The sequence below is a fragment of the Sturnira hondurensis genome, unplaced genomic scaffold (assembly GCF_014824575.4).
Source record: "Sturnira hondurensis isolate 20B ecotype Veracruz unplaced genomic scaffold, ASM1482457v3 Scaffold0011391, whole genome shotgun sequence".
Taxonomy (NCBI): Eukaryota; Metazoa; Chordata; class Mammalia; order Chiroptera; family Phyllostomidae; genus Sturnira; species Sturnira hondurensis.
The window spans coordinates 1,346,827-1,491,005 of NW_028084022.1; the positions used below are offsets into that span (position 1 = coordinate 1,346,827).

Consider the following 144,179-nt stretch of genomic DNA (forward strand, 5'->3'; position numbering starts at 1 on the left):
AGATAATGGTGTCACGAATTGGCAAAACCTGAATCCCTAAATCACTGCTTGAAGGAAAATCCTCACCAACTTCAACTAGACTTGAGTAAATAAACTTTTGTTGTGTCAAGACACTGAAATTTCTATTTACATTTTGTGGCAGTTAGCAGTAACTAGCCCCAATGCAATCTTCTCATGAGAATGTCCAATGCAGTCACTCCTTTGCATGATAATCATGTTCCTCCCATAGATGTCACTGAACGTATCTCTAATTGTATGAAAATTATAAAAGCTTTTGGTCATTTCAAATTGTATTAATTCTGAAGAAATTCATTTTGTACCATTTTATTAGAAGGTACTCATAAGCCCTGGCTGGTGTAGCTCAGTGGATTGAGCGCAGGCTTGCGAACCACACTATTGCAGTTTGATTCCCAATCAGGGCACATGCCTGGGTTGCAGGCCAGTTCCCAGCAGGGGACTCACAAGAGGCAGCCATACATTGATATTTCTCTCCTTCCCTCCCCCTCTAAAGATAAATAAATAAAATATTTTTTAAAAAGTAGATGAAGAATGCATTTAAAACAGTTGAATTTTATGATGTTTAAGTTATACTTTAATAAGGTTGTTTTTTTAAAAAAGAAATAAACTAGGAACAGGCATTTTCATAAATCACTGTACATGTTTGCACACTGATTATAGCTACTCCCAAATTCATTTCAAAGAGTCCTAAGCACATATCTATAAAGTGAGATATGAGCTAAATAATGCAGCCTTCTTAATAAGAGAGCTAAGGATAATACTCTCAGGCCCAGGAAGAAGTCTAGCTAATAACATCTGTGTAGTGAGTTTAAGGCTGGTTTCTCTTGGCAGGTCCCCAACAGGAGGGAGAGATAACAGGACATAAAACAGCTAGTGAGGACTAAATAGTCCTCAGAACATGGAACACTTGGAAACCCTAACATAAAACTTCTCAAAGATTTTCAACATTTCACCCACATTAAAAGTGAGAATTGACTCCTTCTGAGACAGAGTGACTAGAAGCAATTCTGAACAGGGTCATCCTTAAGGATAAGGAGTAAGTAATCTAAAGTTGCCTTTGAAATTCACACCTTCATTTATTTTCCCAAACCTTTATCTAAGCTCATCATGTTGCCCATCTTCCCAATATATCACATGAAGTTAATGTGGCTAAACTGCTGGGAGCATATTCCCAATAAAGTTTATAAGAGGCAAATGGAATGGAAAAGACATAAGCAAAAAGAATAATTCCATAATGGTGAAATTTAATTTGTAAATTGGAAGCTAGTGTGGAAGGTATTATTTTAGTAAAGAAGCCTTCCAAATACTCTTGAATTTATACCACAAAGCAACTGCCTATTTTGTAGTAGTATGGCAGTAGTAGTAGTAGTGGTAGTAGTAATAAAAGAGCTAATATTTATTTGGCATTTAGTATGTCATGTCCTCAGCTGAGGGTTTAATATATAATTATGTAATTTAATACTCTCAATAAACCTTTGAAGTAGGAATTACTGTCAGATGAGAAAACTAAGACATAGAGACCTTGACTCCAAAAGTAATACCTTCTTCAAGATTGCACAGTTAAGAAACAGTGGAAACTACACCTTGAAGGCCATATACATTATTGAGATAGTTCAACAGGGAAACTGCAGATCCAGAATAGAAAAAGAAAAGAAAGGACACTGACATAATTGAGTTCCTAGATGACAATTTCAACACTATGCATGCTCACAGATGCACTCTCATTTAACATTCAGTATAACACTGCAAGGCCAATAGTAGTGTGCCTACTTACAGAAGTGTAAACAATCATGTTTTTTCAACAAGAGCTTATTGAGTCCCTACTGTGTGCCAGGCAATGTACTGCATGCTTGGTCCACAGTAGTCAACAAATAAGGAAAGTTGCCCACTTTCATGGAATGTATATTTTTGTGGGAGGGATAGGGAAATAATAAATAAACACAATCAGGTAAAATGAGGCAGAATAAAGGGGGAAAAAGATTCATTGTTCTCCTTCTCAAAAATACCCACTCTCCTAAACTTACTGTTTATTATCCCTGTCTTTGCTATGTACATATACATTATAAATATATACATATATATGCGATATGTGTATATCTGCGTGTGGTGTATGTATGTGTGCAAACTTAGTATGATATAACAAGCATTTATTTTTCTGCTTTTTGGTTTATGTGCCAGCTTTTCTCCACATATTTTCATTCTGAGGCTAATACTAAAGGAGCAATCTCAGGGGATATGCTGTGTTTATATGGAAGAGAGAGGAGAAGGGAGAAAAGGAGAGGAAAGGGGTATGGAGGGGAAGAAGAGATGAGGGGGAGAGAAAAGAGAGGAAGGAGAGAGGGAGGAAGGGAAAACGATAGAAGAAAATAAATTCTCTGGTATTTCTAAGGGCACCAATTACACCAGGAAATCCCTACCATCATGACCTCACCCAAATCTAATTAACTGCCAAAAACCTCATCTTTAAATATTATCACACGGTGGGTTAGGACTTTTTTCTCTTCTTTTTTTTTCTTTTCTTTTTAAAGTCTATTTTATTGATTATGCTGTTACATTTATCCCATTTTTTTCTCCCCTTTATTACCCTCCACACTGCACCACCCTTCCGACCAGCATCCCCCCCGTTATGTCAAGTCCATGTCACACATATAAATTCTTTGGCTTCTCCATTTCCTATACTGTTTTTAACTACTCCCTGTCTATTTTGTACCTACCATTTCTGCTTCTTATTCCCTGTACCTTTTCCCGCATTGCCACACTTTCCCCTCCCCACTGATAACCCTCCATGTGATCTCCATTTCTGTGATTCTGTTCCTGTTCTAGTTGTTTGATTAGTTTTATTGTTTTTAGGTTCAGGTGTAGATAGTTGTGACTTTGTTGTCATTTTACTGTTCATGTTTTTTATCATCTTTTTCTTAGATAAGCACCTTTAAAATTTCATATAATAAGGGCGTAGTGGTGATGAACTCCTTTAACTTGACCTTATCTGGGAAGCAATTTATCTGTCCTTCAATTCTAAATGATAGCTTTCCTGGATAGAATCTTTGGATTTATCTTTGGAATCTTTATCCTGGATATAGATCCTTGCCATTTATGACTTTGAATACTTCTTTCCAGCACTTTCGTGCCTGTAAGGTTTCTTTTGAAAAATCAGCTAATTGTCTTATTGGGACTCTTTTGTAGGTAACTCCTTTTCTCTTGCTGCTTCTAAGATTCTCTTCTTCTCTTTAATCTTGGCTCAAGTAATTGTCATGTGCCTTGGTGTGTGCTGCCTTGGGCACAAATTTTGTGACTCTCTGAGCTTCTTGGACTTCTTGGAAGTTGGAAGTCTACTTCCCTTGCCAGATTGAGGCGTTTCTCCTACATTATTTTTTCAAATAAGTTTTCAATTTTTTGCTCTTTCTCTTCTTCTGACACTCCTACGATTCAGATGTTAAAACATTTAAAGTTGTCCCAGAGTGTCTCCTCATTTTTTTTAAATCCGTGTTTGTTCATTCTGTCTTGGTTGAATGTTTCTTTCTTCCTTCTCTAAATCATTAATTTGAGTCCTGGTTTCCTTCCCTTCACTGTTGGTTCCCTGTATATTTTTCTTTATTTCACTTTGCATAGCCTTTACTTTTTCCTCTATTTTGTGATACTACTCAACCATTTCTTTTTTTTCTTTTCTTTTCTTTTTTTTTTTTACTACACCTAATAGTTTACATCCTTTGCCCTAGTTGGGTGGGTTTTTAAATTATATTACCCTATCAAAGGGAAGTTTGTTTTCTTTTCTTTCTTTTTTTATTTTTTAAAATATTTTATTTATTTATCTTAGAGGGAAAGGGAAGGAGAGAGAGAGAGAAATATCAATGTATGGTTGCCTCTCATTCGTCCCCTTCTGGGAACTGGGAACTGGCCTGCAACCCAGGCATGTGCCCTGACTGGGAATCAAACCACGATCATGTGGTTCACAGGCCCGCGCTCAATCCACTGAGCTACACCAGCCAGGGTTTGTTTTCTTTTCCTTTTTAAATATATTTTATTGATTATACCATTACAATTGTTCTATTCCCCCCCTTCATTCCCCTCCACCCAGCACACTCCCTCCCCCACCATTCTCCCCCCCTTATTTTATAACCACGTGTCTCAAGTTCTTTAGATTCTATATTTCCCCTACTATTCTTGCCCTCCCCCCTATCTATTTTCTACCTACTGTCTATGCTATTTTCTGTACCTTCTCCCTCCTTCCCCTCCTCCCACTCCCCTGTTGCTAACCCTCCATGTGTTCTTCATTTCTATGGTTCCCCTCCTGATCTAGCTGTCCTCTTGGTTTGCTTTTGTTTTAGGTGTGGTTGTTAATAACTGTGAGTTTGCTGTCCTTTCACTGTTAACATTTTTCATCTTCTTTTTCTTAGATAAGTCCCTTTAGCATTTCATATAATAAGGACTTGGTGATGAGGAACTCCTTGAACTTGACCTTATCTGAGAAGCACTTTATCTGCCCTTCCATTCTAAATGAAAGCTTTGCTGGATAAAGCAATCTTGGCTGTAGGTCTTTGGATTTCATGCCTTGGAATACTTCTTTCCAGCCCCTTCTTGCCTGTAAGGTCTCTTTTGAGAAATCCACTGACAGTCTGATGGGTACTCCTTTGTAGGTGACTGTCCCCTTATCTTTTGCTGCTTCTAGGATTCTCTCCTTCATTTTAATCTTGTCTAATGCAATTATGATGTGCCTTGGTGTGTTCCTTCTTGGGTCCAACTTCTTTGGGACTCTCTGAGCTTCCTGGATTTCCTGGAAGTCTATTTCCTTTTCCAGATTGGGGAAGTTCTCCTTTATTATTTGTTCAAATAAGTTTTCCACTGGTGGCTGTTTCTTTCTCCCTTCTGGTACCCCTATAATTCGGATGTTGGAACGTTTAAAGATGTCCTGGAGGTTCCTAAGCCTCTCCTCATTTTTTTTGAATTCTCATTTCTTCATTCCTTTCTGGTTGGATGTTTCGTTCTTCCTTCTGGTCCACTCCCTTGATTTGAGTCCCAGTTTCCTTTCCATCACTATTGGTTTCCTGTGCATTTCCTTTCATTTCAATTAGTTTAGCCTTCATATGTTCCTCTAATTTGTGACTATAATCTACCAGTTCTGTGAGCATCCTGATGACCAGTGTTTTGAACTGTGCATCTGAGAGGCTGGCTATTTCTTGGTCACTTAGAGTTATCGGCTCTGGGGCTTTGAGTTCTTCTTGAGCCATCTTTTAGACTTTTTGTGCCTGTTACTTTTCAGGATCAGAGCCCTAGGTGTTCACTAGAGCAGGGCAACTCAGTTGCTGGGTTGTGATGCTGTATGTGGGGGCGGGGTCAAAGAGGAGCAATGGCGTCCTGTCTGCCGCCTCCTGCTGCTGCTGCCATGGCTGCCACAGCCACCGGGGCCCACGTGTTTCGTCCCACTGCACGCGAGTGTGCCACCGCCGTCAGCCCTCGTCCCCTGGGGACTGCGTGGTCTGTCTCACTGTGTGTGAATGTGCGACCGAGGTCAGTCTGCCCCACACCCTGACTGGGTCCGGGCCACTTGCGTTCCTAGGTCGGGCGATCTGTCCTGCCGGACCCTGCTCGCTGCTGGCTCCACCCCTCTTACGGTCCCCGTTGAACAGTTAGATGTAGTTGGACTTTCGTATAATTCAATTTTCTGTCCTTTGGCTGTGTCTTTGTTCTCCAAACCTTTGTTGTATTCAAACTTGGTTGTGGGAGAAGGCACAGTGTTTCCACCTATGCCTCCATCTTGGCGGAAGTCCCGCTCAACCATTTCTGTGAGCATCCTGATTACCAGTGTTTTGAACTCTGCATCTATAAGGTTGCATATCTCTTCATTGCTTAGCTCTATTTTTGGAGTTTTGATCTGTTTCATTTTTTTAAAATTTAATGTATTTTATTGTTGTTCAAATACAGTTGACTTTATTTTTCCCCCACTACTCCCCCTACACCCCAGCCATCCCCACTTCCCACACTTGACACTACTTGTGTTTAGTTTTGTCCATATGTCCTTAATAGACTATGTGGGTGACTTTGCCCTCAAGTCCCCCTGTCCGTCACAGATGAAAGTAAACACTACCAAGACATGATCTGCTTGGGGAGGAGAGGTGGTCAGTTTCTCAGAGGAAAAAGGCCAGGAGCCCCTTCCTCCAGGGGCTTTTATTGGGTTATAATATACAGGAATACAAGGTGGCAAGGATCAAACAGTAGATAACATTTCCAAGACATCTGAGGACTTAGTCTAAGTCAGCATCTGTCAGGAAAGGGGGTTGCAGAAACTTTGGGAGACATATTCATTTCCTGCTCCAACCCTTAACGTATGAATGAAAACACTCTTAGCAAAGCAGGTTTCACAGGACTTTTAGGAATTGTTTCTTATGCCAGATTTACCCCAGATACCACTCAAGCAAGGCAAAGAGTTGCACTGCCCCCTCATCACAGGCTTTCAGTATTAAGTGGATTAGAGCCAGGAATCACTTCTCCCAGAGGACGTGGGGACTTGGGCTACGTCAGAATAGCCAGGGATCAAGGGTCCATTGCTCTCTCTTTGTTGCAGTTCCCAAAATCCTTCCATGATGGCCTCCCAAGTGATCATGTCTGGCTTAGGTTGCCCCCCAAGGGGTCTTACCAGTTATTGACTATCTGACCATGCATTGGGGGCAGGAGGGTAAGCAGAGACAAGCTTTGTCTCCTTGTGACTCGAATTCCGGAGGTTGCTCACTCATCTTTAGCCATGGGAGGTGGTTTCAATACCTGAAACCAGACAGAGAGGTTCCCAACACATTCTCAGGGGCAGAGCTTTAATATTTGTAAGGGAAGGGTACCCCACCATGCTTCTTTGTAGTGCTATATGTGAGGGAGGGGTCAGAAAGGGAACAATGCTGCTTACTCAGCTCTTGGACTTTCAGTCACTTCTCTTGCCTCTCACAAACAAATTGGGTCCTTCTGGTTCTGATTCCCAGGTGTGTGGGCTCATGTACATTCTAGGACCCAGTGGGTCTCTCCAATGAACTCTCCTATGAGACTGGGAGTTTCCCCTGATGCCACAATTCCCATATGTTTTTACAGCCAGAGGTTTTGAAACTTTTTCTCACTGGATCCCTGAGATGTGTGGTATGTCTCACACCCCAGTTGTTCTGGTTTATCCATATGCAAATGTGGAACCACCAGTTTCACAAACCACTGCCTTGCCCACTCACTCCTTCAGCTGCTGGCTTGCCGTCTGTCCTTCCTGACCCACCTGCCCATTTCTACCCCTGGTACCAGTCTGAATGAATCTTTCTTCTTTAACTCATTGGTTGTGAGGCTTCTGTACAGTTCAATTTTCTGGCAGTTCTGGATGTTTTTTGTTCCTAAATTTGTTTTTGTCCCCCTTTTGGGTATGTGAGGAGGCAAAGTGCATCCACTAACCCCTCCATTTTGGCCAGGCACTTGTTACTTTGTAAGGGGCAGAGACTTGTGTATTTACCAGGGCAGGGCAATCCACATTCCTGTGTTGTGGCACTGTCTGTGGGGAGCAGTTGAGAGGGAACAATGTGGGGAGGAGAAAGATGGCAGTGAGGTAGGAGGGAGAGAATTCTACTTCCTCCTACACATGGGGGAAAAATCTAGCCAATCTATGGAGTAACAGAGCAAACAGCCAACAGTACCCCAGCATATATGAAAACAAGAGACCGAAAATTGTAGAAGACACTGAAAAACCAGATAGTAAGGAGATGGGTGCAGGACAATAAGGTCCCAGGAACCAGTGCAGGGACAAGGGTGGTGGCACCCCCAGACCCAGTGCCCACCATGTCTACCACAGGGTTCTTGGGAGAGGGCTGGCTCAACTTCTCCCTCCCTGGCCAAACAAGGTCTGAGCAGCACTGGGAGAGACCTGGTTGCTTGAAGTCACAGAGAGGGGAATAAGGACTAAATGGCAAACACACATGGGCTGTGAGCACCCACAGAGTCTATGGATGCTGGCTGGGGAGAGCTGAGAGTCGGGCCATGAAGACCCCTGACCCCAAAAGTCCCTGATCTGGCTGGAGAACTGGACTGTGCGAGAAACCAGGTGTCTGTATCGAGCAGCAGGCTTGAGTAAAAGGAATTTCTCAAAAACAAAAAGCAAAAAAGAGACACTGTTTGGGGAATTCGCCTGCAGCAGCCACACCAGCCTCCTCGCCACCCAGCTGGGCAGTATTCCCAAGGTGGTGCAGAAGGCCCTGCACACTCCCACAACCCTGGGAAGTGTGCACGCCCAAACCTGTGGGACTGGAAGCAGCCTGGCACAGTGTGAACACCTGCAACCCGGGGCCAGTGTGCTCAGTGGAAGGCCCTGAGCCCAAAACCTTAAAAACAAAGAGAGGGTGCTCTGCAGAAGACCAGAATCCCACGCCCAAAGCCCCTGGGAGAGGCACCTGGCTATCCCTGGGGAGAGTGAGCTCCAGGCCCACTGAGTGCTGATCAGGAAAAAAGAAAATACAAACCAATCACCCCTTAGCCTTCTGCAGCCAGCAAGAGCAGTAAAACCAGTGTGGCCAGTATGAAACCAGGAAGAACCCTTCTTTTTAAAGTAATTCTTTATTTTTTTAAATTTTTGTTATTTTTTATCTCTCAATTGCTTTTTCCTCTCTTTCTTTCTAGTTTTATTCCTTCATCCTTTCTTTCCAATTATATCTCTACTTCCTTCCTTCTTCTGCTTCTTTTTTTCTCTGTAGAGAAAAATATGTTTTTTAATTTATATTATTTAAGTTTTTTAAAATTTATTTAATTATTTTTCAAGTACAGTTTTCTGTCTATTACTCCCATCCCATCCCACCCCCTGTGCTCCCCCTCCCTCCCATTTCCACCCTTCTCAGTTGTTGTCCATGTATCCTTTATATATGTTCCTCTAAATCTCCCCCCTATTTCCCCTGAAATTCCCTCCCCTCTCCCCTCTGGTCACTGTCAGCCTGTTCTCTATTTCAGTGTCTTTGGTTATATTTTGCTTGCTTGTTTGTTTTGTTGTTTAGCTTCCTGTTAAAGGTGACATCATATGGTATTTGTCCTTCAACACCTGGCTTATTTCACTCAGCATAATGCTTTCCAGTTTCACCCATGATGTTGCAAAAGGTAGGAGCTCCTTCTTTCTTTCTGCTACATAGAATTCCATTGAGTATATGTACCATAGTTTTTTGGTCCATTCATTTCCTGATGGTTGCTTCCAACTCTTGGCTATTGTAAATTGTGCTGCTATGAACATTGGGGTGCATAGGTTCTTTGGGATTGGTGTTTAGGGTTCTTAGGTTACAATCCTAGCAGTGGAATTGCTGGGTGAAAAGGCAGGTCCAGTTTCAGTTTTCTCAGAAAATTCCATACTGTTTTCCATAATGATTGTAACAGTCTACAATGCCACCAACAGTGGACCAGAGTCCCCTTTTCCCCACACCCTCTCCAACATTTGTTGTTTATTGCTTTGTTTAGGATAGCCATTTTCACCGGTGTAAAGTGGTATCTCATTGTGGTTTTAATTTGCATCTCTCTGATAGCAAGCGATATTGAGCATCTCTTCATGTATCTCTGGATCCTCTGTATGTCCTCCTTGCAGAAGTGTCTGTTCAAGTCCTTTCCCCATTTTTTAATCAGGTTAGTTGTCTTCTTAGAGTGAAGTCGTGTGAGTTCTTTGTATATTTTGGAGTCTGAGGTATCATTGGCAAATATGTTTTCCCATAGAGTTGGCTGTCTTTTTATTTTAATGCTGTTTTCTTTAGCCATGCAGAAGCTTTTTATTTTGATGAGGTCCCATTTGTGTATTCTTTCCTTTATATTTCTTGCTCTAGGGGACATATAAGTAAAAATGTTGCTGCGTAAAATATCTGATATTTTCCTGCCAATGTTCTCCTCTAGGACTTTAATGGTGTCATGGCTTATATTTAAGTCTTTTATCCACCTTAAATTTATTTTGGTGTATGGTGTAAGTTGGTGCTCGAGTTTCATTTTTTTGCATGTAGCTGTCCAGTTCTCCAAACACCACTTGTTGAAGAGGCTATCTTTACCCCATTCTATGTTACTGCCCCCTTTGTTGAATATTAATTGACTAGAGAGTTGGGTTAATTTCTCGGTTCTCTGTTCTGTTCCATTGGTCTATGTGCCTGTTTTTATGTCAGTACCAAGCTGTTTTGATGACAGTGGTCTTGTAATACAGTTTGATAGCAGGTATTGTGATCCCTCCTACTTTGTTCTTCTTTCTCAACATTGAAACTGCTATTTGGGGTCATTTATAGTTCTATATAAATTTTTGAAGTGTTTGTTCTATGTCTGTGAAATATGCCATTGGTACTTTAATAGGTACTGCATTGAATCTGTAAATTGCTTTGGGTATTATGGACATTTTGGTGATGTTAAATCTTCCAATCCATGAACATGGTATATGTTTCCATTGTTTTTATCTTCCTTGATTTCTTTCTTCAGTGTTGTGTAGTTTTCTGCATACAGGTCTTTTGCCACCTTGGTTAAGTTTATTCCTAGGTATTTTATTTTTGTTTTTGCTATATCAAATGGGATAGGATTTTCCATGTACACTATCATGTCATTTGCAAACAATGACAGTTTTGTTTCCTCCTTTCCCATTTGAATGCCTTTTATTTCCTTTTCTTGCCTGATCGCTGAGGATAAAACTTCCAATACTATATTGAATAGAAGTGGTGAAAGTGGACAACCTTGTCTTGTTCCTGATCTTATTGGAAAATCTTTTAGTTTTTGGCCATTGAGTATGATGTTGGCTGTAAGTCTTTCATATATGGTCTTTATTATATTGAGGAATGCTCCCTCTATTCCCACTTTGCTGAGTACCTTTATCATAAATGGGTGCTGTACATTATCAAAAGTTTTTCCGCATCTGTTGATATGACCATGTGGTTTTTGTCTTTGCTTTAGTTTATGTGGTGTATTACATTTACTGATTTGCGGATATTGAATCCTCCTTGCATCCCTGGGATGAATCCCACTTGGTCCTGGTGTGCGATCTTTTTGATGTATTGTTGGATGCGATTTGCCAATATTTTGTTGAGGATTTTAGCATATATGTTCATCAGCAATATTGGCCTGAAGTTTTCTTTCTTTATTGTGTCTCTATTTGGTTTTGGAATAGGATGATGCTGGCGTCATAAAGAGAGTTTGGGAGTTTCCCATCATTTTGGATTTTTGGAATAGTCTGTGAAGAATAGGGGTTACCTCATCCTTAAATGCTTTTTAGAATTCTCCTGTGAAACCATTTGGTCCGGGGCTTTTGTGTGATGGGAGTTTTTTGATTACTGCTTCAATTTCATCTGCTGTTATTGGTCTGTTCAGGCTTTCTACTTTTTCTTCACTGAGTTTTGCAAGATTATATTTTTCTAGAAATTTGTCCATTTCACCTAGGTTTTCAAATTTCTTGGCATACAGTTCTGCATAGTAATTTCTTACAATCCCTTCTATTTCTGTGGTATCAGTTGTAATCTCTCCTCTTTCATTTCTGATTGTGTTTATTTGTGTCCTCTCTCTTCTTTTCTTAATGAGCGTACTTAAAGGCTTGTCTATTTTGTTTATCTTTTCAAAAAACCAACTCCTGTATTCATTGATTCTTAGAATTGTGCTTTTAGTCTTTATGTCATTTAATTGTGCTCTAATCTTGCTTATTTCCTTCCTTCTACTTGCTCTGGGCTGTCTTTGTTGGTGTTCCTCGAGTTCTTGCAGGCGTCGGGTTAGGTTGTTTGTTTGAAATGTTTCTATCTTCTTTAGGTAAGCCTGTATTGCTATGAACTTCCCTCTCAGGGCTGCCTTGGCCATGTCCCATAAGTTTTGGGTTGTTGTGAGTTCATTTTCATTTGTTTCCAGAAACTTTTTGATTTCTTCCCTAATTTCAATCTTGACCCATTCATTGTTTAATAGCATACCATTCAGTGTCCATGATTTTGGGTGTTTTGTTTTTTTTTCCTTTGGGGTTGGTTTCCAATTTCAGTCCCTTGTGATCAGAGAAAATGCTTGGTATGATTTCTATTTTCTTGAATTTGTTGAGTCTCGTTTTGTGTCTATCATGTTGTCTATCTTTGAAAATGTTCCATGTGCATGTGAAAAGAATGTGTATTTAGCTTCTTTGGGATGGAGGGCTCTCTATATATCAATTAGGCCCATTTCATCTAGAGTGTCATTTAATGCTGCTATATCTTTGTTGATATTTTGTTTGGAAGATTTTTCCATTTTTGACAGTGGTGTGTTAAAATCCCCTACACTAATTGTGTTGCTGTCAATATGTTTCTTGAGGTCCTTTAGGATTTTCTTTATATATTTGGGTGCTCCTATGTTGGGTGCATATATATTTATGATGTTAATGTTTTCTTGGTGGATTCTTCTGTTGAGTATTATGAAGTGACCTTCTGGGTCTCTCTTCATGGCCCTTTTTTGAAGTCTTTTTTGTCTGATATGAGAATTGCTACCCAGGCTTTTTTTTCTTGTCCATTTGCTTGGAAAATTTGTTTCCATCCTCTCACTTTTAGTCTGTGGTGGTCTTTTGTCCTGAGGTGGGTCTCTTGTAGGCAGCATATGTGTGGGTCATGCTTTCTTATCCATTCAGCTATTCTATGTCTTTTAATTGGTGCATTTAATCAATTTACATTTAAGGTTATCATTGAACGGTACTTATTCATTGCTATTTATGTACCTGTGTTCCTCTCCGTCTCTCTCTTTTCCTTCCTGTCCTTCCTTTCCTTAAAGCAGCCCTTTTAGTAATTCTTGTAGAGCTGGTTTGGTGGAGGCATATTCTTTTAGACTTCTTTTGTCTTGGAATGCCACACATGTTTTTACTGCCAGAAATTTTGAGGCTTTAGTTTCCCATGCTGAAACCCTGGGTTGCTTGGTCTGTCATGCTCCCCAGTTGTTCCTCCCAGTTTACTCTCACACAAATGTGGGACCACCCAGTCCACCAGCAGCTGCCTTACCTCCCTGATCCTCCCGGTGCTGCCTTACTGACAGTCCTGTCCACCTGGCTCCCCATCTTTACCTCTCCTACCAGTCTAAATAAATGTGTCTTCTTTAATTCCTTGGTAGTTGGACCTCCAAACAGCTTGATTTTCTGTCAGTTCTGGTTATTTTTCATTTTTAAATTTTTTGTCCTTCTTTTGCTTGTGTGAGGTGGGAAAGTGAATCTACCTACACTTCCATCTTGGCTGGAAGTAGGACTTTTAAGATATGAATTTTGGGAAGACACAATTCAGTCCATAGCAATCCTCTATTTTGTTCCATTGATATATTTGTGGATCCTTGTACATTAAGTAACATTAAACATGTTACTCACTATATCTTTGCAATGAGTGTTGATATTTGAATACAGTTGTGAAAATCAGTAAGTAAAGTTACTCTAAAATATGTGATACTTATTGGAACTGCCTGTAGTTTACTGATTTGTTTAGAGAATTGATACCTTAAGATATAAGGTCTTTATCTGTGAAAGACCTTATATCTTTCTATCTATCTATTTATCTCTTCTTTTAGTCTTTTCCCATGTTCTTAAGTTATGTTTTGTAACATTCTCTGTGTCTGTTAGATTTAAACTCAGTTGCCTTGTGCTATTGGTGGCTATTATTGACTTAAATATTTTTCATTGCCTTTTTCTGACAAATTAATATAGTTCTAAAATTTATTTAGTGTGATGTTTGTAAAGACTTGATGTTTGCTATCAGGTTAGAATATCTCCTACTAATCCTCGTTTTCTAAGACTTTTTAAAATTATTGCTGTCTTAGGATGATGGAAGCAGAGAAAAGTAAATAGATAAGGAATATATTTTCTGGGTAGAATTGATAGGACTGGCACATGGATTGGAGGTAGGGGCTGAAAGAAAGGAAGAAAACAGATTACTTACAGATTTTTTTGCAGGAGCAACTGGTTGCAGAAAGTGTAAAGAAAACTAGTGATTTTCTTTTCTACAGATTAAATTTGAGCAACCTGACCATTTTTAAATCAGAGCATCATTAGCATATAGATGAGATCACCCCAGGAGAGTCTGGTTGTGAAAAGGAACAATATTCTCTGGAGCATTTCAGCCTTAAGAGATAGAACAAAGGCAAAGAGTCAGAAAAGGAGAATGGCCACCCAAGGAGACAAAGGGAAAAACAAGTAAATATGGTGCCATTTACTTACTAAAATGGGAATAATGACAAGGAGCCAGTTTAGGGAGAAAGATTTTGGATTTTGGTTGTGGATATGTACAGTTTTTCAAGCCTATTAGATATTCAAGTGGAAATACCGAGTATATGGTTGGACTTGGAGTTATGAGATGCTTTGCCTAGAAGTATTAATATGGGAGTCATCAATATTTAGTCAATGGTTCTCAAAGATGGTTGAACATTAAAATCACATAGTACTTTATAAAATTTATGTATGACCAGACCCTACCCTAGACAAATTAAATTAGAACCTTTGGAATTAGGCATAGAGATTAGCACAGTCTTAACTCTCCAGCTGACTCCAATTTGCAATCAGAGCAGAGAACCACTGGTAAAGATCAATGTCTTTTAAACTTTAATATATGTCAGTCTCCAGGGAATCTTGCTTAAATGCAGATTTTTGATTCAATAGATATAAGGTGGGGCGTAAGACTTTAATTTTTAATGGACACCCTGGATTTTGACTATACCTCACACTTTGAGTAGCAAGGTTATAGATAATATTTAAAGCCATGCACTTAGATGAACTCATCAAAACACTAGGTATAGACCAAAGAAAGATGAAAGAACAGCTATGGTGTTTTTCTGTCAATGGTTGGAAGTTTGGTGCAAGTACAAATCAGGCAGTTTATTTACAATCAACCAGGATGAGGGCTTTGTTGGACAAATTTATTGAGGCAGGAGATAGTCAGAAAGGAGGAAACTCCTGAGGTGCCCCAGGGCTAAGATAAAGGACATTGATACAGGACAGAGACCCTGTTTTAAGACCAGTTGTTCCTGCTTTTTGAAAAGCACTGAATCATGGTGAATCATGAATGCACCTACACAGAAGATGCTACATGACCCCTGCTTCATCACAATAGCATTATAATAAATTAACATTGTGCAAACCCCTTTTCCAGTGGCCAGTCAAGGAAATCATGGGTGACCACATGCACAGTAGTTTTAAAGTAATATAACTACTTGTACATGCATAATAAAAGCCCACCAAAACTAGCCAGGAAATATCTGCCCTATAAGAATAGAATCCCTCCAGCCCCTGAGGTCAATCTCTGCTTAGAGATGGCTTGCTTTCCATGGTCTGTGGGGTGTATTATAGCTTAAACTATCTGCTCTCTCTTTAGGCTATAAACTCCCTGTGTGTTCGATTTAATTCTTTATCTGTGGTCACGGAGAACGTGGTTACCTGTGCCCACCTGTAACAATATGACATGCTGATGGACAAAAGAGTGGGATTTTTATTCAAGGTGTGGTTATATTGATGAAATATGGACTCTAGTCTGGGTAAATAGGATGGAATTGAAGAATTGAAAGAGTGAAGGTATTAAAAAAACATTAACAAAAAGGATAAATGTTGGTTAGGAGTGGGAGGCTTAAAACCTGGATTTTGGTGCATTTGTTAGTGATGTCAAATATGGAAGTGGCAGAGGTTAGGTGAAAAAAAGTATCATTGGACGTAAGGAAGTAAAATAACTTAGAGGCCAAGGAGTTGGTAGAGTGGTTCACATGGATGATGTATTTTACAAAAGGGTGACAGGAATATAAATGAAAAAGAAGAGAGTGAGCCAGTTGCTAAAGTTTTCAATGAATGAGACATGACTAGAAGGTCAGTAGATGATACTAATGATGAATATGTGGTAGTATGATCTAGCAGCCTCCATAAATTCTGACTCAGTTGAACTGAAGTGAGGCATAGGCATCAAACATTTTAAAAGCTTCTCAGAAGATTCTACTGTGAATCAGTATTAAAAATCACTGTGCAACCTGTGAAAAATGGAATATATGGGGCCATTGGATAGTAAATGTCTTCTATAGCCTCTGAGGAGTGTGGAGGCCAACATCAGATAGGAGATGCTGTCTTAGAAAATTTAGTAAACATAGAGAAGTTATGTAACTTGCCCAAGGACACACAGCTCAGAAATGTTTTGATTGGGATTCAAACCTTGATTTGTCAGACTTAAAAGCCTGGACTGTCTTCTCTTTGCCATGCAGGGGTGTTCAACCTTTGGATGACAAGCCACATGAAGCCCAGGATGGCTATGAATGCAGCCCAACACAAAATCATAAATTCTCTTAAAATCTTTTTTTTTTTTTTGCTCATCAGTTCTTGGTAGTGTTTGTGTATTTAATATGGTGCCCAAAACAACTCTTCTTCTACTATGGTCAAGAGATGCCAAAAGGTTGGACATTCCTGAAATCTAGGGGAAGTACTTTAGCTTAGAATAGACAGATATATCTTGTAAAGAAATTTATAGTTCCCCAAATGAGATTTTAATAGGCCACAGTGAGAGGAGGCAATGTGTCTCTGGAATGATTCCAATATTTACCTACCTACCTCTCTCTATTCCCCTTGACCTTTTTACTTTTCTTTGTTTCCTTTCTGTAGTTGCCACAACCTCTCCAGGAAGGAGAGACACTAAGTGAAAGGGAGCCAACATCAGGTCTCCCCCCATAGATGCCAGCTGGTCTTAATATTTCTCTCCTCTGAGTATTGTTTGCTAGGGTCTCTTTTCTTCAGAAGGAGGAAGGAGCAGGATACAGTGCTGCAACCACAACCAAGCACTTTGTCTCCCTTTACTCCTGCCTCCTGACATATCAGCAGTTTTGTAGAATGAAAATCTAAATCATTTGTGTGCACACATGGCAACTGTTTATTTGCTATTAGCTTTGAGGACTCAGTGGGGGTTTGACACATTTAGAAAAAGAAAACACTGGAGAGACTAATCTCATAAGTAGACAAAATGAAAATTGAAGCTCAAAATGCATCTCTCTACATCTAAAAAAAAAAGGCAAGTAATAAGTATCCTTCAACTTGAACCCCACTCCAGCTTAAAAAAATGCTTTTAAACCAAGGACACAGGGTGGAGATGACTCCTTGGAAGTGTCCTGGCTCCTGTCTGTTAAGAAGCTTTACTAGGCCTGGTTGTAGATTAATTGTGAGTTCTAGAAATAGCATACCTTTCCTTCCAAGCTGCCAAAAATTGAATGTCTTCCACTTTTTTAATAAAATGTATTCATTATTAGTTTTTTGAAACTTCCTTTTTTTCCCACTGACATTCTGCCTTAGGACCAAATACAATCCTGAAGCTTCTCCACATTAGTATTTCTACTAAGAGTGAATGCCAGACTGAAGAAATTGTCCTTATCAAATTCTGAAGGGGCCAGGCCTTTCCTCTTAGTTCATTTTGTTGGACAGTGGGTAAAGCCTCTACTTGCCAGCAGCTTTCTCTTACCCTTATCTCCCCAGGGTTTCCCCTCCTCCAGAAACCTATTGCCACATATTCTTGCAGAAGCCAGAACTTCCTTTCCCAGAGTCCAGAGTCTGTCAGTCTTGATTTAGGGCACATGCTCCTACAAGGTTGGAACCCTCTGCCTAGAAGATACCAGAAGCTATAAATGAATGGAGGTGTTTATTCTCTATGGGAGCAGGGATTATGAGTGTCATTAAGGAGAGGGCATTACTCAAGACAGACCTGAGTGACTTTAACAGTTGTAGTATGGCAAGAGCCACCCCAAGTGTAGAAATTGTAATCCTTCAGACCCAAAGGGATGCCAATTGGGTAGTGGCTATCCATCTGCCATTCACTACTAAATGGACTCAATGAATATTCAGTTGATTGTAAAGTAGCTCCGGTGAATAGTCTCCCACTTCTTTCACCACACCCCCACACACATAAGCTCTAAGTAGTTCCAAGAATCAGAAAGGACCCATGGTTAGGCATTTAATCTGTGTATATGCAGGGAGAATGACCGCCAGCTATGCATGGGTCAAAGCTGTCTCTGAGATCCACTTCATTTGTTCAACCCTCCACCTGATTCACAGTCTCCCCTTCCCCTGCTCAACAGCCAGAGGAGGTAAGCTTAGTTATCAGATCATGCTCCAGACCACAGGGAAAAAACCCAGGCTAGTCAAACATCTATGAAAAAAAGAAAGGTCTGGCAAGAAAGAAACCAGACACAGGCAGGAAGGAATTTAAATTCAAATTGAACAAGGAAACAGGTTCTTTGAATATAATAAGCTCTTGAAGGCTTGGTTTAATCACAGGGAATAAATCCTTTTAAATTCTGTCCCTTTTCCATGGCAAAGGAGGGAACATTTCAAGTGACTAGGACCTTATACAATGTGACAGTTGGTTAAAATGATTCTTTTTTTTCCTTTTTTAAAGTATATTTTATTGATTATACCATTACAGTTGTTCTATTCCCCCCTTCATTCCCCTCCACCCTGCACACCCCCTCCTCCACCATTCCCCCCTTTAGTTTGTGACCATGTGTCTCAAGTTCTTTAGATTCTATATTTCCCCTACTATTCTTGCCCTCCCCCTATCTATTTTCTACCTACCCTCTATGCTACTTATTTTCTGGATCGTCTCCCTCCTTCCCCTCCTCCCACTCCCCTGTTGCTAACCCTCCATGTGTTCTTCATTTCTATGGTTCCCCTCCTGATCTAGCTGTCCTCTTGGTTTGCTTTTGTTTTAGGTGTGGTTGTTAATAACTGAGTTTGCTGTCCTTTCACTGTTAATATTTTTTATCTTCTTTTTCTTAGATAAGTCCCTTTAACATTTCATATAATAAGGGCTTGGTGATGATGAACTCCTTGAATTTGATCTTATCTGAGAAGCACTTTATCTGCCCTTCCATTCTAAATGAAAGCTTTGCTGGATAGAGCAGTCTTGGATGTAGGTCTTTGGATTTCATGACTTGGAATACTTCCTTCCAGTTCCTTCTTGCCTATGGGTCTCTTTTGAGAAATCCGCTAACAGTCTGATGGGTACTCCTTTGTAGGTAACTATCCCCTTATCTCTTGCTGCTTCTAGGATTCCCTCCTTCATTTTAATCTTGGTGAATGTAATTAAGATGTGCCTTGGTGTGTTCCTTCTTGGGTCCAACTTCTTTGGGACTCTCTGAGCTTCCTGGATTTCCTGGAAGTCTATTTCCTTTTCCAGATTGGGGAAGTTCTCCTTTATTATTTGTTCAAATAAGTTTTCCACTCGTGGCTGTTTCTTTTCCCCTTCTGGTACTCCTATAATTCAGATGTTGGAACGTTTAAAGATGTCTTGGAGGTTCCTAAGCCTCTCCTCATTTTTTTGAATTCTTGTTACTTCACATTTTTCTGTTTAGTCATTTCTTTGTTCCTTTTGGTCCACTCCCTTGATTTGAGTCCAAGTTTCCTTTCCATCACTATTGGTTTCCTGTGCATTTCCCTTCATTTCAATTAGTTTAGCCTTCATATGTTCCTCTAATTTGTGGTTAAAATCGACCAGTTCTGTGAGCGTCCTGATCACCAGTATAAAATGATTCTTTTAAGTTCACTCCTTTTTGGTCAGTCTCTTCTGTACTGTACAACTACCTCACAAGGTTTTCAGGTATCTGGACCATGGAGAGCAACAAAGCATTGACTTCCTGGACAGCAATATGTAACGGAATACATCAGAAGCTAAGAATACTCACTAAGCTGTTATTTTCTATTTTCCCCCTTATAACCCCAAGGACCATTCTCTGTCCTCCTCTGTCATGTTCTGTGCCATAAAAACCTGACCACAATGGGCTGTAGCAACAGGGTTTCTTGCCAGCTGGCATCTGCCTGAGTCTTGCTAGTAATGGCCACTGGAAGATCAGAAAGTAAAAAGAAAATTTGTATATATATATATATATATATATATATATATATATATATACACACATACATATACATACATACATACACATACATATACATACATACATACACACACATATGTATATATAAAAGTCCCTGTCTCCCTCCCAGGTGTGTTACATTTAGGCAGAGACCGCATTTTCCTAACTAAAGCCACAAGTCCTATCAGGCAGCCCCTCTTACACAGCTAAAGCTCTTGCTGGATTTCAATAACATGATTTTCCCTTTGACCCTTCAGCCTTAGGTGTGATGACAGCTCTCCACTGTTCATAGTCTTTGTATGCAGGTTCCCTAAATCCTACCCAAGCCATGATAAATGGCCCTTTCATTAAGCTCATCTCAGTGAAAGCCCTTGAGTATGCTATGTGTTTCCTGCCAAGACTCTGACTTAAAAAATTAGATCACCTCCACCAATTCTATTTCACAGAATTCCAGAAGGTTCTGTAGCCTGACAAGAGATAGCATCTGCTCCAGCTGCCTTTTCTAGGAAGAGTGATCTGCCTTTTATCAAATGTTTGACATAGTCTCCATATACTAGGCTCTCCTAAATTAAAGTTGCATCATGTTGTCTACACTATAAAAATGAGGTTTGAGTTAATTTATTTTATGTTTTACCTGTTCTTAGTCATCTTTTGTGGGAGAAAGGGGCTATTACAAACCCAATTACATTGCTTCTTTCACAGTGAGATATCTTTTTTTATGATTTTATTTATTTATCTTTAGAGGGGAAGGGAAGGAGAGAGGGAGAGAAATATCAATGTATGGTTGCCTCTCGTGAGTCCCCTGCTGGCAACTGGCCTGCAACCCAGGCATGTGCCCTGACTGGGAACTGAACGGCAGTCGTGTGGTTCACAGGCCCGAGCTCAATCCATTGAGCTACACCAGCCAGGGCAAGATATCCTTAACACGCCTTATCTTAAACACTTAATCCATTTCCATAAAGAAGACAATACTTGACCTGAACTTGATCTTCTGTTCCTAATGTCTGATTTATATCCTTCTGATATAAATCACCCACATGTAAAAGTGATCATCCCAAAATTTTGGAATGTCTCAAAGCTACTGCTTTCCCTGCATCTTTGCTAGTATATGCTTGCCTTTTCTGTCTAGCTTCCACCATATATCTCTTAGATTCCTTTTAGGCATCATCTTTTCTAAGAAGCTTTCCCATGAACCCCCTCACACTCCATGTTGGTTTAATAGCCCCTCTATGTGATCCATTAGCCTCCTCCTCTTCACTTACTAGGACTTAACACACTGTTTGGCAATTGTTTATCCACATGTTTGACAATAACAACTATCCCTTTTTATGGTAAGAAACTGTCTGCATCCTTTTATCCCCAGTACTTAGCACAGAATATGGCATATAATAGGATATTCAAAATGTGTCTGGAATAAATGACTAAATGAATGAATGAACTAATGAATGAAATATATGCTTGAATTCACTTACCTATATAAGATTAATATAAGGACCATGACCTTTTTGGGGATAGCATATAATGAATAAGTACAGTTTCTGCCATTTCTCTCCTTCCAGGAAGGATTGTACCTCAATGATCTGGGGTAATTAAAAATAAAACATTTGAGACTTCCGCCAAGATGGAGGCATAGGTGGAAACACTGTGCCTTCTCCCACAACCAAGTTTGAATAAAACAAAGGTTTGGAGAAACAAAGACACAATCAAATCTAACCGTTCAACGGGGACGGTAAGAGGGGCGGAGCCAGCAGCGAGCAGGGTCAGGCAGGACAGGGCCCCCGACCCAGGCGCGCAGGCAGACGAGAACCAGCTGGGGTGCGGGGTGGACCGTGGGCGCATATTCGTGCACAGTGAGACAGACCACGCAGGCCCCAGGGGGCGAGGGCTGATGGCGGTGGCACACTCGCGTGCAGTGGGCCGAAACGCGTGGGCCCGGTGACGGCAGCAACTGCGGCACCGGTGAGGGCCGTGGCGGCAGGCGGTGGACAGGACGCCATAGTCCCTCTTTGACCCCGCGCCCACAACCCAGTGACTTAGTTGCCCTGTTCTAGTGAACATTTTAGGGCTCTGATTCTGCTATGGAACAGGCATGAACAACCCGAAAGATGGCACAAGAAGAACTCAAAGTCCAAGAGCCAATAACTCTCAGCGACCAAGAAATTGCCAGCCTCTCAGAAGCACAATTCAGGACACTATTTATCAGGATGCTCACAGAACTGGTAGATTATATTCACAAATTAGAGGAACAAAGTCACAAATTAGAGGAATATATGAAGGCTAAACTAATTGAAATGAAGGGAGATGCACAGGAAACCAATAGTGATGGAAAGGAAACTGGGACTCAAATCAATGGAATGGACCAGAAGGAAGAACAAAACATCCCACCAGAAAGGAATGAAGAAATGAGAATTCAAAAAAATGAGGAGAGGCTTAGGAACCTCCAGGACATCTTTAAACGTTCCAACATCCGAATTATAGGGGTACCAGAAGGGGGAAAGAAACAGCCACGAGTGGAAAACGTATTTGAACAAATAATAAAGGAGAACTTCCCCAGTCTGGCAAAGGAAATAGACTTCCAGGAAATCCAGGAAGCTCAGAGAGTGCCAAAGAAGTTGGACCCAAGAAGGAACACACCAAGGCACATCATAATTACATTAGCCAAGACTAAAATGAAGGAGAGAATCCTAGAAGCAGCAAGGGATAAGGGGACAGTCACCTACAAAGGAGTACCCATCAGACTGTCAGCGGATTTCTCAAAAGAGACCTTACAGGCAAGAAGGGGCTGGAAAGAAGTATTCCAAGTCATGAAATCCAAAGACCTACAGCCAAGATTGCTTTATCCAGCAAAACTTTCATTTAGAATGGAAGGACAGATAAAGTGCTTCTCAGATAAGGTCAAGTTCAAGGAGTTCATCATTACCAAGCCCTTATTATATGAAATGCTAAAGGGACTTATATAAGAAAAAGAAGATGAAAAATATGAACAGTGAAAGGACAGCAAACACACAGCTATTAACAACCACACCTAAAACAAAAGCAAACCAAGAGGACAGCTAGATCAGGAGTGGAACCATAGAAATGAAGAACACATGGAGGGTTAGAAACAGGGGGGTGGGAGGGGGAGAAGGGGGGAGGAGGCACAGAAAATAGCATAGATGGTAGGTAGAAAATAGATAGGGGGGAGGGCGAGAATAGTGGGGGAAATATAGAATCCAAAGAACTTGAGACACGTGGTTATAAACTAAGGGGGGCAGAATGGTGGGGGAAGGAGGGTGCGGGTGGAGGGGATTGAAGGGGGGGAATAGAACAACTGTAATGGTATAATCAATAAAATATATTTAAAAAAAATAAAAATAAAAATAAAAATAAAACATTTGAGCTGGCCTTGTCACCTAATCCCTAAAGCTGTAGTCATGGAACAGTAGAGATAGCCTGAATTAGTTGGGTATTGGGGGGAGACAAATTTTGTCCCTGAGCAACATCAAATTCTTTTATACCATCCATCCTCAAGCACTTTTGGGATGGAGACAAGGCCTAAAATACATCAGCCCTTGTTGACATCAGGGCTGAGTTATTTTATGTATAACTCACTGCAAATGGAGGGAAAGCATTTGATGAGCAGTCTTTGAAACACGAAGAGAAACATATTGTAGTAGGAATGATCAGAAGGCCAAAGACTGCTATGGACTTCCTAGTCAATAAAAATGAACTCTGATAGAAATTTCAGCAAGGAGCCAGCAGAAACATCCTTGCTATCATCATCATCATAAAATCGTGTTTATTGCATGCACAAAAATGCTATTATATGTGCATAACATTTAATGAATACCATTTCTGAATCTATAAGGAAATAAGGAATACTTGCCACTATATTTTGATGCCAGTTACCCAGCCAGCACACAAAATGAACTCTTATGAATATTCTAAAACAGAATGATGAAGAGTCCTTAGACTATAAGCAAGCATCTTTGATTAATGTTTTCCTTATTAGGAGTCACTTTCCCTACAAGCTTTCCCCCAACTTAAAAAGAAGAGAGGCAGGATAAAAGAGGAAGAGTGCTAGTGTTGTCCTGAGAAAGTCTCAAAAAATTTGAGCAGTGGCACTCTACAGATAGCAATCAGTACCAGGGGAAGGGCTGTAGAAAAGAAATGGTAGGAACAAGGCCTGTCTATTTTCTTATCTTTCCATGCACAATTGTTCTTACTTAGCCTTGAAGCTTTGGGTTAAGTGGCAGACAGGAGCTATAGAAGACTGAAGGGCTGCTTGATCATGTATTTACCTTTCATATGAGGATCTTCTCCTTACTTTGGGACTTGAGGCTAGTGGGTACTGACAACCTAGGTAAACATTTGAGAAAATCACTGTTCCTGATAACTTTTATAAGCAGCCACTGATGCACTGGCTTAAGGGAAAGAGAAAATGAATAATTGGTGAGTTTTAAAAGCACACAACTCTAGGCTACACTACTGAAAGGTGGGTAGCAACTGGTCTATTGTTAGTATCTCTCTCCAAGGCTCCCTTCCCTCACCTTTCCCACCCTCTATAATCTTCTGCCAAAGTTCAAGGTTTGAGGCAGTGGTCAAGCTCCATGGCATAAGAATTGGTGTTCCTCATGTTGCTTTCCATCAACATATCAGGCTTGGGTTCTTTTCCAGCAAAGCAAGAAAGTCAGGTACAGATCAACATGGCTGCCACTGCTCCACCTCCAGCACAGTAATAGGCCCAGCCAAGCCTACAGGTACCTGTAGAAACAGAAACAGAGACATGAGTGTTAAAGTAAGAGTAGGCAGCAGTGAATGCAACTGGGATCTCCATGTCTTCCTTTTCTCCTTTGTTTATGGCTGGTATTTGTTTTAGCAAGAGGTTATAAAGTTTTATACTGTTACAGTAGGAACCTGGGGGTGATGTGGGTAGTGGTAGTGGTGGTGACGCTAATGACAGTCATGATAAGAAAATGAGCCCTGGCTGGTGTAGCTCAGTGGATTGAGCGCGGGCCTGCAAACCACATGATTGTGGTTCGATTCCCAGTCAGGGCACATGCCTGTGTTGCAGGCCAGTTCCCAGCGGGGGACTCATGAGAGGCAACCATACATTGATATTTCTCTCCTTCTCTCCTTCCCTTCCCCTCTAAAGATAAATAAATAAAATCTTAAAAAAATGATCAAGTGTCAAGAACTAGGATAAGGTCATTAGACATACATCTTAATAACTATATAAGACTGATACACTTATTATCTCTGTTTTATACAAGATGAAGCAATCAAGGCACAGGTTAATAGTTTAAAATGACATATCTAAAAAGTGGTAGAATTAGGATTTGAACCCTCACTCATCTTGACTCTAATGCTCCACACTTTTTGCCACACTGATATATTACAGTGCATGGACTATTTTCAAGAGTCATCATTATCAGGAGATTTGACAGGAAAAATCATATTCATTATCCCTTACTCTATGTCTCTATCCTAACCTAGCTTTTCAACATCCATGGAGCATATATGCATTGGAATCAAGGCCAAGCTACTAAAGGGGTAGTTCCAGTTTGATGGGAAAGCTCATAGGCTCAAAATAATCTACACCAACACCTGACACTCTGTCAGGAGTAGATTCTTTCATTTGAAGTATTTATGTGTTTTCTTCAGATTATTTTCTTCAAAAAATTTTCCCTCAGAAAATATTAATATGCAAAGAAAGGATAGCTATTATGTTACCAGGGATCAGAGTAAAAACTAACTGTAAAGAATCAAGTACTCATACAAGCAGAACTCCAGAAATTGGGACAGATGCCCAGTGATACAAAATTGCACAGGAGTCCTGGGAAAAGAGGTAGGCAGCAACCTTTACCTACCTCACAGTTTTGCAGAAACCTAGTCCTGACTATAGTCAGTTGAGGATGTCAAGACTGATTTTTGTATTGTAACAATTCTTTAATAACCAATTATTTCTGCTCACATGGTGCTTACTTAATCTTAATTTTTCTTAATTTATTGGTTGGCATATCACATACAGAGTCTAAGATGGCCCCATTGGTAGACTGTTTTGCTCTTCCAGTTAGACCAAGCTAATTTATCTCAAATTTCCCACCTCAGAAGTAGTCTTTCTAGCTCTGTCTGGGTGGCTTAATTGGTTGGAGCACCATTTCACACACCAAAATGTTGTGTGTTCAATCCCTGGTCAGGACACATACCTAGGTTGTAGGTTTAATCCCCAGTTGGAGCATGTAAGAAAGGCAGTTGATTGATATTTCTATCTTCTTTCTCCTCTATCTCTCTCCCCACTTGCGCTGTCTCTAAGGTCAATGAACATATCCCGGGGTGAAGATTTTGAAAGTTTATAAAGAAAAAAAATAGCCTTTCTACACCAAGTCATTATTCATGTTGTCTTTCCTGCCAGAAATGTGTTGTTTTTTTATTTACCAGTTCCTATCATTCTTGGACAACTATGCAAGACTCAGCACCTCCAGGAAGCTTTTCCTGATTAATCCCAGTGGGCTTAACTCACCTCAATGAAGTAGCTGTCCAGGAATATGTTTGTACATCCTTTATGTGGGTGTGCATGTTCAGTAAAACAGTGAGAGGAAGATTTCTATATCACATATCTTTCATCTGCCTTTTCCCCTCTACCATATTGTTCGTTCAACAATGCAGATGTATTTGTTTCTTTCTTGATAATTTCTCCCATGCTCCGTTAACCATTGGTGTTCAGCATGATTTAGCCTAACAATACTTCAAAGATTGATATACTTGCATTTTCAACCCTCAACACCCACACCTATGACTTAAATTTAGAATTAAAATCACAAAGCCAGATATAGTATAATATTTGTTTGTTTCTGGAATGTGCCATGGTCCTGTCCCACCATTCTTTTCCCTCTGCTTACTTCATGTGCATGTGCATACATACACTTCCCACCATTATATTTGCTTAGTAAACATCCCACCACATTTAAGACCTCATTAATTATTAATTTCTTAGTGAAGTCTTCCCTGACCTCCCTATGTCAAATTTCCTTATCACAAGCTTTCATCAGCATTGTATACCTTTCATTCTGTAGTTAAAATTGATAAGTGAATCCCTTATCTCCTCCTATGGTAAGTGTAAAATCTTAGTTCCTCAGAGGAAATAGTACTTTAACTATAGACTGAAATAATCATGTAACTTCTTTTTTAAAGATTTTGTTATTTTTAGAGATAGGAAGGGAAGGAGAAAGAAAGGGAGAGAAACATCAATGGGTGGTTGCCTCTCGTGGACAACCTACTGGGGATCTGGGCCACAACCCAGGCATGTGCCATGACTGGGAATTGAACCGGCAACCCTTTGGTGTATGGGCCCGTGCTCATATAACTTCTGAGTTGCAACTTCAGCTCATATGCACTGAGCTGCAACAGCCAGGGCTCATATAACTTTTTGATGTCCCATAGCCCCACCCAAAATCATGGTGAAAGTCATACTATAATACCTATCAAAACAATGCACTTTTAAAAGAGAGGAGTTGAATTTGAATGAGGAGCCTTCTTAAAAAAAGAAATCCAACTGTGTACAAATGGCTTCAACATGAATAATAATGGTGGAACTCTAGGAAGAGTAAACTAAAGAATACCATATTTAGGCAAGTAGCCAATACATCTGTATCCCACCCCCTCCATCTTGTTGTACCTACACTTAGATACATACTCACTAAAAATAGGAGGTTTTATATAATGCTTTGGATTTCAAAGAGTTGAAAACTCTAGAGATGGACAAACGTTCAGCTGTCACCATTCTTGAGAGAAAGGCTGCAGGCTTTATTTTGTCCACTACACATAAAGGAATGTGAGGCTCAGTTGACAACCCTAGGAACACTCTCAGAAGCACAGAGTTAGAGGCAAGGATCCAGACCAAGTCTCTGCTCTCAATCTGCTCTCAGTATCTGCCCTTCACTCTACTGATGTTCTAATCTTCCCAAAAGTCATTTTCCTCTTACAGGACCCTTGACCAATAAGTGCTAGAGAGGCTTCCTAAATTAAATTGTAATAAATTCACCTGACCTTCTCTCCTATACCTTACAACTGAAACCTCCTGTGCTCATATGGCAAAGTAGACAGGAGCCAGCTATGGGGTGGTCCCACTGTGGAGCAACTTCCTCCTGTTTGCCTTGCCTCCAATCTAGTCTAGACAAGGCAACAGAGGTCTCATTCTGTTTCTTCACTTGCCTATCAGGTCTACATTACAGTATCAGTGATATTTCTATTAGGTATGTGCACCCTAGGACCAGAGAAAGACTTGTCTCTGTAAATGAAAAGAATAAATGCACAGCAGGCTATTACCCCAAAGCCCTAAGCAGGAAGAAAGCTGACAGAGTGGGAAGCTCCAGAGTAGAACACAGGCTAGAGAAGTCTCAATGGGGGAAGATGGCGACGGAGTAGGACCGAGCGGATTCCATTTTCCCCATACACGTGAGAAAAAATCCTGGTGAATCTATGGAGGAACAGTGCAAAAAGCCAACAGTTCCCCAGCATATATGAAAATAAGAGACTGGAAATTGTAGCGGACACTAAAAAACCAGACGGTAAGGAGATGGCTGCAAGATAGTAGGGTCTCAGGGACCGAAGCAAAGACGGGAGCGGTGGCAGTCTCGGCCCATGACCAGTGCCTGGCGGATCTGCCTCGGACTCCTTGGGAGGCCTGGGCCTGTCTCGGGGTTCTTGGGAGAGAGCCGGGTCATCAGCTCCTTCCCTCCCTGGCCAAGCAATGTTGGGCAACACCAGAAGAGACCTGCTTGCTTGAGGTTGCAGAGAGGGGAGTAAGGACAAAGGGCCGTGATCAACCTCAGAGTCTGTGGTCACCAGCTTGAGAGAATTGAGAGGTGCAGTGTTGGGCTCTGACTCCGGTAGTCACTGGTCTTGGGGGGGATTGGGCTGTGCTGAGGGGCATGCTTTCTTAAGGAGAAATTTTTTGTAAAGTAAACTGAAGGATTCTCCTGGGACAGTCACTTGGCCTGCTCCCCACTCAGCCTGGCAGTGATCCCGAGGTTGGGCGGAAGGCCTTGCATTCCCCAACAGAACTGGGAAGGGTCCATGCTCAAAATCTCAGGACCCAGGCAGCCTGGCCAGTGCATGCGCGCCCACACCCCAGCCTATGTGGATGACCCCCAGGGAAAGAGTGTTCTCAAAAGGACCTAGATCCCCTTTGTGGGGCATTGGGGAGAGGAGCCAGGTTAGCTCTTAGGACAGCACTCCCAGAAAGACCACACCAATCACCCCTCAGCCTGCTGCAGCCAGTGAGAACAGAAAAACTGGTTTGGCCAGTTTGAAACTAACACGAGATGGGGTTATTTTTTTCTGTTTTTTTTTAAAGTAATCTTTTATCTCTTTAATTTTATTATTGTTTTATCTTTCACTACTATTTTCTTCTCTTTTCTTCTTTCCTGTTTTATTCCTTCTTCCTTTTTTCCTAACTTACTGCTTCTCCCTCCCTTCTCCTGCCTTTTTTTTTCTTTTACCCACAAGTGACACAAACAATTTGGAACTGTAAAAAGACCAAAGTTGGAACCAAGGAGGGGCCATTTCAACAATAGAGACAGAGAGACAAATTTTACTTTGCTATAGCAGAGAAGGCACAAGTTGCTGCATATTTATATATTTTTCATTATTCTCACATATTTCATATTTAATAGTATCTTTGTATTTCTCCTCTTCCTGTACAGGCTTATTTTCCTTGGCTGGTTATATTGTATCATTTGACAGGTTTCCCCTGTACTCTTCTCCACAGTGCATCACTAATTTTTGATATTTCATATAACTTGTGTTTCTTCAGCACAGTACTCAAAGTTCCATACCCCCAATTCATGTTATCCAGATCACATAGAGTCTGTCCTATGATTGTTGCTTTAATAATATTGTAAATAATAGCTATTTTATATAACTGTAAACACTTCACAACACACCTCCCAGATCATAGCCCACTTCACAGGACTCCATTGCTGTAGTGGTAAACTCTATTTGCTCACATACTACACCAATTCATTAGCCTTTACTATCACCTTACCTCAGAATCTGACCTCCACAACCTCACTGCTTTCTAGATCCAACTCACAGCCTTCCCTCCCCAACAAGAGTCTTATCTTCTGTCCATACTTTCTTAAGTGGCTAGTTGGGTTGAAGATTACAGTTAACAATATACATAGACTAAAGGTCTCCTATCTCTTTTCTACCAACTGTGCCTGTACATATCATAAAATACTTTCCTGCTGTCAGAAACAATTTTGCCTCCCCCTCGAACTGATCACCAATAAAAAGGAGTAGGTGGAAGTGGAGAACACCAGGATACCCACTGTAAGAGGAAACCCAACAACAAAGGAACCACCAACAGATAACAACAGAATAAGGTGAAGGAGGGAGTAGAAACCACACAAACCTCAATCCAAGACCTATCTGGAAATACAACCAAATAGTGGAGAAAGCTACCCAGTACAAACAACTGAATGAGAGCAAAAGAGAATCTTCAAAATGCTGCACACATGGTAAAACTAGCTTCAATACAACCTGCCCACACCAGTACAACAAATTAAAACAGGTGGTGGACAGGGGGACTATCAGGTAACCACCTGGTGGGAAGGATTCACAAAAGAAAGACCCCAAAACAACCAAAACCCAAAGACAAACACAGAGACAACTTAAATGACACCCCAAGACCAGTGAGCATGAGAGATCAAGGAGACTACACCACCAAAGGTCAGGAATAATATGCTACAGAAGTTCACACCATAAACTCAAGAAGCCAGAACAAATTAATTTAAGAAGCTGAAGCTAACAAGAAGAGTCTCACAAACAATGGGAGAACAAGGAAAAAATCCCCAAATGAAAGTAAAGGAGAAAGCCTCAGAAAGAATGTTACATGAAATAGAGGCAAGTCAACTATCAGATATTGAATTCAAAGCACTGGTTGTCGGGAAGTTCAAAGAGCTCACAATGAGCTACCAGAAACTACAGGGGAGTTACAATGAACTCACTGCAAACTATATCAACATGAAAAAGAAAATAGAAACTATCAGCATGGGCAAAGAGGAAATGAAGAATACAGTTTCTGAACTGAAGAACACAGTAGAAGAAAGCAAAAGCAGGATTGATGACACAGATTGGATCAGTGACTTGGAGGACAAAGTAGGGAAAAAATGCACAGAAAGACTAAGAAAAGAAAGAAAGAAAATAGGGATTAAGAAAATTAGGACAATATGTAACATAATAATATTCATATAATAGGGATACCAGAAGGAGAAGAAGAGCAAGGAATAGAAAACCTACTTGAAAAAGTAATGATGGAAAACCTCCCTAATTTGATGAGAGAAAAAGTAGCACAAATCCAGGAATCACAGAGAGTCCCAATCAAAAGGAACCCAAAGAGGCCCATTTCAAGACATATCATCATTAAAATGGCAAAATTCCAAGATAAAGAGAGAATCTTAAAGGCAGCAAAGGAAAAAAGGAAGTAACATACAGGGGAGCCCCAGTAAGGTCAGCTGCTGATTTCTCAATGAAAACACTCCAAGCAAGAAGAGAATGGCAAGAAATATTTCAAGTAATGAGAACCAGAGGCCTGCAACCAAGGCTACTTTACCCAGCAAGGCTCTCAATCAAGATAGAAGGCCAAATAAAGAGCTTCCAAGACAAAAGAAGTCTAAAAGAATACACCTCCACCAAACCAACTCTGCAAGACATGCTAAAAGTACTGCTTTAAGGAAAGGAAAGAGAAAGAGAGACAGAGAGGAACACAGGTACAAAAATGGCAATGAATAAGTACCTATCAATAACAACCTTAAACATAAATGGATTAAGTGCTCCAATCAAAAGACATAGAATAGCTGAGTGGATAAGAAAGCATGACCCACACATATGCTGCCTACAAGAGACCCACCTCAGAACACAAGACCTACACATATTGAAAGTGAAGGGCTGGAAACAGTTTTCCAAGCAAATGGACAAGAGAAAAAAGCCAGGGTAGCAATATTCATATCAGACAAAATAGACTTCAAAAAAAGGGCCATAAAGAGAGACCCAGAAGGTCACTTCATAATACTCAAAGGAAGAATCCACCAAGAAGACATTAACATCATAAATATATATGCAACCAACATAGGAGCACCCAAATATATAAGAAAAATCCTAGAGGACCTCAAGAAAGATATTGACAGCAACACAATTGTAGTAGGAGGTTTTAACACCCTAGTGTCAAAAATGAGCAAATCTTCCACACAAAATATCAAGAAAGGTATTGTGGCATTGAACAATGCCCTAGATTAAATGGACTTAACTAACATATATAGAGTACTTCATCCCAAAGAAGCTAAATCCACATTCTTTTCAAATGGGCATGGACAAATTTTCAAAGATAGACCACATGATAAGACACAAAACAAGCCTCAACAAATTCAAGAAAATTGAAAACTTACCAAGCATTTACTCTGAACAGAAGGAACTGAAACTGAAAACCAACCCCAAAGAAAGAAAAACCAAAAACCAAAAATCATGGAGATTGAATAGCATGCTATTAAACAATGAATAGGTCACAAATGAAACTAGGGAAGAAATAAAAAACTTTCTGGAAAGAACCAAAAATGAACTCACAACAACCTAAAACTTGTGGGACACAGCAAAGGCAGTCCTGAGAGGGAAGTTCATACCAATACAGGCCTATCTGAAAAAGATAGAAACATTTCAAACAAACAACCTAACCCTATGCCTAGAAAACTCAAGGAACCACAACAAACACAGCCCAGAGCAAGTAGAATGAAGGAAATAACCAAGATCAGAGCAGAATTAATTGACATAGAGACTAAAAGCACAATTGTAAGGATCAATGGATCCAGGAGCTGGATTTTTGAAAAGATATTCAAAATTGACAAGCCTTTAAGCAGGTTCATCAAGAAAAAAAAAAGAGAGAAAACCCAAATAAGCACAATCAGAAATGAAATAGGAGAGATTACAACTGACACCACAGAAATACAAAGGATTGTAAGTAATTACCATGAAGAACTGTATGCCAAAAAATTTGAAAACCTAGGTGAAATGGACAAATTTCTAGAAAAATATAATCTTCCAAAACCCAATGAAGAAGAAGCAGAAAGCCTAAATAGACTAATAATCACTGATGAAATTGAAGCAGTAATCAAAATACTCCCGTCACACAAAAGCCCTGGACCAGATGGTTCACAGGAGAACCATTCTACAAAGCATTTAAGAGCTAACCCTATTCTTCAGAGACTATTCCCAAAAATCCAAAATGATGGAAGACTCCCAAACTCTTTTGATGAAGCCAGCATCATCCTAATTCTAAAACCAGATAAAGACACAAAAGAGAAAGAAAACTTCAGGCCAATATTGGTGATGAACTTAGACGCTAAAATCCTCAGCAAAATATTGGCAAATCGCATCCAACAATACATTCAAAAGATCATATACCATAACCAAGTGGGATTCATTCCAGGGATGCAAAGATGGTTCAATATTCACAAATCAGTAAATGTAATACATCACATAAACAAAAGCAAAGACAAAAATCACATGATTATATCAATAGATGTGGAAAAAGCATTTGATAAGGTACAACACCCATTTATGATAAACGTACTCAGCAAAGTGGGAATAGAGGGAGCATTCCTCAATATAATAAAGGCCATATATGAAAGACCTACAGCCAACATCATACTCAATGGGCAAAAACTAAAAGCTTTTCCACTAAGATCAGGAAGAAGACAAGGTTGTCCACTTTCACCACTTCTATTCAATATAGTATTGGGAGTTTTAGCCACAGCATCAGACAAGAAAAGTAAATAAAAGGCATCCAAATCAGAAAGGAGGAAACAAAACTGTCATTGTTTAAAAATGACATGATAGTGTACATGGAAAATCCTACCAACTCCACCCCAAAACTGCTTGACCTAATAAATGAATTTGACAAAACCTCAGGATACAAAGTCAATATCCAGAAATCAAAGGCATTTTTGTATGCCAACAATGAAACAGCAGAAGCAGAAATCAAGAAAAAATCCCATTTGATATAGCTAAAAGAAAAATAAAATACCTAGGAATAAACCTATCCAAGGAGGTAAAAATCTGTATACAGAAAACTACAGCCCTGGCTGGTGTAGCTCAGTGGATTGAGTGCGGGCCTGTGAATCAGATGATCGCAGTTTGATTCCCAGTCAGGGCACATGCCTGGGTTGCAGGTCACTTCCCGGCAGGGGCAGGTTCTCAGCAGGGGATGCACGAGAAGCAACCATACATTGATGTTTCTCCTCTTCTCTCCTTCCCTTCCCCTCTAAAGATAAATAAATAAATAAATATTTTAAAAAAAGAAAGAAAACTACAAAACACTGAAGAAAGAAATCAAGGAAGACACAAACACATGCAAACATATAGCGTGATCATGGATTGGAAGAATTAACATCATCAAAATGTCCATACTACCGAAAGCAATTTACAAATTTAATGCACTACCTATTAAAGTACCAATGACGTATTTTAGACACATGGAACAAACACCTCGAAAATTTATATGGAACCATAAACAACCCCGAATAGCTGCTGTAATTTTGAGAAAGAAGATCAAAGTAGGAGGGATCACAGCACCTGATACCAAACTATTACAAGGTCACTGTAATCAAAACAGCCTGGTACTGGCATAAACACAGTCACATGGACCAATGGAACAGAACAGAGAGCCCAGAAATAAACCCAACTCTCTACAGTCAATTAATATTCGACAAAGGGGGCAGTAACATAAAATGTGGTAAAGATAGCCTCTTCAACAAATGGTGTTGGGAGAACTGGACAGCTACATGCAAAAAAAAATGAAACTCGAGCACCAACTTATACCATATACAAAAACAAATTCAAAGTGGATGAATGATTTAAATATAAACCATAACACCATTAAAGTCCTAGAGGAGAACATTGGCAGGAAAATTTCAGATATTTAATGCAGCAACATTTTTACTAATATACTCCCTAGAGCAAGAAACATAAAGAAAAGAATAAACAAATGGGATCTCATCAAAATAAAAAGCTTCTGTACAACTAAAGAAAACAGCATTAAAATAAAAAGACAACCACTGTATGTGAGAACATATTTGCCAATAATACCTCAAACAACAGTTTGATCTCCAAAATATAAAAAGAACTCACAACTCCACTCAAAGAAGACTAGCAACCCAATAAAAAAATGGGCAAAGAACTTGAACAGATACTTCTCCAAGGAGGACATACAGAAGATCCAGACACATGAAAAGATGCTCAATGTCGCTAGCTATCAGAGAGATGCAAATGAAAACCACAATGAGATACCACTTTACACCTGTCAGAAAGGCCATTATAAACAAAACAATAAACAACAAGTGTTGGAGAGGTTGTGGGGGAAAGGGGACCCTAGTTCACTGTTGGTGGGATTGCAGACTGGTACAACCACTATGGAAAACAGTATGGAATTTTCTAAGAAAACTAAAAATGAATATGCCTTTTGACCCAGCAGTTTCGCTTCTAGGATTATATCCTAACAACTCTGAAACACCATCCAAAAGAACCTATGCACCCCAATGTTCATAGCAGCACAATTTACAATAGCCAAGTGTTTGAAGCAACCTAGTTAATATCAATATCGTTAAAGTTGAGCAACCCCCATTTGGGAAAACGTCAGATTTTACATTTGTAATTACCTCCAAAATGAATCTTGATGATCAAAAGATTAACCCAATGAAATGGAATCTTCTCTCTTGATAATAGATATGTGTGGTTCCTTATTGACCTGAGAAGCTTGCTGGAACTGGGACATGGCCAGCCTTGAGCATTCTAGTATTTTAGCCCAAAGAAGCTAGGTAAGATCAAGGAGAGATAGATCTCACAAGATAGGGAGGAGGAAGCACTGATTCTCTGGGAGTCAGCAGACTGAACTCTTTGAAGAAATCTCCTAACCCCCCTTGAACACAACTGTCTTGCCCTTAAAATGGGAGAAAATAGTTAAGTGCCTTCCGAAAGAGCAATAGGACCAGATGAGTTCTTGAAGTTCTTTCAGAAATAGCCAGGCTCACTACTGCCTTTCATATTGAATCTGAGCTGACACATTCAATCTGGAGATTATTTCTATGAGCCTGCATAGGCATCTGTGAAGAGAAAGACTGGGTGACAGAATAGAGAGAGAGAAAAGATATTTACTGCAAACTAGCTTTATGTAAAAATTCTGGATGAGCCCTGAGATAAACCTATTCCTTTTTGTGCTCCTCTCTATCATTCTAACACCCTATCATGAATCATTTTATTCCAGTGTTGAATTTGCTGTGACAAAATTCCTTATAAAATTTACTCAGCAGTTAATCATCACTCAGCAGTGGGTCTGGCATTAAAATCAAGACACATTGTTTTTATTTCAAGTTGCAAATCAAATTGGTTTGGTGCAAGGAGACCATTCTGCGGGTGTGGGCCCAGCCCCCAGTGGCAAACATTTACTGCAAAGTAACTTCCTAAAATCCATGCTAAACCTGCCAAGGAGGAGTGTAACTGGTCCAATTACTTTTCCCTTTTCATTCGCAAATATTCCTCTTAAGAAATGTGATTAGCGGCATGGGCTCCTTTGTTGTCTGTAAAAGGTAACCACCTAGAGAAACCTGTGCATAGTAAATGAGGATCAATGGGCAATGAGTGATGCATTCATTTACTGATGTGCATGTGTAGGAACAATGGGCATGTAGAAAATCTGCACCTTCCCCTAAATTTTGCTGTGAACTTTAAAATCCTTTATTAAAGTGTGTACACACACACACACACACACACACACACACACACATATATATATATATATATATATATATATATATAAAGCAAGAGAGAGTGATAGNAGATAGAGAGAGAGAGAGAGAGAGAGAGAGGGAGAGAGAGAGAGAGAGAGAGAGAGAGAGAGAGAGAGAGAGAGAGAGAAGAGGAGAGAAGAGAAGTCTGCCTTTTGGGTTTCTCAAATCTTCCCTTTCAGAGAATCATATGATGGAATTCTAAGTCACTGAAAAGTTTGAGAAAGAGACAGGGATGCATGGGAAAAGCAAGCACATAACAACCACTAACACCTCCAAAACTGACTAGGCTGGATGAAATGTTGTGGAACTTTCAGGTATGTGGAGTTTTTACTTTGCGTAAGTGTTGCCAATATCAATTTCTGAGAGCTAATACTCCAGAAAAAGGCCTGCTTGTGACTCAGGATCAGTGGTAAGAAGTTCAAAATATTAGTTTGGTGAGTGAGAGGCTAATGGAGGGGATAAAAATTGTGGAATTGCTGGGAGGTTTGGGATTAGGCAAGAAGGAATAAACCTGTTTCAAGAATATAAACAGTTTAGGAGTATGAGAGGGGATTGTACTTCTATACAAAGATTAGATCCAAAATGTAGGAACTCAAGAAACCAGGATATTGGAAGGTGATTTGGGTAGAATGCAAAGCAAACAATACCAGCATCTGTTATTTCATCTAATATACTCCAATAACCAGGGAATTTGAGACACTGCTGTAACCTCAGATAGGCCAAATAAAATGAGTGACCCCCAAGGATGGAGGAAGACCTACAATGAGAACCAGCATATTGCCCTCAACCTCACCTCCCAGAGCAGAGGGATAGGTCAGATATGCAGAGATATCTGCCTTGGAGCCACCAGGGGAGGTGGCACCTCTCAGCCTTCATCATGTCAAAGCAGGTTGCCTGCAGTGGCTCTTAGTACAATAATCTCAGCTACAGAGAGATACCTAAGCTTCATTTGAAATTCTATGAGGAATAGAGAGGGAAAGGAAAAGAAAAATATAAAAGAAGAGAAAGAGACTAAAGGAGGGTCAATGAGATAAGTGGAAGAAAAAGAGAAGAAAGGCAGGGGCTTTGTTTACAGAACATTAGATTAGAACACTAGAGAACATAATGCATAGGGGTTGAAAAGTGGAGATATTGAGCTTTTCAACAGAACTTTTCCTGCTGAGGGGTTATTTTTTCCAAGGCAGACCCAGCTCAGGAATGCCAGTTGCTCTTCACATCACTGGCATCATTGAAATTCACAAACCAGGGCAGCAGTCTACCTCCCAAATGTTATTTGATGTGCATGGTTAAGGGGAGAGAGAGTGTGGGTGGTTATTTGCTTACTCAACATATTTTTGCCACTGGGATCTGAATTTTATGTTAAAAAATGAGTAGGGGTTTGAAAGAAACTGGTGGTTTCATCCGTTGAGAGAGAGAGAGTGCTGACGTTAAGGGCTCCATAAGTAGCAACATAAAAACATTTTTAATGCAGCCAAGGTTAATGAGCAGAGAATTTGCTTTTTTAGGTCTGCACAGATGAACAATTGTCAAAGATAAAGCAAAACCAACTAATTCAAGGGCAATTGCCAAATGCCCTGCCCCTGCACACACTCCCAACTTCAGCCTCCAGGATAAAGGCAGTCAAATTCATGAGAACAGCAATCTTACTACTCTCCAAGCTGGGCATGAAGGTCAACAGGAGCCCAAATTAGAAGACAGAGAACCTGTCAGGCTGCCTTGCCAGAGAAGGAAAAAAATCCTCTGAAAACTTCTGTTCAGGTGAACATCGTATTGCTAGTAATCATTATTTGACTCAGGTTTGCTAGAGAAGTAGAATATTCTGTATTGCCAACACCATCTTGGTCTAACCCAATGTTCTAAATGGTAAGGGCAGACCAGAGTATTTGTTAGAAAGTCAGGGTGGCACTCAGTAAAGAGTCAAACCCTCAGGTGACAGAAACCTTTAGGGTGACAGAAACACCCTGATATGATTTATTTTTTCTCTCTTACACTTCTGCCAAACAAATTGTGTCCTTCTATTGATATCTTCCCCATCACTATTGAGCATTTGCTTATGACTTAAGCTTATACTTTGTCAACCAGTCTTTTTTATTTATAGCAGCTCTTGCATAACCTGCTCATCTTTTTATTCATTATGGGGTGAGGGGGAGAAGCTACATTTCAGGCCAATTTAAATTGTGCATCTGGCTCTTTCTCAAGATTGACCCCACTAGCTGTATCTGAAAAAATTCTCCATGCCTCTCTGTTGTTTTTTGTACAGCCTACCAGCTACACTTGGAGCAGCTTCCTGGAAGAGCTTTGGGAACTTCTATAGAATGAATGGCTGTATCCCTCAAAATTTGTAAGTTAAATTATAATCTCCAATGTGATTGTATTTGGAGATGGGACCTTTAGGAGGTTACTAGGTCATGAGATCAGAGCCCTCATAAATGAGATTAGTACCCTTATTAAAAGAGACTCCAGAAAGCTCCCTTGGCCCTTTCTACCTAGTCAGAACATGGAAAGATGACCATCTGTGAATCTGAAAGTAGGTTTTTACCTGACGCTGAATGTGCTGGCACCTTGATCTTGGATTTCCCAGCCTCCATATCTGTGAGAAAAACCTTTCTGTTGTTTTTAAGCCACCCAGGCTTTAGTATCTCTCATAGTACCCCAAAAGGACTAAGACAGATACTCTCCCCACAGAGAGAGGTCAAAACCTATTTAACCAAGTACTGGACCCCTTTGACTCAGCACGAGACCTTTAGAATACTTGGCCTCTAAGAAATTGACCCCTCTCCTCTAATGTCTGCTTAAAAGACCTCTGCTTGCATCCATCTGAACTTCCTTAGCTAATTAAGACTGTAACTGGAATAGTAATAGTTAATATCCGTCAAAAGCATCCATGTGCCAGCCACTATAGGAAACTCTCTAAACATATTCTCACATAGGTAAGATCAATAAACCAGGTGAATGAAAAGGAGCCAGAGATAGAAGTGGAACAAGTAAATAGACCATTGGTGTGATAAGTGCTATGACATAGAGTGACACAGGAATACAGATGAGGGGTATCAACTCAGTTTAAAGGAAAGAGGAAGTTTTCAAAGAAAAGTAGGAAGTTAGCTAGTTGAGGAAGGGGAGAACAGTATTTATAACACAGTGAAGAGCACATGCATGGTTGCAAACATTTGCAGGTATGTGGCATTTGCAGGGCGGCTGGGCAAGAGAAGCTTGAATGGTGAAAGAAGTGATGGCCAGGTTTCCTACAGGACATGCTAAGGAATCTGGACTTTATCCTGAGGGAAATGGGGAATTATTGCTAAAGAATGGGAATGACATCAGATTTTCATTTTTGAAATATCATTTTGGCCACAGAATGCAAGACAGATTAAGGGAGTAGTGTGCAATATCTTCAAGAATAGGGAGAGAGACATTACTGTTTTCTGTAATCCAGATGAAAATTGGAGAAAAGAAGGAAAAGAAGATAGGTTCTATAGTTCTCATTGTGTGCCTTAGCTAGCAGTTTTTATTCTTCTGATGACTGACATCATTAGAGTTTGAGATTGACATTATTATGGTTGTATATGTTATATATATACATATGTGTGTGTGCATGTGTGCATATATATATAATCATCTCAAGTAAACTACAAACTCATTAAAAACTATGTTCTTGAATTCTCTGAATTATGTACAGTGTCTCATTCAGCATCTTATATACAGCAAGTGTTCAGAATATTCTTACTGAGTGACTGTTATCTGGTTTTAACATAATTTTTCAAATAGTTAAACATATAAGAAGGCCAGACCAGGCAAGTTCACCTACTCTAGGACTCAGGAGCAAATGCACCCTCATTCCAGCCATTGACTTAGCCCTATATCAGCAACACCAGCTTGGAGCATCAGCTGTTTCTATCCGCGCTCCACTGGCTAAGAGATATAGACCACAGGGACTTTCCTGGGGCCCAAGGCCCCTGGGTAATAACCAATGCCACAAATAATACCACCCATGTGTATAGCACTTTACAATTTACAGGGCACACTTTTCATCCATTGTCTCATTTAATTTTCTTTTCTTTCATTCATTAATCAAGTCCCAAACTGGGGCAGGAATATTGTTACAGAGAAAACACTCAATAAGCCAGATGATGTGTTTAACCAAGGTTCCCATTTAGTCAGAAGGTAGAGACTGGGGCAGGCCCTTGTGTGCTCAGGAACTCACATGGTGCGGGGATGAGGGTTACAGGAAACTGTTTTTTGGAACCATGCCCCATCATTTATAAGGTGAATGTCTGGGTAAGTCATTTCGTAGTTTCATCTTCCAAATGGGTAAAATAGAAGTGACCCCACCTACCTCCTAGAGCAGCTGTGAAGATCAAATGACATGACAACTATAAAGCACATAGCACAGCTCAAAGAATGATAAATACTTCTCAGCTCCTTTTGCTCTCAACTAGACACTTTTCAGCTAGTCTACTAGTTCCCAAAAATGTCTGGGGAGAGCTTTATAATACAGATTCCTAGCCCTGCTCCAGATCTACAGAGTTATTATTTCTGGTGAAAGGACCCAGATTATTCTGATGCACAGTTCAGTGGGCAATCTTCGGAATCAGACCCTATCCTTAGCCCAAACTGGTCTAGCTTTTAGATGAAACATAGAAGGAAATCAATATTTATTGTGATTGATGCAATACTGGGACTTTTCTGGAAAAATATATATTTGTATGTAAATTCTCCCAGTTTACCTGGGTGGGACTTGGTGAAGATTGTTTGAAAAAGTTATATGGCACAGCACACAGACCCATATTTTTACACCTGCAAGTCTAAGTTGGTCTGAGAATTACTCCCAGGATATGCAAGAGTTGTCCCTGGTTGTCCTTTTGGTTCTTGCCTTTGAAACCCGTCTTATTTTATTAAAAACACCTTCGGATTCAGTCTATGCTATAATAACAACAACAGCAGTTACTCTTACCATTTGTTGAGTGCAGGCCCTGAGCTAAATATTTCATCATGAGAGCCCTGTGAAATGGATACTACAGTATTAACAACCCCATTTAAAAATTATCTCTGTTTTTAAACAAAAGCTGAGGATATAGTATAGTTCCAGAGTAGATAGGGCAAGATAAATGCTCGCTAAAGATAAGAGGGACAAAGACAGCTGATGCTGAGATTTACAGAAGGAAATCGAGTGGAGAAAATGGAAACGAGGAAATTAAGTGGGAATCATATTCTTTGAGCTGAAAACCAGAAGTGGGACTGAGATAGCATAGATCAGAATAAATTCACCTGACTTTACTGCCATCATGTGGTGGTTCAATGTATATAGACAACCATTTCTCAGTTCTGCGTTCATTCTCAGTAAGTGAATCTCCTAGAAATTTTGCAAGGCTCTGAGTAAGAAAATAAGGCCACATAAAGCAGAGAACCTGCCCTCGATGCTTTTTCATAAACAATTTTATTTATTTATATTTAGAGATATGGGAAAGGAGGAAGAGAAAGGGAGGGAGAGAAACATCAATGGGTGGCTGTCTCTCATCCCCAGCCCCACCCTGCCAGGAACCTGGCCTGCAACCTAGGCATGTGCCCTGACTGAGAATGGAACTGGTGACCCTTTGGTTCACAGGCTGGCACTCAGTCCATTCAACCACACTAGCCAGGGTCCTTAATGCTTCTTTGGAGCCTTCTCCTCTCTGGAGTCACCAGGCTGGAAGTCATCTTAGGAAGCAACAGTAACTACTACAGGGGTATAAGCACCCTTTCCTCTTGCAGACTATTTCAGGAAAGACAGGAATATTTACTAGTATCATATAAATTGCATTCAAAATAAAAATATCTTAGCACCTCATAGATGTAAATAATCTCATTATTTTGTGTTCTTCAATATTTTTAATAAAAGATGGTTAATGAAAAAAGTGGTTCTGAATTTTAGGCAAGGAAATGATAGGGAGGAGAAACTTTTATGGTATATTAGCTGTCTTATCTTTTACCCCTTACACATGTAGGACATTGTCTACATAAAGCACATTTATATATACTTAGTCATTTCTTAGCCAAAACAATCCCCGAAGATAGAGAAAATGTGCTTTACTTTACTTATGGGGAAATGGGTTAAAAAACTAAAATCTATATGTGGAATCTAAAAAAGCCAAACTCATAAAAACCAGGAAGTAAAATTTTGGTTATCAGGGCCTTGAGGGGTATTGAAAGTAGGACAGATATTATTTAAGTGTACTATATTTCAATAAGTAGTAAATAAGCCCTAGAGATCTAATGCACAATATAGTGGATATAGGCAACAATATTATATTATAATCATCAAACTTGCTAAGATAATAGAATTATTCCAACTACTAAAAAATGATTATGCAATGTGATGTGCTAATTATTGCCACAATGCAATCATATTACTTATATATATAAATATATCAAATTAACATGTTATATATCTTAAATTTATACAATGCTATATGTCAAATGTATTTCAATAAAAAAATAAAAACAAAAAACTAAGCTGACGAGGCTGTGGCTACACAGTAAAATGGCAGCACAGATGCCCTGTAATTTTTTCATTCTACTCAATGAAACATTTAGAGCATGCCAACAATGTGCCAGGCATGAGGAATATGCAGTTGAATTAAGTTGTTTCCTGACCCAACAATGGAACCCATAGGTTCCATTCTGCCTTCTTTAACTTAGCCCAGCTTCTCTTCTGGCGAACAACTCTTTCTAGGAAGAGCGCTAGGAAGATGTGCTAGGAAGGCAACTGAAAAACCTTAAGCAAAACCTGAGTCATGAGTTTTCTAGAGAGACTGGCTGCCCAGGGCATTCTGGCTGATGCTGCCCATGAATGACTTGCTTTGACAATCCCCTTGACAGATCCCTGATCCTCACCCATGTAGGTGAGTAATACTAAAAGTCTTATCTCCTCTATGAGGGCTGCCTTAAATATATTGATTTATTTTATCATGCTTCTGGTCTTCAAGAACAAAATACATAAATATGAAATTAGATAAAAGGCCTCACCCTAAAGGTAGGCAGGCCACAACAGGGAGCTAGGTAGGTATCTGGGACCTCAGGTTCCTCACTGGCCCAGTGATGTCCAACATTTTGGCATCTCTGGGACACATTGGAAGAAGAGTTGTCTTGGGCCACACAAGACACAAACAATAACAAATATACCAACAATAACAAAAACTGGTTAGCAAAGAAAAGATTTTAAGTAAATTTATGATTTTGTGTTGGGCCTCATTCATAGTCATCCTGGGCTACATGTGGGCTGCAGGCTGTGGGGTTGGAAACCTCTGATAGTCCAATGCAGTCTCTGTACAAACCTGGAAACCAAGGCTCAAAGGGGGAAAGTGATGTGCCCAAGCAAGCTGATGAAAATTAAACCCCAGCTGTCCTTATACTCAGGCCACAGCTGTTTGTACCACACTCTGCTGCCTCTCTGTGGACATGCAGTTGTATTAAGCTGCCTCACTGGATTCTGGTGAGCACAAGAAAACAGACTGTTCATAAAGAAGGAAACTAACAGAGACTAAAGGTAACAGGAAATGCTTGGAAACTGACCCCAACAAGGCCAAACCCCAGTCACCATAAAAGGCTTTGAACTGGTAAGAATGAGAGGAAATGATAGGATAAAGGAAATTACCCTCTGAGAAAAGAAACACAGAGTGCACACACAAGGGCTTTGGGTACCTTCTGTTGCAGGCCTTTGTTAAGTGTGTCTCTTCCTCCAACCTAGAAGCCAAGCCTGGGGCATCTTCTCCAAAGAGGTTCTTGAGAAAGGGGCTGACTACCTACTAATAACAAGTTGCATTTAGTGCAGACTATTGTACTAAGTGCTTTGCATGAGTATGTATGTATTGATTAATTTTCTCAATAACCTTATGGAGAAAAGTTTTTTTTATCAACCCTCATTAATGGATATGCAAGAAGATTATGTAGAATGCCCAAAGATACATGACTAGTAAGTGACAGAGCTCAAATTTAAAGCCAGGACTTTCTACCATTAATTTGTGTTTTATTCCTCATGTTATATAAAGGCTCCTTGCTGTAATAGGTCTTTTTTTTCTGAAAACTGAAAACTTAAGTACCATTAATGGTTATTAGAGCAATTTTCAACCTTTTTCATCTCATGGCACATATAAACTAATTACTAAAATTCTACAGCACACAAAAGAATATATTTTTTGCCAACCTGACAAAAAATATGTATAATTTTGACTCATTCACACCAGATGGCTATTGTTGTGTTGGCTGTTGTCATTTTTTTTACTTGATAGTCTAAGAGAAAAGAGTTTAGTATGCCTGACTAAATAGTCAGGTATTGCATTGTTTAAAAATTATTTATTAAAAAATATTTTATTAATTTATTTTAGAGAGAGGAGTGGAGGGAGAGGTGGAGAAAAAAAACAATGTGTGGTTGCCTCTCATGCACCTTCTCCTGGGGACTTGGCCTGCAACCCAGGCATGTGACCTAGACTGGGAATCAAACTGGCAAACCTCTCATTCACAGGCCATCATGCAATCCACTGAGCAACACCAGCCAGGACTAAATATATATATTTATTTTATTTTATTTATTTATTTTTAGTGAGAGGGGACTGGAAGAAGAAAGAACGGGAGAGAAACATCAATGTGTGGTTGCCTCTCATGTGTCCCCTACTAGGGACCTAGCCTGCAACCTAGGCATGTGCCGTGGCTGGGAATCAAACCAGTGACCCTTTGCTTCACAGGCCCATGCTCAATCCACTGAGCTACACCAGCCAGGGCTAAATATATATTTTTCATGTATTTTTCCCATTACCATTTAGTACCTTAATACTCTCTTCCCCCCCAGCAATCACCACAGTGTTGGCCATGTCCATGAGTCCTTTTTCTCTTTTACTCAATCCCTCCACCCCCTAACCTCTTCCTCTTAGCTCTCAACCTATTCTCTATCTATGATTCTGTCACTGTTGTGCTTATTAATTCAGTTTCTTCATTAAATTCCACATATAAGTGAAATCATATAGTATTTATCTTTTTCTGATTAGCTTATTTCACTTAGCTTAATGTTCTCCAGGTTCATCCATACTGTCAAAAAGGGTAAATTTTTCTTTTTTATGGCCAAGTAGTTTTCCCTTGTATTAATGTTCCATAGTTGTTTTATCTACTCATCTACTGATGGACACTTGGGCTGCTTCCATATATTAGTGAATGTAAATAACACCACAATGAATGTAGGGCTGCTTATTTTCTCTCAAATAAGTGTTTTGGGTTCCTTTGGATATATTTCTAGAAATGAGATTACTGGGTCAAAAGGCAGATCCATTTTTATTTTTAATAGCTAATTTATTATTTTCTTTGTAAATTTTTATTTGTTTATTCTATTACAGTTGTCCCAGTTTTCCCCATTGCCCTTCTCAGTCCAGCCCCTGCCCCCCACTCCCAGTCCATCCCAACACCATTGTCCATGTCCATGGGTCATTCATACATATTCTGTAACTAAACCCTTTACTTTCTTTCCACAATTCCTCCACCCCTTTCCCCTGGCAGCTGACAGAGGATTCCCTGTTTCCAATGACTCTGGATCTGCTCTGTTCATTAGTTTATTTTGTTCATTGCATTCTTCTTATAAGTGAGATCATATGGAATTCTCCTTCACCAAATGGATTATTTCACTTAGCATAATGTCTCCAGTTCCATGCATGCTGTCCCAAAGCATAGAAGTTCCTTCTTTCTTTGTGCTGCATAGAATTCCACTATGTAAATGTATCACAGTTTTATATTCATTCATCTGCTGATGGGCTTTAGGCTGTTTCCAACACTTGGCTATTGTACACAGTGCTGTTATGGACATAGGGGTGCATAAGTTCTTTTGACTTGGTGGTTCTAGATTTTAGGTTATATTCCCAGCAGTGTAGGCTATTTTCACTCCACTGTACTCTTGTGCCAACTCTGTCAAATATTAATTGACCATAGAGACATGGGTTTATTTCTGTGCTCTCTATTCTGTTCCACTGATCTATGTTATCTGTTCATGTTGTATTTTTTTATTAAGTATTTTATTGTTCTATTACAGTTGTCCCAATTTTCCACCTTTCCTCTCCTCTGCCCCACCCATACCCCACTCCCACAGTCAATTCCCACCCTATTGTACATGGGTCATTCGTGCATGTTCCTTGAATAGTCTCTTCCACTTCTTTCCACAATTAGTCCCCTCCCCCTCCCCACACCACTCTGGTCATTGGCAGTCTGCTTCTTGTTTCCATTCCTCTGGTTCTATTTTGCTCATTTGTTTGTTTTGTTCATTATGTTCCTCTTAGAGGTGAGATTATATGGTATTTGTCATTCACTACCTGGCATATTTCACTTGGCATAATACTCCAGTACCATTCATGCTGTCACAAAAAAGTAGGAGTTCTTTCTTCTGCATAGTATTCCATTGTGTACACATACTGCAGTTTTTTGATCCATTCATTTACTGTTCGATACTTAGGCTGTTTCCAGCACTTGGCTATTGTAAATACTGCTGCTATGAACATAGGAGTGCATAGGTTCTTTTGAACTGGTGTTTCAAAACTCTTAGGGTATAGTCCCAGCAATGGAATCACTGGGTCAAAAGGCAATTCCATTTTTAGTTTTTTGAGGAAATTCTATACTGTTTTCCAAAGTGGTTGCACCAATCTGCATTCCCACCAATGGTGCACTAGGGTACCATTTTCTCCACATCCTGGCCAGCACTTGTTGTTTGTTCATTTGTTAATGATGGCCATCCTGACCAGTGTGAAGTGGTATCTTATTGTGGTTTTAATTTGCATCTCTGATGGTTAGTGATGATGAGCATCCTTTCATATGCCTCTGGATCCTCTGTATATCCTTTTTGAAGAAGTATCTATTGAGGTCCTTTGTCTATTTTTTAATCGGATTGTTAGTCTTCCTAGTGTTGAGTCGTATGAGCTCTTTATATATTTTGGAGAGCTCAAACCTTTGTCTGAGGTATAATTGGCAAATATGTTTTCCCATATGGTTGCATCCCTTTTCACTTTGCTAATGTTTTCTTTAGTTGTGCAGAAATTTTTTTAAATCTGAATTAGACCAGTTTGTTTATTTTATCCTTTATTTCTCTTGCCCTAGGAAATCTATCAGTGAAAATATCAGTGTGTGGGGTATCAGAAATTTTCTGACCAAGTTTTCTTCTAGGACTTGCATGGTGTCATGACTTATGTTTAAGTCTTTTTTTCCATCTAGAGTTTATTCTTCTGTATGGTATAAGTTGGTAGTCTAGTTTCACTTTTTTGCATATAACTACCCAGATCTCCCAAAACCATTTATTAAAGAGGCTATTTTTACTCCATTTTATGCGTCTGCCACCTTTGTTGAATATTAATTTACCATAAATACATGGTTTTTTTTCTGGGCTCTCTATTCTATTCCATGGCTCTATGGGTAGGTTCTTATGCCAATAATAGACTGTTTTGAATACAGTAATCTTATAGTATACTATAAGATTACTGTATATAACATTACTTATAGTATACTTATAGTATACTATAAGATTACTGTATATACTTTGATATCAGGTATTGTGAACCCTCCTACTCTCTTCTTTCTCAAGATTGCTGAGCCTAGTTGGGTTCATTTATGGATCCATATACATTTTTAAAAGATTTTTAAAATTTTATTTTTAGAGAGAAGAGAAGGGAAGGAGAAAGAGAAGGAGAGAAACATCAATGTGTTGTTGCCTCCCATGAGCCCCTACTGGGAACCTGGCATGCAACCCAGGCATGTGCCCTGCCTGGGAATCAAACTGGTGACCCTTTGATTTACAAGCCAACACTCAATCCACCGAGCCACATCAGCCAGGGCCAGGTGGTTGATAGTTTCTTGAGGATTTTAGCATTTATGTTCATCAGAGAGGATTGGCTTGTAGTTTTCTTTCTTTGTTGTGTCTTTATCTGGTTTTGAAGTTAGGATAATACTGGCCTCACAAAAAGAGTTTGATATGATTTCCTCCTCCTGAATTATTTTGCAATAGTTTGATAAGCATGGGAGTTAGCTCATCTTTAAATGTTTGGTAAAATTTGCTTGTGAAGCACTGTACTCCAGGGCTTTTGTGTGTAGGCAGTTTTTCCATTACTGCTTCAATTTCATTAGTTGATATCACTCTATCCTGGCTTTCTGCTTCTTCTTGATTCAGTTTTGGAAGATTGTGTATTTCTAGGAAGTTGTCCATTTCTCCTAGGTTGTCCAGTTCCATGGCATAAAATTTTTGGTAGTAATTTCTTACAATCCTTTATATTTCTGTTGTGTCAGTTGTAACTTCTCTTTCATTTCTGATTTTATTTTGGTCTTCTCTCTTTTTTTTTTCATGAGTTTAGTTAAAGGCTTGTTGATTTTGTTTATCTTTTCAGTGAACCAGATGCTGCATTTCTTGATTCTTTGAGTTGTTCCTTCAGTCTCTACATCATTTAATTCTGTTCCAATCTTTTTTAAAATTACTTTATGTTGTTCAATTACAGTTGTCTGCATTTTCTCCCCACCCCAGCCAAACCCATCTGCTCCCTTGCTTCCAAACTCCCCTTTGGTTTTGTCCATGTGTCCTTTATAGTAGCTCCTGAAAACCTTTCTCCCCACTGTCCCCTCAACCCTGCACTCTGGCTATTGTTATATTATTCTTAATTTCAATGTCTCTGGTTATATTTTGTTTGCTTTTTTCTTTTGTTAACTATGTTCCAGTTAAAGGTGAGATCATATGGTATTTGTCCCTCACTGCCTGGCTTATTTCACTTAGCATAATGCTCTCCAGTTCCATCCATGCAGTTGCAGAGTAGAAGCTCCTTTCTCCCTGCTATGTAGTATTCCATTGAGTAAATGTACCATTGTTTTTGATCCACTCATTTGCTGATGAACACTTAGGTTGCTTCCAGCACTTTGCTATTGTAAATTGTCCTGCTGTGAACATTGACGTGCATAAGTTCTTTTGGATTGGTGTTTCAGGGCCCTTAGTGTGTAATCCCAGCAGTAGAATTGCTGGGTCAAAAGGCAATTCCACTTTTATTTTTCTGAGGAAACTCCAAGCTGTTTTCTACAGTGGCTGCACAAGTCTGCATTCCCACCAACAGTGCACAAGGGTGCCCCTTTCTCCACATCCTCTCCAACATTTGTTTTGTTGATTTGATTATGATGGCCATTCTGACCAGTGTGAGGAGGTATCTCATTGTGGTTTTAATTTGCATCTCTCTGATGGTTACTGATGCTGAGCATCTTTTCATATGTCTCTGGGCCCTCTGTATGTCCTCCTTAGAGAAGTGTGTGTTTAAGTCTTTTTCCCATTTTTTAAATTGGGTTTTTTGTCTTCCTGGAGTCCTGTCAGTTCTTTATATATTTTGGAGATCAAACCCTTGTCTGAGGTATAATTGGCAAATATGGTTTCCCATATAGTTGGTTCTTTTTTTCATTTTAATCCTGCTTTCTTTAGCCATACAGAAGCTTTTTAATTCAATGAGGTCCCATTTGTTTATTCTTTCCTTCATGTCCCTTGCTTTAGGGAACATGTCAGTGAAGATGTTGCTGCATAGAATGTCTGAGATTTCCTGCCTATGTTCTCCTCTAGAACTTTTATGGTGTCACAACATATATTTAAGTCTTTTATCCACATTGAATTTATTTTGGTTTATGGTGTAAGTTGGTGATTGAGTTTTGTTTTTCTGTCTGTCGCTGTCTATATCTTCCAGCACCATTTGTTGAGGAGGCTACTTTTACACCAGTTTCTGCTTCTTCCCCTTTTGTCAAATATTAATTGACTGTAGAGACTTGAGTTTATTTCTGGGCTCTCTGTTCTGTTCCATTGGTCTATGTGCCTGTTTTTATGCCAGTACCAGGTTGTTTGATTACAGTGGCTTTGCAATACAGTTTGATATCAGATATCGTGATCCCTCCTGCTTTGTTCTTCTTTCTCAAAATTGCTGCAGCTATTTGGAATTATTTATGGTTTCATATTAACTTCTGAAATGTTTTTTTCTATATCTGTGAAATATGTCATTGTAACTTTATTAGGGATTGCACTGTATCTATAAATCACTTTGGGTAGTATGGCCATTGATTATGTTAATTCTTTCAATTCATGAGCGTGGTATATACTTCCTTTTGTTTGTGTCTTCATTAATTTCTTTCTTCAGTATTCTATAGTTTTCTGAATATAGAAGTACTGGTCAGGTACATGTAAAAGTACAGGTCTTTTAACTCCTTCATTAGGTTTATTCCTAGGTACTTTTTTTTTGTCATATCAACTGGGATTTTTTTTCCTGATTTGTGTTTCTGATGTTTCATTGTTGGTGTACTAAAATGCCTTTGATTTCTGAGTATTAACTTTGTATCCTGCTGTTTTGCTAAATTCATTTATTAGGTCAAGTAGTTTTTTCATGGAGTCTATAGGATTTTCTATGTACACTATCATGTCATCTGTGAACAATGACAGTTTTGCTTCCTCCTTTCCAATTTGGATTCCTTTTATTTCTTTTTCTTGTCTGATTTCTGTGTTTAGGACTTCCAGTACTATGTTGAATAGGACTGGCAAAAGCAGGCATACTTGTCTTGTTCCTTATCTTAGTGGGAAAGCCCTAAGATTTTGCCCATTGAGTATGATGTTGGCTGTAGGTCTCTCATATATGGCCTTTATTATGTTGAAGGATGCTCCCTCTATTCCCACTTTGCTGAGTGTTTTTATCATAAATGGGTGCTCTACCTTATCAAATGCTTTTTCTACATCTATTTATATGATCATGTGACTTTTGTTTTTTGTTTTGTTTATGTGGTGTATTATGTTTATTGATTTGAAAATATTGCACCATCCTTGCATCCCTGGCATGAATCCCACTTGATCATGCTATATAATCTTTTCAATGCATTGTTCAATGCAGTTTGCCAGTATTTTGTTGAGACTTTTGGTATTTTTGTTCATCAGCAATATTGGCCTGAAGTTTTTTCTTTATTATGTCTTTATCTGATTTTGGGATTAGGATGATTTTCCTTTCATAAAAAGAGTTGGGAGTCTTCCATCTTCTTGAGTTATTTGAAATAATCTGTGAGAAATGGGGGTTAGCTGCCCATTAAATGCTTTGTGAAATTCTCCTTTGAAACTGAGCTGGAAGCTATTTTATTTATTTATTTATTTTTAGAGAGAGGGGATGGGAAGGAGAAAGAGTGGGAGAGAAACATCAATGTGTGCTTGCCTCTCATGTGTCCCCTACTGGGGACCTGGACTGCAACCCAGGCATGTGCCCTGACTGGGAATTGAACCTGCGACCCTTTGCTTCACAGGCCCATGCTCAATCCGCTTAGCTACACCAGCCAGGGTATGCTGGAAGGTTTTTGATATCTATTTCAATTTCATCAGCTGTTATTGGTCTGTTCAGGCTTTCTGATTCTTCCTCACTAAGTTTTGGAAGATTATTGTTTTCTAGAAATTTGTTCATTTTACCTATGTTTTCAAATTTCTTGGCATATACCTCTTTGTAGGAATTTCTTACAGTTCTTTGTATTTCTGTGGTATCAGTTGTAATCTCTCCTATTTCACTTTTGACTGTGTTTGTTTGATTCCTCTCTCTTTTTTTCTTGATGGGCCTGCTTAAAGGCTTGTCAATTTTCTTTATTTTTTCAAAGAACCGGCTCCTGGATTTAATGATCCTTAGAATTTTGCTTTTAGTCTCTAAGTCATTTAATTCTTCTCTGATCTTGGTTATTTTCTTCCTTCTACTTGCTCTGGGTTGTTTTTGTTGTTGTTCCTCAAGTTCTTGTAGGTGTGGGGTTTCATTATTTATTGCAAATGTTTCTATCTTTTTTTCAGTAGACCTCTATCTCTATGAACTTCTCTCTTAGGATTGCCTCCACTCTGTCCCATAAATTTTGATTTGTTGTTAGCTCATTTTAGTTTGTTTCCAGAAACTTTTTGATTTCTTTCCTAATCTCATCCTGGACCTATTCATTATTTAATTTCATGTTATTCAATCTCCATTAGTTTGAGTGTTTTGGATTTTTTTTTTCCTTGAAGTTGATTTCTGGTTTCACTCCCTCATGGTCAGAGAAAATGCTTGATATGATTTTAATTTTCTTGAATTTGTTGAGGCTCGTTTTGTATTCTATCATGTGGTATATCTTTGAAAATGTTCCATGTACATTTGAAAAGAATTTGTATTTTACTTCTTTGGGATGAAAGGCTCTCTCTCTATATCAGTCAATTCCATTTCATCTAAGGTATTGTTCAATGCCACAACATCTTTGTTGATGTTTTTTTGGAAGATCTGTCCATTTTTGACAGTGGGGTGTTAAAATCTCCACTATAATTGTACTATTGTGAATATCCTTCTTGAAGTCCTCTAAGAGTTTCTTTATGTATCTGGGTGCTCCTATGTTGGGTGCATATATATTTATAATGTTTGTGTCTTCTTGATGGATCCTTTTCTTGAGTATTATGAAGTAAACTCTGGGTCTCTTTATGGATATTTTTGAAGTCTATTTTTTCCAATATGAGTATTGCTACTCTGGCATTTTCTTCCTGTCCATTTGCTTGGAATATTTGTTTCCAGCCCTGCACTTTCAGTCTGTGTAGGTCTTTTGTCCTGAGGTGGGTCTCCCATAGGCAGCATATTAATGGGTCATGTTTTCTTGTCCAGTCTATTATTCTGTTTCTTTTGATCGGGGCATTTAATTCATTTATTTTTAAGACTATTGATAGGTACCTCTTCATTGCCATTTTTTGTAACTGTGTTCCTCTCTCTTTCACTGTATTTCTTCCTGTAATTAAAGCAAGCCCATTAGCATATTTTGCCGAGCTGTTTTGAGGAGGTATATTTTTTGAGGATTCTTTTGTTAATGAAGCTCTTCATTTGGCCTTCCACTTTAATTGAGAGCCTCGCTGGGTAAAGTAGTCTTGCTTGCAGGCATCTGGTTCTCATTACTTGGAATGTTTCTTGCCATTCCCTTTTGGTTTGTAGTGTTTCCATTGAGAAGTCAGCTGCTAGACTTACCGGGGCCCCCTTGTATGTTACTTCCTGTTTTTTCCTTTGCTACCTTTAAGATTTTCTCTTTATCTTGGAATTTTGCCATTTTAATTATGCTGTGTCTTGAAGTGGGCCTCTTTGGGTTCCTCCTGGTTGGGAATCTCAGTGTTTCCTGGATTTTTGTGACTTTTTCTCTCATCAAATTAGGGAAGTTTTCCATCATTACTTTTTCAAACAGGTTTTCTATCCCTTGCTCTTCTTCTTCTCCTTCTGGTATCCCTATTATATGGATATTATTGCATTTAGTGTTGTCCTGCACTTACTTTAATCCCTCTTCATTTTTTCTCAGCCTCTTTTTGTTTTCTTGGTCATTCTGAATGCTTTTTTCTACCTTGTCCTCCAGCTTGTTGATCAGAACCTCTGTTTCATTGAGCCTGCTTTTGATTCCTTCTACTGTGTTCTTTGGTTCAGAAATTGTATTCTTCATTTCCTCTTGGCCCTTGCTGATAGTTTCTATTTTCTTTTTTATGTTGATATAATTTGCAATGAGTTCATTTTAGTTTTCTTGTAGTTTTTAGTAATTCTCTGTGAGCTCATTGTGGTTCCTGATTACTGTTGCTTTGAACTCAATATCTGATAGTTGACTTGCCTGTCTTTCATTTAGCATTCTTTCTGAGGTTTCCTCCTTTCCTTTTGTTTGGGGATTCTTTCTTTATTTTCCCATTGTTTGTGAGACTTTTTTTGTTAGCCTCTGCTTCTTAAATTGATCTGTTCTGACTTCCTGGATTTATGGTGTGAACTTCTATGGTAGAAGACCTGTGAGATTCAGTGATGCCATCTTTTGATCTCCTGAGCTCTCTTGTCTTGGGCTGTCATTCATGTTGGCTCTGTGTATGTCTTCGGGTTTTGATTGTTGTTGGGTCTTTCTTTGGTGGGTCCCTCCCTCCAGCTGGTTAACTGAAGGTCATTTTATCCACCACCTCTTCTATTCTGTTGTGCAGATGTGGGCAGGTTGTGTTGAAGTTGGTTCTTCCATGTGTACCAGATTTTGAGGATTCTCTCTTGCTCTTGTTCAGTTGTTTGCTCTGAATAATTTCTCTACCATTTAGTTGTGTTTCCAGATGAGTCCTGGGTTGAGTTAGTGTGGCTTCCACTCCCTCCTTCACCTTCCTCTCTTGTTATCTGTTGGTGGTTCCTTTGTTTGTGGGTTTCCTCTTCCAGCATGTATCCTGGTGTTCACAGCTTCCACTTACTTGTCTGATTTTTCAATGTCCTCTACAACTTTTTGTCTCCAATCTTCTTATATGCTGGAGTACTTTTGGCTGTTCACTCTCTTCCTCAGAAGATCAGCTAGGTGTTTCATCTGTGTGCAGAGGAAGTAGACTCTGCTCCCACCTATCTAGCTGGCATCTTCCTGTCCATTATATTCTGTCACGATATTCAAATATTTTGATTTGAGAAATGGCTGTCCTTATGAAGATTCTGTATCTGAGAGACCTATGGCTGTACTAAACCTAATTCTGCTCTGATCTTGATTTTTCCCTCCCTTCTACTTGCTCTAGGCTTTTTTTGTTGTTGTTGTTGTTGTTCCTCTAGTTCTTGTGGATGTAAGGTAATGATGTTTATTTGAGATTTTTCTATCTCTTTTAGGTAGACCTGTACTGCTATGAACTTCTGTCTCAGGACTGCCTTCGCTGAGTCCCATAGGTTTGGGGTTGTTTTGTGTTCATTTTCATTAGTTTCCAGAAACTATTTGATTTATTCCTTGATCTCATTGTTAACAGATTTATGATTTAATAACATGTTATTCAATCTCCATTTATTTGAATATTCTTGACTTTGTTTTCCCTTGAGGTTGGATTCCACTTTCAAGCCATTGTGATCACAGAAGATGCTTGATATGATTTGAATTGTCTTGAATTTGTTCAGCCTTGTTGTGACCTACTATGATGTTCATCTTTGAAAGTATTCCATGTGCATTTGAAAAGAATATATATTTTGTTTTTTGAGGTGAAAAATTCTGTATATTTCAGTTAAATCCATTTGATCTAGAGTGTTGTATAATATTCTAACTGATTCTTTGCTTGGAAAATATATCCATTGCTGACAACAGGGTGTTTAAATTCCCTAGTATGAGTGTGTTTCTGTCAATATCTTTCTTGAAGTCCTCCAAGAGTTTTCTTATATATTTAGATGCTTCTATGTTGGGAGTATATGTGTTTAGAAGGGTTATATTTTCTTGACTGATGACTCTCTTAAGTATTATGTAGTTTCTTCTTTGTTTCCTTTTTTGCTTTTGTGTGGAGATCTATTTTGTATGATAAAGTATTGCTACCACAGATTTTTCTAATCTATTTGCTTGGCATACATTTTGCTTCCCTTCACTTTCAGTCTGTGTATGTCTTTTGTTCTGAGTTGGGTCTCTTGTAGATAGTATGTATGTGGGTCACATTTTTTCTACATACAGCTACTCTACGTCTTTTGATTATAGAATTTAATCCATTTGCATTTAAGGTTGTTATTGTCAGGTACTTATTCATTGCATTTTTTCCTTTGTACCTTTGTTCCTTTCTCTCTCTTTCCTTCATTCTCTTAAAGGTGTCTCTTTAACATCTCTTGTAATGCTTGTTCGGTGGAGATGTACTGTTTTAACCTCTTTGTATGGGAAAATCACTACAAAGGATCTTGTTTAAAATAGAAGGCAAAATAAGGAGTTTCCCAGGGGAAAAAAGGTTAAAACAATACGTATACACCATGGTACATTTACACAATGGAATACTACACAGCAGAGAGAAAGAAGAAGCTGCTAACCTTTGTGACAGCATAGATAGAACTGGAGAGCACCATGCTAAGTGTAATAAGCAGTGAGGGAAAGATACCATATGATCTCACTTTCAACTGGAATCTAATTTTAAAAAGCAAGCAAAATATAACCAGAGACATTGAAATTAAGATTAATCTGACAGTAACAAGAGGGGAGATGGGAGGGGATAATGAGGGGGAGGGTTTTCAGGAACAACTATAAAGGACACATGGACACAACCAAGGGAGGGTGGAAGCAAGGGAGAGAGGTAGGTTTGGCTGGAGTGGGGGTGAGCAGTGGGGGGTAAATACAGACAACTGTAATTGAACAACAATAAAATAATTTAAAAAATAAATGAAATCCTTGCTGGTTAGAGTAGTCTTGGTTGTAGGCTTTTGCTTTTCATTAGTTGGAATATTTATTGCCATTTCCGTCTGGCTTGTAGTATTTCTGTGAAGAAGTAAGCTGATAGCCTTGTCAGAGTTCCCTTGTATGTTACTAGATGTTGCTCCTTTGTTGCTCTTATTATCTCTTTGTCTTTCAATTTTTCAATTTTAATTTTATGTATCTTGGAATGAGTTTCTGGGTTCATCCTTTTTTATAATTATTTTATTTTATTTATTTATTTTTAGAGAGAGGAAAAGAGTGAGAGAGAGAGAGAGAAACATTAATGTGTGGTTGCCTCTTGTGTGCCCCCTACTGGGGATAGGGGACCTGGCCCACAACCCAGGCATGTGCCCCAGACTGGGAATAGAACCAGCTACCTTTTGTTTCACAGGCTGGCACTCAATCCACAGAGCAACACCAGCCAGGGCTCTGGATTCATCTTGATTGGGACCCTTTGTGCTTCCTGGACTTGTGTGACATTTTCCCTTATCAAGTTATGAAAGTTTTCTGTCATTACTCTTTCAAACAGGTTTTCTATCCATTGCTCCTCTTTTTCTCCTTCTGGTAGTCCTATGATACAGATACCATTATGTTTCATGTTGTCCTGCAGCTCCCTTAATCTCTCTTCATTATGTTTTTAAAGATTTTAATTATTTATTCTTAGAGAGGGCAAGGGAGGGAGAGAAACGTTAATAGTGTGTAGTTGCTTCTTGCATGCCTCTCACTAGAGAGTTGGCCTGCAATCCAGGCATGTGCCTGGAATGGGAATTGGACTGGCAACTCTTTTGTTCTCAGGCCAGCACTCATTCTACTGAGCCACATCAGCCAGGGCTCTCTTCATTATTTTTTAGTGTTTTTTTCACTTTGTTGCTCTATCTGGGAGTTTATTTCTACCTTGTTTTCCACCTCAGTGATTTGATCCTCTGCTTCATCTAGCCTCATTTAATTCCTTCTAATTTGTTCTTCATTTCAGATACTGTATTTTTTGTTTTGTCCTGGCTTTTATTGGTAGCTTCTACATCCATTTTATGCTGGTGTAGTTCCCAATAAATTTCTTGTAGGTTTTACAGAGTTCCTTGGAGCTCTCACTGAGCTCTTTGCGGATTCTTATAACCATCATTTTGTTAGTTTGCCTCAATTTTATTTAGCACTCTTTCTTTCTGGGGATTCTTCCTTTCCTTTTGATTGTTTTTTTCTTTGTCTCCCTATATTAGGTGACTCTTATTGTTTGTTTCTGTGTATTAGATTGACCTGCTTTTACACCCTGACCTTGTGGTATGAACGTTCTGTGGTAGGAGACCTGTGGTACTCAATGATGTGGCCTCCTTTATCTGCTGACCTGAATGCTCTTGGGATACCTTTATGCACTTTATGTGAGCTTTCTGGTTTTAATTTGTTGTTTTTTAAGATTTTATCCATTTATCTTTAGAGGGGAAGGGAAGAAGAGAAGGAGAGAAACATCAACGCATGGTTGCCTCTTGTGCATCCCCTGCTGAGAACTGGCCTGCAACCCAGGCATGTGCCTTGACTGGGAATCAAACCACGATCTTGTGGCTCACAGGCCCACACTCAATCCACTGAGCCACACCAGCCAGGGCTAGTTTTAATTTGGTTTTGGTTGTTGTTGGGTCATTCTTTGATGGGTCTTTTCCTCTGGCTTTGTGACTGAGAGTAACAATATCCACCATGTCTTGTATGCTGTTGTACAGCTGCTACTAGAACAAAATCAAACAGCCCAGGAAAAAAAATCCATACCTGCAAAAATAACCCCTACCCACAACCACACAATTAACAGCAAAAATTCATAAATTAAAAGAGATTAAGACTATTGTAAGAAAAACAAATATGAGATGACTAACTTAAACAAAAGTTATTTTGAGAAGGTAGAGGGCGAAGAAATAATAAGAGTAGGAAATAGAAACAAGGAGAATAAAAAATTACATTTAAAATATAAAAGGAGGGACAAAGGCAAAAAAGAGTAATAAAGGGAATGGTATTGTATAAGGTTTAAACAAAATTTTTAAAATATATATATTGTGAATAGAATAGGAACCAAATTGGAGAAAAAGTTTTCACCACAGCAATGCAAATGACAAATGAGCAATGATTAACATAGATAGAATGGGATAAGAAGAAAAAAAGAAAGAAAAGCTTAAGAGATATCTAGGGGGAGGGAGTGATTTTGAGAGGATAATAGGAGAATAAATACTAAGAATGAGGAATGAAAAATAGGCTAATACAGGGAAAACCTAAAATTTTAAATGACAAATAAAGAAAGGGCAAGAGGAAGGGAAAATACAGTAGGATAGGGGGATAGTAAAATTTAAGACTTAAAATACAAAAATATCTGGAAATAAAATTGAAGAAATGTAACAATGGCCACCATAACAACAAATGAGTAAAGATTAATAAAGGTGGAGAGAGAATTTGGGTATTTTAAGACCAGGAAAAAGAATGTGACATGAATAGTTACAATAAAATCTGTTTTGAGAGGCTGGGGGTGGTGGCAAATAGTAGAAATGTGGAATAGAAACAAGTTGTAGCAAAAGAAAAAATAAAATTTAAAACACAAATAAGAATGAGAAGGAAGAAGGTAAAATGGAGTAAGAGAGGGGAGGAGCAAAATATGAGATTTGAAATCAACTAAAATAAAAAAACTGGTGAAATAATAGGTACAAACTTGACAGAAAAAAATGAAAGTTAAAAAGCTATGCAGGAGAGAAAATAACACAAATAATGAAGAAGAGTTTGATGGAATTCATCTCAGTAGAATTCAGTGTTACTACTGTCTTCTGTTTTTAGATCCACTCCTGGTAATGTCAGGTGGTGTCCTATCTGGCCCTAGGGAGACCGTTTTAGACTACAAGTGATCCATTGTCTATGACTGTATCCTTCATATTTGGCTGGCCCCTACTGTTCTGCTCTGCCAGCATTCCATCAGCCCAGGGTCTAGGAGTGGTTCATTTAATGCCCCAAGATTGACAGTACCTTCTCCACTTGTCTCTGGAGGGGGCCTTTGGTGCACTTGGGAAAGTGGGAACCTTTGATCACCCCTGAGAGGCACTGTTCAGACTTCAGAATAGATGGTGGGAGTGTTGCCCTACCCTCTTGCCACTCATCTTGGTCTGTTCCAGATTCTTTCCAATAATGTATAGGTTCTGATGAATTAGTTGTCTGTTTCCTCTGAGTGGCCGGTCCATGTAAAGGGGGCTACTCTTTCCTGCTTGGTGAAGACAGCAGCTCTGTGTAGGCATGAAGGCTGGGTGAGGCCCTGAGTACCCTTTGTTGCACCTGTCTCTAATCTCTCTGCTCTGCTGATTTCAATGGATCAGGGCCCAAGGCACAGTGTAGCCCATAGTGTCTGGTAAAATGGGCCTTTTCAGAGATTTTTCCTCCTTCCCCTGCAGAATTGCACCTACCTGGGAGTTCCTGAGCTTGGTCTCACTGATCTGTAGATCATGTAATCTCACAGGTAGGGTTTGGACTCACCTGTCTGTGAGTGGGACCTGGCTACAGCAAATCTCGCCACCCCAGTCTCCGATCTGTCACTCTCTCACAGGGGACTTGGGCCTGAACTCTCCTCTCTGTGCAGTCCACTGCATGCCAGCCATAATGGGTTAGGTCCCACAGTCCCTTCAATGTGACTATATCCCTCTGGGTTCTTTTTTTGTCAGAGCCATTGTGCAGGGATATAAACACACAGGAGCACCAGGTCCTTGCTAAGTCTTAAGTCTCACCTCAGCTCCTCTTTTAAAAGAGTTTGTGTGTGGCTGCCACGCTGCAGCACCAAGCCCTGAAGGTCCTGTTCTCCACACATTTCCCCTCCCCCCAAATTACAAAATCTCTCTCAGTCAGGCTGGCCACAGCTTGCCAGAGCCTCTGACAGTTTTAGATAAAGTTTTTTATATGGATCTCTCCTGGAGGGCACTGGGAAAATTCCAGCAGCAATCCTATAACACGGGGCAATGGTAAAGTGCTCTCCCTGATCTCTCCAGTGATTCTCAGCCTCAAGGGTGGGGCCTGATTCTGTAGTGCTGTTTATATAGGCAGCACCTCCCTGGTCATTTCTCTCCACCACCAGAGATTGTGGCTCCTGAGCCAATCTGCAGCCACCTGAATCTGCACAGCCAGAAGTGCTGGATTAGGCAGTGGCAGTGGTGACAGCAGTTGTTCCATGAGGAGAGCCCAGGCAGCTCTCTCACACATGCTCTGAAGGCTGGCAGGTTCTTGCTCACTCCCTGGATTACTGACACAGACTCTCACTCTCCACTGGATTTTCAAGGTGACTGCTCTGTGGTTTAGCTGCAAGACTGGTCAGGGACTGGGAGCAAGTGACTGGAGCTTCCAGCTACTCTGCAGCATCCTGGGTCCTCCTATGTGTCTGTTCTTATGCCAGTTCCAGAGTGTTTAGATTACAGTGGCTTTGTAGTTTGGTTTGATAACAGGTACTGTGATTCCAACAACTTTGTTCTTCTTTCTCATGATTGCGGTGTTTACTTGGGATATTTTTTGCTTCCATATAGTTTTTTCAGTATTTGTTCTAGATCTGTGAAATATGTAATTGGAATTTTAATAAGAATTGTGTTGAATCTATAGATTGCTTTGGGTATAATGGACATTTTGATTGTTATTTCTTACAATCTATGCCAAATGTTTCCATTTATTTGTAGTTTACTCAATTGCTTTCTTCACTATTCCATAGTTTTTCTCATACAGGTTTATTACCTTCATGGTTAAATTCAATCCTAGGTACTTTATTTTATTTGTTGCTATAGAAAATAGGTGTTTTTCTTAGTTTCTTTTTCTGGTAGTTCACTACTGGTGTACAAAATGCCATTGATTTCTGAATATTGACTTTGTATCCCAATACTTTGCTGAACTCACTTATTAGATTGAGTAGATTTTTGGTGCAGCTTATACATTTTTCTATGTGCACTACCATGTAATCTGCAAATAGTGACATTTTTACTTCCTCTTTTCCAATTTGGATGCCTTTTATTTTTTCTTCCTGTCTGACAACTGTGGGTAGGACCTACAGTAAGAGTGTTGCAAATGGACACCCCTGTCTTGTTCTTTATCTTAAGGTAAATGCTTTTAGTTTTTGCCCATTGAGTATGATGTAGGTGGTAGCTTTTTTGTATATGGCCTTTATTATTTTGAGGTATGCTTCCTCTACTCACACTTTGCTGAGTGTTTTTTTACCATAAATGGGTGCTAGACTTTACCAAATGTTTTTTCAACATCTATTGATATGATTGGGGGAAAATGGAGACAACTGTAGTTGAACAACAATAAAAAAAGATATGATGATGTGATTTTTGTCTTTTCTTTTGTTTATGTGATGTATCACACTTATTGATTTGTGAATATTGTACCATCCTTGCCTTCCTGGAATAAATCCCACTTGATCATGGTGTATGATCTTTTTAATATATTGTAGGACCGTGTTTGCTAATATTTTGTTGAGGATTTAGCATTCTGAAAAGATATTGGCCTGCTATTTTCTTTCTTCGTTGTGTCTTTACCTACTATTGGGATTAGCATAATACTGGCCTCAAAACAGTTTGGTAGTCTTCTTTCTTCTTGAATGTGTTGAAACAGTTTGAGAAGGACAGGAGTTGATTCTTGTTTGAATGTTTGGTAAAATTCACCTGGGATGATATCTGATCCAGGGTTTTTGTGTGTTGGCAGTTTTTATATCGCTGCTTTTATTTTCCTGGTTGTTATTGGTCTATTCAAGTTTTCTACTTCTTCCTGATTTAGTTTTAGAAGATTCTATGTTTCTAGAAATGTATCCATTTTTCCCTGATGGTCTGATTTCTTCATATGTAGTTGTTCATAGTAATTTCTTACCATATTTTGTATTTCTATGGTATCAATTGTTACACTTCTCCTCCTTCCTTTCTGATTTTACTTATTTGGGACCTCTCTCTCTTTTTTTTGATGAGTCTGATTAAAGGCTTGATATTTTATTTATCTTTTAAAAAACAGCTTCTGGATTAATTAATCTTTTGTATTTCTTTTAGTCTTTATGTCATTTAATTATGCTCTGATCTTGATTGTTTATCTTCTTCTGCTTGCTCTGGGCTTTGTTTGTTATTGTACTGCCAGTTATTGTAGATGTAGGGTTCAGTTGTTTAATTGAGATTTTTCAATATCCTTTAGGTAGGCCTGTGTTACTATGAACTTCCCTCTGGGACCTGCTTTAGCAGTGTCCCATAGGTTTTGGGTTATTGTGTGCTCAATATCATTTTTTTCCAGAAAAATTTTGGTTTCTTTTTTTTTAATCTCATTGTGAACCCATTCATTATTTAATAACTTCTCATTCGGTGTCTATGTATTTGTTTTTGTTTTTGTTTATGGTTGGCTAACTTTTTTTACTATTTTAAATTTAATTATTGTTCAAGTTCAGTTTTCTGTCTTTTACTCCCATCCCAGCCCACCCCTCCAGTGCTGCCCACCTCCCTCCCATTTCCACTGCCCACCTTAGTTTTTGTCCATGTATCCTTTATACTTGTTCCTGTGAATCCTCCCCCTTTTCCCTCCCGTCTCCCCTCTAGTCCCTGTTTGCCTGCTGTTCTGTATTTCAGTGTCTTTGGTCATATTTTGCTTGCTTGCTTGTTTTGTTGTTTAGATTCCTGTTAAAGGTGAGATCATATGGTATTGGTCTTTCAGAGCCTGGCTTTTAAAAAAAATTTCACTCAGCATAATTCTTTCCAGTTCCATCCATGCTGTTGCAAAGGGTAGGAGCTCCTTCTTTTTTTATGCTGCATAAAATTCCATTGTATAAATGCACCATAGTTTTTGGATCCATTCATTTACTGATGGGCACCTAGAGTTGCTACAAACTCTTGGCTATTGTAAATTGTGCTGCTATGAACATTGGGGTGCATAGGTTCTTTTGGATGGTGTTTCAGAGTTGTTAGGATATAATCCTAGCAGTGAAATTGCTGGGTCAAAAGGCATATTCATTTTTAGTTTTCTTAGAAAATTCCACAGTGGTTGTACCAGTCTGCAATCCCACCAACAGTGAACTAGGGTCCCCTTTTCCCCACAACCTCTCCAACACTTATAGTTTGTCGCTTTGTTTATGATGGCCATTCTGACAGGTGTAAAGTGGTATCTCATTGTGGTTTTAATTTGCATATCTCTGATTTTTAGCTACAGGGAGCATTTTTTCATGTGATTCTGGGTCCTCTGTATGTCCTCCTTGGAGAAGTGTCTGTTCAAGTCCTTTGCCCATTTTTTAATTGGGTTGCTCATCTTCTTAGAGTAGAGTCATTTAAGTTCTTTGTATATTTTGGAGATTAAACCCTTGTCTCAGGTATCATTGGCAAATATGTTTTCCCATACAGTTGGTTCTCTTTTTATTTTAATACTGCTTTTTTTTAGTCGTGCAGAAGCTTTTAATTTTGATGAGATCCCATTTGTTTATTCCTTCATGTCCCTTCCTCTAGATGACATATCAGTAAAAATGTTGCTGCATGAAATATCTGGGATTTTTCTGCCAGTGTTCTCCTCTAGGACTTTAATGGTGTTATGGCTTATATTTAAGTCTTTTATCCACCTTAAATTTGTTTTGGTGTATAGTGTAAGTTGGCGCTCAAGTTTCATTTTTTTCCACGTAGCTGTCCAGTTCTCCCAACACCATTTGTTGAAGAGGATATTTTTACTTCATTTTATTTTACTACCCCTTTGTCGAATATTAATTGACTGTAAAGATTTGCGCTTATTTCTGGGCTCTCTGTTCTACTCCACTGGTCTATGTGACTGTTTTTATGCCAGTACCAGGCTGTTTTGATTACAGTGGCCTTGTAATACAGTTTGATATCAGGTATTGTGATCCCTCCTACTTTGTTCTTCTTTCTCAAAATTGCAGCTGCTATTTGGGGTCATTTATGGTTCTATATAAATTTTGAAGTGTTTGTTCTATGTCTGTGAAATATGCCATTGGTACTTTAATAGATATTGCATTGAATCTGTAAATTGCTTTGGGTAGTATGGACATTTTGATGATGTAAATTCTTCCAGTCCATGAACACGAAATATGTTCCCATTTGTTTGTGTCTTCCTTGATTTCTTTCCTCAGTGTTGTATAGTTTTCTGCACATAGGTCTTTTACCTCCTTGGTTAGGTTTATTTCCAGATATTTTATTTTTCTCTTTGCTGTATCAAATAGAATTTTTTTCTTGATTTCTGCTTCTGCTGTTTCATTGTTGGTATACAAAAATGCCTTTGATTTCTGGACATTGACTTTGTATCCTGCTGTTTTGCCAAATTCATTTGTTAGGTCAAGCAGTTTTGGGGTAGAGTCTGTAGAATTTTTCATGTACACTTTTATGTCATCTGCAAATAATGACGGTTTTGTTTCTTTCTTTCCAATTTGGATGCCTTTTATTACCTTTTCTTGTATGATTGCTGTGGCTATAAGTTCCAATACTATATTAGATAGAAGTGGTTAAAGTGGACAACCCTGTCTTGTTCATGATCTTAATGAAAAAGTTTTCAGTTTTTGCCCATTGAGTATGCTGTTGGCTGTACGTCTCCCATATATGGCCTTTATTATATTGAGGAATGCTCCCTCTATTTCCACTTTGATGAGTGTTTTTATCATAAATGGGTGTTGTATCTTATCAAAAGCTTTTTCCACATCTATTGATGTGATCATGTGATTTTTGTCTTAGCTTTTTTTTATGTGATGTATTACATTTACTGATTTCCCAATATTGAATTATCCTTGCATCCCTGGGATGAATCCTAATTGGTCATGGTGTATGATCTCCTTAATATGTTGTTAATTGTAGTTTGCCAAAATTTTGTTGAGGATTATAGCGTTTATGTTCATCAGCAATATTGGCCAGAAGTTGTCTTTCTTTGTTGTGTCTTTATCTGATTTTAGAATTTGGATGATGCCGGCTTCATAAAAAGTGTTTGGGAGTCTTCCATCATTTTGAATTTTTTGGAATAGTCTGTGAAGAATAGGGGTTAGCTCTTCCTTAAATGCTTTGTTGAATTCTCCTGTGAAAACATCTGGTCTAGGGATTTTGTGTGATGGGAGTTTTTTGATTCCTGCTTCAATTTCATCTGCTGTTATTGGTCTGTTCAGGCTTTCTGCTTCTTCTTTATTGAGTTTTGGAAGATTATATCTTTCTAGAAATTTGTCCATTTCACCTAGGTTTTCAAATTTCTTGGCATATAGTTCTTCATAGTAATTTCTTACAATCCCTTCTATTTTTGTGATATCAGTTGTAATTTGTCCTCTTTCATTTCTGATTATTGTGTTTTTGGGGTCCTCTCCTTTTCTTGATGAGCCTACATAAAGGCTTGTCGATTTTGTTCATCTTCTCAAAGATCCAGCTTCTGGATTCATTGATCCTTAGAATTGTGCTTTTAGTCTCTATGTCATTTAATTCTGCTCTGATCTTGGTTATTTCCTTCCTTCTACTTGCTCTGGGCTGTCTTTGTTGTTGTTCCTCGAGTTCTTGTAGGCCTAGGTTTAGGTTGTTTGTCTGAAGTGTTTCTATCTTTTTCAGATAGGCCTGTATTGGTATGAACTTCCATCTCAGGACTGCCTTCGCTGTGTCACATTAGTTTTGGTTTGTTGTGAGTTCATTCTCATTTTTTTTCAGAAACTTTTATATCTCTTTCCTACTTTCATTCTTGACCTATTTGTTGTTTAATAGCATGCCATTCAATCTCCATGATTTTGAGTGCTTTGGGTTTTTTTTGGGGGGGGAGATTGGTTTCCAGTTTCAGTCCCTTGTGGTCAGAGAAAATGCTTTGTATGGTTTCAGTTTTCTTAAATTTTTTAGGCTCGTTTTGTGTTCTGTCATGTGGTCTATCTTTGAAAATGTTCCATGTACATTTGAAAAGAATGTGTATTTAGCTTCTTTGGGATGAAGGGCTCTATATGTAGCAGTTAAGTCCATTTATCTAGGGAGTTTTTCAATGCCACAATATCTTTGTTGATATTTTGTTGGACAGTGGGGTGTTAAAATTTCTAACTATAATTGTGTTGTTGTCAGTATCTTTCTTGAAGTCCTCTAAGATTTGTGTATATATTTGGATGCTCGTATGTTACATGCATATATATATTTACGTTGTTAATTTCTTCTTGGTGGATTCTTCCCTTGAGTATTATGTTGTGACCTCCTCGGTCTCTCTTAATGGCTCCTGTTTTGAAGTGTATTTTGTCTGATATGAGTATTGCTACCCTGGCTTTTTTTTTCTTCTCCGTTTTCTTAAGAAAAATGTTTCAACTCCTTCAGTTTTAGTTTGTGCAGGTCTTTTGTCCTGAGGTGGGTCTCTTGTAGGCAGCATATGTGTGGGTCATGCTTTCTTATCCATTCAGCTATTCTATGTCTTTTGATTGGAGCATTTAATCCATTTGTGTTTAAGGTTATTATTGATAGGTACTTATTCATTGCTGTTTTTGTACCTGTGTTCCTCTCTCTTTTCCTTCCTTTCCTTAAAACAGTCCCTTTAATATATCATGTAGAGCTGGTTTGGTGGAGGTGTATTCTTTTAGACTTCTTTTGTCTTGGAAGCTCTTTATTTGGCCTTCTATCTTGATTGCGAGCTTTGCTGGGTAAAGTAGCCTTGGTTTCAGGCCTCTAGTTCTCATTACTTGGAATATTTCTTGCCATTCTCTTCTTGCTTGGAGTTTTTCCATTGAGATGTCAGTAAACCTTATTGGGGCTCCCTTGTATGTTACTTTCTGTTTCTCCCTGGCTGCCTTTAGGATTCTCTCTTTATCTTGGAATTTACCATTTTACTGGTGATGTGTCTTGAAGCGGGCCTCTTTGGGTTCCTCTTGATTGGGACTCTGTGATTCCTGGATTTGTGTGACTTTTTCTCTCATCAAATTATGGAAATTTTCCCTCATTACTTTTTCAAATAGGTTTTCTATCCCTTGTTCTTCTTCTCCTTCTGGTATCCCTATTATTTGGATATTATTATGTTCCATATTGTCTTGCATTTCTCTCAATCCTTCTTCATTCTTTTTGAGCCTCTTTTCTTTTTCTTGCCCTTTCTGTGAGTTTTTTTCTACTTGGTCCTCCAAGTCACAAATCTGATCTTTTGCTTCATCGATCCCGCTTTTTGATTCCTTCTACTGTGTTCTTCAGTTCAGAAATTGTATTCTGCCCTGGCTGGTGTAGCTCAGTGGATTGAGCACGGGTACGTGTGGGTCATGTGAACCACACGATCATGGTTCGATTCCCAGTCAGGGCACATGCCTGGGTTGCAGACCAATTTCCAGCAGGGGACTCATGAGAGGCAACCATACATTGATATTTCTCTCCTTCTCTCCTTCCCTTCTCCTCTAAAGATAAATAAATCAAATCTTAAAAAAAAAAGAAATTGTATTCTTCATTTCCTCTTGGCCCTTGTTGATAGTTTCTACTTCCTTTTTCATGTTGCTATATTTTGTGGTGAGTTCATTGTAGCTCCCCTGTAGTTTCTGGTAGCACATTGTGAGCTTTTTGAATTTCCTGATAACCAGTGCTTTGAATTCAGTATCTGATAGTTGACTTGCCTCTATTTCATCTAACATTCTTTCTGAGGCTTCCTCATTTCTTTTCATTTGGGGATTGTTTTTGTTTTTTTGTCTTCCCATTGTTTGTGAGACTCTTCTTGTCAGCCTCAGTTTCTTAATTTGATCTGTTCTGACTCCTTGGGCTTATGGTGTGAACTTCTATGGCTGAATAGCTGTGAAATTCTGTGGTGCAGTCTTCTTCAGGTATCCTGGTGTTCTCTACTTCCACCTACTCCTTTTTTTGTGATTAGTTGGAGGGGTGGCAAAGTGTTTAAGACAGCAGGAGAGTATTTTATGATATTTATAGTCACAGCTGATTGAGAAGAGATAGAAGATCTTTAGGCTATATGTAGTGTTAACCATAATCTTCAACCCAAGTAGCCACTTTTGAGAGAGGATGGACAAAAGATAAGTCTCTTGTTGGGAAGGGAAGGCTTGTGAGTTGGATCTAGAAAGCAGTGAGGTTGGGGGTGGTCAGATTCTGAGGTAAGGTGAGAGTAAAGTATAGTAAATAGGGGTAGTGTGTGAGCAAATAGAGTTAATTACTCCAGTAATAGAATTCAGGAAACTGTGAAGTGGACTAAGATCAGGGAGATGTGTTGTGAAGTATTTACAGTTGTATAGAACAGCTATTATTTACAATAATATTAGAGCAACAATCATATGACAGGCTCTATGTGATCTGGATAACATGAATAGGGGTTGTAGAACTTTGGGTAGTGTGCTAAATGAAAACAAGTTACATGAAGTAAAGAAAATTAGCAATACACTGTGGAGAAGAGAACAGGGGAAACCTGTCAAATGATGCTATATAACCAGCCAAGGCAAAGAAGCCTATACATAAAGAGGAGGAATACAAAGATACTATTAAAATATAAAAGAAGTGAGAATAATGAAAAATAATAATAACACAAATATGCAGCAACTTGTGGCTTCTCTGCTATGGCAAAGTGCAATTTGTCTCTCTGTCTCTACTGTTGGGATGCCCTTTCTTTGGGTCCAACTCTGGTCTTTTCGCAGTTCTAAGTTGTTTGTGTCACTTGTGGGTAAAAGAAAAAAAAGGCAGGAGAAAGGAGGAAAAAGTAAGTTTGGAAAGAAAGGAAGAAGGAACAATACAGGAAAGAAGAAAAGAGAGGAAAAAGGTATTGAAAGATAAAACAATAATAAAATTGAAAAGATAAAAGATTACTTAAACAAACAAACAAAACAAAACCATCTCTTGTGGGTTTCAAACTGGCCAAACTGGTTTTTCTGGCTGCAGCAGGCTGAGGGGTGATTGGTGTGGTCTTTCTGCAAGCCCTCTCCCAAGGGTCAAGCCAGTGCCTCTCCCTAGTGCCACGCAAAGGGGATCTAGGTCTTCCTCATAGCACTCTTTCCTCCGGGGTCATCACTGTGGGCTGGGTTGCAGGGTCCCGCAGGTATAGTCACAGACCCATCCCAGTTCTTTGGGGGAACTCCAGGCCCTTTGCCCAACCCGGGGTTCGCTGCCCACCTGGGTGGAGCAGGCCAAGCGGGGTGCAGGAGAATCCTTCAGTTTACTTTCCAAAAATGTTCTCCTTTAGAAAGCCTGCCTCTCAGCACAGCCTAATCCCTTAGCCCAACCGGTGACTATTAGAGTCAGAGCCCGACACTGTGACTCTCAATTCTCCCAAGCTGGCGGCCACGGAGTCTGTGGTTGATCTCAGCCCTTTGTCCTTAGTACCCTCTCTGCAAACTCTAGCAAACAAGTCTCTCCTGGTGCCCAAGGTTGGTTGGCCAGGGAGGGAGGGAGCTGATAACCCAGCTCTCTCCCAAAGACCCTTCGGTAGGCCCGGAGCTCCCAAAGAGTCTGTGGTAGACACACCAGGAGCCGGGCGCTGGGCGCCAGCCCAGGTGCGCTGGCCGCCAGGCACTGTGCATCAGGCACTGGGCTCCGGGCGCTGGGCACTGGCTGAGGCCACTGCTGCTCCCGTCTTTGCTCCAGTCCCTGAGACTCTACTATACTGTAGCCATCTCCTTACTGTCTGGTTTTTCAGTGTTTTACAATTTCTGGTCTCTTATTTTCATATATGCTGGGGAACTGTTGGCTGTTTGCGCTGTTCCTCCATAGATCGGACAGCATTTTCTCCCCTGTGTACGGGAAATGGAATCCGCTCCATTGTACTCCGTCACCATCTTGGAAGCCAGTCTGCATGTATTTGAATGTTTTGGAGGTTTTTTTTTTTCCTGGAGGTTGCTTTCTAGTTTGTAGCCATTGCGATGAGAAGATGCTTGATAGGAATTCAATTTTCTTTAATTTGTTAAGGCTTTTTTTGTGTCCTACCATGTGGTCTATCTTTGAGAATAACCCATATCTTTGTGTTTGAGAAGAATGTATTTTGCTTCCTTGGGGTAAATGTTCTATAACTATCAGTTAAGTCCATTTGATCAGGAGTGTTGTTCAATTCTGCAATATTTTTGTTGATTTTTTTATTGGAAGATCTATACTTGTTGACAGTAGGATATTAAAATCCCAGCATAAGCTACAAAGTGATGCAGATATTGTTTTTGCTAAGCTTGGAAGTGCCCAGGTGAGGCCTAGCTTTGGACCACGGCTGGCTGCTTTTAGTGCTGGGTCTGCATCCACTAGCAAGAGGTATGGGGCTTGCTAAGGCCAGATGCTGCTTGTTTGAGAGAATTTAGGAAAATCTGAAGCATGAGCCAAGACAAGACATTCATACGGATAAGCCACTAGAAACAGCTTAGATGGGCCTTAAAGTTGGGTGGAGCAGAGCCTCAGGAAATTTCCAGGGTAGGGCAAACTGTGTGGGCCAGTTGATGGAGTCTCAGATATGGTGCCCACCTATTGGGTCTGTGTGGGGAGGGCTCAGAAAAGAAACACTGGCCTCTGCCAGCACTTCTGTCTAGGAGAAAGCTGCCCCCCAAGCTATTGCCCTGATGCCAGACACTTCAGTTCTTCCTCATATGCCTCTGCTGCCTTTCAAGCTGCTTTCCCCATGCTGGAGTTTAGAGGGAGTGAGTCTAATTAAATCCATGTGTGTGTCCTTTAAGAGAAACTTCCTGGGACTCTCGTATTTATCTTCCTGGCACTGGATTCCTGGGCTGGGGGGCTTGATGTAGGTAGAGCTGGAACCCCTCACTCCCAAGATAGCTCTCTCAATTTTTATGCACAACACATGAGTGTGAGACCAGCCTGTTCTGCATCTCCACCCGCTCTTCCCAGTCTTGATGTGGTTTCCTCTTTAATTCCATAGTTACTGAACTTCAATTCAGCTCAGTTTGTGGTGGTTCTAAATAAAGGCTTTTCTGTAGTTAAGTTGTAATTTTTATGTGGTTGTGCGAGGAGATGAGCTGTGTTTACCTTTGCTGCCACGTTGACTGAAAGTCCTTAATTTTTTTAATGAATGAAAGGAAAAAGAGTCAATTTTCTACACTGCTGAACTGAACTGATGACTCTGGCGGGTGAGAGCCAGGTAAGAGTACTGTTCTACTCTTCCAGGGAAGAGCAGATAAGGCACCAGGGGACTGGGATGGCAAGCGACCTGAAAAATGGACTGGGAGAAATCAGAAGAAATCTTAGAAACAGGAAATGTGGTAAAAAAATGGTCAAACATCTAGGGGATAAGGAGCTTTGGACTGATTTGCAACTGTAAATTTTTTTCTTGAGAGCTTTTTCTTCTCCAACTCCCTTTTGATCCTTTGTCCTACCCACCCCCACACACATATATAAACATATCTTTTTCTCTCAAGAGGAGAGACAGAGATGGAGTAGATATTTCAGAAAATCAGAGAGTCCCTAAGTAGACTGTACATAACCTTAGAACATGTGGAACTCAAAATATTTTTATTTCCTATGTAATCAGTTTAGTAAGATGATTTAGATGCCTTTATTTGTGCAGGTCAAATCTATTTTCCACACATATCTATTTCACTGAGGACCTCTTTCTGAATTCCATCAGGTCCAGTCATTGCCTTATTTATCTGTATTTGATTATACTAAAAGATTGACGGGGACTCAGGCTGAGGGTTGGGGTTGGGGAGACAGTATCCAATACTGGCTACTTTCCCATATATACAATGGAATATTGTTCAGCATTAAAAAGAAATAAAATTTTACCATTTGTAACAGCATGGATGGACCTAGACAGTATTATGCTAAGTGAAATGTCAGTCAGAGAAAGACAAATACCATATCATTTGACTTTTATGTGGAATCTAAAGAAAATAAATGAACAAAATTGAAAGTGACACATAGATACAAAGAATAGAATTATGGTTGCCAGAGTGCTGAGGGTTTGAGAGACTGGGTAAAAAAGATGAAGGGATTAAGGAATACAAATCAACAGCTACAAAATAGTCATGGGGATATAAAGTGCAGCATAGGGAAAATAGTCAATAATATTGTAATAATTATGTATGGTGCCAGGTGGGTGCTAGGAATAGCTGGGGGGAATACTTTGTAAACTACATGATCATTTAAGCAATATAATGTGCACCTGAAACTAGTACGAAAGAATATTCATTATAAATGATAATTAAAAATAAAATAAATACATATGAATATACCTCTTGAAATATCAATCACCCAGAGAAGACAGGTTTTAACATAATTTAAATGCAGGGTAGGGAAAAAGTCAATTTATAGTTGTGAGGGTATAAAACACAGAATTTATTGTTCTATTATTACTTACTGTATAATATTCCATATGAACTGTAATCCCAATTTTGCCCTATCCTGTATAATCAGTCCTTTTCCCAATGCAAATTATGTACATATACAAACACACATGCATATGTATTTACATAAATATACTCACACGTAAATACACATATTACATGTGATACATGGACAACAATTGAGAAGGGTGGAAATGGGAGGGGGGAGCATGGGGGGTGGGATGGGATGGGAGTAATAGACAGAAAACTGTACTTGAAAAATAATTAAATAAATTTAAAAAAAGAAAAAAAACAAAAAAATGATAACTGAATAGCACTAAAATAATTTATTTTATAATTTGATCAATTTAAACAAAATAAACTACATACCCAGATGTTGTTATTGGCCAAAATAAATAAATAAATAAATACACATATTACATATGAATTTTCTCTCAGTCTCAATTCTCTTATCAGTTAAGTAGGATAATAATAGCCACCGTGCAGAGTTTGCACATACACATACCCCACATCTCTCTCTCTCCCATAAAAAACTTTTTACCTGCTTTTCAATAAAAATTCTAAACTTTAATTCTCAAATTCTCCAAGAGAAAATACATGGAGTAGGGTTCATTGTTAAAATATTCCCATTTTGTAAAAAGATTTTTCACTTAACATAGTCATATCAATCTTGAAAACCCCAAATAGCCCCACATTAATTAGGGAACAGACACTTTTGCAAAATAAGGATATTACATTACCAGTTATTCAGGATGAATATTTTTAATTTAGCTAATGCTGAGAAATTTTTGCTTGATTAAGGACGGTAGTAATTCAAACTTGGATGCTAGATTCATGGGGAGAAAAGAGAACTTTCTACCAAAAAAATACTGGGTACTTTTCATGATGTTTCAGATGTTTGTTTTTGAAAACAATAGAGCTAAAGTGTGTCCTAAGGAAAAACATTTTCAAATGACTGGATACATAATGGATACATACATTTTCCATTTCCTCACAAATGGAAAGGAAAAATGTCATAGCACACGAAGGACAGTGAATTAGGAGATAGGCTCCATTCAGAGTTCTACCTTTAACTTGCTGTGCAACCTTACGAAAATCACTTTACCTCTCCACATCTCATGGTTTCCTCTTTATAAAATGGGCATGTTATTATTTGCTACGCATGTACTTTTAAGGATCAGATTATATTGTATTCACGATAACATGCTACAAATGCGATTTATTGATAGATGGCACAGACCACCAGTAAATGAGTGGATAAAAAAAGAACACCTGGCTAGTGTGGCTGGTGGATTGAGCATGGGCCTGTGAACCACACGATCGAGGTTTGATTCCCAGTCAGGGCACATGCCTGGGTTGCAGGCCAGTTCCCAGCAGGGAACTCACAAGAGGCAACCATACATTGATATTTCTCTCCTTCTCTCCTTCCCTTCCCCTCTAAAAGATAAATAAATAAAATCTTTAAAAAAAAGAACTATGGTACATTTACACAATGGAATACTATGCAGCAGAAAGAAAGAAGGAGTTCCTACCCTTCACAACAGCAAGAATGGAACTGGAGAGCATTATACTAATTAAAGTAAGCCAGGTGGTGAAAGACAAATACCATATAATCTCACCTATAAGTGGAACCTAATCAACAAATCAACAAGCTAGCAAAATATAACCAGAGACATTGAAATAAAGAACAAACTGACAGTAACCAGAGGAGGGGGGAGGGATAAAGGGGAAAGATAGGGGAAGGGCCATCAAGGAACAGGTATAAAGGACAAACAGACAAAACCAAGGGAGATAGGTTTCAGGATGGGAGGTGGGGATGGGTGGGGAGGGGGGTAGGGTGAAAATGGAGATAACTGTATTTGAACAACAATAAAAAAACCTTAAGCACTATTGATAATACAATAGTTTTATAAATTAGTTTGAAAACAACTGTGTCCCATTAGAAGTATTTAGCTTTAGAGAATTCTCAGCGGGGCTTATTTGGATCTCCATTGTCTATAGTTCATGAGTATGAAGGAATTCCCCAGTAATTTTGTGGATCTAAGAAGATTTTGAAAATCACAACAAAACTGAAATTTGTTTATTAGGAAATCAGTTAAAAACATTTGAAACCTCAGTTCAAGGCTCTGTACTCCTCACTGCCCCTTTACTTTCTCAAAGACTTCATTTTTCTGCATTAATTTCTCTCCACTGTAGAATCATTATCATCATCAAATATTTGACAATCTTAGAAAAAGCTTCTAATCTTCCCACATTCTCTTCCAGCTATTGTTCAGCTTTTGTGCTTTTCTTCATGGTAAAAATTTTGAAAGAATTGTCTACTCGTGCTGCTTTTATTTATTTTTTTATCTCACAATACCTCCAATAGCTGTAACTGCAAAACCACTCTTCCAGGTCACCTTTGTCTGGCTGACTCCAGTGTTCATTTCTCTATTCTCACATAGTATTTGCAACAGCATTAAACATGATTGTCTAGGCTCTCTTCCTTGACATAATCTTTCTCTTGGCTTTGTGACCTCACATTCTTGATTTTCTTTTTAAGGCTCTCTGGTTACTCCTTCTGAGTCTCCTTAATGGGCTGTTTCTCTCTCTATCACTGTCTCTGAATCTCTCCTTTCTATTTTGCTCAATCCCTCTTCCAACTCCACTCATTGCCCCAGGATATTTCTTCTCTACATAGGAGCATTGCAGCCAAGAGTACAGACTCTCAAGACCTGCTGTCCAATATGGTAGTTACTAGTCACATTGTGGCTAACACATTTAAATTAACAAAGTAAGTTAAATTCACAAAATAATATAAATTAATAAAATTAATTATTTATTAAATAAAATTAAAAACTAATAATATTAAGTTAAAGTTTTAGTCTCACTAACCTAACATTTCAATTGTTCAATAACACATGGCTAGTGAATAATGCAATGAAAATTAAAACACAGAATATTTCCATCATTGCAGAAACTTCTACTGAATGATCTTACCTAGATAAGACATCCAGAATTTGAATCCAAGCTTTGCCACTCTACCAGCTGACTTATTCAATCTCAGGGACTAAAATTCTTGCTCTCACAGAGTTTGCACTATCTCTACAATGGAAAAAATATGGTGTATCTAAACTGCAGATGGAAGATCTATAAACAATAAAACTCTCCAAAATATATAAATAAAGGAAAATGTACAGAATAGTATAGCTAACTAGATGACTAGAAAATATATATGATCTTGCTTTTAAAAAATAAAGATGAAGCCCTGGCTGGCGTAGCTCAGTGGATTGAGCGCGGGCCTGCAAACCAGACGATCGCGGTTCGATTCCCAGTCAGGGCACATGCCTGGGTTGCAAACCGGTTCCTTGCAGGCTAACTACCAGCAGGGGATGCACAAAAGGCAACCATACATTGATGTTTCTCTCCCTCTCTCCTTCCCCTCTAAAAATAAAATAAAATCTTTAAAAAAATAAAATAAAAAATAAAAAATAAAGATGAATAGAAATATATACTTTTAAATTATTTTATTGTTCAATTACATTTTTCTTCATTTACCCACACAACTGCCCCCACACCACAGCCATCCCTACCTCCTTTCTCTGCTTCCACCCTTCTTCGTTTTGTCCATGTGTCTTTCATAGTTGTTCCTGAAAAGTTTTTCCCCTTTAGATCCCATTATCCACCCCCCCCACCTCCCCTCTGGTTACAGTCAGATTGTTCTTAACTTGAAAGTCTCTGGTAATATTTGGCTCCCTTGCTTGTTTTATTGAGTAGGTTCCACTTAAAGGTGAAATCATATGGCATTTGTTCTTCAACACATATTTTATTTCACTTAGCATAATGCTCTCCAATTCTATCCACACTGTCGCAAAGGGTAAGAACTCTTTCTTACTTTCTGCTGCATATTATTCAATTGTGTAAATGTATCAAAGTTTCTTGATCCATTTATTTACTGATGAGCACTTTGTTTGCTTCCAGTACTTGGCTATTGCAAAGTGTGCTGCTATGAACATCAGGGTGCATAGGTTCTTTTGGATTGGTGTTTCAAAGTTCTTAAGATATAATCTCAGTAGTGGAATTGCCAGGGCAAAAGGAAGTTCCATTTTTAGTTTTCTGAGGAAAATCCATACTGTTTTCCACAGTGGCTGCACCAGTTTGCATTTTCAACAACAGTGCACTAGGGTTCCCTATTCTCCACAACTTCTCCAACACTTGTTGTCTCTTGATTTATTTATGATGGCCACTCTGACTGGTGTGAAGTGGTATCTCATTGTGGTTTTAATTTGCATCTCTGTGATGGCTTGTTATGCTGAGCATTTTCTAATATGTATCTGGGCTCTCTGTATGTCCTCCTTGGAGCAGTGTCTGTTCAAGCCTTTTGCCCATTTTGTGATTGGGTTGTTTGTCTTCCTGAAGTGAAGTCATGTAAGTTCTCTATTTACTTGTAGATCAAACCCTTGTCCAAGGTATTATTGGCAAATATGTTTTCCCATACAGTTGGTTCTCTTTTCATTTTAATGCTTTTCTCTTTAGCCATACATTAGCTACTTAATTTGATGAGGTATCATTTGTTTATTCTTTCCTTTATATCCCCTGCTCTAGGGGACATATTGGTGAAAATATTGCTTCACAGAATATCTGAGATTTTCCTGCCTATACTGTCCTGAAAGACTTTTGGTATGTCACAAGTTATACTTAAGTCTTTTAATCACCTTGAATTTATTTTTGTGTATGATGTAAGATGGTGATTGAGTTTCATTTTTCTGCCTGTTGCTTTCCAGATTTCCCAGCACCATTTGTTGAAGAGGCTATTTTTACTCCATTTATTCCGCTGCCCTCTTTGGGAAATATTAATTGACCATAGAGACTTGGATTTATTTCTGGGCTCTCTATTCTGTTCCATTGAGCTATGTGTCTGTACTTATTTCAGTACCAGGCTGTTTTGATTACAGTGACCCTGTAATACAGCTTGATATCAGATATTGTGATCCTTCCTACCTTGTACTTTTTTCTCAAAAGTGCTGCAGCTATATGGGGGGGGTATGGTTCCACATAAAATTTTGAAACATTTGTTCTATATCTGTGAAATATGCCATTGGTTCATTAAAAGCGGTTGCTTTGAATCTATAAATTCCTTTGGGTAGTATGGACATTTTAATGATGTTCATTCTTCAAATCCATTTACATGGAACATGCTTCCATTTATTTCTGTATTCATTAATTTCTTTCTTCAATATTGTTTAGTAGTCAGAGTACAGGTCTTTTACCTTCTTGATTAGGTTTATTCCCAGGTATATTATTTTTTATGTTGCTATATGAAATAATTTTTCCCTTATTTCTGTTTCTGATATTTCATTGTTGGTGTATAAAAATACCTTTGATTTCTGAATATTAACATTGTATTCCACTCTTTTGCACAATTCACTTATTAGGTCAAGAAGTTTTTTGGTGGAGTCTATAGAATTTTCTACGTCACTATCATGTCGTGTGCAAACAATGACGGTTTTGCTTCCTTCTTCCAGATTTGGATGCCTTTTATTTCTTTTTCTTATCTGATTGCTATGGCTAGGACTTCCAAAACTATGTTTGTGGGGGCAACTTTGCCCACAAAGTCCCCCTGTCCACCATGGATGAAAGTGAAACACTACCAAAACATGATCTGCTTGGGGAGGAAAGGTGGCTGATCCCTCAAAGGAGAAGGGCCAAGAGCCCCTTCCTCAAGGGCCTTTTACTGGGTTCATTTGCACAAGAATACAGGTAAGGACCAAGTAATAGATAGCATTCAAAGAACTATGAGGGCTTATTCTCAGTCGGGGTGAGATAGCTAACAAGCCATAAAACTTTGAGGAAAAAACTTCTTGCTTGGATCCTTATCATTTGAATGAGAGCATTCTAAACAAAGCAGGTTTCACAGGATTTGTACATATTCTTTTTTTAGGCCTGATCACCCAGGGAACCCGCCCTTTCTAGCACAGGGCTGCACCACCTTCCCCATCATAGGTTTTTAGGCTTAAGTGGATTAGAGCCAGGAAGCACTTCTCCCAGAGGACATGGGGACTCAGGTTTCATCAAAGCTAGGGGGCGAGGGCCCATTGCTCCTCTTCCTCGCAGAACCCAAGTCTTTCCATGATGGCCTCCCAAGTGATCATGTCTGGCTTAGAATGCACCTCTCTGAGGAGTTGTACCCATCATCGACCATCAACCATGCTTTGGGGGCAGGGGAGTAAGCTGAAGCAGCATTTGCTACCAGAGACCAGCTTTTGTCTCTTAAGTGGCTCTCATTCTGGAGGTCACTCACTCAGTCTTAGCCATGGGAGGCAGTTATAATTCCTGAAACCAGGCAGAGTGGTTCCCAACTTATGTTGAATAGGAGTGGTGAAATCAGACATCCTTGTCTCATTCCTGATCTCAGTAGGAAAGCTTTCAGCTTTTGCACATTGACTATGATGTTGGCTGTAGGTTTCTCATACATGGCCTTTATTATGTTGAGGTATACTCACTCTACCCCTACTTTGCTGAGTGTTTTTATCATAAATGGGTGCTATACCTTATCACATGCTTTTTCCACACCTATTGATATCATCATGTAATTTTGTCTTTCATTTTGTTTATGTGATGTATTGAGTTTATTGATTTGTGAATATTGTAGCATCTTACACCCCTGGAATGAATTGCACTTGATCATGACATATGATCTTTTAACATATTACTGGATGCAGTTTGGCAATATTTAGTTGAGGATTTTAGCATCTATGTTCATCAGTGATATTGGCCTGATGTTTTCTCTCTTTGTTATGTCTTTATCTTATTTTGAGATTAGGATGATGCTGGCTTCATAAAAAGAGTTTGGGAGTCTTCCATCATTTTGGATTTTTTGGAATAGTCTGTGAAAGATAGGGGTTCTCTCTTTCTTAAATGTTTTATAGAATTCCCCTGTAAAACCATCTGATCCAGGGCTTTTGTGTGTTGGGAGTTTTTTGATTACTACTTCAATTTCATTAGCTGTTATTGGTCTGTTCAGGCTTTCTGCTTCTTCTTTATTGAGTTTTGGAAGATTAAATTTTTCTAAAATTTTTTCCATTTCACTTAGGTTTTCAGATTTCTTGGCATACAGTTCTTCAAAGTAATTTCTTACAAGCCTTTGTATTTCTGTGGTGTCAGTTGTAATCTCTCCTCCTTCATTTCTAATTGTGTTTATTTCAGTCCTCTCTCTTTTTTTCTAGATGAGCCTGCATAAAGGCCAGTTGATTTTGTTTATCTTTTCCAAGAACCAGCTGCTGGATTTATTAATCCTTAGAATTGTGCATTTGGTCTCTATGTCATTTAATTCTGTTCTGATTTTGGTTATTTCCTTTCTTCTACTTGCTCTGGGCTATCTTTGTTGCTGTTCCTTGAGTTCTTGTAGGTGTAGGGTTAGGTTGTTCATTTGAAACATTTCTATCTCTTTTAGGGAGGCCTGTATCACTATGAACTTCTCTCTCGGGACTACCTTCACTGTGCCCTGTACTTTTTGGATTGTTGTGAGTTCATTTTCATTTGTTTCCAGAAACTTTTTTACTTCTTCCTTGATCTCATACCTGACCCATTCATTGTTTAAAAGCATGCTACTCAATCTCCATGACTTTGAGTGTTTTTTATTTTTTTCCTTGAGGTTGGTTTCTACCTTCAGTTGCTTGTGATAAGGCAAAAAGTTTGATATAATTTAATTTTCTTGAATTTGTTGAGGCTTCTTATGTGTGCTATCATGTGGTCTATCTTTGAAAATGTTGCATTACATTTGAAAAGAATATGTATTTTGCTTTTTGGGGATGAAAGACTATATATATGATCTTGACTATGTTCAATTCCACAATATCTGGTTGATGTTTCATTTGGAAAATCTATCCATTTTCGACAATGAGGTGTTAAAATCTCCTACTATAATTGTGTTGCTGTCAATATCTTTCTTGAAGTCCTCCAAGGTCTTCCTTATGTATTTGGGTGCTCCTATGTTGGGTACATATATATTTCAATGTTTATGTCTTCTTGATGGATTCTTCCCTTGAGTATTATGAAGTGACTTTCTTGGTCTCCTTTTATGGCTCATTTTTTAAAGTCTATATTGTCTGGTATTAGTATTGCTATCCTGGCTTTTTTATTTATCCATTTGCCTGAAATATTTCTTTCCAGCCCTTCACTTTTAGTCTGCATAGGTCTTTTGTTCTGAGGTGGATTTCTTGTGGGCAGCCTATGTGTGGGTCATGATTTCTTATCCATTCGGCTATTCTATGTCTTTTGATTGGAGCATTTAATCCATTTATGTTTAAGGTTATTATTAATAAGTACTTTTCACTACCATTTTTCATACCTGTGTTCCTCTCTCTCTCATTCTTTTTTTTTTCTTTTCTTAAAACAGTCCCTTTAGCATCACCTGCAGAGCTGCATTGGAGGAGGTGTATACTTCTAGATATCTGTTGTCTAGGAAACTCTTTATTTCATCTTCCATTTTAATTGAGAGCCTTGGTAGATAGAGTAGCCTTGGTTGCAAGCTTTCATCTTTCAGTACTTAGAATATTCCTTGTCATTCCCTTCTGGCTTTCAGTGTTTCCATTGAGAAGCCAGCTGCTAGCCTTACCAGGGCTCCCTTGTATGTTACTTTCTGTTTCTCCATTGCTACCTTTAGGATTCTCTCTTTGTCTTGGAATTTTGCCATTTTAATTATGATTTGTCTTGAAGTGGGCCTTATTGGGTTCATCTTGATTGGGACTCTCAGTGTTTCCTGGATTTTTGTGACTTTTTCTCTCATCAAATTAGGGAAGTTTTCCATCATTACTTTTTCAAACAGGTTTTCTATCCCTTGCTCTTCTTCTTCTGGTTCACTATTATGCTGATATTATTGCATTTCATGTTGTCTTGCAGTTCTCTTACCACCTATTCCTTCTTTCTGAGTTGTTTTCCTTTTCTTGCTCTTTTCAGTGTTTGTTTTCTGCCTTGTCCTCCAGCTCTTTGATTCAATCCTTGCTTTATCTCGCCTGCTTTTGATTCCTTCTATTGTGTTCTTCAATCAAATATTGTATTCTTCATTTCCTCTTGGCCCTTGTTGATAGTTTCTATTTCCCTTTTCATGTTGGTATAGTTTGCAGTGAGTTCATTGTAGTTTCCCTGTAATTTTTTCATAATTCTCTGCGAGCTCATTGAGCTCCCTGATAACCATTTCTTTGAACTCAATGTCTAATAGTTGACTTGTTTTTGTTTCATTTAGCATTCTCTTTGAGACCTCCTTCTTTTCTTTCATTTGGGGATTGTTTCTTTGTCTCCCCATTGTTTGTGAGACTCTTTCTGTTAGCCTCTGCTTCTTAAATTGATCTGTTCAGAATCCCTGGCTTTACTGTGTGGATTCTATGGTAGGAGACCTGTGAGATTCAGTGGTCCAGTCCCTTTGTTGCTCTGAACTGAAGTTGTTGCTCCTGAACTTGTTGCTTTTGGGCTATAGTTTATGGTGGTTCTTTATATATCTTTATTTTTTCATTGTTGTTGGGTTTTTCTTTGGCAGATCCTTCTCTCCAGCTAGTTAACTGAGGGTCACTCGCCATGTCTTTCATGCTGTTGTGCAGGTGAGGACAGGTTTTGTCCAAGCTGGTTCTTCTGTCCATCCCAGGTTTTGAGTCTTCTCTCTCATTCTTGTTCAGTTATTTGTTCTAGAATATGTATTTGTTCTAGGTAATTTCTCAACTATTTAGTTTTAATTCCAGACTTGTCCTGAGTGGAGGTTAGTGTGGCTTCCATTCACTGCTTCACCTTCTTCCATTATTATCTGTTAGTGGTTTCTTTGTTGGTGGGTTTCCTCTTCCAGCAAGTATACTGTTATTCATAGATCCCACCTACTCTTTTATCTGATCAGTTGTAGGGGGAAGTCAAGATGGTTTAACACAGCAGGATATATTCTACGGTACTTAAAGTACCAATCTGTAGAGAAGAGATAGGAGATCCTTTGGATAAGTATAGTGTTAACCATGATATTTCAGCCAGCTAGACACTTTTTAGAAAGGGTGGAAAAAAGATGACTGTTTTTAGAGGGGGGGGATTTTGCAAACAGTGAGTTTGTGAGAGGTCAGACTGTGAGATATAGTGAGAGTAAAGAGTAGAAAATAGATGTAGTGTGTGAGAGTAGAATTAACCACAATAGTAATAAAGTTTCAGAAGACAATGAAATGGGCTAAGATCTGAAAGGGGTATTGTGTCACACTTACAATTGTATAGAGCAGCTATTATTTACAATAATAATGAAGCAACAATCATATGGCAGAATCTATGTGATCTGGATAACAAGAATAGGACCTTGAGTAGTGTGCTAATGGAACACTAGTGAAGTGAAGGACAGTAAATTAACAATACACTATGAAAGAGAGAACAAGGAAAACAAGTCCAACAATGAAATTAATCAAACAAAATGAAGAAAACCAAACAGAAAGAAGAGGGAAATACTAATAAAATAAAAGAAGTAAAAATAATGAAAATAATAATAATACAAATAAACAATAACTTGCAAGTTCTCTGGAATAGCAAAATGAAATTTCTCTGTTTCTCAGTTGTTTGAATGATCCCTCTTTGGGATTGACTCTGGTCATTTAATACCTCCAGGGCTTATTGTGTCACTCGTGGGGAAAAAAAGAGAGAGAGAAAAAAGAAAGAAAGAAAGACACCTGCTGGCTTTAAAAAGTTCTGCTGGTCTTCCTGGCTGCTACAGGCTGAGGGGAGTTGAGTTTCACTTCCCTCTATTCCTGCCGTTTTTCACAGATTGGGGCCAGGTCTGGGCCACACTCTTCACAGTTGTCCAGCCTTCGGCCCAGTTCCTCAGTTCACTGCTGGGTCCCCATTGCCCTTCTGCACTAGACCTATGCCTTGAGTCCACCAGTTGTGCTATCCTTGACATGTACCTGTTAGGGGCAACTCACATACCACCTTCTCACTTTTTTTTGTCTTAGGTGCTAGGGACTCTCAAAGTCTCTTTAGGGTACTGGAGTTCCCCCACTGAGTTAAGTCTTTCTTGGGCTTGCTGTTCTCCTCTGCAAGGGGTGCCTCTTTCCTCTTAGGGAGCCAGTCCAGCCTGCAGGGTGGGAGTACCACTGTGGCTGCCACAGCAGGTGCTGTGCACGCCTCTTTAGCAGCAGGTTTGGCTTGTAGCCTCTGCAGCTCCTGGGTGGGGGGCAGGGGCAGGGGTTCAGCTGTGGAAGCTATGAGCATGGGCTTATGGCCTCCATTGCTGTGGTGGCTGGGGTGGAGGGTGCAGTGTGGGGGTGGCAGGGTCAGGCACACCACTAGGACCCTGGGACAGGGTGGCCACTCTCCCCCACTGTGACTAGGGGGAGGGTAGGGGCACAGCTATGATCCTGGCAGCAGGGGTTAACCCATGACCAAGGCTGTGGCTGTTGTGGGGGTGCAACTGGGGGAAGCAGGTGCAGTCACTGTGGGAGAATTTCCTAAACAGCCGAGAGCCATGTTTTGAAAAAATTCCCCCCACTCAAGACTGCTACTCCAAACAAGCAGCTGGCCTCTCTTACAGCCCAACTTTCCAAGCAGAACAAAGACTATCCATGTCAGGGTCCATCACAGCCCAACTCTACTCCCTTCTCCAACCTGGCTCCCCAATTTCTCTGGTACTGACCCAGCCTGCATTCACAGTCTAAGTGAGTGAACACTGCCCCTGTACATTTGCCACCTTGTCTTTATTCCTTCCAGTGACTTCAAGCTTCCAGATCTATCCTGGTGCTTCTCAAACCTCCATGTTTGGCAGGAGAGGGAGCCATTGAACTGGCTCTCTTCCAAGAATCCTGTGGCAGTCCCTGCAGGGCCTTGGGGCTACAGTGAGCCTAATCCCCGCGCTGTTCTAAGGGACCTTATTGTCCCAAAGCAATCTCCTTACCATCTGATTTTTCAGTGTACTTTACAATTTTGGCCTCCAACATTCATATATGCTAGGATACTGTTTGCTGTTCACTTTGTTCCTCATAAGATAGGCTAGCTGTTCCACCTGTACACAAGGGGAAATGGACTCTCCACTCCCACCTACCTTGCCACCATTCTTTGAATTGAAACAAATATTTTTATATTTATTAACAATTCTGGAGATAAGAAAAACTTTTTTTCAAAGGTTCAATAAATGTTTCTTCTCATTACTATTAGTATTGTTTTTAATATACTTTATTTATTATGCCATTATACTTCTCCTATTTCCCTCCTTTATTTCCCTCCACCCTTCACACACCCTCTCACCCCCATTGACCCCCTTTAGTTTATGTCCATGGGTCATACATACAAGTTCTTTGGCCTCTCTATTTCTCATACTATTCTTAACCTCCTGTTTATTTTGTACCTACAATTTATGCTATTTATTACCTGTCCCTTGTACCCTATCCTCCCTTCCCCCTCTCCACTGGTAACCCTCCATGTGATCTCCATTTCTGTGATTCTGTTCCTGTTCTAGTTGTTTGCTGACTTTGGTTTTTTTTCTTTCTTTTAGGCTCAGTTGTTAATAGTTGTGAGTTTGTTGTCATTTTATTGTTCCCATTTTACATAGTTTTTTATCTTCTTCTTTTTCTTAGAAAAGTCCCCTTAACAATTCATATACTAAGGGCTTGATGATAATGAATTCCTTTAACTTCACCTTATCTGGGAAGCTCTTTATCTGGCCTTCCATTCTAAATTATAGCTTTTCTGGATAGAGCAATCTTGGATGTAAGTTCTTGCCTTTAGTGACTTGGAATACTTCTTCCAGCCCCTTCTTGCCTGTAAGATTTCTTTTGAGAAATCAGCTGATGTTTTTATGGAAACTTCTTTGTAGGTAACTGTCTCCTATACTGTGGCTGCTTTTAAGAGTCTCTCTTTATATTTAATCTTGGGTAATGTAATTATGATATGCTTTGGTGTGTGCTTCCTTGGGTCCTATTTCTTTGAGACTCTGAGCTTCCTGCACTTCCTGGAAGTCTATTTTCTTCAGCAGATGGGGAAGTTATCCTGTATTATTTGTTCAAATAAGTTGTCAATTTCTTATTCTTTCTCTTCTCCTTCTGGCACCCCTGTGATTCTTACATGGGAATGTTTAAATTGTCCCAGAGGTTTCTAAGCCTCTCCTCATTTTTTAACTCTTGTTTCTTCATTCTGTTCTGTTTGAATGTTTATTTCTTCCTGCTGCTCCAAAGTAACGATTTGAGTCCCGGTTTCCTTCCCATCACTGTTGGTACTCTGTCCATTTTCCTTTATTTTACTTTTTCCTCTATTTTGTAACCATCCTCAATCATTTCTGTAAGCATTCTGATTACCAGTGCTTTGAATTGTGCATATGATAAGTTGGCTGTCTCTTCATTGCTTAGTTGTATTTTTTTCTGGAGCTTTGATCTGTTCTTTCATTTGGGCCATTTTTTTTGTCTTGGCACACCTTTTATGTAGTAAGGGGTGGAGCCTTAGGTATTTGCCAGGGCAGGGCAACCCAAGTCACTAAGTTGTGGTACTATATGTGGGGGTGGGGTCTGAGAGGGAATAGTGCTACTTGCTCAGCTCTCCACCAGCTTTCAGTTACTTCCTCTGTTCCCCACAAGCAAGTTTGGCCCTTCTGGTCCTCATTCCCATGTGGGTGTTTTTGTGTACATTCTAGGACTCTGTGGGTCTCTCTAATGAACTCTCCTGTGAGGCTGGGAGTTTCTTCCAGCACTGCAACACCCACAGATTTTTTCACTCAAAGGTTTCGAAGCTTATTTCATCACGCTGAAACCCTGGGTTGAGTTGTCTGTCTTGCTCCCCAGTTGTTCCTTCTGGTTTATCTGTACACATATGTAGGACTGCCTGGTCCACCAGTTGTCTCCTTGCCCACCTTGGTCCTCCAGCTACTGCCTTGGTGTGAATCCTCTCCACCTAGTTGCCCATCTATGTCCCTCATAGCAGTCTGCATACATTTTTCTTCTTTAACACCTTGGTTGTCAGACATCCATACAGTTTGATTTTCTGTCAGTTCTGATTGTTTTTTTTTTAATTTGTTAATGTTCTTCTTTTGGTTGTGTCAAGAGGCAAAGGGTATCTACCTATGACTCCATTTTGGCTGGAAGTCCCTAAACAGTGATTTAATGGTCCCTTTGAGGAATGGGACTGAGGTCCAGAGAAAGCCTGGCTTTGCATTCTGAACCTTTATATACTATTTTATTTTGTTACATATATAAATTACTTTTTATTACATATAATAATTTTAAATTTATATGTATTTATTTGGCATTTTTTCTTTAGCTATTGTTGTGGAACAAACTGCTCCAGAATATAGCAGCTTAAAACAACAACCATTTTATTACATCTCATGAGTCTGTCAGTCACGATTTGGTCATGTCTCAGCTGAGCAATATTCCTACTGCAATTTACATTAACTAGGGTCATTCAGGGGCATTCAGATGTTTACTATGGAGGGTTCAACACTACTTCAAGCATATATTTGTTGTCATGACAGAAATGACTGGAAGTTTGGACTGAACTGGGTTTCTCTATCTCTAAATATCTCTAGAACTTTCTGCATAGTCTCTCCAAAAAAGAAGTCATATTTTTTGTATGATGACTCATATTTTTACAAAAACTACATGTTCGTTAGATGCGAGGCCTAGAACAAGTTAATGTCACTTCTGCCATACTCTATTGATTAAATCAGTTATAGGCTAACCCAGATTCAAGAGATAGAGGTTAGAAATACACCCAACCTCACTATGGGAAGAATATCAAGCAATCTATGGCTATCTTTCATCCAACAGAGCTATCAAAACTGCTGCCTTAATACGAGTTATATCCATGATAACTAAGGTTAAGACTAAAAATCATAACTATAGCTGATTTAGGGTAACTTGAATGGAAACCTAAGAAAATAAGAGGTGAAAACAAGAATGTGATTCCTTTATACTGGAGGATAGAGGAGGCCATTTGGAGTCTCAGAGTGAGAAATATCTTTTACTCACTCTCAAAATAATTTTGGCATACTGATAATGCCTGATTCTATTGTTTTTCCTACCCTCTTCATCTCTCTCAAGGAAGACAGGGTAAGAAGCTTTATTCCTGAAATAAAGTCCACTTTTTTCTTGGCTTTGTCAATCTCCCTTCCCAAAATACAGAACACATAGTAGGGTATAGATCCGACAGCAGGTTTATAATAAGTGCCATCAATTGATAGTCTGCCCACACCCCAGCACATTCTATTCTATCTTTTAAAAAAGGCCACATTTACTTTAAGTCAAACACTGTGCTAGATACTTTAGTATGCCTTCTCTTTTCATTTTAAAAACACCTGGACAGATATTATTATCCCCCATTTTACAGAAAATGAAACAGACAAAAGCATCAAGCAATTTTACTCCCATACAACTACATAGGTGGAAAAGCTTGGATACTAACCAAAATCCTTGACTCTTTGACTCCAAAACCTATGATCTTTCAGTATACCATGCTGGCTTTCAATGAAAAAACAAACAAAGTCTGTACAGCAGACATTACATGTACTTTCATCCTATTACATTCACCCATCCAGAAAATATTTAAGGTGTGCTGAGAATTATTACACACTGCCAGAATCTCCACAGTATTAAAGAAAGTTCTGAGGATAAAGACTGCTTCTAACCCTGATGTTTTGAAACCTTGATATCCACAAACTTGATATTCCCCACACATCATTAAAATTTTTAATTCTACTGTTTGTTTTTCTGCTACTCTTAGCAACTCTACTTTGCAAGAAAACAGTTAATACAGCTGACACTATTGTGTATGTTTGGACAGCTGACTAGAGAAGGGCCAAGGATGCTACAGGTTGTCTCTTCTTTTCAGCATTAACTATTAAGATGTAAAAACGGGAACATGTAATTAGAGAATATGGACAGAAAATATGAGTTTAAGGGGGAAAGAGACACTTAAGCAGTTGGAAGAATGCAAAGTTGTTTCAAAAAATGAACTAGGAGGGCTTGATTCAAGCAGGATTCAGCAATCCATTTATATATAAACATTCACAGGACAAAGATGTCCAGTGCACTCAGGAGAGGAGACCTAGCACCCTTGCACAGACATATGGTGCAAGAGAGGAGTATAAGTAAAGGAGAAGGCAATGGAGAGAGAAACAATAACAAAAATTGAGTAAAAGAAGAAAGAAAAAATTAATGATCCTCTGATAAACACAATCAAAGGCCATCAATTTGGGACATCCAGCTGCTAAAACAGCAGGGTTTCTCTCTGCTAGAGTCAGACAGCTAGAGATGCAAAGAGCCATTTACAGGACCAATGCATAAATCTCCATTTGAAGCCACTTACCCTGGGCTCTGGCAAATGGTTGGGGACATAGTTGACTAGAAACACTTGAAGAGAGGCTGGGAAAGGTATCTTGGAGAGGGAACTGAGAAAGCAGCCACTGGGGTCCAGGTGCTGAGTCATTCCCTGTACTGCAGCAGCCATCCTGCTCAGGCAGACCACTCTCCTCCCAGTGGCAGCAGCCTGAGGGTAAGCAATAGCCCACCCCAGGAGGGACTCTTCCCCACTCTGTGGTGCTTAAACCTGACTGCTGAGAACAGAGTGACTAGACTAACAATTTAAGGAGTCAGCCATAGATAGTTGCCCCCTGGTAGTTTCAAACAGGCTGCCTAAGGCTAGACAGGGTCACCATGTGACATCACCAGAGTCAGATCCAGAAAGTAACAAGCAATGGTAAATACTAGATGCTACCAAGACAAAATGCTAGATACTACCATGGTCTTCTCCATGACTTGTGATATTTTCTTTTGTGTATAGTTTTTTTTTTATTTTAATTTTTATTTAATTCTTGTTCAAGTACACTTTTCTGTCTTATATTCCCAGCCCTGCCCCCCCCCAGTGCTCTCCACCTCCCTCCCATTTCCGTCCCCCACCTTAGTTATTGTCTATGTGTCCTTTATACTTGTTCATTTGAGTCCATCCCCTTTTCCCCTATGATTCTCTCCCCTCTCCCCTCTGAACCCTGCCAGCCTGTTTCGTATTTGAGTGTCATTGGTCATATTTTGCTTGCTTGTTTGTTTTGTTGTTTAGATGCCCGTTAAAGGTGATATCATATGGTATTTGTCTTTCACCACCGGGCTTATTTCGCTCAGCATAATGCTTTCCAGTTCCATCCATGATGTGGCAAAGGGTAGGAGTTCCTTCTTTCTTTCTGCAGCATAGAATTCCATTGTGTAAATGTACCATAGCTTTTTGATCCAGTCATTGACTGATGGGCATCTAGGTTGCTTCCAACTCTTGGCTATCGCGAATTGTGCTGCTATGAACATCGGGGTGCATAGGTTCTTTTGGATTGGTGTTTTAGGGTTCTTAGGATATACTCCTAACAGTGGAATTACTGGGTCAAAAGGCACATTCATTTTTAGTTTTCTTAGAAAATTCCATACTGATTTCCATAGTGGTTGTACCAGTCTGCAATCCCACCAACAGTGAACTAGGGTCCCCTTTCCCCACAACCTCTCCAGCACTTGTTGTTTGTTTCTTTGTTTATGCTAGCCATTCTGACTGGTGTTAAGTGGTATCTCATTGTGGTTTTAATTTGCATCTCTCTCATAGCTAGCGATATTGAGCATCTTTTCATGTGTCTCTGGATCCTCTGTATGTCCTCCTTGGAGAAGTGTCTGTTCAAGTCCTTTCCCCATTTTTTAATTGGGTTGCTTGTCTTCTTTGAGTGGAGTTGAGTGAGTTCTTTGTATATTTTGAAGATTAAACCTTTGTCTGAGGTATCATTGGCAAATATGTTTTCCCAAGCTGTTGCTTCTCTTTTTATCTTGATACTGTTTTCCTTAGCCATGCAGAAGCTTTTAATTTTGATGAGATCCCATTTATTTATTCTTTCCTTTATGTCCCTTGCTCTAGGGGATATATCAGTAAAAATCTTGCTGCATGGAATATCCGATATTTTCCTGCAAATGTTCTCCTCTAGGACTTTAATGGTGTCATGGCTTATATTTAAGCCTTTTATCCACCTCGAATTTCTTTTGGTGTATGGTGTAAGTTGGTGCTTGAGTTTCATTTTTTTGCATGTAGCTGTCCAGTACTCCCAACACCATTTGTTGAAAAGGCTGTCTTTACTCCATTTTATGTTATTGCCCCCTTTGTCGAATCAACAAGGTATGAGGGAACAGTGCAGAGGCTGCAGGCCCTCCACTGGGCTGCACCAGGGCCCTGGCCGGGCCGCCCCAGTCTCTGAGAGCCAAGGGTGGGCAACAACAACCCTGGGAGAGAACTAGTCACCGGCACCCTCCCTATCTGGCAGGGCACACATTGGAAAACACCAGGAGAGATTGGTTTGCCTGTAGTGGCAGAGAGAGGAGTGGGCATTGGGAAGCAAACCAGAGGGCTCTGATAACCTCTGGAGTCCGGCTGCAGTTGCCGGCTTGGGAGAACTTAGAGCCACCTGTGCGTTCCCTGTAGCATGGGGTCAGAGCCAGGTTTGCCACAGACCCTGGGAGCCCTGGGCTACTAGCAAGCCCCTGGAAGAGAGCCAGTCACTAGCTGCCTCCCTACTCAGCTGGCGCAGACTGTGTATAGTTTTCTTTTAACATCATTTCTGGTCCTTTGCGTTTGAGCATATTAAGTCACTAGGTTTTATATTATAGTCTATTTCAATTCTCATATTTTGATCCTTCCTTCTCTTACCCAATTTTGCCTTCTCCTTTTTTCTTATTATTTTTGTTTTAAACTTTGCTTTATTTCTTGCAACAATTAGTTTCTATCCTGCACTTCTGGTATTTCTACCCCATCTAGCCTCTCAAAACAAATTTTCTTGTCAATGGTCACCTCTCACTGTTTTTCTTGGTCTTCTCCAAATTTACCAATTTTTGATCATTGGTTGTGGATATGGTAGTTGTTGAATATTTTTAAATTTTTATTTCTAGATATTCACTATATTTGTATTTAAAATCTCAAATTGTAGTGTTCTTCTCTTGTACTCTATTCTGCCTTCATCCAGCCCATTCATTTTTGTCCAAAATTTGAACTTTTTCCTGTTTTGGCCTGTTTTTTTTTCTCTTTCATCCTCACCTTTTTTGTCTTTTTGTCTCAAATTTTTAATTTTCCCTGTCTTACCCTGGTTTTCACTTGTCACTCTTAGTATTCCTTTGCCCTCTGTCATCTCAAAATCACTTCCTTTTCCTATAGACATCTCTTAAGCTTTTCCTTCTTTCTTTTCTCCTTCTTATTCCCATCCCACCTATATTAATTATACAACATTGAAATCATATTAAGAATTTTCTTAAACAACAATGGCTTGAAACTAAAAACCAACCTCAAGGAAAAAACTTAATAATATTCAAATATGTGGATAATAAATGCCATGTTATTAAACAATGAATGGGATAACAATGAGGAAATCAAAAAGTTTCTGGAAAAAATAAAAATGAACATATAAAAACCCCAAACCTATATATGGGACACAGCAAAGGCAGTCCTGAGAGGAAAATTCATAGCAATATAAGCCTACCTAAACACAAAAATTTTCAAATAAACACCTAACACTACGTCTACAAAAATGATAAACACAACAACAAAGAAAGACCAAAGTGAGTAGGAGGAAGGAAATAATCAAGATCAGAGAAGAATTAAATGACATAGAGACTAAAAGAAAAATCCAAAAGATCAATGAATCCAGGATCTGATTCTCTGAAAGGATGAACAAAATTAAAGACTTTTTCCTAGAATCACCAAGAAAAAAAGAGAGATGACCCAAATAAATAAAATCAGAAAAGGAACAAGAGAAATTACAACCGATATCAGAGAAATACAAAGGAATGTAGGAAATTACTACAAACAACTATATGACAAGAAATTTGAAAACCTGGGTGAAGTAAGTAGACAAATTTATAATATACAAAATTATAAATATATAATCCACAATAACTAAGTCAAGATGAAGCAGAAAGCCTGAATAGACCAATGTTAGCTAGTGAAATTGAAGAAGTAATAAAAAAACTGCTGGCACACTAAAGCCTTGGGCCAGAGAGATTCCCAAGATAATTTTAAAAAACATTTAAAGAACAGCTATCTTCCTCAAACTATTCCAAGAAATTGAAGGAGAAGATTCCCAAACTGTTTTTACAATGCTAGTATTATCCCAATTCCAAAACAAGATGAAAACACAAAAAAGAAAGAAAACTATAGGCCAATATCACTTATGAACATAGATACTAAAATTCTCAACAAAATATTGGCAAACCAGATCCAGCAATACATTAAAAAGATCATACACCATGATCAATGGGATCCATCACAGGGATGAAAGGATGGTACAATATATGCAAATAAATAAATGTAATTCATCTCATAAACAATATGAAAGATGAAAACCACATGATCATATGAATAGATGCTGGAAGATCATTTGATAAGGTACAACACCCATTCATGATAAAAAAAAACCACAGCAAAGTGGGAATACAGAGAGCATACCTCAACATAATAAAGTCCATATATAAGAAACCTACATTCAACGTGATACTCAACTGGAAAAATTAAAAAATTTTCCTCTAAGATCAGGCACAAGACAAAGGTGTCCACTTTCACTACTTTTATTTAACATAGTATTGGAGGTTCTAGTGACAGTGATAAGACAATAACAAGGCATAAAATTCACCTATACTGAAAAGGAGTAAGTAGAGGTGTCAATGTTTACAGACTACATGATAGTGTACATAGAAAACCCTATAAAGCTCACCAAAAAGTACATGACCTAATAAATGAATTTGTCAAAGCAGCAGAATAAAAATTCAATATTTAGAAATCAAAGGCATTTTTGTATATCAACAATGAAATATCAGAAAAAGATGTTAAGGGAAAATCTTATTTACTATAGCAACAACAAAAATAAAATACTTAGGAATAAATTTAACTAAGGTCGCAAAAGACCTGTACTCAGAAAATGACACAGCACTGAAGGAAGGTATTAGAGAAGACACAAATAAATGGAAGCATATACTGTGTTCATGGATCAGAAAAATTAAGATCATCAAAATGTCAATACTACCCAAAGCAATTTATAGATTCAATGTAATCCCTATAAAAATACCAATGACCTATTTCACAGATATATAACAAATATTCTTAAAATTTATATGAAATCATAAATAACCCCAAATACCCTCAGCAATTTTGAAAAAGAAGAACAAACTAGAAAGGATCACAATACCTGATATCAAACTATATTACAAAGCCATTGTAATCAAAACAGTTTGTTACTGGTATAAGAACAGACACATAGACCAATGGAACAGAATAAAGAGCCAAGAAAGAAACCCAAGTCTCTATGGTAAATTAATACTTGGCAAAGGGGGCACAAGCACAAAATGAAGTAAAAATTGCTTCTTCAGTAAATGGTGTTTGGAGATCTGGACAAATACATGCAAAAAATGAAACTAGACCACTAAATTATACCACACACCAAAATAAACTCAAAATGGATAAAAGACATAAATATAAGTCATAATACCATAAAAGTCCTAGACAAAAACATAGGCAGGAAAATTTCATATATTCCACTCAGTGATATTTTCACTGATACATCCCCTAGAGCAAAGTATATAAAGGAAAGAATAAACAAATGTGACTACATCAAACTAAAAGTTTTCTGCATGCTAAAGAAAACATCAACCAAATGAAAAGGGAACCAAATGCATGGGAAAACATATTTGCCAATGATACCTCAGACAAGGGTTTTGTCTCCAAAATATATAAAGAACTTGCAAGGCTCCACTCCAGGAAGACAAACAATCCAATTTAAAAATGGGCAAAGGCCCTGAACATACATTTCTCCAAGGCGTACATACAGATGACCCATAGACATATGAAAGGATGCTCAGCATTGCTAACCATAGAAGAAATGCAAATTCAAACCACAATAAGATACCACTTCACAGCAGTCAGAATGGCCATCATTAATCTATCAACAAACAACAAGTCCTGGCAAGGCTGTGGAGTAAAGGGAACCCCAGTACACTGTTGGTGGGAACGCAGACTGGTGCCTCCACTGTGGAAATTAGTATGGAATTTCCTCAGAAAACTAAAAATGGAACTGCCTTTTCACCCAGCAATCCCACCGCTATTATTACACCCCAAGTATCCTGAAATACCAACAAAAGAGCCTATACACCCCAATGCTCATAGCAGCACAATTTATAATAGCCAAGTGCTGGAAACAGCCTAAGTGCCCATCAGTAAATGAGTGGATTAAAATTGTGGTATGTTTACACAATGGAACACTACACAGCAGAAAGAAGGATGTATGGAACTGGAGAGTATTATGCTAGGTGAAATAAGCCAGGTGATGAAATACAAATACCTATGATCTCACCTATAAGTGGACCTAGTCAACAAAACAACCAGTAAGCAGAATAGAACCAGAGACATGGAAATAAAGAACAAACTGACAGTGACCAGAGGGGCTGGAGGAGGGGATAACAAGGTAAAGAATGGGAAGGGTCAAGTCAAGGAACTTGTTTTTTTGTTTTTTTTAAAAATATATTTTATTGATTATACCATTACAGTTGTTCATTTCCCCCTTCATTCCACTCCACCATGTACACTCCTCCCCCACCCTTCCCCCCTTTAGTTTATGACCACATGTCTCAAGTTCCTTTTTTTAAAGATTTTATTTATTTATCTTTAGAGGGGAAGGGAAGGAGAGAAGGAGAGAAATATCAATGTATGGTTGCTTCTCATGAGTCCCCTGCTGGGAACTGGCCTGCAACCCAGGCATGTGCCCTGACTGGGAATCGAACCACGACCCTTTGGTTCGCAGGCCCGCACTGAACCCACTGAGCTACACCAGCCAGGACTCAAGTTCTTTGGATTCTATATTTTCCCTACTATTCTTGCCCTCCCCCATATCTATTTTTTACCTACCCTCTATGCTACTTATTTTCTGTATCTTCTCCTCCCTTCTCCTCCTCCCACTCCCCTGTTGGTAACCCTCCATGTGTTCTTCATTTCTATGGTTCCACTCCTGATCTAGCTGTCTTCTTGGTTTGTTTTTGTTTTAGGTGTGGTTGTTAGTAACTGTGAGTTTGCTGTCCTTTCAATGTTCATATTTTTTAATCTTCTTTTTCTTAGGTAAGTCCCTTTAACATTTCATATAATAAGGGCTTGGTGATGATGAACTCCTTGAATGATCTTATTTGAGAAACACTTTATCTGCCCTTCCATTCTAAATGAAAGCTTTGCTGGATAGAGCAATCTTGGATGTAGGTCCTTGCCTTTCATGACTTGGAATACTTCCTTCCAGCTCCTTCTTGCCTTCTCTTTTGAGAAATCCGCTGATAGTCTGATGGGAACTCCTTTGTAGGTAACTGTCCCCTTATCTCTTGCTGCTTCTAGGATTATCTCCTTTATTTTTAATCTTGGCTAATGTAATTATGATGTGCCTTGGTGTGTTCCTTCTTAGGTCCAACTTCTTTGGGACTCTCTGAGATTTCTGGATTTCCTGGAAGTCTATGTCCTTTGCCAGACTGGGGAAGTTCTCCTTTATTATTTGTTCAAATGAGTTTTCCACTCGTGGCTGTTTCTTTTCCCCTTCTGGTACCCCTATAATTCGGATGTTGGAACGTTTAAAGATGTCCTGGAGGTTCCTAAGCCTCTCCTCATTTTTAAAATTCTTGTAACTTCACTTTTTCCTGTTTGGTCATTTCTTCCTTCCTTCTGGTCTATCCCTTTGATTTGAGTCCCAGTTTCCTTTCCATCACTATTGGTTTCCTGTGCATTTCCCTTCATTTCAATTAGTTTAGCCTTCATATATTCCTCTAATTTGTGGCTAAAATCAACCAGTTCTGTGAGCATCCTGGTCACCAGTGTCTTGAATTGTGCATCTGAGAGGTTCACTATTTCCTGGTCGCTTAGAGTTATCGGATCTGGGGCTTTGAGTTCTTCTTGAACCATATCTGGACTGTTCATGCTTGTTACGTTTGAGGAGCAGAGCCCTAGGTGTTCACCAGGGCCTGGCCACTCAGTTGTTGGGTTGTGATGCTGTATGTGGGGGCGGGGCCAAAAGAAAGCAATGGTGGGCCCCCTCTGCTACCTCCCACTGCCACCACGGGCAGCAAGGTCCGTCCCACTGTGTGCGAATGTGTGACCTCGGTCAGCCCACCACTGGGTTCGCCCGCTGGGGCCTGCACGGTCTGTCTCACTGCTCACTCCCCTGCTGGTTTATCTGGGTGCAAATGTGTGACTGAAGCCAGCCCGCTGCCCCCAGCCCTCACTGGGTCAGCCCGATGCGGGGCTGCCTGGGTGCAGGATCTTTCCTGCCCAACACGCTCTGCTGCTGGCTTCGTCCCTCTTACTGGTCCAGTTGAACGGTTTGTTGTTGTCGGACTTCCATATAGTTCAATTTTCTGTTCTTTAGCTTGGTCTTTGTTCTCCAAACCTTTGTTGTATTCAAACTTGGTTGTGGGAGAAAGCACAGTGTTTCCACCTATGCCTCCATCTTGGTGGAAGTCCTTCAAGGAACTTGTATAAAGGACCCATGGACAAGGACAATGGGGAAGTAAGGATTGTGAAATCAGTGTGTAGGCAAGTGAGGGGAGAGTAATGGGGCAAAAATGAGGACAAGTATAATTTAACAACAACAAAAAGCTTTTTTTGTGTAAATAAAACACTGTTAAATGGGTGTTTTCTCAATTATTCTTGACATGTATTTTTATTAAGATGTTGTTAATAGATACATTCTCATATAAGCTCTCATATTCTTATATAAGCTCTCATATTTTTATGGGAATATATTTTGCTGTCTGAAAAAATCCCTATATTTATGTAAAATGTTAATTTATAACATGTTCATGTTTAACTGATATTAAAATGTATAAAAATAATTGAAATAAAATATATCCTAAGAAATTCAGTAAAAATTTCATTAGAATTGATAAATTAATTCAGCAAGGTTGCAAAATGCAAGGTCAATATAGAAAAATTATTTGTATTTCTATGCAGTAACAATGAACTATCCAAAATAAAATTAACAAAACAAGTCCATTTACAATATCACTAAAAACAATTAAAAAACACTTAGGAATATATTTCACAAGAGAACAAGATTTTTACAATGAAAATTATAAAATATCATCAAAATAAATTAAAGATGACCTAACTCAGTGGACCATAATCCCATGCTCATGGACTGGAAAAAGATAATGTTTCTAAAGTAGCAATATTCTCAAACTAACTACTGTTTCAACACAATCTCTATCAAAATCTCAAGTGGCTCTTGTGGAGAAATTGACCAGATAAACTTCAAACTCACATGAAAATGCAAGATTAGCCAATACAGTCCTCGTGTTCTTGGATTTGGCAATATATGCTTAGATGTGACATCAAAGCACAATCAAGAAAATTTTAAAAACAGATAAAACTTGATTTCATCAATATTAAATAATGTTGTATTTTAAAGAATGTCATCAAAGAAGTGAAAATACAAGTTACAGAATGAGAAAAAATATTTGTAAATCATACATCTAAAAATAGTTTACTATCCAGAATTCAGAAAGAACTCTTACAGATAACAAAACAAGGCAAATAACTAATTTAAAAATAGGCAAAGAATTTGAATAAACATTTATTTAAAGAAGATACAGAAAAGAACAAGTATAAATTACCCATGGATGTGGATAACAGGGTGAGGATTGAGTGTGGGAGTGGGTGTTGTGTGGGGCAGGGGAAAGCAGTGGGGGGAAATTGGGACAACTGTAATAGAGGAATTTTTAAAAAATAGAGAAATTAGCCCTGGCTGGTGTAGCTCAGTGGATTGAGTGTGGGCCTGTGAACCAAAGGGTCATGGTTTGATTCCCAGTCAGGGCACATGCCTGGGTTGCAGGCCAGTTCCCAGCAGGGGACACATGAGAGGCAACCATACATTGATATTTCACTCCCTCTCTCCTTCCCCTCTAAAGATAAATAAATAAAATATTTTTTTAAAAATAGAGAAATTAAAGATACCAAAAATTATAGAAAAGAAATAGCCAGTAAGTATATGAAAAGATGTTCAATACCATGAGTAATTAGGAAAAAGCAAATTAAAAGCACAACATGCTATCAGTTCACACTCACTGGGATAGCTATAGTTTAAAAAATGGAAAGTAAATGTTGGTGAAGATTGGGGAAATTGGAACACTTGGAGATTTCTGGTAGATATATAAAGTGATGCAGTCACTTTGGAAAATAGCCTGTCAGTTCCTCAAATGCTTAAACATGGAGTCAACATTTGACTCAGAAATTCTGCACCTAGATAAATACACAAAAGAAATAAAACAATATATGCATACAAAAATGTGTACACAAATATTCATAGCATTATTATTATTCATAATAGTGAAAAATGGAGAAACCCAAAATTTATCAACTGATGACTGGATAAATGAGTTATATCCGTACAATGTAATATTATTCATCCATGAAAAGCAGACGTACTGATACATGCTACAATGTGGATGAACTTTGAAAACATTATTCTAAGTAAAAGAAGCCAAACACAAAAGCCACATATTACATGATTTCATTTGTATGAAATGTTTAGAATAAGCAAATATATATAGTAGTTGCTGGGGGCTGAGCTCAGGAGAAAATTGAGAGTGACTGTGAATGTGTAAGGGGTTTCTTTTGGGGTTATGAAAATATTCTGAAATTGAATAGTAGTGATTGCACAACCTTGTGAATATACTGAAAACCACTAATTGTACACTTTAAAGGGGAAAATTCTATAGAATGTGAATTATATATCAATAAACCTGTTTTTTAAAGCAGAATTATAGGTCTAACAACCAAGTAGGAAAAAATGTGCTAAATCTTTATTTTTTTCTACTCCAGATAGCAGGACCACTTGTCTTGCTTACATACTTGTCTTATCTTCTTTATAGCCCTTCCCTCATATTGTGTTTGTCCAGTGAACAACTCCATCCTCCCAAAATTGGTCAGGTGAGATAAAAAACAATCTGAGGCAACAGAGAGAAAGGGAAGTAATGGGGCATAAACTATAGGAGATGGGTTGCCTCATTGTTTCAAAGTTCTCTCTTACAATTGGGAATATTCGAGGAAGATTAGACATTTCCCTTCTAACTCTCTTCTATTGCAGTAGGTTGGGAAAATATTTTGGAAATATTTATATTTTGGAAATATAAAAATATATAAAGGATATATAAAGGATATATCCTTTATATAAAGGTGGAGAGAAATAGTTAAGGAAGTGAAACTGATGTACACCCCTTGTAAGTTAGCAAGGCCAGATGAATCTGGCCAAGCCACTACTTCTCACAACGTAACACAGTGAGAGAGACACAGGAAAGCACCACTAGCAAGCAGACACTTATTTAAGAGGTAAAGTAATTTGAAAAACAGATGAACTGACACTGCCATCCTGCCAGCCACCCTACCTAACTGAAATTGATTGGAGGCATTCCCACATGTTTGCATTATCTCTGGGTTATTCCATCCTAAGGGGTATAATGCACAGCCTGAGCTTATCAGCAGCCCCAGAAAAAAAACATACACATGGGTAGAAAAATGTCATAGGTCTTCTGTCACCCCAACATTCCCTCTGTATAAGCTCAGCTCAAATTCTGCTTCCTCTACTCAGTTTACCTCTCCCCTTTTACCCTAAATGTCTATAATACTACAAACTCAATAGAATTTCTTTGTCATGTCATAGGTGGTGAGTTGTAGTAGGTAGTAGAGGGAACAACTCATAAAAGGAAGTATTAGGAATTGAGACAGGACAATGTAATTTTCATAGCTGAAATGTTTTTGACAATGACTTACAAAGTTCAGGTAGCCCCTCCAACAAGACTTCTATCTTTGTCTGATTTACAAAGAATCACAATATAGAGACTACAGCTATTTCCTAAAATGTTAGCCTTTTCTAAGAGTCAAGTAGGCCCCTAGTAGTTTAAGGTAGGTCATGATTTCTGTAACTTGGAATCAGCTGCCAGACTGATATCTTCAGAAAGCCTGCACATTGCATAGGCTTGGCCTGATGAGCAGGGCACCACACTCCCTCTTCCAGAAACACTTTTTTTCTTCTGATAAATCATTCCAAATTCATTCTAAACATGCCCTCTTTCTTTAGCTTCCAGTACCTTCCACTGTGTCCCCAGTCTTCATCTTCATTTTGTTTAGATCATTTAGTCACTGGGAAACTTTGTGGGATCTTAGTGATAACCTTACCCTTCCAAGCATAAATACAAGTTTGGTACTTGACAACACTGCCTTCTAAGAAAAACTGCCTCATTTACAACTCTTGCGGCTGTCTAGGTTTACATTTTATAACCTCTGAACTTGTCACACCATGCCTTTGGTGACAGTATTGGACCTAGCATTGATATCTGACACAAATAAACAGAATTTATTGGCTGGCCAGTAATGGATGGCATCATAACCTGGCATGAAGACATGATATGGGCCAGACCCTTGTTCAGAAAGTTTTAATCAAGAAACACAGAAACGCTAGTTAGCTATCAGACAGAGAATAAGTTAAGAAAAAATTACCAGGAGGTAGAATAGAGTCTGTGTCAAGCTAAAGCCAAGTCAAATCTAAAGTTAAGAGTACACATAACTTTTAGGTAGGCTTAGAAAACTGACTGGTAGAGGGAGAGAATATAGTAGCATGAAGAAGACATACTATTGAAGACATGAAGAAGAAAAACTCCATGCTGCCCATGAAAGAGCAAGAGAGAATTCAGTGCTTCCCAGTGGCTTTTGTGGTCTACTTTCCTTATGTTATAATAAACCCTATCTTCACTGAGAGATCTCAAGTGGGTCTCCTACTTGCAACAAAGAGACTAATTACAAGAACACTATAGTTGACTGCTACACCAAAGGTCATGGAATGGTCTACTGCCACGAATATGGATGCAGAAACTAACACACAACACAACCTCTAGAGAGCAGATGTTTAATCAGTGATGAATAAATGACATATTTATAGGTTTCAGAGCTTTAAAGCTCAGCTGGACAGTGAAAGGCAGACCACTCCAGGGATTTCTGACTTCATCTTTATTTCTTTTTCCTCAAAGATAAAAATCCCATATATGCTCTGAGAAGGTAATAAGCCCATTTTGCCTTCAGATGAACCCTTTGGGAGAAAATCTCAACGTCCTCTCTAAACATACCTGAAACATGGCAACCAGATTTTCATACTCAATGAACCCAGAGAAAAACACAAAGACTTTAAGAAATAGCGAGAATCATTTAGGCCTTTACTTCTAGCCAAAATGGAAGCATAGGTAGTATACTGTGCCTCCTTGCACAACCAAGAGGACAAAAACAAATTTAAAAACAATAAACAAGAACTGCCAGGAAATCGAACTGTGTGGAAGTCTGTCAACCAAGGAGTTTAAGAGGAAACTATCATCCAGACTGGTAGGAGGGGTGGAGATGGTCAGGCAGGGTGGAGAGGAAAGGAGACAAGGCTGTGGCTGGTGAAATGGTAGGTGAGGTAGTGGCTAGCAGACAAGGAGGTCCCTCATTCATGTACAGATAAACCAGGAGGAACAACTGGGGAGTGACAGACCAGGCAATCCAGGGTCCAAGTGTGGGAAAAGAAAACCTTAAAACCTCTGGCTGTAAAATTCTGTGGGGGTTGCAGTGGTGGGAAAAACTCCCAGCCTCACAGGAGAGTTTCTTGGAGAGACCCATAGGGTCCTAGAACACACAGAAGCCCACCCACCCAGAATCAGCATCAGAAGGGCCAAATTTGCTTGTGGGCAGTAGGGAAGTGACTGAAAGCTGGCCAAAAGCAGAGCAAGTGGCCAGCTAGTTCTCTTAGAACCCTCCACATACTGTGCCTCAACACAGTGATGTGGGTTGACCCACCCTGGTGAATACCTAAGCTCCACTACTTACAATATAACAGGAGTACCAAGACAAAGGAAGATGGCCACAATGAAAGAGTAGATCAAGCCCCAGCTGGTGTGATTCAGTGGACTGAGCACCAACCTGAAAACCAAAGGGTCGACATTTTGACTCCCAGTCAGGGCACATGCCTGGGTTGTGGTCAGTTCAGGTCCCCAGTATGGGGCACATGAGAAGCAGCCACACATTTATGTTTCTCTCCCTCTCTTTCTCCTTTCCTTCTCCTCTGTCTAAAATAAATAAATTAAATACTTTTTAAAAATCTCAAAAAATAGATCAGATTTCCAAAAATAGAACTCAGCAATAAAGAGATAACCAACCTATCAGATGCACTGTTCACAACAGCAGTAATCAGGATGCTCACCGCAATGGTTGAGTGTGGTCACAAAGTAGAGGAAAAAGTGAAGGTTATGCAAACTGAAGTAAAGAAAAATATACGGAAAACAACAGTGAAGGGAAGGAAACCATCACTCAAATCAACAATTTGGAGTACAAGGAAGAAAGAAACATTCAACTTAAACAGAATGAAGAAACATAAGACAGAAACCTGTACTTGAACAAGAATTAAATAAAAATTATATTAAAAAAAAGAAATATACTCTTTTCCCCAAGTTAGTTGTGAAGAGCAGGCTATATTATGTACTAAGAGTACATTTCTTAGAAAAATAAATTTAATTGCTGCCTCTTGATTCAAAAAAAAAAAGAATTCAAAAAAGTGAGGACTGGCTTAGGAACCTCTGTGACAACTTTAAATATCCCAACATCTGAATCATAGGGGTGCCAGAAGGAGGGGGAAGAGCAAGAAATTGAAAACTTATTTGAATAAATAATGAAGAATTCCCCCAATTGGGCAAAGTAAATAGACTCCCAGGAAGTCCAGAAAGCTCAGAGAGTCACAAAGAATTTGGACCCAAAAAGGAACACACCAAGACACATCATAATTAAATTCCCCAAGACTAAAGAGGAGAACATCTTAAAAGCATCAAGAGAAAGAGACAGTTACCTACAAAGGAGTTCTCATAAGACTATCAGCTGATTTCTCAAAAGAAAACTTACAGACAAGAAGGGGCTGGAAACAAGTAGTTAATGTCATGAAAGGCAAGGACCTACATCCAAGATTACTCTATCCAGCAGATCTTATATTTAGAATGCCAGGGCAAATAAAGTTTTTCCCAGATAAGATCAAGTTAAAGGAGTTCATCACCACCAAGTCCTTATTATACAAAATGTTAAAGAGACTTATGTAAGAAAAAGAAGATCAAAACTATGAATAGTAAGATGGCAACAAACTCATGACTATCAACAACTGAACGTAAAATTACAAAAACAAAGCAAACAACTAGAACAGGAACAGAATCACAGAAATGGAGATCACATGCAGGGTTATTAGTGAGAGGAGAAGAAGGGAGATTGGGGGAAAGGTACAGAGAATAAGAACAAATGACAGGTACAAAGTTGACAGGGAGAAGTTAAGCATAGTATAGGAAGTGGAGAAGCCAAAGAACTTATAGGTATGACCCATGGACATGAACTAAGAGGTGGGGAATGCTTGTATGAAGGGGCACAGGGCAGAGGTGGGTAAAAGGTAAAAAAAATGGGACAACCATAATAGGATAATCAATAGAATATATATTTTAAAGATGCATTTAAAGAGGAAAACAGAAAGAATATTCTGACAGTGAGAGAGAGGGTTTAGAAACAATAAAAAAAATGGTTAAGGTTAGAAATTCCCTTCAGTGGAATGCATTCTTTTTTTCCACATTTTTATTGTGTTTAAGTACAGTTGTCTCCATTCCCCCCCATCCCCTCCTCAAGTCATCTCCACTTCCAAACCTTGATCCTACTAGCCTTTGGCTTTGTCCGTGCATTCTTATCTGTCTCATCATCTTAAAGGAAAAGGAACTGGTCACCTGAAGACTTTTCTAAGCTTTGAAATTTATCCAGTGACAATGGAACAACACTTCTGATTTTTTCTTAACACAGATAAACTGAAACCCTGTGATATAAAGAAGTATGACCCAGAGTGTATGAGCTCAGAATTTGCACAATGGGTTAGGGGGAAAAAATGGAGATGAAATCTAGGCCTTTTCCTGTTTCCAGTATATGCCTTTTGAGGGAAGAGTTAATAAAAAGTGAGCTTTCTCACATAGATGAGGAAGAAAAGCACCCAAGTTTATAAAAGAAGAGTAGTTCAGCTTTCCAAGCTCCACATTCAGATCCCTGGGACTGGCATGAACTTCTGACTTCTCAAGGAGCCAGTAGTGCTGGCCAAATGCCGACACAGCAGGAGAAACCTTCCACATTCTTCATCCCCTTTGCTTTTCAGATATTACCATGCCAAGGAACTCAGGCCAGGGAATACCTCCTCAAAGAAGCCTTTTCTTACCAATTCCAACCCTCAGACAAAGTTACACATTCTCTCTCTCTCTTCCCATAGCAACATTTGCTTACTCTTGTGATTAAAATATCCAGTGATATATATCCTTCACAACCGTTTGTTGTCTGTATCTCTCACTAGAGTGTGTGTTTCTTGAAGGGAGCAACCATATTTATCCTCAACTGTGTATCCTTATTACCTGGTATATAATAAGTGCTCAGTAAGTGTTTTTCAGTGTTCTCTGCATACCCTACAGATAGCTTCCTTTACTTGCACTACCAGGTGGAAAGCCTCCTGAAGGAATCTCCATGGCAGAGATGGCAGGTCATCCTAAATATCTGATACAACCACAGAACTTGAGAGTAGGAAAGACCTTTGGAAATTACCTACGTTAACCCTTTCCCATTATAGATGTGAATTTTGAGACCCAGAGAGGGAAAGTGATTTACCCAAGGTCACATAGTCACTGAAAATATTTTTCTCACTAATCACAGAGATCATCAACTCTTAGAAGTTCTGCACTTTCAGAGACAGGTGTCCAGAAATGACCACCTTCTGGCAACAATGTCTCTTGCAGACAGTAGGAATCTTACTGTTATTAGATCCTGAGAGCACACCATGCTGGCTTAAGAGAATGATACTGTATTTTATACTTGAAAGCTACTAAGAGAATACTTCTGAAATATTCTTACCACAAAAAGGTAATTATGTGAGGTGATGGATGTGTTAACTAAACTTATTGTGATAATCATTTCACAATATGTATATATACATGTATCAAATAATCACACTCATATACCTTAAACTTACACAATCTCATATGTCAGTTTTATTTCAATAACACTGTGGGGAAAAGAGAGAGAACGGGTTCTGTAGACAGTCTATACCTGAGTTCAAATTCCAGCTCTGCCATTTGGAAAGTGTGTGACTTTGAGCAAGTTACTTAATATGTCTGTACTTCAGTTCCTCATCTTTAAAATGGGAATACTCATACTCTTTGTTACAGGGATGTTTCAAGAAGCAATGCTCATAAAGTTTCTGGCACACAGAAAGTGTTCAACAAAGATTATTATGAAACAATAGTCTTTCCCTATGGCTCATCTCTCATTCTCCACCTACATTCTCTATGATAATATTTTCCCTCACCTCTCGTAACATACAGCTGAAAAGTAAAAAAGCTAAATAAGGCTATATTCAAAGGTTCTTGGTTGGAGTTGTTACCTTACAGTGTTTCATAGACACCAGACAAGAGATCAGAAATCTCTGCCAGGCATGTATTCTGCCCCAGTGCCTATGGCTCCATACTCTGCCCAAGCCGACTCACCATCCCTCCCATCTCCCATCCTTCATCCTGCTTTTTAGACAGGTGAGCACAACAGATTGTACACATACTTCATGAAAACATTGGACTTGTAACTGACAGATGATTGTATTACATTTGATTATAGCTGGAGAAAGATGTCCTGAGAGACATATTTTAAATCATGAAGTCACAGGGGAATTTATTCTCCATTATATTTGTTTCCAGCAATTCTCATCAATTTCAAATTGTGGAGATGTGATTTAAGTAGCAACATGGTAGTCATTTATGAGTTCCAGGCCCTGCCACCTTCTGGAAGAGTAGGAGCTTACTAAAAATATAGATTTGGTTCTGAGCAGTGCGGTTCAGTAAGTTGGGCATCATCCCATGAAGTGAAGGGTCACCAGTTTTATCCCCAGTTGGGATGCATGCCTGGGTTGTGGGTTCAATCCCTGGTCAGGGTGCATGCAAGAGGCAGCCGATCGATGTTCCTCTCACATCAAAGTTTCTCTCCCTCCCTTCCTCTCTCTCAAAAAATAAATATTTTAAAAATATATAAATTTGGAGGTATTTAATGTAGTAACTGCAGCCCAGAAATATGCATTTCAAAAGCACCCTGGTAATCTGATGCATCTCTCTGGTCCTGGTACCAACCCTTAAGAAAAATACCATTGAAAATATTAGGAGCATGAGGATCTGGTACCAGAGGAGACTAATTCAACTCCTGGCCTTGCACTTTATGAGCTGTAGCCCTAGGTCCCACTTCTCTGTGTGTCATTGCTAATTCCAGTTTTACTGCCCTTCCAACCTACATGTGACCTTTGGAGAAGTCTGTCTTAACTGTAATGCTCAGCTGGGTACTTTCCTATAGGAAGGGAAAAAAGCCCTTTAAAGTGTGTTATCACCCTCACTCCCCTACTGCACATGTGCAGATGACCACCATGTTTCCCTTCCTCATCTTCTCCTTCCACAAGAATGTCCTTTCACAAAATGTACCAAATGTTCTTCCCAAACATAATTGCTATAATTTGAATTCACTTCTTTGACCAAGCAGAAGCCCAGAGTTAGGCACTTCATTCAACTTCAGCCCTTGTGGCAACCTCAATGTCAATACAAACCCTCAATACAAACACAGTATCAAACAGAACTTGATATCAATGTCAATACAAACACAGTATCAAACAGAACTTGGAACCCTACTTATAAAAGTGTAACTTTTGAGTGGCAGTCATTTTGTTACATACCCCACCCTATCCACAAATATCTGTCCAAATATGGTTATTAGGACTTCAATTTTACTACCCTGAGCAGAAACCTACTATGAGTTAATTTGTTATTAATTTGTTCAGCTTATTGTTCCTATGGCAATTTCATCTCAAACACAGTGGAAAATTTATATCTGTCCTCCAGCCATATCTCAGTTTTCCCTTCCCAAGAAACTCCCACACTCAACTCTCCCATTCTTTGGACCTAATATTTCAGTCACAGTTAAAAGACAGTTCACTTATGCTAGAGATTTCTAAAGTAGATTAGGGGAGGCTTCACAAGGAAGTCGCATTTGACTTTGCCTTTGAGAGACAGAGAGATATTTATGTTCAAGCAGACATGGAAGAAAAACGAACTCCATTTAAAAAGCAACGTTATAACAAAACTGAGTAAAAGTTCTCAAATTTTAGTGTGGACTGGAATCTGCTGGTGAATAGTAAATAACAAATCCAAGACAGTAGTTACATTTGCTGTGGGGACAAGGGAATATGATCAGGTCAGGGTATGAAGGAGACTTCAACTGTGTTGATAATACTCTATTTCTTCAGCTGAGTGATACATATACCACATATATTTCATACTATAGCTTCAAAAATAAAGCAGCATGAGAGACTGTGAAAACTGTACTTGAAAAATAATTAAATAAATTTAAAAAAACTGAGTGCAAAACATCAGTTCTGATTCAGTAATCTTAGATTGGCCCTAAGGCATCTGCATTAATAAGCTTCCCAGGTAATACTTATATAAGTGGTTCCTGGACCACTCTGAAAACCACTATGATGACATTTTTTGCCAAAGGGAAAAAGAAAAATCAACGCACCAGTGCATAAACTCAGAGCTGAGAGTCAGAAGCCCTGAACTATATTCTCTGCTTAATTTACTATCTGAGCCCTTGCTAGTAGGTTAACTTATTTGAATGCCATTTTTCCAAACAGAGAGCCACTTTTATAATCCTTGTTCAGCCTGGTGAGAATAAGTTTAATGATGCCTGGTGAAACTTTGGAGGACTTTCTAGGAAGTGAAGTTTCTAGAGAAGATAATGGCTTCTAGAAAAATAGCACCTTTTCCTCAAATCAAGTTCTCAGTGATGTGTTTCCAGTGGCAGTTTTCATCCAGCTTGAAGCATGTAGCACTAAGACCTTACATAGAGAAAAACACTGGTACCTGTCTGAGTGTATTACATTTTATGCTCTTAACATTATAGATATATCCAGAGTGGTGGTTCTCACTTGGGTTAGGGAAAGGAAACACAGTATATACATCAGAATCACTAGAGAGATTTTTCAAAACACACAGCCTTCCACCTGTTGCTGTGTATATCAGAATGGAAAAGAGTACTGGAGAGTTGTGGAGCCCACATTTTTTAAGTACTCTACATGATTCTGATACAATCTCTACTCTAGAAAGATTCTTGGCCTCCCTCAAGTAACCTGATCCAAGATCTTTCACTTGTTACTGCCAAGAAATTCCTTGTATTTATTTCTCACCTATTTCTTCTTTATCTAGCTGTCACTGAAGATAGAAGATAATTCAAAAGTGTATTGTATTATTTATATATATATATATACACACACATATATATTCACACACACACACACACACACACACACACGGTAATGTGAATAATGATCTGTTTCTCACAGGCTGGGGGCCAGCTGGTTGGAAACCTCAGCACCCCCAGAGTTGAACTACTCTCCTAACCACATGTTTCGTTCACCAGTTGGATCAGGGCATGAATGTCCCTGTGAAAGGCTCTTTGGACCCTAAGCTTGTCCAGATGGATCAGCTGCAGGTGGAGCAAATGGGACTCAAGGGCCCCATCAGGTCACCTTGCTGAGTATGACTCAGTCAAGCAGATCTTTATTTCTTCCTGTCTCTTCCACTTCCCACCGCTCATCTCTGTGGGAAGCTGCCAAACTAGAGAAAAAGAGTAAAGCAGGGGGAGGACATAGTTCTTAATGGATACTCCATCTCTTCAGTGGTTTGGGGTCTGGCAGAGATAAACCAGTCCTGAAACAAATTGGTTCTTCCCCCTAATGTATTTCAGTTAAGCTCTAGCTGCTGAAAATCAGCCAGGCCTGGAGCAACAAAATCAATTCCCCTCAGCTAAACAGTAAGTTTAAACTAAACCTCCACAGCTCTTTCTTTTGTGTCTTTTATCCATGAAGCTCAAAATGCTGTTCAGGCTTGGTGGTTTGTCACTGGTAAGAGCCCATCTCTAAGGAATCAAGCAGGCCTGTGACATCTAAACAGTATTGGGTAATGATCATGTGCCAAAGGACTCCTAGAAAATATGATATATCCAAGAAGTCTTCACCACTTCTTCACATCTGATGCAACCTTAACAGGCATAAATTTCTAAAATGGAGGTGGTAACAACTATTAGTTGATTAATGTTACAGATGTGGAAGCTGTGGAAATTCAGCATTTTTTTCAATATCATTCTCTTGCCCAGGGATAAACCTTATAGCATATCTTGGGTCTTGACTCTTTTTATGACTACTATCAAGTGGCATTTCATTCTTGAATTTTGAAGATGCTCATCTAAGTGTAAATATTGTGAGCATGTTTATATGAGCAAAGGTTAATGAAGAATAGAGAAAGGCAGCACCATATGAGATGAAAATGGCACTATTTTGACTTCCCTGTGTGACACCTGACACTCAGTCCTTCTCCACTTGGTGTATGTGTGTCTAAATCTCTATTACTTTCCCACATCTTCCCTCAACAATTTTATTTGAGTTTCTATAACCAGGAGGTATGTTCAGCTAAAATACATCATATGGAAAAACATAAGAATTTTTGTAAAAGTCTCAGCAAAGTCTAAGGCAGGATGCAAACTGGAAGTAGGAGCCACTGTTAATTCTTAGAGTCTAATGAAAGTTATTGCTACTGAACTTCTTTTTTAATTTTTTTTTATTTTGTTCAATTACAGTTGTCCCCATCTTCCACCTTCTGATTCCTCCACTTGGCACCTCCTCGGTCTCTGCCAGAAATCCTTAGAATTTTGCAAGTGAGGTTAACTTGTCACTGTCAAAGTGGGAGAGAAGTTAACTCAGGATATCAACACCCTTGAGGGAAGCCTGAAAGGGAAGGAAAGGATGTGAATGAAGCCAGCTCTCATATGTCCATCTTATCCCAACATACACTAAACATTGCCTTAGCCCTGTGTTCCTTCTATCTATAGTTATTAAAAACCTGTACTGTCCCTGATGCTAAAGTGGGCCCTGGAGCTATAAATAAGAATTTCAAGGGCCACCCTTCAGGTTAAGTGAAAGGTGAGCCTACTTAGAGTTTATTTGTTATATCCAGGGAGCCCCTAAATGGAGATTAATTCATTGGCTTAGACTAGCCTTAGTGATTGGTTCTATACCATGGTTTTCAAGAGGAAGAAAGAAACAACTTAATGAGTTTCCAATGTGGCCAGAAAACAATTAGTAGTTAAAAGTGAAGATATTTAGAGATAATAGAGGCTAGAGTGTTGATTCAAATTTAAAATCTTTACAATGAGTCTGAGGAAAGATAGAATCTGAAAACATCACCTTAACTGTAAATAAACAAAAAGAATCTGGTGCTTTTCATAAGCAGGCCAAGAAAGCACATTATCTTAGCTCAGGATTTCTCAACTTTAGCACTATTGACATTTTGGGCCAGATACATATTTGTTTTGGGAAAAGGGTAGGTGTCTTGTTCTTGTGAACTGTGGAGTATTCGATGGTATCCCTTGCTTTCACTTAATGGATGCCAGTAACACTCTCCTCAAACTGTGATGACCAAAATTTCCTCAAAAAAATTACTAGATGTCCCCAGGGAGAGGAGGTGAAAAATCAGTCCCTGTTGAGTCTTACCTCATTACTACCATCTCACCCCAAGACTACCTGAACTCAGTCATTGGAGAGAATAAAGAAAATTTGGATCTAAGCTATCTTTCCAGTGAACAAATTCAAGGAAAAAAGGAAGTGAACACAGGACAGATTATTCTCATTTGCCCATGGTCACAGGGCAACTTAGCAGAAGAGCCAGAAGTGGCATCCAAATTTTTTGGCTCCAGTTACCCACACTGTGTTGCTAATGATGATGATAATGAATTGAACAATGATTCCAAAACTTCCTGAGCAACAACAGCACACTTCAACTTATAGCTTCTATCAGCACTTTTGTCCAGTGCCTCATCCAGGTGTAAAATATAGCTCACTTATTCATACATGTATTCATCCATCTAAACTTGCTATTCCACCCCCCATATAATTTTAATTAAAGAGCTCCCACTGCCATTCTGCAGGCTGCTATTTTGCATTTGGTCTTTCCTAGGCCATTTATACAGTGTCAACATCTCAGTTCACCTACACTAATTTAGAGGGTTAAAGGATGGGGCAGGGCCATAGGAATATAGCCCTGAATAGACTGTTCATGGCCACCAAACAGTGATAACCTTAGATGTGGGCCAAACAATCAGTTATCTATAGTCTGTTTTGCACCTAAAATTTCACTATTACCTATATATTTCTTTGGCAAGAAATTTATATTAAACTGTTGTTAGTACTTAGCATTTGTGTGTATATGTTTATTGCATCACTCTCCTCTGAGATCTGAGATTTTAAAGGCCAGGTTTATTTTGATGCAGTAAAACTATAATATATTTTGTTGCTCCTGGAAAGTACACCTGGATAATATTCTTGAATAAACACACTGTAGGCAGAAGGTGATGAAAATGGAGGCTTAAAAAGAAACCAGATATCAACTGCCTACTAACCAATTTTGCTGTGAATGCACCCTTGATATAGATTTCAATTTAGGTAGTTTACAGACAAAAAATGGACTTCTGGCCAAGATGGAGGAGTAGGTAGATACACTGTGCCTCCTTGCACAACTAAAACAAGGACAACAACAAATTTAAAAACAAAAAACAAATTGAATTGCCAGAAAATTGAATTGTATAGAAGTCTGACAAACAAGGAGCTAAAAAAAAATTCATCCAGAAAGGTAGGAGGGGAGGCAGCTGGAAGACTGGGATAAGTGAGACAGAAGTGGGCAGACTGGGTGGTCCCACATTTGCATGAAGATAAACTGGGAGGAACAACTGGGGAGTGAGACAGACTATGCAACCCAGGGTTCCAGAACAGAGAAATAAAGCCTCAAAACCTCTGACTGAAAAAAAACTTGTTGGGGTTGTGGCCCCAGGAGTAATTCCCAGTCTCACAGGAGAGTTATTTGGAGAGACCCACAGGGTTCTAGAATGTACACAACCCCACCCACCTTGGAATCAGCACCAGAAGGGCCCAATTTACTTGTGGGTAGCAGATGAAGTAACTGAAAGCTGGCCAGGAGATGAGCAAGCAGCATGTTCCCTTTTGGACCCCTCCCCCACATACAGTGCCACAACACAGCACCTTGGGTTGTCTTGTCCTGCCCTGGAAAATACCTAAGGCTCTGCCCCTTACTACATAACAGGTGGGTGGAGATAAAAAATGGCCTAAATGAAAGAACATATCAAAGCTCCAGAGAAAAAAAAATACAACTAAGCGATGAAGAAATAGCCAACCTATCAGATTCACAGTACAAAACACTGGTAATCAGGATGCTCACAGAAATGGTTGAGTATGGTTGCAAAACAGAGGGAAAAAATGAAGGCTATGCAAAGTGAAATAAAAGAAAATGTACAGGGAACCAACAATAAAGGAAAGGAAACTGGCACTCAAATCAATGGTTTGGACCAAAAGAAAAAATAAACATTCAACCAGAACAGAATGAAGAAAAATGAATTAAAAAAAAAAAAGAGGGGACTGAAGAACCTTCAGGACAATGTTGAATATTCCAACATCTGAATCATAGGGGTGCCAGAAGGAGAAGAGGAAGAGCAAAAAGTTGAAAACTTATTTGGAAAAATAATTAAGGAACACTCTCCTAATCTGGCGAAAGAAATAGGCTTCCAGGAAGTCCAGGAAGCTCAGAGAGTCCCAAAGAAGTTGGACTCAAGGAAGCACACACCAAGTCAAATCATAATTACATTATTCAAGATTAAAGATGAGGAGAGAATCTTAAAAGCAACAAGAGGAAAGGAGAGAGTTACCTACAAAGGAGCTCCCTTAAGATTGTCAGCTGATTTCTCAAAAGAAACCTTACAGGCAAGAAGGGGCTGGATACAAGTATTCAAGGTCATGAAAGGCAAAGATCTACATCCAAGATTATTTTATCCAGCAAAGGTATCATTTAGAATGAAAGGACAGATAAAGTTCTTCCCAGATAAGGTTCAGTTAAAAGAGTTCATCATCACCAAGCCATTATTATATGAAATGTTATAGGGAGTTATCTAAGAAAAAGAAGATAAAAAACTATACACAGTAAAATGTCACCAAACTCAAAACTATCAACAACTGAACCTAAAATTACAAAAACAAACTAAGCAAACAAGTAGAACAGGAATAGAATTACAGAAATAGAGATCATATGTAGGGTTATCAGCAGGGAGGGGGTTGGGGGAGAATGGGGGGAAAAGAAGCATAATTGGTATGTATAAAATAGACAGGGGGAGGTTAAGAATATTATAGGAAATGTAGAAGTCAAAGAACTTACAGGTACAACCCATGGACATGAACTAAGGGGGGGATGCAGGTAGGAAAGGGGTGTAAGGCAGAAGGGAATAAAGGAGGGGGGAATGGGACAACTGTAATAGTATAATCATTAAAATATATATTTTTTAAAGATTGCAGTTTAGAGAGTCTTAGACTGTTTCACTAAAGTCCCCTTTTATAGCCTTAGAGATGGACACAGTGGAAGGGATAAGAGGGATTTCCCATAAGGTAACATTTCCCACTCCCTCCCCACCCTCTCCAAAACTCCCCAACCTACACAATCCCAGCAATACTGTCTTACCTCCCACAAACTCTGCTGCTCCCATGAAACATACCATCATTCTGGAGATGAGCTCCTCCATGCAGCACCCCAGGACTGCAGCTAATGCCACCAGGAGGAGGAGAGCACAGCTGGCACCTGTCACCACCATGCACATCTGCCAGGCAAGGCTTGGGATGGCACTAAAGCTGGCATAGCATCCACACTCTTCCACCATGCTCAGACTGTCCCCCTCTCCCAGAACAGGGTAGTTCCACCTCCAGAATGTACTGAATGACACTAGCTTCCCCAGCTGGGATCTGAAGAGCCAGTATGGCAGGAAGTAACTGGTAAAGTTGGCCATAACAGTAACAAGGGACAGGAAGGCCCAGAAGGTCCCCACCAGTGTCAGGCTGCTTCTCATGGTCATGGGTTTCTCTGCAGATATAGAGAGATGAGTTGGGTCACAGCACCAAACAAAGAAAATTATCATGTAGGCTCCATCAGGCTATTTTTCATCAGACTGCTCAGTCCTGGGACTCATTTACGGGCCACTTGGCCCTTGCTCCTCGATGAGGTTATACTCTAAAGGACCATTTGGGCCCTTACAGCATTCTGTTTTCCAGCAGTTTTCTCATATTTCCTTTCTTTCACCTGATTTAGAGTTTTGTGTTCTCTAGGCTGCAATAGGAAAGAAAAAACCACATAGAACTGAATTAGCGACTTCTCTGCCAACTCAAATGCAGCCTGATATAACATCTTTTAACTCTTGACATCCAGCATGGAACAAGTGGCTAGAGGGAAGCCTGAATGAAATCCAAGGTGCTCAGAGAACCTCGGGCTTCCAGTGGAATGGCCTTGCTGACTTGGAAGCTTGGAAAGAAGTGATTTCTCAAGAGGGCCAGAAACCAAGTTGTTTTCAGTGAGCAAAGGAAGAAAGAAGACAGCTCACAAGACTTGCCCCTAATACAAGGGAGAAGAGGGAAGAAGAGCTCACCATGGAGTTAAACTAGATAAGATGTGCAATAGTGTATTCATGTTGGCTTTTCATAGGGATACAGCAGCCAGGTTGCAGTAGAATAAAACAAGGGGTGCCTAGTCTCACACTGTATGCTTATCACTGAGTAAGCAATATTCAGTCACTTTCTCCCAAAATTAAAATGTGAGGCAACTTTCTAACCAGTGAAGGTTGTTTTACTCTAGACTAGCTACTAAGAAAAGCCACCTTTTCTTTTGCTTAATATAATCAAAAAAGCTTCTCATCTTTCTATTACAGATCATGTACCCCCTGCCTGGCAATATGAACGTATAAATAACTATAGGGGCCTTTCAAGATGCATTTGGAACAAGTTACCTCAGATTCAAGATACTGAAAGTCATTTTAGATCTAACCTTCTTGGGCAAGCTCACAAATGGCTTTCACAGACCCCTCTGTCAAAAACCAACCACTTTCCTCCCAACTCCATTAATCTGCTATTGCTTAATGGCCTGCTTCTCAATTAGAGCAGCCAGAGGCCACACTGCTGACAGCACTGTGAATGTCTCCAGCAGGCAGATGGTGGAGTATGTTTCAAAAGCTTCTCCATTACTGGTTAAAGTTACAGGTGTTGGGAGAAGGGTTCAAGGGCAGGAGATCAAAGGCAAAAAAAAATGTACAGGAACTGGCTCTACAGGGTCAACCTGTGACTGTAGGAGCAAGCAGCAACTACTCAGGATCTCAGGGACTGTGCTCACCATGACGCCTTTCACAACCATCATCATAATGTCTCACACAAAGTAGGCACTTCAAGTCCTCTTTATTTAATAAAACTCTTTTTATAAAACATCTAATTTCATAGCTGGCAGGGACCTTAATGAATCACCTAATTCAACCTTCTTGTTTTACATGTGGGGGAAGTGTGGCCTGGTAAAGGAGGAAATGATTTTTCCCAACTCACAGAGTAAATTAGCAAGGAACAACTCCAGAATAAGAAACCTGATCTGCAGATTCCTAGGCCAGTACTTTTCTACCACACAGTGTTAACCCTCCTCCATCACTTACAGATGGGAATACAGAGAGGAAGTGATTTACCCAAGGGTAGTGGGCTAGTGAGGTACACAGGCCAAATCACAGCCCAGTTATTTCAGTCTTAGTATAATGCTCTATTTTCACTCCACTGAAATTCCTCTCCTGATACATGTGTATTGTGTGCTATGTGTTTTGTGCAGGAAGGGAGCAGAGATCATAAATTACAGGTGCTTACTTTGGAATGTTAGGGCTTGGGAAGAAAGTGCCCTGAGCCGTGCCCCTGGGAGTGAGGCTTTTTGCCTGAGAGTGGGGGAAATTAGAGAAAGAGTGATGGGGAGTTGAAAGCCAATAAAAGAAGTAGAATTCATTTTGAGTAATTGCTCTTAGAAAGCAAGTATTGCTTGCCCACAATGAGGTAATACCTCTGTTTGTTATAGTACAGTTGGTAAGATTATGAAAAGTGCAAGTGGCCCTCTCTTATGGACTCACCCTCTGATGAATAAGCGCAGCCCAGAGTATGAGAGAAAACAAGCTGATAAACTTCTGAATCTGCATCATCATAGTGCCTTCCAAGTCCCTTATTTCATGTGTTCTGCTCAACAATCTCCTTAGGTTGGTATAAAAGGTATTAACCCCAATACACAAATGAGAAACTTGAGGGTCATAAAACTAAGTGACTTGCCCAAGATTACCCAGTAATTCAATAGCAGTGTCATCATTTCCCACTTTTCTTTCACCTGCAACCTTCCCCATTATTCTCCCTCATGAACCCCCAAACATTACAATTAAAAGCTTAAGGATTTTAAAAAATGCGTAAAGATGGGGAAATAATTAAAAGGGAAGACATGGATGGTAGGAGGAAGGCCACTTTCTCTAAGCAGTGTGTAAACCAGCAAAACAAGAACATGAGTTGTTTCAAGCTCAGAAATTGTATTCACAACCCCATATGTCCCTCATGAACATCATCACCTTTAGGTCAAAGGCCCCAGTATGACAACTAGAAATAAGAAGAGGTGTTCCTTTTTTAAGTATATTTTATTGATTATGCTACTTCGGTTTTCCCAGTTTCTATCCCTTTATCCTCCCTCTGCCCTGCACTCCCCAAACCTCCAGCATCCCCCCCTCCATTGAGTTCCTGTCCATGGGTTGTACATGTAAGTTCTTTGAATTATCTGTTTCCTATACTATTCTTAACCTTCCCCTGTCTATTTTGTATCTGTAGGAGACCGGTTTGTCTTGGTCTGGCAAATGTGACTCAGCTCTGTATGGAAAACCTACAGAAGCAAAGTGGTGGGCAGGAGCCAGACCTTCAAACCGAGTTTTCCCGTGGGAATCAGGCCTAGAAAATGCGTACAGATTGTTATGGCTTGCTCCTGCTAAAACTCCATCACCCTGGTATAAAACAACAAATATGTATTGTCTATCTTCAAGGTGATATCCAAAGCCTGTATGAGTTCTCCCAAGGCCAGAGCTAATGACCTCATCGTCATTCTCCTTTCCATGTTATTTTTATTTCCTTGATTGTACCTAGAATGTAGACAATAATATTCTTTGTGATAGATAATAAATCTTTCTATGATGTAAGACCCCAGGAAAACAATAAAAGCCTGTCTAGGCAATGGTCGGGGTGCTCCTCTCTTGAGGGAGTGGCCGAGGCACCATAGGCACTCTCCCCTTGAGAGAGTAGTTGTGTCTGTTCCCTTTTTCCACACAGGATTGTTGTCACCTATGCTTTGAATCTCATCGTCAACCACAACAGGCGGACTCTGCTGGACAGAGTCTGCAACATGTACCTAACAATTATGCTTCTTCTTCCCTGTATTCTTTCCCCCCATTCCTCCCTTCCCGGTCCCCACTGAAATCTCTCCATGTGATGTCCATTTCTCTGATTCTGTTCCTGTTCTAGTTGTTTGCTTAGTTTTTGTTTTCACTGTCTGTCTTTTCTTATTTTAAGTTCATTTATTGAGTTGTGATTTTGTTGTCATTTTACTATTCATAATTTTTATCTTCTTTTTCCTAGATAAGTACCTTTAACATTTCAGGTAATAAGGGCTTAGTGATGATGAACACCTTTAACTGGACTTTATCTGGGAAGCACTTTATCTGCCCTTCCATTCTAAATGAAAGTTTTGCTGGATAGAGTAATCTTGGATACACACACACACACACACACACACACACACACACACATACACACACACCTTGGAAAGATCCTTGCCTTTCATGACCTTGAATACTTGTTTCCAGACCCTTCTTGCCTATAAGGTTTCTTCTGAGAAATCAGTTGATAGCCTTATGGGCACTCCTTTGTAGGCAACTCTCTCCTTTTCTCTTGCTGCTTTTAAGATTCTCTTTTTATCCTTAATCTTGGGTAATTTAATGATGATGTGCCTTGGTGTGTTCCTCTTTGGGTCCAACTTCTTTGGGACTCTCTGAGCTTCCTAGACTTCTTGGAAATCTATTTCCTTTGCCAGATTGGGGAGATTTTTCTTCATGATAAGTTTTCAATTTCTTACTGTTGTTCTTCTCCTTCTGGCACCACTATAATTCAGATATTGGAACATTTCAGGTTGTCCCAGAGATCCCTCAGCCTCTCTTCATTTTTATGAATTCTTATTTTTTCATTTTGTTACAGTTGGATGTTTATTTCTTCTTTTTGTTCCATATCATTGCTTTGACTCCTGGTTTCCTCCCTGTCACTGGTGGTTCCCTGAATATGTTGCTTTATTTCATTCTGGGTATCTTTTAAATGTTTTTTCACTTTTTGACCAAACTCAGTCAGTTCTGTGAGCATTTTGTTTACCAGGGCTTTAAATTCTCAAGATAGGTTGGCCATATCCCCATTGCTTAGCTCTCTTTCTGAGGTTTTGCGCTGTTCTTTTATTTGGGGCATATTTCTTTGTCTCGGTACACCAATCTGGTTGTTCTCATTGACTACTTCATTAATTCCTTGATTTTTGGAGCTCTACACAGTTTGATTTTCTGGCCATTCTCATTGTTTATTGATTTTAAATTGTTTGTTATCCTCTTTGTGCAAGGAAGCAAAAGGTTTCTTCTACCCATGCCTCCACCTTGGCTGGAACTTCCAGAAGAGGTGTTCTGACAGAAGATTATCATTATCTGTGACAAATCAAGCTATTTAAAAAACTAAAATACACTATTGATAATTCATGTATTGGATAAAGAAGATGTTATATATATATATACATATATGCATATACATAGATACAATTAAATATTATTCAGCAATAAAATATAATGCAATCTTGCATTTACTACAACATGGATGGACCTAGAGGGTATTATGTTAAGTAAAGTAAGTCAGACAGAGAAAGGCAAATATCACATGATTTCACTTATATGTACTTCAAAAAACAGAAAAAATGAACAAAGGAAGACAGAAACAGAATCATAAATATAGAGAAGTAAGTGATGGTTGACAGAGGGCAGAAGTGGGGAAATGAGTGAAAAAGGTGAAGGGAAATAAGAGGTATAAACTTACAGTTATAAATCATGGGGTTCTAATGTACAGCACAGGAAATATAGTCAATAATATTATAACTTTGGACAGTGACAGGTGGCTACTAGACATATTGTGGTGATTATAAGACACATAAGTGTAGAATCACTATGTTGTACACCTTAAACTAATACAATATTGTATCTCAACAATACTTTAATAAATATATGACAACACTACCAACCACTGTCACCATAGTTTTATTTTTGAAATTGCATTTTAAGTGATATTTTAAAGCTAAGACGTGGGAAGGCAGAATCACAAAATTCAGTTTAAATTAAATAGATTTAGCTTTAGAAAAATCTCATTGTCTTTCAAAATTTAAATAAAACACTTTAAACATCAGGAAAAACTCATTGTCTTTATTTTATTTAGGACTAGGTTGACCAACCAGGCCAGTTTGGCTGGGACTAAGGGATTCACTGGGATGTGGGAATTTCAGTGATAAAACTAGGAATGTCCCAAACTTTGATGTGTTAGTCATGCTATTTAGGACTATTGGGGCAATACGCCAGTACTGTCCATGGATAACAGATAGAAAATCTCTGCCACAGACAATTTACTATTGTTCTTTTTTGCAGGATTCAAACAATATAAAGTTAAAAGTAACCATGGAGTTAAATAATGGAGGGATAAAGCCTATTTATTTCAAATGTAAACTTTCATAAATCATAGACATGACCTCATCCAATGGGTCAACATCTCTGAACACAAAATAAACCCCACTCCAGCTTCTAATATGGTTTCGTAGAGGGGCAATATGAATGCACATTGCTACATATTCACATGTGTTGGACAGGGAAGTGTATTCAAGTAAATGCTTTTAGTTACTGAATCATCTGCCATGGAGTAACTTCCCTTTGTTCCTCCAAAGCAATCATGATCAATCTCAGGAAATAGCCAAGTCTTTCCACTCGTATAAATAAAAATCACACATAATGCTATACTTCATTTTACCATTATTCTTCTTGTATATTTCATGTATACAATAGCTTTGTTTACTTGTCCTGGAATGTTCAGCTACACTTGATCAGAAACCAAGAACCTGGTGGTTCTGCTAATTGGCCCAGTAACCAAGCATCACTAGAATTTTTGTTGAACCTCTCTCTCTAGTGTTGCATGGTTCCTCATCCCTTAGTTTTTCCATCTCCTAAATGGGTTACATGACTATTTCTGAAATGAGTGATAAGATTGTCCTTTAATAAGTGAATATGGACAGTTTGAGCTCCAAGATTCCAGATATCATGGGGAAGCAGGTTTGAATTCTCCTTGGTGGAGTGAAAAAACAAACAAATATGGATTCTGAACAAGAGCAGAAGAAAAACAACACATTCTAGGCTATGGCTTCTGGAGAAAGAAAATCAATTCTTCATTTAGGGAATTTTCTAGAGGCAGAATATGTGGTGCTTTGTGTAAGGAATGAAAGCTTCTATTTAGGGGTGATCTTATCACCATACAATGCCAATAAGTTTATTCTTACCCTCTCTGTTAAACTTATATTGCCACCTCTTTGCCTTTGCTCCTCTTATTTCAAGTACCTCAGTAGCCTGGTCCTTTTCATCCCTTTTCATCCCTCTGGTTTTCTTTTCACCCGTCTGGTTTCCACCAAAATGGAAAGGGAAACTTGGGGTCATATGAAGGACAGAGAATGACTTGATCTTACATTAGGAGAACAGAGGATGTCCAGTGTTGTAGTAATAATGATGAAGAAAAACCTGCTTCAGAGATATCCTCCCCTACTTGAGATGGAGAAGGGATCCTACACCCACTGTGAGATGGCATCACTTACTAGTGTTTCTTGACATCCTGGAAATGAAGAACATGTTGGCCACTGTCCTCCAGATGAAAACCCTCCATCAACTCAGATTGCTTTTAGCTTACTCTTAGTCTCCCTTTTCCCCCAAAATGACTACTCTTCCTCCCCCTGCAGTGTCTCATTGCTCAGTCTTTAATAATTTGTCCTCACCTTTTCACTCTTGTGTGTTCCTACTCATATGTGGGCATACACTTAGTATCTATAGAAGACAATTCTGTGTAGTGTGGGCCCAGCTCCCACTTGAGATGCACAGGACCCACACTCATGAATAGGTTCTCCCATGGGAAATCAGGCCTGCACCGTACCTAGACTGTTATGAGACTTGCTTTTGCTAAAATTCCCTCACCCTGAATTGAGGAAGTAAGTACTTACTGTAACTTCCTTAAGTCTGTGCTAAACCTCCCCAGTGTAGAGTATAACCAGTTCAACCACTTTTCCCTTTGCATTTGCAAATATCTTTCTTTTGTGGTGTGATTAGCAGCATCCTCTCCTTTTTCTCTGTAAAAGGTAACCACCTGAAGTGAACCTCTGCATAGTAAATAAGGACCATCATGTAATATGCCCAGAAAAAACAATGAAAGCTTGTCAAGGCAAGGGTTGAGGCTTTTTCTCCTCTTGAGAGAGAAGCTGCCCATCTCTTTTCCTCCACTGTACTCAGTAGTCTGTGTGGATTTGTTTTGTCTCAGATACAATGCCATGGACCCCACAACCCAGGGTCTGCATCAAGTATCCATATAACTGAAAACATTGCTTTCATATTTTTCTTTTTTAAACATTTTATTTATATTTATTTTCAGAGGGGAAGGGAGGTAGAAAGAGAGGGAGAGAAACATCAATGTTTGGTGCCTCTCACGCACGACCTACTGGGATCTGGTCTATAACTCAGGCAAGTGCCCCGACTGGGAATCAAACTGGCAACCCCTTGGTTTGCAGGCTGGTGCTCAATCTACTGAGCCACACTAGCCTGGGCTGCTTTCATATTTTTCTTGGTGGAAAAACAAAACACATCTTTCCTTTAATTCATCTCCTCCCTAATTCCCACAGAAGGTTCAAAATTGTTTTATTCACACTTGAGGTTGTCACACAACTTCTGAGTTAAGGAAAAAAAAAAATACTTTTCCAAGGGTAATAGGGCCCAGGAAAAGCAGCCAATGTTAATGACTAGAACATAAAATGGTCAGAAAGGGTATTTTTGACATGCAGATGTTAAGAGAAATATGGCTGTAAGACTACTGGGTTCAGACTAGTCTGCAAGGATTCTCTTTGTTGTCACTGGTTTTGGTAAAAAAAATATGAAAAAGTTTTTCTACTAATACCCCAAATAGTGTGCACTTGCCTACATGTCAATTCTGTTACAAATACATCATATTCAGTGTTGAGATTCCCACGGAAATGAGCAAAATAAATAGGCATATGTTTCCAGTGTGTAAATAGAGTCTTGTTTCAGAGAAATGTTTTTGCCTAATGTGACTCCTTGTTTCAAGTTGGGTATATAAGCAACTAACCATTCTAGATTATTCTATTTCAGGTGCAACCTCAAAAAGTATCTATTACCACTTCCCAAACATTTCTCTCCTCATTTTCTCCCACCTGAGTCCCTTAGAAGTTTCTTCTCCTCTGTATAACTTCATGAAGAGAGTTACTTTAGGTTCTCCTATGCCTGAAAACTTACCATGATATAATACTCCAAGGGCTTTATTTCCAATTTGTATCTCAGTGACTTGAAGAAGACCTCACTTTTTCAAGCTTTATTGAAGTATAATTGCTATAAAAAATTGTACACATTTAGTGTATACATCTCAATGGGTTTAGACATATGCCTACATCTGTAAAACCATGACCACAGTTAAGGTACTAAACAAACATACTTATAACCTTCAAAAGTTTCCTTGTATTATTTTGTGTTTTTTTTTGTGTTAAGAATACAACATAAGATATATCCTCATAACATTTTAAAGTTCGCAACACTGTATTGTTACCATAATCACAAACTTGTACATAAGATCTCTAGAATTTATTCAACAGCATAACTGAAACCTAACACCCATTGAGCAACAATTCTTTGTTTCTCCCTCTACTGATCCCCTACCAACACCATTCTACTCTCTTCTTAAGAAGACCTTACTTTTAACCTAAGTCTTATCTTTCAATTTCTTTAGCTTTTATGCTTTCTATCCTTTTTCCAAGCCTTCTCTCTTCTTTGTACCTCTTTTATACTAGGGTTTAAAGAGTAGCAAAACTAGCTGTGTTGAGTTTGTTTATTTATGTATTTGCATCTTTCCATCCTGAGGTGAAGATTATTAGAAGACAAGAAGTCAGAGAGTAAGTAGAGAGAGAAAACAATAAAGTCATTAACAAACTGGAAGGTCAGTTCTAAATAATCAAGTTGGCTATGCAGAGACAGAGAGAGCCCATAAAAAGAACCCCCATGACAGGTCCTGAGCTATCCCTTTTCTGCACAGTCTGAAGTTAGAAAAGAAAGGATTAGAATAATTTATCTAAATTTTATATGAGCTTCTCTCTTCCCTCAAAGAACATGCTGTTCATTGAGCTCCTCATCTGTCTTCTGTTTTTGAAAGTAGGGTGCCAACTAGAGATGTTCATTTCAGTTCTTATTCTGGATTGACATATACCAGCACATTTAGTTCTCAATTGATTGGCTAAGAGTCCTATTTCACACCCTATACCAGTAAGAAACTACTCTTACAGGCCTGCTCTGGCAAGGCACTGTTAAGTGCTATCAAACAATGGGCTAACTTGTAAACCATATACTCACATCCTTAGGCTTTAGCCCCAGGGGCACTGCTATTGTTGCAGAAGTAGTCCCTCTAACCATGGCCTTAATAGGAAATAAAACGTCATCACAGCCAACCACCTCCATTCAGTGAATCTGTCCAGTATAGGAAGATGGGCTGAATGCTTCTCCAACCAATTCAGCATAAGTGACAGGAAGCATGGCATATTGAGCATTTCTCAAAATGGAGCTCTAAACCCTGTGCACCAGAATCACCTTCAAAGTTTGTTCAAAATGCAGATTATTACACTCCTCAGATTCACTGAGTTAGAATTTATAAAATTTGAATTTTATAAAAATCTCCAAATGATGGGAAGCAATGTTTGAAAAATAATGTTTTAGTGGGAAAAAGCCCAGATTTTAGAATCAGATCTGGGAGAGGATCCTTAGGTTTGTCCCTAATAGGTTCTATTAACTTGAGAGACTCACTTAAAACCTCTAAGGTTCAGTCTTATCTATAAAGTAGAGATGATGAAATGTAAAGTTCAAGTGAAATAAGTTCTGTGGTCTAGCTAACATTAGAATAGTTGTCAATTCTATCTATCAGAGAAGACTTCATTTTCCCATAAGTAACAGAGAAGACTTGTAGTCACCCAAGAAGCAGAAAATTACACCTCTCCACTTTCTTTCCTAAAACACTCTCTAAGTGATTTCTCTCCAATCATAGGCTTCTTTCTGTTTTCAATTTCTCACCGTAAAATGGAACCAGTTGGCTCAGTGTTTTTCTTAAGAACTGACTTATTTTCAAAAGATTTTATTTATTTACTTTTAGAGAGAGAGGAAGGGGAGGAGAAAAAGAGGGAGAGAAACATCAGTGTGTGGTTGCCTCTAGAGTGCCCCCTACTGGGGACCTGGCCTGAAACGGAGGCATGTGCCCTGACTGCAAAACAAACCAGCGAGCCTTTGGTTCATAGCCCTGCTATCAATCCACCAAGCTATACAGGTCAGGGCCAAGAATGGATTTATAGTTAAACTATCTCAGGTTTTCTGGAAATTATCATGCTTGGCACATAGGAGGAACTCACAATATTTACCGAGTGGATGCACTCTTTTATTGCCAACTCTACTGATTTAAAAATCTGCATTTCAGAAAATTTCATGGTGTTTTCCACCATGGTTGCATTAGTCTGCATTCCTACAAACTATGCCTTAAGATGCTCTTTTCTTCTCATCCTCATCAGCACCTCTTTTTTATTGATTTATTAATGATGGCCATTCTGACTGGTGTGAACTGGTATCTCATTGTGGTGTTAATTTTCATCTCTAATGGCTAGTGATGCTGAGCATCCTTTCATATGTCTCTGGGCCCTCTGTGTGTCCTCCCTGAACAAGTGTCTGTTCAGGTCCTTTGCCTATTTTGTAATTGAAATGTTTGTCTTCCTGGTATGGAACAGTATGGAATTTCCTTAAAAAACAAGAGAGAGTACTGCCTTTGATCCAGTGATCCCACTGCTGGAACTATACCCTAAGAATCCTGAAACGCCAATTCAAAAGAACTTATGCACCCTAATGTTCATAGCAGCATTATTTACAATAGCTAAGTGCTGAAAACAACCTAAATTCCCATTGGTAAATGAGTGAATCAAAAAACTGTGGTACATTTACACAATGGAATACTATGCAGCAGAAAGAAAGAACTCCTACCCTTTGTGACAGCATGGATGGGGCTGGATACTATTATGCTAATTGAAGTAAGACAGGCAGTGAAAGACGAATATCATATGATCTCACTTATAAGGGGGACCTAATCAACCTAACAATCAAGTGACCAAAATAGAACCAGAGACATGGAAATAAAGAACAAACTGACAATGACCAGAGGGGAGGAGGGAGGTAGAAGGGAAACAACGGGAAAAGAAGAGGAAGGGGCAAGTCAAGGAACATGAATAGAGGGCTCATGGACACAGATAATGGGGAGACTGACCGTGGGAGTGGGAAGGGCAATGTAGGGGTGAGCAATGGGGGAAAAGGCAGAACAACTACAATTGAACAACAATAAATATAAAAATTGCTTTTCAGTTTAATGCCATCACCCCATTTCATTCTCAACCTCAGTTTAGGCAAGTCTAAGAAATCAACCCAGCAAATTAGCAAACCAGATCTGCTTTTACTTCTACAGACAAGTCAGAACAAAATCCTGCTGTCCACTCCCAGAGACATGCACTTGCTCTCCTCAAGTTACCAATTCCTTTGGGGAAGCCAAATAGCACTTAACCCTTAAGTCCTCAAACTATGTCAATATAAAATAGGATCCAGCCCTGATTTGGGGCAGCCTCTGTGCAAGGAACAAACTACAAGGAAGAAAAAATGGACGTAGCTGCCTTTGGGAAGAAACAGCTTCTCTGAGCTGTGAGTGAAAGAACAGGAAGCCTGGGAAAGAAAGGAAAAGGGGGGCTAAGCAACGGAAGAGCAAAGCAGTTTTGTTTCCAGCTGTTTGAATTGTATTTGGCCCACGTTGCAAATTTACCTTCTGACCATGAAGGTTGATTGACTTATTCCCTCTCTTCAAACTCAGATCTGATAAACAATTTCTTACAGCTTGTCGGAAGGGGATGGGAATCCCAGCTGTTGCGCAGTGATGCCTGAAAATCTTGCTTTACCTTTGGGAGAGAGGGGCAGAGTCCAACCTAATGGGGATTAACTCCAAACATGCTGGAGGCTAAAAATCCAGCTTCAGACATGCAGGCACTTGAAATAGCTTAGCAGGCACTGAGTTCCCCACCTCCATTCTCACAGCTGCCAAGTCAGCTTGTCTGTAAGTGTGTGTGCATGCACACACAACTCACACTTGAACTGCATATCTGTCTCACTTCTTTATCTGCTATCCAAATGCCTCCTGAGAAAGAAGTTCTCACTAACTTTCCTCCAAAGCCCTAAACCACTTCCATCACATGTATTAGGTGGCAGACATGTATGCCTGGAAATAACTCAGAAAACACATATGTGCAACAAGTAAGACAGAATAACCTCTTTTTCTAAAACTAATTTCCACTGTCTGATGGTTAAGGTGCTCCTAAAGAGCAATGTATGGCTCTAAAATGTAAGAAGTTTACATTTAAGGAACTTAAAAATCACATATTGAGAAGACATAATAACACATTTTTAAAAATAACAGTACTGCCAAAAGGCAATGTCTAACTTATTCCAAAACATCAGTAACTACTTTAGTACTTGGGAAAAGAGCTGAGAGGTCTAAAGATTAATGGAGCTTTGCCTGACACTGTGATCCAAACTGACGTCATCTCTCCCACCTATGAATGTCTCTGGCATTCCATATTTATTTTGGGAACCTTATCACTTTCTACTCTGTATTATTTTGGTAGAATATATGTCTCATTTCCTGGATACTTTGTGAATAGGGAACTTTGCTGAACAAAATGAGCTGGAAGGAGGAATGGCAACTAGCTTAACTTAATAAAACATACTAGACTGATCCAAAGTAACTTTGCTTCTATAATGACCCACCTCCCTTCCCAGAATGCTGCAAAGGTTATCATGCCTGTTTTCTAGCATTTTAACCTTTGGCTTTTCAGGACAACGCCCAACCAACTGAACAATACTGGTCAGGGCAAAAAGTTAATTTTTACCCACCACTGTTTATCCTCTATTCTTTATGCTTCCAGTTATATTAAGTTGGATAATATGGACACTTAAATATTTACTAAATATTGATCAAAATTATTTGGTACAGTTTCATTTCATGTTCTTTTAAAAATTATTGTTCAAGTACAGTTATCTGTCTTATATTCCCAACCCTACCCCACCCAGTGTTCCCCACCTCCCACCCATTTCCACCCCCCACCTTAGTTATTGTCCATGTGTCCTTTACACTTGTTCATGTGAGTCCTTCCCTTTTTCCACTGTGATTCTCTCCACTCTCCCCTCTGGTCCCTGTCAGCCTGTTCCATATTTGAGTGTCTTTGGTCATATTTTGCTTGCTTGTTGGTTTTGCTGTTTAGATTCCTGTTAATGGTGATATCATATGGTATTTGTCTTTCACCACCTGGCTTACTTCACTCAGCATAATGCTTTCGTTTCATCCATGATGTTGCAAAGGGTAGAAGCTCCTTCTTTCTTTCTGCAGCATAGAATTCCATTGTGTAAATGTACCATAGCTTTTTGATCCAGTCATTTACCTATAGGCATCTAGGTTGCTTCCAACTCTTGGCTATCGTAAATTGTGCTGCTGTGAACATTGGGGTGCTTAGGTTCTTTTGGGTTGGTGTTTCAGGGTTCTTTGGATATACTCCTAACATGAAATTGCTGGGTCAAAGGCATGTTCATTTTTAGTTTTTTTAGAAAATTCCATACTGTTTTCCATAGAGGTTGAGCCAGTCTGCAATCCCACCAACAGTGAACTAGGGTCCCCTTTTCCCCACAACCTCTCCAGCACTTGTTGTTTGTTTCTTTGTTTATGATGGCCATTCTGACTGGTGTAAAGTGGTATCTCATTGTGGTTTTAATTTGCATCTCTCTGATAGCTAGCGATATTGAGCATCTCTTCATGTATCGCTGGATCCTCTGTATGTCCTCCTTGGAGAAGTGTCTGTTCAAGTCCTTTGCCCATTTTTTAATTGGGTTACTTATCTTCTTAGAGTGGAGTCATGTAAGTTCTTTGTATATTTTGGAGATTAAACCTTTGTCTGAGGTATCATTGGCAAATATGTTTTCCCAAGCTGTTGCTTCTCTTTTTATCTTGATACTGTTTTCCTTAGCCATGCAGAAGCTTTTAATTTTGATGAGATCCATTTGTTTATTCTTTCCTTTATGTCCCTTGCTCCAGGGGATGTATCAGTAAAAATATTGCTGCGTGGAATATCTAAGATTTTTCTGCCAATGTTCTCCTCTAGGGCTTTAATGGTTTCACAGCTTATATTTAAGTGTTTTATCCACCTTGAATTTCTTTTGGTGTATGGTGTAAGTTGGTGCTCGAGTTTCATTTTTTTGCATGTAGCTGTCCATTTCTCCCAACACCATTTGTTGAAAAGGCTGTCTTTACTCCATTTTATGTTACTGCCTTCTTTCTTGAATATTAATTGACTGTAAAGATTTGAGTTTATTTCTGGGCTCTCTGTTCTACTCCACTGGTCTATGGGACTGTTTTTATGCCAGTACCAGGCTGTTTTGATTACAGTGACCTTGTAATATAGTTTGCTATCAGGTATTGTGATCCCTCCTACTTTGTTCTTCTTTATCAAAATTTCAGCTGCTATTCGGGGTCTTTTATGGTTCCATATAAATTTTTGAAGTGTTTGTTCTATGTCTGTGAAATATGCCATTGGTACTTTAATAGAGATTGCATTTTATCTGTACATTGCTTCCGGTACTATGGACATTTTGATGATGTTAATTCTTCCAGTCCATGAACATGGTATATGTTTCCATTTGTTTGAGTCCTCCTGGATTTCTTTCTTCAGTGTTGTGTAGTTTTCTGCATACAGATCTTTTACCTCCTTGGTTAGGTTTATTCCCAGATATTTTATTTTTGTTTTTGCTATATCAAATTGGATTTTTTCCTGATTTCTGCTTCTTCTGTTTCATTGTTGGTATAAAAAATGCCTTTGATTTCTGGATATTGACTTTGTATCCTGCTGTTTTGCCAAATTCATTTATTAGTTCGAGCAGTTTTTTGGTAGAGGTTATAGAATTTTCCAGATACACTCATGTCATCTGCGAACAATGACAGTTTTGGTTCCTCCTTTCTGATTTGTATGCCTTTTATTTCCTTTTCTTGTCTGATCTCTGTGGCTAAAATTTCCAATACTATATTGAATAGAAGTGGTGAAAGTGGACAACCTTGTCTTGTTCCTGATCTTAGTGGAAAAGCTTTTAGTTTTTGCCCATTGAGTATGATGTTGGCTGTAGGTCTCTCATATATGGCCTTTATTATATTGAGCAATGCTCCCTCTATTCCCATTTTTCTGAGTGCCTCTATCAAAAATGGGTGTTGTACCTTATCAAAAGCTTTCTCTGCATCTATTGATATGATCATGTGGTTTTTGTCTTTGCTTTTGTTTATGTGATGTATTACATTTACTGAATTGCAAATATTAAATTATCCTTGCATCCCTGGGATGAACCCCAATTGGTCATGGTGTGTGATCTTTTTGATATATTGTTTGATGTAATTTGCCAATATTTTATTGAGGATTTTAGCATCTATGTTCATCAATTGTATTGGCCTGAGGTTTTCTTTCTTTGTTGTATCTATATCTGGTTTTGGAATTAGGATGATGCTGGCTTCATAAAAAGACTCGGGAGTTTTCCATCATTTTGGATTTGTTGGAATAGTCTGTGAAGAATAGGGGCTACCTATTTGTTAAATGCTTTGAAGAATTCTCCTGTGAAACGATCTGGTATAGGAATTTTGTGTGATGGGAATTTTTAATTACTGCTTTCATTTCATCTGCTGTTATTGGTCTGTTCAGGCTTTCTGCTTCTTCTTCACTTAGTTTTGGAAGATTATATTTTTCTAGAAATTTGTCCATTTCACCTAGGTTTTCAAATTTCTTGGCATACAGTTCTTCATAGTAATTCCTTACAATCCCTTCTGTTTCTGTGGTATCAGTTGTAATCTCTCCTCTTTCATTTCTGATTGTGTTTATTTGGGTCCTCTCTCTTCTTTTCTTAATGACCCTACTTAAAGGCTTGTCTATTTTGTTTATCTTTTAAAAAAAAAACAACTCCTAGATTCACTGATCCTCAGAATTGTGATTTTTACCTTTATGTCATTTAATTCTGCTCTGATCTTGGTTATTTCCTTTTTTCTACTTGCTCTGGGCTGTCTTTGTTGTTATTCCTTGAGTTCTTGCCAGTGTAGGGTTAGGTTGTTTGTTTGAAATGTTTATATTTTCTTTAGGTAAGCCTGTATTGCTATGAACTTCCCTGTGAGGACTGCCTTCGCTGTGTCCCATAAGTTTTGTGTTGTTGTGAGATCATTTTCATTTGTTTCCAGAAACTTTTTGATTTCTTCCCTAATTTCATTCTTGACCCATTCGTTTTTTAATAGCATACCATTCAGTCTCCATGATTTTGGGTGTTTTGGGTTTTTTCCTTTTGGGTTGGTTTCCAATTTCAGTCCCTGGTGGTTGGAGAAAATGCTTGGTATGATTTCAATTTTCCTGAATTTGTTGAGGCTCATTTTGTGATGTATCATGTGGTCTATCTTTGAAGAAGTTCCATGTACATCTGTGAAGGACATGTATTTAGATTCTTTGGGGTGAAGGGCTCTATGTATATCAGTTAGGTCCATTTTATCTAGGGTGTTGTTTAATGCCGCTATATATTTGTTGGTATCTTTTTTAAAAAAGATTTTATTTATTTATTTATTTATTTATATTTAGAGGAGAAGGAGAGAGGGAGAGAAACATCAAACTATGGTTGCCTTTTGTGCATCCCCTGCTAGGAAATGGCCTGTAGGGAACCAGCCTGCAACCCAGGCATGTGCCCTGATTGGAAATCGATCCGCGATCTTCTGGTTCGCAGGCCCGCGCTCAATCCACTGAGGTACGCCAGCCAGGTCTTTGTTGATATCTTATTTGGAAGATCTGTCCATCTTTGACAGTGGGGTGCTAATATCCCCTACTATAATTTTGTTGCTGTCAATATCTTTCTTGAGGTCCTCTAGGATTTCCTTTACATATTTGGGTGCTCCTATGTCGGGTGCATATATATTTACAATGTTAATGTCTTCTGAGTGGATTCTTCCCTTGGGTATTATGAAGTGATATTCTGGGCCTCTCTTTATGGCCCTTTTTTTGAAGTCTATTTAGTCTGATATGAGAATTGCTTCCTCGGATTTTTATTGTTGTCCGTTTGCCTGGAAAATTTGTTTTCAGCCTTTCACTTTTTGTCTGTGATGGTCTTTTGACCTGAGGTGGGTCTATTGTAGGCAGCATATGTGTAGGTCATGCTTTCTTATCCATTCAGCTATTCTATGTCTTTTGATTGAAGCATTTAATCGATTTTCATTTAAGGTTATTATTAATAGGTACTTATTCATTGTCATTTATGTACCTGTGTTCCTCTCTGTCTCTCTCTTTTCCTTCCTTTCCTTAAAGCAGCCCTTTTAGTAATTTTGTATAGCTGGTTTGGTGGAGGCATATTCTTTTAGAATTCTTTTGTCTTGGAAGCTCTTTATTTGGCCTTCTATCTTGATTGAGAGCCTTGCTGGATAAAGTAGTCTTGGTTGTAGGCCTCTGGTTCTCATTACTTGGAATATTTCTTGCCATTCTCTTCTTGCTTGAAGTGTTTCCATTGAGAAGTCAGTAGCCAAACTTACTGGGGCTCCCTTGTATGTTACTTCCTTTTTCTCCCTTGCTGCCTTTAAGATTCTTTGTCTTGGAGTTTTGCCATTTTAATGATGATGTGTCTTGAAGTAGGCTTCTTTGGGTTCCACCTGATTGGGACTCTCTGTGATTCCTGGATTCATGTGAATTTTCCCTCATCAAATTAGGGAAATTTTCCATCATTACTCTTTTTTTATTGTTTATTTTATTTTATTTTTTTAAATAATTTTTTTATTTAATTCTTGTTCAAGTACAGCTTTCTGTCTTATATTCCCAACCCTGCCCCATGCTCCCGCCTCCCTCCCATTTCCACCCCCACCCTTAGTTATTGTTCATGTGTCCTTTATACTTGTTCATGTGAGTCCATCCCCTTTTCCCTATGATTCTCTCCCCTGTCCCCTCTGGAACTGTCAGCCTGTTCCGTATTTGAGTGTCATTGGACATATTTTGCTTGCTTCTTTGTATTGTTTAGATTCCTGTTAAGGGTGAGATCATATGGTATTTGTCATTCACTACCTGGCTTATTTCGCTCAGCATAATGCTTTCCAGTTCCATCCATGATGTTGCAAAGGGTAGGAGTTCCTTCTTCCTTTCTGCAGCATAGAATTCCATTGTGTAAATGTACCATACTTTTTTGATTCAGTCATTTACCGATGGGCATCGAGGTTGCTTCCAACTCTTGGCTATCATGAATTGTGCTGCTATGAACATCGGGGTGCATAGGTTCTTTTGGATTGGTTTTTCAGGGTTCATAGGGTATACTCCTACTAGTGGAATTGCTGGATCAAAAGGCATGCTCATTTTTACTTTTCTTAGAAAATTCCATACTATTTTCCATAGTGGTTGTACCAGTCTGCAATCCCACCAACAGTGAACTAGGGTCCCCTTTTCCCCACAACCTCTCCAGCACTTGTTGTTTGTTTCTTTGTTTACGATGGCCATTCTGACTGGTGTAAAGTGGTATCTCATTGTGGTTTTAATTTGCATCTCTCTGAAAGGTAGCGATATCCAGAATCTTTTCATGTATCTCTGGATGCTCTGTATGTCCTCCTTGGAGAAATGTCTGTTCAAGTCCTCTGCGCATTTTTTTCCCAATTTTTTAATTTAATTATTTTTCAAGTACAGTTTTCTGTCTATTACTCCCATCCCATCCCACCCCCATCTTCCCCCCTCCCTCCCATCTCCACCCTTCTCAGTTGTTGTCCATGTATCCTTTATATAGTTTCCTCTTAATCCCTCCCTTATTTCCCCTGAAATTCCCTCCCCTCTCCCCTCTGGTCACTGTCAGCCTGTTCTCTATTTCAGTGTCTTTCGTTAAATTTTGCTTGCTTGTTTGTTTTGTTGTTTAGCTTCCTGTTAGAGGTGAGATCATATGGTATTTGTCCTTCAACACCTGGCATATTTCACTCAGCATAATGCTTTCCAGTTCCATCCATGAGGTTGCAAAAGGTAGGAGCTCCTTCTTTCTTTCTGCAGCATAAAATTCCATTGTGTATATGTACCATAGTTTTTTGATCCATTCATTTACTGACAGGCACCTAGGTTGCTTCCAACTCTTGGCTATTGTAAATTGTGCTGCTATGAACATTGGATTGCATAGGTTCTTTGGGATTGGTGTTTAGGGTTCTTAGGTTACAATCCTAGCAGTGGAATTGCTGAGTGAAAAGGCAGGTCCAGTTTCAGTTTTCTCAGAAAATTCCATACTGTTTTCCATAATGGTTGTAACAGTCTACAATCCCACCAACAGTGGACCAGAGTCCCCTTTTCCCCACACCCTCTCCAACATTTGTTGTTTATTGCTTTGTTTAGGATAGCCATTTTCACCGGTGTAAAGTGGTATCTCATTGTAGTTTTAATTTGCATCTCTCTGATAGCTAGCGATATTGAGCATCTCTTCATGTGTCTCTGGATCCTCTGTATGTCCTCCTTGCAGAAGTGTCTGTTCAAGTCCTTTGCCCACTTTTTAACTGGGTTAGTTGTGTTCTTAGAGTGAAGTCGTGTGAGTTCTTTGTATATTTTGGAGATTAAACCTTTGTCTGAGGTATCATTGGAAAATATGTTTTCCCAAGCTGTTGCTTCTCTTTGTATCTTGATACTGTTTTCCTTAGCCATGCAGAAGCTTTTAATTTTGATGAGATCCCATTTGTTTATGCTTTTCTTTATATCCCTTGCTCTAGAGGACATATCAGTAAAAATATTGCTGCGTGGAATATCTGAGATTTTCTTGCCAAGGCTCTCCTCTAGGGTTTTAATGGTTTCACGGCTTATATTTAAGTCTTTTATCCACCTTGAATTTATTTTGGTGTATGGTGTAAGTTGGTGCTCAAGTTTCATTTTTTTGCATGTAGCTGTCCAGTTTCCCAACAGCATTTGTTGAAGAGGCTACTTTACTCCATTTTATGTTATTGCCCCCTTTGTCGAATATTAATCGACTGCAGAGAGGTGGGTTTATTTCTGGGCTCTCTGTTCTATTCCACTGGTCTATGTGCCTGTTTTTGTGCAGTACCAGGCTGTTTTGATTACCATGGCCTTGTAATACAGTTTGCTATCAGGTATTGTGATCCCTCCTACTTTGTTCTTCTTTATCAAAATTTCGGCTGCTATTCGGGGTCTTTTATGGTTCCATATAAATTTTTGAAGTGTTTGTTCTATGTCTGTGAAATATGCCATTGGTACTTTAATACGTACTGCATTGAATCTGTAAATTGCTTTGGGTAGTATGGACATTTTGATGATGTTAATTCTTCCAATCCATGAACACGGTCTATGTTTCCATTTGTTCGTGTCTTCCTTGATTTCTTTCTTCAGTGTTGTGTAGTTTTCTGCATACAGGTCTTTTATATCCTTGGTTAGGTATATTCCCAGATATTTTATTTTTGTTTTTGCTATATCGAATGGGATTTTTTTCCTGTTTCTGCTTCTGCTGCTTCATTGTTGGTATACAGAAATGCCTTTGATTTCTGGATATTGACTTTGTATCCCGCTGTTTGGCCAAATTCATTTATTAGTTCCAGCAGTTTTGGCGTAGAGGTTATAGAGTTTTCCATGTACACTATCAAGTCATCTGCAAACAATGCCAGTTTTGTTTCCTCCTTTCCAATTTGGATGCCTTTTATTTCCTTTTGTTGTCTCATCGCTTTAGCTAGAACTTCTAATACTATATTGAATAGAAGTGGTGAAAGTGGGCAACCTTGTCGAGTTCCTGATCTTAGTGGAAAAGCTTTTAGTTTTTGTCCATTGAGTATGATGTTGCCTGTAGGTGTTTTATATATGGCCTTTATTATGTTGAGGAATGCTCCCTCTATTCCCATTATTCTGAGTACCTTTATCATAAATGGGTGTTGAACCTTATCAAAAGCTTTTTCCGCATCTATTGATATGACCATGTGGTTTTTGTGTTTGCTTTTGTTTATGTGGTGTATTACATTTATTTATTTGTGAATATCGAACCATCCTTGCATCCCTGGGATGAATCCCACTTGGCCGTAGTGTATGATCTTTTTGAGGTATTGTTGGATGTGATTTGCCGATATTTTATTGAGGATTTTAGCATATATGTTCATCAGTGATATTGGCCTGTAATTTTCTTTCTTTGTTGTGTCTCTATCTGGCTTTGGAATTCGGGTGATGGTGGCTTCATAAAACGAGTTGGGGAGTTTTCCCTCCTTTTGGATTTTTTTTTGAATAGTCTGTGAAGAATAGGGGTTAACTCTTCCTTAAAAGCTTTGTGGAATTCTCCTGTGAAACCATATGGTCCAGGGCTTTTGTTTGATGGGAGTTTTTTGATTACTGCTTCAATTTCATCTGCTGTTATTGGCCTGTTCAGGTTTTCTGCTTATTTTTCATTGAGTTTTGGAAGATTATATTTTTCTAGAAATTTGTCCATTTCACCTAGGTTTTCAAATTTCTTGGCATACAGTTCCGCATAGTAATTTCCTACAATCCTTTCTATTTCTGTGGTATCAGTTGTAATCTCTCCTCTTTCATTTCTGATTGTGTTTATTTGGGTCCTCTCTCTTCTTTTCTTGATGAGCCTACTTAGAGGTTTGTCTATTTTGTTTGTCTTTTCAAAAAAACAACTCCTGGATTCATTGTTCCTTAGAATTGTGCTTTTAGTCTCTATGTCATTTAATTCTGCTCTGATCTTGCTTATTTCCTTCCCTCTACTTGCTCTGGGCTGTCTTTGTTGTTGTTCCTCGAGTTCTTGCAGGCGTGGGGTTAGGTTGTTTGTTTGAAATATTTCTATCCTCTTTAGGTGAGCCTGTATTGCTATGAACTTCCCTCTCAGGACTGCCTTCATTGTGTCCCATAAGTTTTGGGTTGTTGTGAGTTCATTTTCATTAGTTTCAAGAAGTTTTGATTTCCTCCCTAATTTCAATCTTGACCCATTCATTGTTTAATAGCATACCATTCAGTCTCTATGCTTTTGGGTGTTTGGGGTTTTTTCCTTGGGGTTGGTTTCCAATTTCAGTCCCTTGTGATCAGAGAAGATTCTTGGTATGATTTCTATTTTCCTGAAGTTGTTGAGACTTGTTTTATGTTCTATCATGTGATCTATCTTGGAAAATGTTCCATGGGCACTTGAAAAGAATGTATATTGAGCTTCTTGGGGTGGATGTCTCTATATATATCAATTAGGTCCATTTCTTCTAGAGTGTCATTTAATGCTGCTATATCTTTGTTGATTTTTTTGAAAGATCTGTCCATTTTTGACAGTGGGGTGTTAAAATGCCCTACTATAATTGTGTTGCTCTCAATATCTTTCTTTAGGTCCTCTAGGATTTTCTTTATATATTTGGGTGTCCTGTGTTGGGTGCATATATATTTATGATGTTAATGTCTTCTTGGTGGATTCTTCCCTTGAGTATTATGAAGTGACCTTCTGGGTCTCTCTTTATAGCCCTTTTTTTAAAGTCTATTTTGTCTGATATGAGAATTGCTACCCCGGCTTTTTTTTCTTGTCCATTTGCTTGGAAAATTTGTTTCCATCATTTCACTTTCAGTCTGTGGTGGTCTTTTGACCTGAGGTGGGTCTGTTGTATGCAGCATATGTGTGGATCATGCCTTCTTATCCATTCAGCTATTCTATGTCTCTTAATTGGTGCATTTAATCCATTTACATTTAAGGTTATTATCGAAAGGTACTTATTCATTGCCATTTATATACCTGTGTTCCTCTCTGTCTCTCTCTTTTCCTTCGTTTCCTTAAAGCAGCCCTTTTAGTAGTTCTTGTAGAGCTGGTTTTGTGGAAGCGTATTCTTCTAGACTTCTTTTGTCTTGGAAGCTCTTCATTTGGCCTTCTATCTTGATTGAGAGCCTTGCTGGATAAAGGAGTCTTGGTTGTAGGCCTCTGTTTCCCATTACTTGGAATATTTCCTGCCATTCTTTTCTTGCTTGGAATGTTTCCATTCAGAAGTCATTAGCCAACCTTATTGGGACCCCCTTGTATGTTACTTCCTTTTTCTCCCCTGCTGCCTTTAGGATTCTCTCTTTGTCCTGGAGTTTTGCCATTTTAATGATGATGTGTCTTGCAGTAGGCCTCTTTGGGGTCCACCTGCCTGGGACTCTCTGCGATTCATGGATTTGTGTGACCTTCTCTCTCCTCATCTTAGGAAAATTTTTCGCTATTACTCTTTCAAGTAGGTTTTCTATCCCTTGTTCTTCTTCCTCTTCTGGTATTCCTATTATTCAGATATTATTACGTTTCATATTGTCTTACATTTCTCTTAGACTCTCCTCATTCTTTCTGATTCTCTTTTCCATTACCTCGTCCGTCTGGGAGATTCTTTCCACCCTGTCTTCGAGCTCACTTATGCGATCCTCCGCCTTATCGATCCTACTCTTCATACCTTCTACTGTGTTCTTCAGTTCAGAAATTGTATTTTTCATTTCCTCTTGGCCTTTGCTGATGGTTTCTAATTCCTTTTTCATGCTGGTATAGTTTGCGGAGAGTTCATTGTAGTTTCCCTGTAATTTCTGGTAGCTCGTTGTAAGCTACAGGGTAACTCCCCTGTAGTTTCTGGTAGCTCGTTGTAAGCTCTTTGAATTTCCTGATAACCAGTGCTTTGAATTCAATATCTGATAGTTGACTTGCCTTTATTTCATCTAACATTCTTTCTAAGACTTCCTCCTTTTCTTTCATTTGGGGATTGTTTCTTTGTCTTCCCATTGTTTGTGATGCTCTTCTTGTTGGCCTCAGCTTCTTAGATTGATCTGTTCTGGTACCCTGAGTTTATGGTGTGAACTTCTGTGGTAGGATACCTGTGAAATTCAGTAGTGTAGTCTCCTTTAGGTATCTTGGTGTTCTCTGCTCCCACTACTCCTCTGGGTGGTGTCCAGCGAGTCAAACCTTTTCTTCTGGTCTCACTAGCTGCAGCAGTCTGAGGGGCTGTTATTGTGGCTCTTCTTGCACCTTGATATGCTCATCTGGTCTTGCCAGTACCCCCCAAGATCCAGACTGGTGCCGCTTTCCCGCGCCCTACTGAGAGCCGATTTTCTCCCAGGCTTCCCAGCCCTGGTCTGACATGAAGGCGTGCACTCCCAGCCAGGCTTTCCTGTTCTCGTAGGCTTGGGTGAGGACCTTTCCCTGTGTTGTGGCTGAACACACAGGGCAACTCACAATTCTCCCAAACCAACAGCAACAGCCTGACTCCCTGTGTTTCCCTGTCTGCGCCGGCTAAGTAGGGATGGAGCTGGCGACTAGCTCTCTTCCAGGGGCCCAGCCAGCAGCCGGAGATTCCCCGAGACTTTTCGCCAGCCTATGCAGGTCCTGCACCACTGGGATCGCCTGGGCGACTCTCAATTTCCGAAGCCGAGGGTCGGCGCAGACCCCGCCCCGCTGGAAAATCACGGATGACTGGCGGTTCCCCAAGTATAGGGCCTGCGCGGGGCCCCTCGATGCCCGGGAATGCGCGAGAGACCTGCAGCCACTCAAGCCGTAGGTCAAGGCTTGACTCCCAGTGCCTCCTAGTCTGTGCCAGCTGAGCAAGGATGGAGCTGGTCTGTGCTGGGTGTGTAGGGATGCAGCTCGCAACTGACCTACTTCTGGAGGCCCTGCCAGCGGCCCAAGACTCCCCGAGACTGCTTGAGGGCAGGCACAGGCCCTTCAAAGCAGGGAATGCTCTGGCAACTCTCAGTTCTCCCAAGCCAGCAACCTGACTTCACGGGTTATCAGAGCTTTCTGGTTTGCTTCCGAATGCTCACTCCTCTCTCTGCCACTACTGGCAGACCGATCTCTTATGGTGTTTTTCAATCTGCGCCCTTCCAGATGGGGGTGGGGGCACCAGTGACCAGTTCTCTCCCAGAGTCAGTGTTGCCCACCCTCGACTCTCAGAGACTGGGGCGGCCAGCCAGGGCCCTGGCACGGCCTGGCAGGGGGCCCGCCACCGCCTCTGCGCTGCTCCCTCGTACCTTGTTGAGCTGCAGTCATTTCCTCTCCTCAACCTCTGGTCATTCAGCGTCTGCTACACTCTCTGGTGTCCTGCCTTCTTATATGCTGGGTCCCAGTTTGGCATCCGCTGTGCTCTTCCGCAGATCAGCCAGGTCCTTCTCCAGTGCATGGAGAGAAGCAAAATCCTTTGTCCTACTCCACCGCCATCTTCCCAGCAGGAGTTCGGGATATTGTTTAAATACAGACTTTTTTCTTTTTGTGGTGAGAACACCTAAGATCTATCCTCTTAGCAAACCTCATGTGTACAATACAGCATTGTAAACTGTCATTGCCATACTGTGCATCAGATCTCCAGAACCCCATCATTACTCTTTCAAATAGGTTTTCTATCCCTTGTTCTTCTTCTTCTCCTTCTGGTATTCCTATTATTCAGATATTATTACGTTTCATATTGCCTTGCATTTCTCTTAATCCCTCTTCATTCTTTCTGAGCCTCTTTTCCTTTTCTTGTTCTTTCTGGGAGATACTTTCTGCTCTGTCCTCCAACTCATTGATCCGATCTTCTGCCTCATTGATCCTGCTTTTGATTCCTTCTACTGTGTTCTTCAGTTCAGAAATTGTATTCTTCATTTCCTCTTGGCCTTTGCTGATGGTTTCTATTTCCTTTTTCACGTTGATATAGTTTGCGGTGAGTTCATTTTAGCTCCCCTGTAGTTTCTGGTAGCTCGCTGTAAGCTCTTTGAATTTCCTGATAACCAGTGCTTTGAATTCAATATCTGATAGTTGACTTGCCTCTATTTCATCTAACATTCTTTCTGAGACTTCCATCCTTTCTTTCATTTGGGGACTGTTTCTTTGTCTTCCCATTGTTTATGAAACTCTTCTTATTAGCCTCAGCTTCTTAAATTGATCTGTTCTGACTCCCTGGGTTTATGGTGTGAACTTCTGTGGTAGAATACCTTTGAAATTCAGTGGTGTAGTCTCCTGCAGGTATCTTGGTGTTCTTCGCTTCCACCTACTCCTTTCTTTGTGCATGTGTAATCAGTTGGAGGGGGAGGCAAAATGGTTTATCACAGCAGAGGAGTATTTTCTGATATTTACAGTCACAGCCAGTAGAGAAGAGATAGAAGATCTTTAGGCTATATATAGTGTTAACTGTAATCTTCTACGCAGCTGGCCACTTTTACGAAAGGATGGGCAGATGATAAGTCTCTTGTTGGGAAGGGAAGGCTTGTGAGTTGGATCCAGAAAGCTGTGAGATTGTGGGCAGACATATTTTGAGGTAAGGTGAAAGTAAAGAATAATAACTAGGTGTAGCATGTAAGCAAATAGAGTTAGTCACTACACTAATAGAATTCAGGAAACTGTAAAGTGGTCTAAGATCCGAGACATGTGTTGTGAAGTATTTACCATTGTATAGAACAGCTATTATTTACAATAATATTAGAGCAAAAATCACATTGCAGACTCTATGTGATCTGTCTGAATGGGGGTGTATAGAGCTTTGGGTAGTATGCCAAAGGAAAACAAGTGGCATGAAATATAGAAAGTTAGCGATTCACTGTGGAGGAAAGAACAGGGGAAACCTGTCAAATAGTACAATATAACCAGTCAGGACTAAGAAACCTATACAGAAAGAGGAGGAATACAAAGATACTATTAAAATTAAAAAGAAGTGGGAATAATGAAAAAAATAATACAACTATGCAGCAACTTGAGGCTTCTCTGCTATAGCAAAGTGAAATTTGTCTCTCTGTCTCTATTGTTGAGATGCTCCCTCTTTAGGTCCCACTATGGTCCTTTCGCAGTTCCCTGTTATTTGTGTCTCTTGTGGGTAAAAGAAAACTAAGCAACAAGCAAACAATCCAACACACACACACAAAAAAAAGGGAAGGAGAAAGGAGGAATAAGCGAAAAGTTTGGGAAAAAGGAGGGACTAAAACCAGAAAAAAAGAAAGGAGAGGAACAAAGTATTGAAAGATAGAGCAATAATAAAATTAAAAATATATAAGATTACTTAGAAAATCAGTTGCTAAAAAAGAAACAAACAAAAAAACTTCCCTTGTTGGTTTCAAACTGTCCAAACTGTTTTTTCTGTTTGCTGCAGGACCTCTCTGTGGGCTGGGATACAGGCACGCATGCTCGCGCATGTGTGAACCAGCCAGGCTACTGAACTGGGATGCGGGTGCCTGCACACCCAGCAGGCTGCCTGGGTCCCAAGGGATCTGGCACTGTCCTTCCCAGTCCTGAGGCGGGACTCAAGTGCTCCCGCTCCTCCCCTGGATGGCTGCTGGGCTGGTGGGCAGTAAGGCAAGCCGCTGTCGAAGAACACCTCAGTTCACTTTCCAACAAAGACTTCTCAACAAAGCCTGCCTCTCAGCCCAGCCCAATCCCCAGAAGACCAGCAACAACAATGCTCTTCTCAGTTCTCCTGGGCTGGCGGGCTGGCAACCACAGAGTCTGCAGTTGAACCCAGCCCTCTGCCCTTGTTACCCTTTATGTAAACTTAAGCAGACAGGCCTCTGCCCAGTATTGCCCAGCCTTGCTTAGATGGGGAGGGAGGGAGTCAGTTCTCTCCCACGGACCATGTAGCAGGCCCATGGCTCCCACAGAGTCTGTTGTGGACCCACTGGGTGCACAACTTCCGGAGTTTCCTCTGTAGCAGGTGCCCTCACACTGGTCCCACACCAAAACTTCTGTTTCCCCGGCTGCTGCGGCGGCGGCACTGAGGCCATTAGGCACCCGTAGAGGTTGCGAGTAGCCACTTTTTATCTGTACTCACATCCCAGCTGAGGCTGCCACCACGGGTACCACCGCTTTTGTCCTCACTCACATCCCAGAGTCCTCACTGACCTGCAGCTTTCTGGTCCCTCTGTCACACTCTCTGGTCTCTTATTTTCATAAATGCTGGGGAATTGTTGGTTGAGTATGCTGTTCCTCAGTAGATCTGCCTGGATTTTCTACCCGGTGGATGGGAGCTGGATTCCCTCCATCCTACTCTGTCACCATCTTGAAACCTAAAGTCATTTCATGTTCTTAATTTAAGGGCTAATCACTGTCAGAAAAAAAATTGCTTGCATCTTATGGCTCTTGTTATTCTCTCACTTAAAAATACTTTTTTGTTCTGCTTCTATAAGATCACGTGGAAGCCCTGGCTGATGTAGCTCAGTGGATTGAGCATGAGCCTGTGAAGCAAAGGGTTGTTGGTTCTTTTCCCAGTCAGGGCCCATGCCTGGGTTGCAGGCCAGGTCCCCAGTGGGGGACACATGAAAGGCAACCACATATTGATGTTTCTCTCCCACTCTTTCTCCTTCCCTTTCCCTCTCTCTAAAAATACATAAATAAATAAATCATTTGGAAAAGGTTGACAAGGGAAACGTTCTTGCAATTCATAGAGGAGATAGGATAGTATATAATATTCACAGTAATGTTTAAATGGGTATTGGTCAATGACCCAGAGAATACCTAAGTTTTCTGCCTTTAATCAGGCTTGAATAAGAGATCCTACAAAGACAAGACGTAGTGACAGGTGACTCTGATACATACCCACACTCCCATCTGTAGTTTGCAAAACAATGCTCTACACAATAGAGTTTCCCAAGCAAAATCAACACCCCCATAACATTTCATAGTCTAGACAATGGATCAACAAATTAGAGCTTGTGCTATGCACCACCTCCAATAGATCGCCTGTTTTTGTAGTTTTATTGGCACATAGGTAGAATTTATTCATTTGTGTATTATCT

At 39.3% G+C, this 144,179-nt stretch overlaps 1 protein-coding gene across 1 annotated transcript; it reads right to left on the reverse strand.

The window, feature by feature from the left end:
* Positions 1–24,490: 24,490 nt before the first annotated feature.
* On the reverse strand, positions 24,491–115,041 carry LHFPL1 (LHFPL tetraspan subfamily member 1). Its single transcript, XM_037060166.1, has 3 exons — positions 114,662–115,041; positions 100,368–100,468; positions 24,491–24,564 (listed from the first exon to the last, which is right to left on the reverse strand). The coding sequence occupies exons 1-3, from the start codon at positions 115,039–115,041 to the stop codon at positions 24,491–24,493; spliced, it is 555 nt and encodes a 184-aa protein (XP_036916061.1).
* Positions 115,042–144,179: the final 29,138 nt, after the last annotated feature.

Excerpts from the sequence above, each read along its gene's own strand:
- LHFPL1 (XM_037060166.1), bottom strand. The coding sequence starts at position 115,041 with ATGAGAAGCAGCCTGACACTGGTGGGGACCTTCTGGGCCTTCCTGTCC. Across the intron at positions 100,469-114,661 it reads GGAGCAGCAGAGTTTGTGGG|GGGGCTGCTGATAAGCTCAG; the intron begins AGGTAAGACAGT and ends TGTTTTTTTTCT. Across the intron at positions 24,565-100,367 it reads CTCCAATCAATTTCAGTTAG|GTACCTGTAGGCTTGGCTGG; the intron begins GTAGGGTGGCTG and ends CTGTTTCTACAG.